This window comes from Camelus bactrianus, chromosome 7 (genome assembly GCF_048773025.1).
Source record: "Camelus bactrianus isolate YW-2024 breed Bactrian camel chromosome 7, ASM4877302v1, whole genome shotgun sequence".
NCBI classification, from domain to species: Eukaryota; Metazoa; Chordata; class Mammalia; order Artiodactyla; family Camelidae; genus Camelus; species Camelus bactrianus.
The window spans coordinates 91,293,493-91,437,671 of record NC_133545.1 but is presented as its reverse complement, the minus strand read 5'-3'; the positions used below and the strand labels follow the sequence as shown (position 1 = coordinate 91,437,671).

The 144,179-nt window shown below is 42.7% G+C and overlaps 2 long non-coding RNA genes across 2 annotated transcripts; both read right to left on the bottom strand.

The window, feature by feature from the left end:
• Positions 1–75,426: 75,426 nt before the first annotated feature.
• Positions 75,427–106,816, bottom strand: LOC141578226 (uncharacterized). Its single transcript, XR_012508377.1, has 4 exons — positions 106,750–106,816; positions 100,471–100,670; positions 87,897–87,992; positions 75,427–76,471 (listed from the first exon to the last, which is right to left on the bottom strand). It is a non-coding gene; the product is annotated as an uncharacterized LOC141578226 (long non-coding RNA).
• A 7-nt stretch (positions 106,817–106,823) lies between these two features.
• LOC141578225 (uncharacterized) lies at positions 106,824–137,646 on the bottom strand. The gene is made up of 6 exons (XR_012508376.1): positions 136,119–137,646; positions 131,455–132,026; positions 109,431–109,616; positions 108,476–108,683; positions 107,501–107,560; positions 106,824–106,970 (listed from the first exon to the last, which is right to left on the bottom strand). It is a non-coding gene; the product is annotated as an uncharacterized LOC141578225 (long non-coding RNA).
• Between the last annotated feature and the right edge of the window lie 6,533 nt (positions 137,647–144,179).

The following is a 144,179-nucleotide window of genomic DNA, read 5'->3' as shown; positions in this document are numbered from 1 at the left end:
GACAGTGAAAACTGCAGGAACTTGAAACCGGCACTAGGAAACAGACTGAGAAAGTAGAGAAAAAGTGTCTCCTGCAACCCGTTCCCTTGGTGCTAGATGAAAGAACGTCTCCCCACTTGCTCAGTTCTGAGATGTAAGTGTGTGTGAAAGCCGTCCTTCACCTAGCTTGTTGGGAAAACAAAGTATCTTTTAAGTTGCAAACTCCATTCCATACATATATATGGGGAGGTAGAATCTCCAACACGGTTTTCCAGTGAAAACTGCAGGAACATCAAACCGGCACTAGGAAACAGACTGAGAAAGCAGAGAAAAAGTGTCTCCTGCAACCCGTTCCCTTGGTGCTAGATGAACGAACGTCTCTCCACTTGCTCAGTTCTGAGAGATAAGTGTGTGTGAAAGCCGTCCTTCACCTAGCTTGTTGGGAACACAAAGTTTCTTTTCAGTTGCAAACTCCATTCCATACATATATATGGGGAGGTATTAGCTCTAACTCTGTTTGACTGTGAAAACTGCTGGAACTTCAAACCGGCACTAGGAAACAGACAGAGAAAGCAGAGAAAATGTGTCCCCTGCAACCCGTTCCCTTGGTGCTAGATGAACGAACGTCTCTCCACTTGCTCAGTTCTGAGAGATACGTGTGTGTGAAAGCCGTCCTTCACCTAGCTTGTTGGGAACACAAAGTTTCTTTTCAGTTGCAAACTCCATTCCATACATATATATGGGGAAGTACTAGCTCAAACTCGGTTTGACAGTGAAAACGGCAGGAACTTCAAACCGGCACTAGGAAACAGACTGAGAAAGCAGAGAAAAAGTGTCTCCTGCAACCCGTTCCCTTGGTGCTGGATGAACGAACGTCTCTCCACTTGCTCAGTTCTGAGAGATAAGTGTGTGTGAAAGCCGTTCTTCACCTAGCTTGTTGGGAACACAAAGTTTCTTTTCAGTTGCAAACTCCATTCCATACCTATATATGGGGAGGTACTAGCTCCAACTCGGTTTGACAGTGAAAACTGCAGGAACTTGAAACCAGCACTAGGAAACAGACTGAGAAAGCAGAGAAAAAGTGTCTCCTGCAACCCGTTCCCTTTGTGCTAGATGAACGTACGTCTCTCCACTTGCTCAGTTCTGAGAGATAAGTGTGTGTGAAAGCCGTCCTTCACCTAGCTTGTTGGGAACACAAAGTTTCTTTTCAGTTGCAAACTCCAATCCATACATATATATATGGAGGTAGAAGCTCCAACTCGGTTTTCCAGTGAAAACTGCAGGAACATCAAACCGGCACTAGGAAACAGACTGAGAAAGCAGAGAAAAAGTGTCTCCTGCAACCCGTTCCCTTAGTGCTAGATGAACGAACGTCTCTCCACTTGCTCAGTTCTGAGAGATATGTGTGTGTGAAAGCCGTACTTCACCTAGCTTGTTGGGAACACAAAGATTCTTTTCAGTTGCAAACTCCATTCCATACATATATATGGGGAGGAACTAGCTCCAAATCGGGTTTACAGTGAAAACTGCAGGAACATCAAACCGGCACTAGGAAACAGAATGAGGAAGGAGAGAAAAAGTGTCTCCTGCAACCCATTCCCTTGGTGCTAGATGAACGAACGTCTCTCCACTTGCTCAGTTCTGAGAGATAAGTGTGTGTGAAAGCCGTCCTTCACCTAGCTTGTTGGGAACACAAAGTTTCTTTTCAGTTGCAAACTCCATTCCATACATATATATGGGGAGGTACTAGCTCCAACTCGGTTTGACAGTGAAAACTGCAGGAACTTGAAACCGGCACTAGGAAACAGACTGAGAAAGCAGAGAAGAAGTGTCTCCTGCAACCCGTTCCCTTGGTGCTAGATGAACGAACGTCTCTCCACTTGCTCAGTTCTGAGAGATAAGTGTGTGTGAAAGCCATCATTCACCTAGCTTGTTGGGAACACAAAGTTTCTTTTCAGTTGCAAACTCCATTCCATACATATATATGGGGAGGTACTAGCTCCAACTCGGTTTTCCAGTGAAAACTGCAGGAACATCAAACCGGCACTAGGAAACAGACTGAGAAAGCAGAGAAAAAGTGTCTCCTGCAACCCGTTCCCTTGGTGCTAGATGAACGAACGTCTCTCCACTTGCTCAGTTCTGAGAGATAAGTGTGTGTGAAAGCCGCCTTCACCAAGCTTGTTGGGAACACAAAGTTTCTTTTCAGTTGCAAACTCCATTCCATACATATATATGGGGAGGAACTAGCTCCAAATCGGGTTTACAGTGAAAACTGCAGGAACATCAAACCGGCACTAGGAAACAGACTGAGAAAGGAGAGAAAAAGTGTCTCCTGCAACCCGTTCCCTTGGTGCTAGATGAACGAACGTCTCTCCACTTGCTCAGTTCTGAGAGATAATTGTGTGTGAAAGCCGTCCTTCACCTAGCTTGTTGGGAACACAAAGTTTCTTTTCAGTTGCAAACTCCATTCCATACATATGTATGGGGAGGAACTAGCTCCAAATCGGGTTTACAGTGAAAACTGCAGGAACTTGAAACCGGCACTAGGAAACAGACTGAGAAAGCAGAGAAAAAGTGTCTCCTGCAACCCGTTCCCTTGGTGCTAGATGAAAGAACGTCTCTCCACTTGCTCAGTTCTGAGAGATAAGTATGGGTGAAAGCCGTCCTTCACCTAGCTTGTTGGGAACACAAAGTTTCTTTTCAGTTGCAAACTCCATTCCATACATATATATGGGGAGGTACTAGCTCCAACTCTGTTTGACAGTGAAAACTGCAGGAACTTCAAACCGGCACTAGGAAACAGACAGAGAAAGCAGAGAAAAAGTGTCCCCTGCAAACCGTTCCCTTGGTGCTAGATGAACGAACGTCTCTCCACTTGCTCAGTTCTGACAGATAAGTGTGTGTGAAAGCCATCCTTCACCTAGCTTGCTGGGAACACAAAGTTTCTTTTCAGTTGCAAACTCCATTCCATACATATATATGGGGAGGTACTAGCTCCAACTCGGTTTGACAGTGAAAACTGCAGGAACTTCAAACCGGCACTAGGAAACAGACTGAGAAAGCAGAGAAAAAGTGTCTCCTGCAACCCGTTCCCTTAGTGCTAGATGAACGAACGTCTCTCCACTTGCTCATTTCTGAGAGATAAGTGTGTGTGAAAGCCGTCCTTCACCAAGCTTGTTGGGAACACAAAGTTTCTTTTCAGTTGCAAACTCCATTCCATATATATATATGGGGAGGAACTAGCTCCAAATCGGGTTTACAGTGAAAACTGCAGGAACATCAAACCGGCAGTAGGAAACAGACTGAGAAAGGAGAGAAAAAGTGTCTCCTGCAACCCGTTCCCTTGGTGCTAGATGAACGAACGTCTCTCCACTTGCTCAGTTCTGAGAGATAAGTGTGTGTGAAAGCCGTCCTTCACCTAGCTTGTTGGGAACACAAAGTTTCTTTTCAGTTGCAAACTCCATTCCATACATATATATGGGGAGGAACTAGCTCCAAATCGGGTTTACAGTGAAAACTGCAGGAACTTGAAACCGGCACTAGGAAACAGACTGAGAAAGCAGAGAAAAAGTGTCTCCTGCAACCCGTTCCCTTGGTGCTAGATGAAAGAACGTCTCTCCACTTGCTCAGTTCTGAGAGATAAGTGTGTGTGAAAGCCATTCTTCACCTAGCTTGTTGGGAACACAAAGTTTCTTTTCAGTTGCAAACTCCATTCCATACATATATATGGGGAGGTACTAGCTCCAACTCGGTTTTCCTGTGAAAACTGCAGGAACTTCAAACCGGCACTAGGAAACAGACTGAGAAAGCAGAGAAAAAGTGTCTCCTGCAACCCGTTCCCTTGGTGCTAGATGAACGAACGTCTCTCCACTTGCTCAGTTCTGAGAGATAACTGTGTGTGAAAGCCGTCCTTCACCTAGCTTGTTGGGAACACAAAGTTTCTTTTCAGTTGCAAACTCCATTCCATACATATATATATGGAGGTAGAAGCTCCAACTCGGTTTTCCAGTGAAAAATGCAGGAACTTCAAACCGGCACTAGGAAACAGACTGAGAAAGCAGAGAAAAAGTGTCTCCTGCAACCCGTTCCCTTTTTGCTAGATGAACGAACGTCTCTCCACTTGCTCAGGTCTGAGAGATAAGTGTGTGTGAAAGCCGTCCTTCACCTAGCTTGTTGGGAACACAAAGTTTGTTTTCAGTTGCAAACTCCATTCCATACATATATATGGGGAGGTACTAGCTCCAACTCGGTTTGACAGTGAAAACTGCAGGAACTTCAAACCGGCACTAGGAAACAGACTGAGAAAGCAGAGAAAAAGTTTACCCTGCAACCCGTTCCCTTGGTGCTAGATGAACGAAAGTCTCTCCACTTGCTCAGTTCTCAGAGATAAGTGTGTGTGAAAGCCGTCCTTCACCTAGCTTGTTGGGAACACAAACTTTCTTTTCAGTTGCAAACTCCATTCCATACATATATATGGGGAGGTACTAGCTCCAACTCGGTTTGACAGTGAAAACTGCAGGAACTTCAAACCGGCACTAGGAAACATACTGAGAAAGCATAGAAAAAGTGTCTCCTGCAACACGTTCCCTTGGTGCTAGATGAACGAACGTCTCTCCACTTGCTCAGTTCTGAGAGATAAGTGTGTGTGAAAGCCGTCCTTCACCTAGCTTGTTGGGAACACAAAGTTTCTTTTCAGTTGCAAACTCCATTCCATACACATATATGGGGAGGTACTAGCTCCAACTCTGTTTGACAGTGAAAACTGCAGGAATTTCAAACCGGCACTAGTAAACAGACTGAGAGTGCAGAGAAAAAGTGTCTCCTGCAACTCGTTCCATTTGTGCTAGATGAACGAACGTCTCTCCACTTGCTCAGTTCTGAGAGATAAGTGTGTGTGAAAGCCGTCCTTCACCTAGCTTGTTGGGAACACAAAGTTTCTTTTCAGTTGCAAACTCCATTCCATAAATATATATGGGGAGGTACTAGCTCCAACTCGGTTTGACAGTGAAAACTGCAGGAACTTCAAACCGGCACTAGGAAACAGACTGAGAAAGCAGAGGAAAAGTGTCTCCTGCAACCCGTTCACTTGGTGCTAGATGAACGAACGTCTCTCCACTTGCTCAGTTCTGAGAGATAAGTGTGTGTTAAAGCCGTCCTCCGCCTAGCTTGTTGGGAACACAAAGTTTCTTTTCAGTTGCAAATTCCATTCCATACATATATATGGGGAGGTACAATCTCCAACTCGGTTTGACAGTGAAAACTGCCGGAACTTCAAACCGGCACTAGGAAACAGACTGAGAAAGCAGAGAAAAAGTGTCTCCTGCAACCCGTTCCCTTGGTGCTAGATGAACGAACGTCTCTCCACTTGCTCAGTTCTGAGAGATAAGTGTGTGTGAAAGCCGTCCTTCACCTAGCTTGTTGGGAACACAAAGTTTCTTTTCAGTTTCAAACTCCATTCCATACATATATATGGGGAGGTACAAGCTCCAAATCGGTTTTACAGTGAAAACTACTGGAACTTCAAACCGGCACTAGGAAACAGACTGAGAAAGCAGAGAAGAAGTGTCTCCTGCAACCCGCTCCCTCGGTGCTAGATGAACGAACGTCTCTCCACTTGATCAGTTCTGAGAGATAAGTGTGTGTGAAAGCCGTCCTTCACCTAGCTTGTTGGGAACACAAAGTTTCTTTTCAGTTGTAAACTCCATTCCATATATATATATGGGGAGGTACAAGCTCAAAAACGGTTTGACAGTGGAAACTGCAGGAACTTCAAACCGGCACAAGAAACAGACTGAGAAAGCAGAGAAAATGTGTCTCCTGCAACGCGTTCCCTTGGTGCTAGATGAACGAAAGTCTCTCCACTTGCGCAGTTCTGAGAGATAAGTGTGTGTGAAAGCCATCCTCCACATAGCTTGTTGGGAACACAAAGTTTCTTTTCTGTTGCAAACTCCATTCCATACATATATATGGGGAGGTAGAAGCTCCAACTCGGTTTTACAGTGAAAACTGCAGGAACTTCAAACCGGCACTAGGAAACAGACTGAGAAAGCAGAGAAAAAGTGTCTCCTGCAACCCGTTCCCTTGGTGCTAGATGAACGAACGTCTCTCCACTTGCTCAGTTCTGAGAGATAAGTGTGTGTGAAAGCCGTCCTTCACCTATCTTGTTGGTAACACAAAGTTTCTTTTCAGTTGCAAACTCCATTCCATACATATACACTGTGAGGTACAAGCTCCAACTCGGTTTTACAGTGAAAACTACTGGAACTTCAAACCGGCACTAGGAAACAGACTGAGAAAGCAGAGAAAAAGTGTCTCCTGCAACCCGTTCCCTTGGTGCCAGATGAACGAACGTCTCTCCACTTGCTCAGTTCTGAGAGATATGTGTGTGTGAAAGCAGTCCTTCACCTAGCTTGTTGGGAACACAAAGTTTCTTTTCAGTTGCAAACTCCATTCCATACATATATATGGGGAGGTACAAGCTCCAACTCGGTTTGACAGTGAAAACTGCAGGAACTTCAAACCGGCACTAGGAAACAGACTGAGAAAGCAGAGAAAAAGTGTTCCTGCAACCCGTTCCCTTGGTGCTAGATGAACGAACGTCTCTCCACTTGCTCAGTTCTGAGAGATAAGTGTGTGTGAAAGCCGTCCTTCACCTAGCTTGTTGGGAACAAAGTTTCTTTTCAGTTGCAAACTCCATTCCATACATATATATGGGGAGGTACTAGCTCCAACTCGGTTTGACAGTGAAAACTGCAGGAACTTCAAACCGGCACTAGGAAACAGACTGAGAAAGCAGAGAATAGTGTCTCCTGCAAACCGTTCCCTTGGTGCTAGATGAACGAACGTCTCTCCACTTGCTCAGTTCTGAGAGATAAGTGTGTGTGAAAGCCGTCCTTCACCTAGCTTGTTGGGAACACATAGTTTCTTTTCAGTTGCAAACTCCATTCCATACATATATATTGGTAGGTACAAGCTCCAAATCGGGTTGACAGTGAAAACTGCATTAACTTCAAACCGGCACTAGGAAACAGACTGAGAAATCAGAGAAAAAGTGTTCCCTGCAACCCGTTCCCTTGGTGCTAGATGAACGAACGTCTCTCCACTTGCTCAGTTCTGAGAGATAAGTGTGTGTGAAAGCCGTCCTTCACCTAGCTTGTTGGAAACACAAAGTTTCTTTTCAGTTGCAAACTCCATTCCATACATATATATGGGGAGGTTCTAGCTCCAACTCGGTTTGACAGTGAAAACTGCAGGAACTTCAAACGGCACTAGGAAACAGACTGAGAAAGCATAGAAAAAGTGTCTACTGCAACGCGTTTCCTTGGTGCTAGATGAACGAACGTCTCTCCACTTGCTCAGTTCTGAGAGATAAGTGTGTGTGAAAGCCGTCCTTCACTTAGCTTGTTGGGAACACAAAGTTTCTTTTCAGTTGCAAACTCCATTCCATACATATATATGGGGAGGTACTAGCTCCAACTCGGTTTGACAGTGAAAACTGCAGGAACTTCAAACCGGCACTAGGAAACAGACTGAGAAAGCAGAGAAAAAGTGTCTCCTGCAACCCGTTCCCTTGGTGCTGGAAGAACGAACGTCTCTCCACTTTCTCAGTTCTGAGAGATAATTGTGTGTGAAAGCCGTCCTTCACCTAGCTTGTTGGGAACACAAAGTTTCTTTTCAGTTGCAAACTCCATTCCATACATATATATGGGCATTTACAAGCTCCAAATCGGTTTGACAGTGAAAACGGCAGGAACTTCAAACCGGCACAAGGAAACAGACTGAGAAAGCAGAGAAAAAGTGTCTCCTGCAACCCGTTCCCTTTGTGCTAGATGAACGAACGTCTCTCCACTTGCTCAGTTCTGAGATATAAGTGTGTGTGAAAGCCGTCCTTCACCTAGCTTGTTGGGAACACAAAGTTTCTTTTCAGTTGCAAACTCCATTCCATACATTTATATGGGGAGGTACTCGCTCCAACTCTGTTTTCCAGTGAAAACTGCAGGAACTTCAAACCGGCACTAGGAAACAGACTGGGAAAGCAGAGAAAAAGTGTCTCCTGCAACCTGTTCCCTTGGTGCTAGATGAACGAACGTCTCTCCACTTGCTCAGTTCTGAGAGATAAGTGTGTGTGAAAGCAGTCCTTCACCTAGCTTGTTGGGAACACAAAGTTTCTTTTCAGTATCAAACTCCATTCCATACATATATATGGGGAGGTAGAAGCTCCAACTCGGTTTTACAGTGAAAACTGCAGGAACTTCAAACCGGCACTAGGAAACAGACTGAGAAAGCAGAGAAAAAGTGTCTCCTGCAACCCGTTCCCTTGGTGCTAGATGAACGAACGTCTCTCCACTTGCTCAGTTCTGAGAGATATGTGCGTGTGAAAGCAGTCCTTCACCTAGCTTGTTGGGAACACAAAGTTTCTTTTCAGTTGCAAACTCCATTCCATACATATATATGGGGAGGTACTAGCTCCAACTCGGTTTGACAGTGAAAACTGCAGGAACTTCAAACCGGCACTAGGAAACAGACTGAGAAAGCAGAGAAAAAGTGTTTCCTGCAACCCGTTCCCTTGGTGCTAGATGAACGAACGTCTCTCCACTTGCTCAGTTCTGAGAGATAAGTGTGTGTGAAAGCCGTCCTTCACCTAGCTTGTTGGGAACACAAAGTTTCTTTTCAGTTGCAAACTCCATTCCATACATATATATGGGGAGGTACTAGCTCCAACTCCGTTTGACAGTGAAAACTGCAGGAACTTCAAACCGGCACTAGGAAACAGACTGAGAAAGCATAGAAAAAGTGTCTACTGCAACGCGTTTCCTTGGTGCTAGATGAACGAACGTCTCTCCACTTGCTCAGTTCTGAGAGATAAGTGTGTGTGAAAGCCGTCCTTCACCTAGCTTGTTGGGAACACAAAGTTTCGTTTCAGTTGCAAACTCCATTCCATACATATATATGGGGAGGTACTAGCTCCAACTCGGTTTGACAGTGAAAACGGCAGGAACTTCAAACCGGCACAAGGAAACAGACTGAGAAAGCAGAGAAAAAGTGTCTCCTGCAACCCGTTCCCTTTGTGCTAGATGAACGAACGTCTCTCCACTTGCTCAGTTCTGAGATATAAGTGTGTGTGAAAGCCGTCCTTCACCTAGCTTGTTGGGAACACAAAGTTTCTTTTCAGTTGCAAACTCCATTCCATACATTTATATGGGGAGGTACTCGCTCCAACTCTGTTTTCCAGTGAAAACTGCAGGAACTTCAAACCGGCACAAGGAAACAGACTGGGAAAGCAGAGAAAAAGTGTCTCCTGCAACCTGTTCCCTTGGTGCTAGATGAACGAACGTCTCTCCACTTGCTCAGTTCTGAGAGATAAGTGTGTGTGAAAGCAGTCCTTCACCTAGCTTGTTGGGAACACAAAGTTTCTTTTCAGTATCAAACTCCATTCCATATATATATATGGGGAGGTAGAAGCTCCAACTCGGTTTTACAGTGAAAACTGCAGGAACTTCAAACCGGCACTAGGAAACAGACTGAGAAAGCAGAGAAAAAGTGTCTCCTGCAACCCGTTCCCTTGGTGCTAGATGAACGAACGTCTCTCCACTTGCTCAGTTCTGAGAGATATGTGTGTGTGAAAGCAGTCCTTCACCTAGCTTGTTGGGAACACAAAGTTTCTTTTCAGTTGCAAACTCCATTCCATACATATATATGGGGAGGTACTAGCTCCAACTCGGTTTGACAGTGAAAACTGCAGGAACTTCAAACCGGCACTAGGAAACAGACTGAGAAAGCAGAGAAAAAGTGTTTCCTGCAACCCGTTCCCTTGGTGCTAGATGAACGAACGTCTCTCCACTTGCTCAGTTCTGAGAGATAAGTGTGTGTGAAAGCCGTCCTTCACCTAGCTTGTTGGGAACACAAAGTTTCTTTTCAGTTGCAAACTCCATTCCATACATATATATGGGGAGGTACTAGCTCCAACTCCGTTTGACAGTGAAAACTGCAGGAACTTCAAACCGGCACTAGGAAACAGACTGAGAAAGCAGAGAAAAAGTGTCCCCTGCAAACCGTTCCCTTGGTGCTAGATGAACGAACGTCTCTCCACTTGCTCAGTTCTGAGAGATAAGTGTGTGTGAAAGCCATCCTTCACCCAGCTTGTTGGGAACACAAAGTTTCTTTTCAGTTGCAAACACCATTCCATACATATATATGGGGAGGTACTAGCTCCAAATCGGTTTGACAGTGAAAATTGCAGGAACTTCAAACCGGCACTAGGAAACAGACTGAGAAAGCAGAGAAAAAGTGTCTCCTGCAACCCGTTCCCTTAGTGCTAGATGAACGAACGTCTCTCCACTTGCTCAGTTCTGAGAGATAAGTGTGTGTGAAAGCCGTCCTTCACCAAGCTTGTTGGGATCACAAAGTTTCTTTTCAGTTGCAAACTCCATTCCATACATATATATGGGGAGGAACTAGCTCCAAATCGGGTTTACAGTGAAAACTGCAGGAACTTGAAACCGGCACTAGGAAACAGACTGAGAAAGCAGAGAAAAAGTGTCTCCTGCAACCCGTTCCCTTGGTGCTAGATGAAAGAACGTCTCCCCACTTGCTCAGTTCTGAGATGTAAGTGTGTGTGAAAGCCGTCCTTCACCTAGCTTGTTGGGAAAACAAAGTATCTTTTAAGTTGCAAACTCCATTCCATACATATATATGGGGAGGTAGAAGCTCCAACACGGTTTTCCAGGGAAAACTGCAGGAACATCAAACCGGCACTAGGAAACAGACTGAGAAAGCAGAGAAAAAGTGTCTCCTGCAACCCGTTCCCTTGGTGCTAGATGAACGAACGTCTCTCCACTTGCTCAGTTCTGAGAGATAAGTGTGTGTGAAAGCCGTCCTTCACCTAGCTTGTTGGGAACACAAAGTTTCTTTTCAGTTGCAAACTCCATTCCATACATATATATGGGGAGGTATTAGCTCTAACTCTGTTTGACTGTGAAAACTGCTGGAACTTCAAACCGGCACTAGGAAACAGACAGAGAAAGCAGAGAAAATGTGTCCCCTGCAACCCGTTCCCTTGGTGCTAGATGAACGAAAGTCTCTCCACTTGCTCAGTTCTGAGAGATACGTGTGTGTGAAAGCCGTCCTTCACCTAGCTTGTTGGGAACACAAAGTTTCTTTTCAGTTGCAAACTCCATTCCATACATTTATATGGGGAGGTACTCGCTCCAACTCTGTTTTCCAGTGAAAACTGCAGGAACTTCAAACCGGCACTAGGAAACAGACTGGGAAAGCAGAGAAAAAGTGTCTCCTGCAACCCGTTCCCTTTGTGCTAGATGAACGAACGTCTCTCCACTTGCTCAGTTCTGAGATATAAGTGTGTGTGAAAGCCGTCCTTCACCTAGCTTGTTGGGAACACAAAGTTTCTTTTCAGTTGCAAACTCCATTCCATACATTTATATGGGGAGGTACTCGCTCCAACTCTGTTTTCCAGTGAAAACTGCAGGAACTTCAAACCGGCACTAGGAAACAGACTGGGAAAGCAGAGAAAAAGTGTCTCCTGCAACCTGTTCCCTTGGTGCTAGATGAACGAACGTCTCTCCACTTGCTCAGTTCTGAGAGATAAGTGTGTGTGAAAGCAGTCCTTCACCTAGCTTGTTGGGAACACAAAGTTTCTTTTCAGTATCAAACTCCATTCCATACATATATATGGGGAGGTAGAAGCTCCAACTCGGTTTTACAGTGAAAACTGCAGGAACTTCAAACCGGCACTAGGAAACAGACTGAGAAAGCAGAGAAAAAGTGTCTCCTGCAACCCGTTCCCTTGGTGCTAGATGAACGAACGTCTCTCCACTTGCTCAGTTCTGAGAGATATGTGTGTGTGAAAGCAGTCCTTCACCTAGCTTGTTGGGAACACAAAGTTTCTTTTCAGTTGCAAACTCCATTCCATACATATATATGGGGAGGTACTAGCTCCAACTCGGTTTGACAGTGAAAACTGCAGGAACTTCAAACCGGCACTAGGAAACAGACTGAGAAAGCAGAGAAAAAGTGTTTCCTGCAACCCGTTCCCTTGGTGCTAGATGAACGAACGTCTCTCCACTTGCTCAGTTCTGAGAGATAAGTGTGTGTGAAAGCCGTCCTTCACCTAGCTTGTTGGGAACACAAAGTTTCTTTTCAGTTGCAAACTCCATTCCATACATATATATGGGGAGGTACTAGCTCCAACTCCGTTTGACAGTGAAAACTGCAGGAACTTCAAACCGGCACTAGGAAACAGACTGAGAAAGCAGAGAAAAAGTGTCCCCTGCAAACCGTTCCCTTGGTGCTAGATGAACGAACGTCTCTCCACTTGCTCAGTTCTGAGAGATAAGTGTGTGTGAAAGCCATCCTTCACCCAGCTTGTTGGGAACACAAAGTTTCTTTTCAGTTGCAAACTCCATTCCATACATATATATGGGGAGGTACTAGCTCCAAATCGGTTTGACAGTGAAAATTGCAGGAACTTCAAACCGGCACTAGGAAACAGACTGAGAAAGCAGAGAAAAAGTGTCTCCTGCAACCCGTTCCCTTAGTGCTAGATGAACGAACGTCTCTCCACTTGCTCAGTTCTGAGAGATAAGTGTGTGTGAAAGCCGTCCTTCACCAAGCTTGTTGGGATCACAAAGTTTCTTTTCAGTTGCAAACTCCATTCCATAAATATATATGGGGAGGAACTAGCTCCAAATCGGGTTTACAGTGAAAACTGCAGGAACTTGAAACCGGCACTAGGAAACAGACTGAGAAAGCAGAGAAAAAGTGTCTCCTGCAACCCGTTCCCTTGGTGCTAGATGAAAGAACGTCTCCCCACTTGCTCAGTTCTGAGATGTAAGTGTGTGTGAAAGCCGTCCTTCACCTAGCTTGTTGGGAAAACAAAGTATCTTTTAAGTTGCAAACTCCATTCCATACATATATATGGGGAGGTAGAAGCTCCAACACGGTTTTCCAGTGAAAACTGCAGGAACATCAAACCGGCACTAGGAAACAGACTGAGAAAGCAGAGAAAAAGTGTCTCCTGCAACCCGTTCCCTTGGTGCTAGATGAACGAACGTCTCTCCACTTGCTCAGTTCTGAGAGATAAGTGTGTGTGAAAGCCGTCCTTCACCTAGCTTGTTGGGAACACAAAGTTTCTTTTCAGTTGCAAACTCCATTCCATACATATATATGGGGAGGTATTAGCTCTAACTCTGTTTGACTGTGAAAACTGCTGGAACTTCAAACCGGCACTAGGAAACAGACAGAGAAAGCAGAGAAAATGTGTCCCCTGCAACCCGTTCCCTTGGTGCTAGATGAACGAACGTCTCTCCACTTGCTCAGTTCTGAGAGATACGTGTGTGTGAAAGCCGTCCTTCACCTAGCTTGTTGGGAACACAAAGTTTCTTTTCAGTTGCAAACTCCATTCCATACATATATATGGGGAAGTACTAGCTCAAACTCGGTTTGACAGTGAAAACGGCAGGAACTTCAAACCGGCACTAGGAAACAGACTGAGAAAGAAGAGAAAAAGTGTCTCCTGCAACCCGTTCCCTTGGTGCTGGATGAACGAACGTCTCTCCACTTGCTCAGTTCTGAGAGATAAGTGTGTGTGAAAGCCGTTCTTCACCTAGCTTGTTGGGAACACAAAGTTTCTTTTCAGTTGCAAACTCCATTCCATACCTATATATGGGGAGGTACTAGCTCCAACTCGGTTTGACAGTGAAAACTGCAGGAACTTGAAACCAGCACTAGGAAACAGACTGAGAAAGCAGAGAAAAAGTGTCTCCTGCAACCCGTTCCCTTTGTGCTAGATGAACGAACGTCTCTCCACTTGCTCAGTTCTGAGAGATAAGTGTGTGTGAAAGCCGTCCTTCACCTAGCTTGTTGGGAACACAAAGTTTCTTTTCAGTTGCAAACTCCAATCCATACATATATATATGGAGGTAGAAGCTCCAACTCGGTTTTCCAGTGAAAACTGCAGGAACATCAAACCGGCACTAGGAAACAGACTGAGAAAGCAGAGAAAAAGTGTCTCCTGCAACCCGTTCCCTTAGTGCTAGATGAACGAACGTCTCTCCACTTGCTCAGTTCTGAGAGATATGTGTGTGTGAAAGCCGTACTTCACCTAGCTTGTTGGGAACACAAAGATTCTTTTCAGTTGCAAACTCCATTCCATACATATATATGGGGAGGAACTAGCTCCAAATCGGGTTTACAGTGAAAACTGCAGGAACATCAAACCGGCACTAGGAAACAGAATGAGGAAGGAGAGAAAAAGTGTCTCCTGCAACCCATTCCCTTGGTGCTAGATGAACGAACGTCTCTCCACTTGCTCAGTTCTGAGAGATAAGTGTGTGTGAAAGCCGTCCTTCACCTAGCTTGTTGGGAACACAAAGTTTCTTTTCAGTTGCAAACTCCATTCCATACATATATATGGGGAGGTACTAGCTCCAACTCGGTATGACAGTGAAAACTGCAGGAACTTGAAACCGGCACTAGGAAACAGACTGAGAAAGCAGAGAAGAAGTGTCTCCTGCAACCCGTTCCCTTGGTGCTAGATGAACGAACGTCTCTCCACTTGCTCAGTTCTGAGAGATAAGTGTGTGTGAAAGCCATCCTTCACCTAGCTTGTTGGGAACACAAAGTTTCTTTTCAGCTGCAAACTCCATTCCACACATATATATGGGGAGGTACTAGCTCCAACTCTGTTTGACAGTGAAAACTGCAGGAACTTCAAACCGGCACTAGGAAACAGACTGAGAAAGCAGAGAAAAAGTGTCCCCTGCAAACCGTTCCCTTGGTGCTAGATGAACGAACGTCTCTCCACTTGCTCAGTTCTGACAGATAAGTGTGTGTGAAAGCCATCCTTCACCTAGCTTGCTGGGAACACAAAGTTTCTTTTCAGTTGCAAACTCCATTCCATACATATATATGGGGAGGTACTAGCTCCAACTCGGTTTGACAGTGAAAACTGCAGGAACTTCAAACCGGCACTAGGAAACAGACTGAGAAAGCAGAGAAAAAGTGTCTCCTGCAACCCGTTCCCTTGGTGCTAGATGAACGAACGTCTCTCCACTTGCTCAGTTCTGAGAGATAAGTGTGTGTGAAAGCCGTCCTTCACCTAGCTTGTTGGGAACACAAAATTTCTTTTCAGTTGCAAACTCCATTCCATACATATATATGGGGAGGAACTAGCTCCAAATCGGGTTTACAGTGAAAACTGCAGGAACTTGAAACCGGCACTAGGAAACAGACTGAGAAAGCAGAGAAAAAGTGTCTCCTGCAACCCGTTCCCTTGATGCTAGATGAAAGAACGTCTCTCCACTTGCTCAGTTCTGAGAGATAAGTGTGTGTGAAAGCCATTCTTCACCTAGCTTGTTGGGAACACAAAGTTTCTTTTCAGTTGCAAACTCCATTCCATACATATATATATGGAGGTAGAAGCTCCAACTCGGTTTTCCAGTGAAAAATGCAGGAATATCAAACCGGCACTAGGAAACAGACTGAGAAAGCAGAGAAAAAGTGTCTCCTGCAACCCGTTCCCTTGGTGCTAGATGAACGAACGTCTCTCCACTTGCTCAGGTCTGAGAGATAAGTGTGTGTGAAAGCCGTCCTTCACCTAGCTTGTTGGGAACACAAAGTTTGTTTTCAGTTGCAAACTCCATTCCATACATATATATGGGGAGGTACTAGCTCCAACTCGGTTTGACAGTGAAAACTGCAGGAACTTCAAACCGGCACTAGGAAACAGACTGAGAAAGCAGAGAAAAAGTTTACCCTGCAACCCGTTCCCTTGGTGCTAGATGAACGAAAGTCTCTCCACTTGCTCAGTTCTGAGAGATAAGTGTGTGTGAAAGCCGTCCTTCACCTAGCTTGTTGGGAACACAAAGTTTCTTTTCAGTTGCAAACTCCATTCCATACATATATATGGGGAGGTACTAGCTCCAACTCGGTTTGACAGTGAAAACTGCAGGAACTTCAAACCGGCACTAGGAAACATACTGAGAAAGCATAGAAAAAGTGTCTCCTGCAACCCGTTCCCTTGGTGCTAGATGAACGAACGTCTCTCCACTTGCTCAGTTCTGAGAGATAAGTGTGTGTGAAAGCCGTCCTTCACCTAGCTTGTTGGGAACACAAAGTTTCTTTTCAGTTGCAAACTCCATTCCATACACATATATGGGGAGGTACTAGCTCCAACTCTGTTTGACAGTGAAAACTGCAGGAATTTCAAACCGGCACTAGTAAACAGACTGAGAGAGCAGAGAAAAAGTGTCTCCTGCAACTCGTTCCATTTGTGCTAGATGAACGAACGTCTCTCCACTTGCTCAGTTCTGAGAGAAAAGTGTGTGTGAAAGCCGTCCTTCACCTAGCTTGTTGGGAACACAAAGTTTCTTTTCAGTTGCAAACTCCATTCCATAAATATATATGGGGAGGTACTAGCTCCAACTCGGTTTGACAGTGAAAACTGCAGGAACTTCAAAGCGGCACTAGGAAACAGACTGAGAAAGCAGAGAAAAAGTGTCTCCTGCAACCCGTTCCCTTGGTGCTAGATGAACGAACGTCTCTCCACTTGCTCAGTTCTGAGAGGTAAGTGTGTGTGAAAGCCGTCCTTCACCTAGCTTGTTGGGAACACAAAGTTTCTTTTCAGTTGCAAACTCCATTCCATACATATATAAGGGGAGGTACTAGCTCCAACTCGGTTTGACAGTGAAAACTGCAGGAACTTCAAACCGGCACTAGGAAACAGACTGAGAAAGCAGAGGAAAAGTGTCTCCTGCAACCCGTTCACTTGGTGCTAGATGAACGAACGTCTCTCCACTTGCTCAGTTCTGAGAGATAAGTGTGTGTTAAAGCCGTCCTTCACCTAGCTTGTTGGGAACACAAAGTTTCTTTTCAGTTGCAAATTCCATTCCATACATATATATGGGGAGGTACAATCTCCAACTCGGTTTGACAGTGAAAACTGCCGGAACTTCAAACCGGCACTAGGAAACAGACTGAGAAAGCAGAGAAAAAGTTTACCCTGCAACCCGTTCCCTTGGTGCTAGATGAACGAAAGTCTCTCCACTTGCTCAGTTCTGAGAGATAAGTGTGTGTGAAAGCCGTCCTTCACCTAGCTTGTTGGGAACACAAACTTTCTTTTCAGTTGCAAACTCCATTCCATACATATATATGGGGAGGTACTAGCTCCAACTCGGTTTGACATTGAAAACTGCAGGAACTTCAAACCGGCACTAGGAAACATACTGAGAAAGCATAGAAAAAGTGTCTCCTGCAACCCGTTCCCTTGGTGCTAGATGAACGAACGTCTCTCCACTTGCTCAGTTCTGAGAGTTAAGTGTGTGTGAAAGCCGTCCTTCACCTAGCTTGTTGGGAACACAAAGTTTCTTTTCAGTTGCAAACTCCATTCCATACACATATATGGGGAGGTACTAGCTCCAACTCTGTTTGACAGTGAAAACTGCAGGAATTTCAAACCGGCACTAGTAAACAGACTGAGAGAGCAGAGAAAAAGTGTCTCCTGCAACTCGTTCCATTTGTGCTAGATGAACGAACGTCTATCCACTTGCTCATTTCTGAGAGATAAGTGTGTGTGAAAGCCGTCCTTCACCTAGCTTGTTGGGAACACCAAGTTTCCTTTCAGTTGCAAACCCCATTCCATAAATATATATGGGGAGGTACTAGCTCCAACTCGGTTTGACAGTGAAAACTGCAGGAACTTCAAAGCGGCACTAGGAAACAGAATGAGAAAGCAGAGAAAAAGTGTCCCCTGCAACCCGTTCCCTTGGTGCAAGATGAACGAACGTCTCTCCACTTGCTCAGTTCTGAGAGATAAGTGTGTGTGAAAGCCGTCCTTTACCTAGCTTGTTGGGAACACAAAGTTTCTTTTCAGTTGCAAACTCCATTCCATACATATATATGGGGAGGTACTAGCTCCAACTCGGTTTGACTGTGAAAACTGCAGGAACTTCAAACCGGCACTAGGAAACAGACTGAGAAAGCAGAGGAAAAGTGTCTCCTGCAACCCGTTCACTTGGTGCTAGATGAACGAACGTCTCTCCACTTGCTCAGTTCTGAGAGATAAGTGTGTGTGAAAGCCGTCCTTCAGCTAGATTGTTGGGAACACAAAGTTTCTTTTCAGTTGCAAATTCCATTCCATACATATATATGGGGAGGTACAATCTCCAACTCGGTTTGACAGTGAAAACTGCAGGAACTTCAAACCGGCACTAGGAAACAGACTGAGAAAGCAGAGAAAAAGTGTACCCTGCAACCCGTTCCCTTGGTGCTACATGAACGAAAGTCTCTCCACTTGCTCAGTTCTGAGAGATAAGTGTGTGTGAAAGCCGTCCTTCACCTAACTTGTTGGGAACACAAAGTTTCTTTTCAGTTGCAAACTCCATTCCACACATATATATGGGGAGGTACTAGCTACAACTCGGTTTGACAGTGAAAACTGCAGGAACTTCAAACCGGCACTAGGAAACAGACTGAGAAAGCAGAGAAAAAGTGTCTCCTGGAACCCGTTCCCTTGGTGCTAGATGAACGAACGTCTCTCCACTTGCTCAGTTCTGAGAGATAAGTGTGTGTGAAAGCCGTCCTTCATATAGCTTGTTGGGAACACAAAGTTTCTTTTCACTTGCAAACTCCATTCCATACACATATATGTGGAGGTAGTAGCTCCAACACTGTTTGACAGTGAAAACTGCAGGAATTTCAAACCGGCACTAGTAAACAGACTGAGAAAGCAGAGAAATCGTGTCTCCTGCAACTCGTTCCCTTTGTGCTAGATGAACGAACGTCTCTCCACTTGCTCAGTTCTGAGAGATAAGTGTGTCTGAAAGCCGTCCTTCACCTAGCTTGATGGGAACACAAAGTTTCTTTTCAGTTGCAAACTCCATTCCATACATATATATGGGGAGGTACTAGCTCCAACTCGGTTTTACAGTGAAAACTGCAGGAACTTCAAACCGGCACTAGGAAACAGACTGAGAATGCAGAGAAAAAGTGTACCCTGCAACCCGTTCCCTTGGTGCTAGATGAACGAACGTCTCTCCACTTGCTCAGTTCTGAGAGATAAGTGTGTGTGAAAGCCGTCCTTCACCTAGCTTGTTGGGAACACAAAGTTTCTTTTCAGTTGCTAACTCCATTCCATACATATATATGGGGAGGTACTAGCTCCAAATCGGGTTTACAGTGAAAACTGCAGGAACATCAAACCAGCACTAGGAAACAGACTGAGGAAGGAGAGAAAAAGTGTCTCCTGCAACCCGTTCCCTTGGTGCTAGATGAACGAACGTCTCTCCACTTGCTCAGTTCTGAGAGATAAGTGTGTGTGAAAGCCGTCCTTCACCTATCTTGTTGGGAACACAAAGTTTCTTTTCAGTTGCAAACTCCATTCCATACATATATATGGGGAGGTACTAGCTCCAACTCGGTTTGACAGTGAAAACTGCAGGAACTTGAAACCGGCACTAGGAAACAGACTGAGAAAGCAGAGAAAAAGTGTCTCCTGCAACCCGTTCCCTTGGTGCTAGATGAACGAACGTCTCTCCACTTGCTCAGTTCTGAGAGATAAGTGTGTGTGAAAGCCGTCCTTCACCTAGCTTGTTGGGAACACAAAGTTTCTTTTCAGTTGCAAACTCCAATCCATACATATATATATGGAGGTAGAAGCTCCAACAATGTTTTCCGGTGAAAACTGCAGGAACTTCAAACCGGCACTAGGAAACAGACTGAGAAAGCAGAGAAAAAGTGTCTCCTGCAACCCGTTCCCTTGGTGCTAGATGAACGAACGTCTCTCCACTTGCTCAGTTCTGAGAGATAAGTGTGTGTGAAAGCCGTCCTTCACCTAGCTTGTTGGGAACACAAAGTTTCTTTTCAGTTGCAAACTCCATTCCGTACATATATATGGGGAGGTACTAGCTCCAACACGGTTTGACAGTGAAAACTGCAGGAACTTCAAACCGGCACTAGGAAACAGACTGAGAAAGCAGAGAAAATGTGTACCCTGCAACCCGTTCCCTTGGTGCTAGATGAACGAAAGTCTCTCCAATTGCTCAGTTCTGAGAGATAAGTGTGTGTGAAAGGCGTCCTTCACCTAGCTTGTTGGGAACACAAAGTTTCTTTTCAGTTGCAAACTCCATTCCATACATATATATGGGGAGGTATTAGCTCCAACTCTGTTTGACAGTGAAAACTGCAGGAACTTCAAACCGGCACTAGGAAACAGACTGAGAAAGCAGAGAAAATGTGTACCCTGCAACCTGTTCCCTTGGTGCTAGATGAACGAACGTCTCTCCACTTGCTCAGTTCTGAGAGATAAGTGTGTGTGAAAGCCGTCCTTCACCTATCTTGTTGGGAACACAAAGTTTCTTTTCAGTTGCAAACTCCATTCCATACATATATATGGGGAGGTACTAGCTCCAACTCGGTTTGACAGTGAAAACGGCAGGAACTTCAAACCGGCACTAGGAAACAGACAGAGAAAGCAGAGAAAAAGTGTCTCCTGCAACCCGTTCCCTTGGTGCTAGATGAACGATCGTCTCTCCACTTGCTCACTTCTGAGAGATAAGTGTGTGTGAAAGCCGTTCTTCACCTAGCTTGTTGGGAACACAAAGTTTCTTTTCAGCTGCAAACTCCATTCCATACATATATATGGGGAGGTACTAGCTCCAACTCTGTTTGACAGTGAAAACTGCAGGAACTTCAAACCGGCACTAGGAAACAGACTGAGAAAGCAGAGAAAAAGTGTCCCCTGCAAACCGTTCCCTTGGTGCTAGATGAACGAACGTCTCTCCACTTGCTCAGTTCTGACAGATAAGTGTGTGTGAAAGCCATCCTTCACCTAGCTTGCTGGGAACACAAAGTTTCTTTTCAGTTGCAAACTCCATTCCATATATATATGGGGAGGTACTAGCTCCAACTCGGTTTGACAGTGAAAACTGCAGGAACTTCAAACCGGCACTAGGAAACAGACTGAGAAAGCAGAGAAAAAGTGTCTCCTGCAACCCGTTCCCTTAGTGCTAGATGAACGAACGTCTCTCCACTTGCTCAGTTCTGAGAGATAAGTGTGTGTGAAAGCCGTCCTTCACCAAGCTTGTTGGGAACACAAAGTTTCTTTTCAGTTGCAAACTCCATTCCATACATATATATGGGGAGGAACTAGCTCCAAATCGGGTTAACAGTGAAAACTGCAGGAACATCAAACCGGCACTAGGAAACAGACTGAGAAAGCAGAGAAAAAGTGTCCCCTGCAAAAAGTTCCCTTTGTGCTAGATGAACGAACGTCTCTCCACTTGCTGAGTTCTGAGAGATAAGTGGGTGTGAAAGCCATCTTTCACCTAGCTTGTTGGGAACACAAAGTTTCTTTTCAGTTGCAAACTCCAATCCATACATATATATATGGAGGTAGAAGCTCCAACAATGTTTTCCAGTGAAAACTGCAGGAACTTCAAACCGGCACTAGGAAACAGACTGAGAAAGCAGAGAAAAAGTGTCTCCTGCAACCCGTTCCCTTGGTGCTAGATGAACGAACGTCTCTCCACTTGCTCAGTTCTGAGAGATAAGTGTGTGTGAAAGCCGTCCTTCACCTAGCTTGTTGGGAACACAAAGTTTCTTTTCAGTTGCAAACTCCATTCCATACATATATATGGGGAGGTACTAGCTCCAACACGGTTTGACAGTGAAAACTGCAGGAACTTCAAACCGGCACTAGGAAACAGACTGAGAAAGCAGAGAAAATGTGTACCCTGCAACCCGTTCCCTTGGTGCTAGATGAACGAAAGTCTCTCCAATTGCTCAGTTCTGAGAGATAAGTGTGTGTGAAAGGCGTCCTTCACCTAGCTTGTTGGGAACACAAAGTTTCTTTTCAGTTGCAAACTCCATTCCATACATATATATGGGGAGGTATTAGCTCCAACTCTGTTTGACAGTGAAAACTGCAGGAACTTCAAACCGGCACTAGGAAACAGACTGAGAAAGCAGAGAAAATGTGTACCCTGCAACCTGTTCCCTTGGTGCTAGATGAACGAACGTCTCTCCACTTGCTCAGTTCTGAGAGATAAGTGTGTGTGAAAGCCGTCCTTCACCTATCTTGTTGGGAACACAAAGTTTCTTTTCAGTTGCAAACTCCATTCCATACATATATATGGGGAGGTACTAGCTCCAACTCGGTTTGACAGTGAAAACGGCAGGAACTTCAAACCGGCACTAGGAAACAGACAGAGAAAGCAGAGAAAAAGTGTCTCCTGCAACCCGTTCCCTTGGTGCTAGATGAACGATCGTCTCTCCACTTGCTCACTTCTGAGAGATAAGTGTGTGTGAAAGCCGTTCTTCACCTAGCTTGTTGGGAACACAAAGTTTCTTTTCAGCTGCAAACTCCATTCCATACATATATATGGGGAGGTACTAGCTCCAACTCTGTTTGACAGTGAAAACTGCAGGAACTTCAAACCGGCACTAGGAAACAGACTGAGAAAGCAGAGAAAAAGTGTCCCCTGCAAACCGTTCCCTTGGTGCTAGATGAACGAACGTCTCTCCACTTGCTCAGTTCTGACAGATAAGTGTGTGTGAAAGCCATCCTTCACCTAGCTTGCTGGGAACACAAAGTTTCTTTTCAGTTGCAAACTCCATTCCATATATATATGGGGAGGTACTAGCTCCAACTCGGTTTGACAGTGAAAACTGCAGGAACTTCAAACCGGCACTAGGAAACAGACTGAGAAAGCAGAGAAAAAGTGTCTCCTGCAACCCGTTCCCTTAGTGCTAGATGAACGAACGTCTCTCCACTTGCTCAGTTCTGAGAGATAAGTGTGTGTGAAAGCCGTCCTTCACCAAGCTTGTTGGGAACACAAAGTTTCTTTTCAGTTGCAAACTCCATTCCATACATATATATGGGGAGGAACTAGCTCCAAATCGGGTTTACAGTGAAAACTGCAGGAACATCAAACCGGCACTAGGAAACAGACTGAGAAAGCAGAGAAAAAGTGTCCCCTGCAAAAAGTTCCCTTTGTGCTAGATGAACGAACGTCTCTCCACTTGCTGAGTTCTGAGAGATAAGTGGGTGTGAAAGCCATCTTTCACCTAGCTTGTTGGGAACACAAAGTTTCTTTTCAGTTGCAAACTCCATTCCATACATATATATGGGGAGTTACAAGCTCCAACTCGGTTTGACAGTGAAAATTGCAGGAACTTCAAAGCGGCACTAGGAAACAGACTGAGAAAGCACAGAAAAAGTGTCTCCTGCAACCCGTTCCCTTAGTGCTAGATGAACGAACGTCTCTCCACTTGCTCAGTTCTGAGAGATAAGTGTGTGTGAAAGCCGTCCTTCACCAAGCTTGTTGGGAACACAAAGTTTCTTTTCAGTTGCAAACTCCATTCCATACATATATATGGGGAGGTACTAGCTCCAACTCGGTTTGACAGTGAAAACTGCAGGAACTTGAAACCGGCACTAGGAAACAGACTGAGAAAGCAGAGAAAAAGTGTCTCCTGCAACCCGTTCCCTTGGTGCTAGATGAACGAACTTCTCTCCACTTGCTCAGTTCTGAGAGATAAGTGTGTGTGAAAGCCGTCCTTCACCTAGCTTGTTGGGAACACAAAGTTTCTTTTCAGTTGCAAACTCCAATCCATACATATATATATGGAGGTAGAAGCTCCAACTCTGTTTTCCAGTGAAAACTGCAGGAACTTCAAACCGGCACTAGGAAACAGACTGAGAAAGCAGAGAAAAAGTGTCTCCTGCAACCCGTTCCCTTGGTGCTAGATGAACGTACGTCTCTCCACTTGCTCAGTTCTGAGAGATAAGTGTGTGTGAAAGCCGTCCTTCACCTAGCTTGTTGGGAACACAAAGTTTCTTTTCAGTTGCAAACTCCATTCCATACATATATATGGGGAGGTACTAGCTCCAACACGGTTTGACAGTGAAAACTGCAGGAACTTCAAACCGGCACTAGGAAACAGACTGAGAAAGCAGAGAAAATGTGTACCCTGCAACCCGTTCCCTTGGTGCTAGATGAACGAAAGTCTCTCCACTTGCTCAGTTCTGAGAGATAAGTGTGTGTGAAAGGCGTCCTTCACCTAGCTTGTTGGGAACACAAAGTTTCTTTTCAGTTGCAAACTCCATTCCATACATATATATGGGGAGGTATTAGCTCCAACTCTGTTTGACAGAGAAAACTGCAGGAACTTCAAACCGGCACTAGGAAACAGACTGAGAAAGCAGAGAAAATGTGTACCCTGCAACCTGTTCCCTTGGTGCTAGATGAACGAACGTCTCTCCACTTGCTCAGTTCTGAGAGATAAGTGGGTGTGAAAGCCGTCTTTCACCTATCTTGTTGGGAACACAAAGTTTCTTTTCAGTTGCAAACTCCATTCCATACATATATATGGGGAGGAACTAGCTCCAAATCGGGTTTACAGTGAAAACTGCAGGAACATCAAACCGGCACTAGGAAACAGACTGAGAAAGGAGAGAAAAAGTTTCTCCTGCAACCCGTTCCCTTGGTGCTAGATGAAAGAACGTCTCTCCACTTGCTCAGTTCTGAGAGATAAGTGTGTGTGAAAGACATTCTTCACCTAGCTTGTTGGGAACACAAAGTTTCTTTTCAGTTGCAAACTCCATTCCATACATATATATGGGGAGATACTTGCTCCAACTCGGTTTTACAGTGAAAACTGCAGGAACTTCATACCGGCACTAGGAAACAGACTGAGAAAGCAGAGAAAAAGTCTCTCCTGCAACCCGTTCCCTTGGTGCTAGATGAACGAATGTCTCTCCACTTGCTCAGTTCTGAGAGATAAGTGTGTGTGAAAGCCGTCCTTCACCTAGCTTGTTGGGAACACAAAGTTTCTTTTCAGTTGCAAACTCCATTCCATACATATATATGGGGAGGTACTAGCTCCAACTCGGTTTTCCAGTGAAAACTGCAGGAACTTCAAACCGGCACTAGGAAACAGACTGAGAAAGCAGAGAAAAAGTGTACCCTGCATCCCGTTCCCTTGGTGCTAGATGAACGAACTTCTCTCCACTTGCTCAGTTCTGAGAGATAACTGTGTGTGAAAGCCGTCCTTCACCTAGCTTGTTGGGAACACAAAGTTTCTTTTCAGTTGCAAACTCCATTCCATACATATATATATGGAGGTAGAAGCTCCAACTCGGTTTTCCAGTGAAAACTGCAGGAACATCAAACCGGCACTAGGAAACAGACTGAGAAAGCAGAGAAAAAGTGTCTCCTGCAACCCGTTCCCTTAGTGCTAGATGAACGAACGTCTCTCCACTTGCTCAGTTCTGAGAGATAAGTGTGTGTGAAAGCCGTCCTTCAACTATCTTGATGGGAACACAAAGTTTCTTTTCAGTTGCAAACTCCATTCCATACATATATATGGGGAGGTACTAGCTCCAACTCGGTTTGACAGTGAAAACTGCCGGAACTTCAAACCGGCACTAGGAAACAGACTGAGAAAGCAGAGAAAAAGTTTACCCTGCAACCCGTTCCCTTGGTGCTAGATGAACGAACGTCTCTCCACTTGCTCAGTTCTGAGAGATAAGTGTGTGTGAAAGCCGTCCTTCACCTATCTTGTTGGGAACACAAAGTTTCTTTTCAGTTGCAAACTCCATTCCATACATATGTATGGGGAGGTACAAGCTCCAACTCGGTTTGACAGTGAAAACTGCAGGAACTCCAAACCGGCACTAGGAAACATACTGAGAAAGCATAGAAAAAGTGTCTCCTGCAACCCGTTCCCTTGGTGCTAGATGAACGAACGTCTCTCCACTTGCTCACTTCTGAGAGATAAGTGTGTGTGAAAGCCGTCCTTCACCTAGCTTTTTGGGAACACAAAGTTTCTTTTCAGTTGCAAACTCCATTCCATACACATATATGGGGAGGTACTAGCTCCAAATCTGTTTGACAGTGAAAACTGCAGGAATTTCAAACCGGCACTAGTAAACATACTGAGAAACAGAGAAAAAGTGTCTCCTGGAACCCGTTCCCTTGGTGCTAGATGAACGAACGTCTCTCCACTTGCTCAGTTCTGAGAAATAAGTGTGTGTGAAATCCGTCCTTCACCTAGCTTGTTGGGAACACAAAGTTTCTTTTCAGTTGCAAACTCCATTCCATACATATATATGGGGAGGTACTAGCTCCAACTCGGTTTTACAGTGAAAACTGCAGGAACTTCAAACAGGCACTAGGAAACAGACTGAGAAAGCAGAGAAAATGTGTCTCCTGCAACCCGTTCCCTTGGTGCTAGATGAACGAAGGACTCTCCACTTGCTCATTTCTGAGAGATAAGTGTGTGTGAAAGCTGTCCTTCACCTAACTTGTTGGGAACACATAGTTTCTTTTCAGTTGCAAACTCCATTCCATACATATATATTGGGAGGTACAAGCTCCAAATCATGTTGACAGTGAAAACTGCAGGAACTTCAAACCGGCACTAGGAAACAGACTGAGAAAGCAGAGAAAAAGTGTCCCCTGCAACCCGTTCCCTTGGTGGTAGATGAACGAACGTCTCTCCACTTGCTCAGTTCTGAGAGATAAGTGTGTGTGAAAGCCGTCCTTCATATAGCTTGTTGGGAACACAAAGTTTCTTTTCAGTTGCAAACTCCATTCCATACATATATATGGGGAGGTTCTAGCTCCAACTCGGTTTGACAGTGAAAACTACAGGAACTTCAAACCGGCACTAGGAAACAGACTGAGAAAGCAGAGAAATAGTGTCTCCTGCAATCCGTTCCCTTTGTGCTAGATGAACGAACGACTCCACATGCTTAGTTCTGAGAGATAAGTGTGTGTGAAAGCCGTCCTTCACCTAGCTTGTTGGGAAAACAAATTTTCTTTTCAGTTGCAAACACCTCTCCATATATATATATGGGTCGGTACTAGCTCCAACTCGGTTTTACAGTAAAAACTGCAGGAACTTCAAACCGGCACTAGGAAACAGGCTGAGATACCAGAGTAAAAGTTTCTCCTGCAACCAGTTCCGTTTGTGCTAGATGAACGAATGTCTCTCCACATGCTCAGTTCTGACAGATAAATGTTTGTGAAAGCTTTCCTTCACGTAGCTTGTTGGGAACACAAAGTTTCTTTTCGGTTGCAAACTCCACTGCATACATTCTTATGGGGAGGTACTAGCTCCAACTCGGTTTTACAGTGAAAACAGCAGGAACATCAAACCGGCACTAGGAAAAAGAGTGATAAACCAGAGTGAAAGTTTCTCCTGCAAACATTTCCCTTTGTGCTATTTGAACGAAAGTCTCTACACATGCTCAGTTGTGAGGGATAAGTGTGTGTGAAAGCCGGCCTTCACAAAGCTTGTTGGGAACACAAGTTTCTTTTCAGTTGCAAACCCCAATCCATACATATATATGGGGAGGTACTAGCTCCAACTTTGTTTTACAGTGAAAACTATAGGAAATTCAAACCGGCACTTGGAAACAGACTGAGAAACCAGAGTATAAATTTCTCCTGCAACCCGTTCCCTTTGTGCTAGTAGAACGAACGTCTCTCCACATGCTCATTTCTGAGGGATATGTGTGTCTGAAAGCCGTCCTTCACCTAGCTTCTTGGGAAAACAAAGTTTCTGTTCATTTGCAAACTCCACTCCTTACATATATATGGGAGGTACTAGCTTCAACTCGGTTTTACAATGAAAAATGCAGGAACTTCAAACCGGCACTAGGAAACAGACTGAGAAACCAGAGTATAAGTTTCTCCTGCAACCCGTTCCCTTTGTGCTAGATGAACGAACGTCTCTCCACATGCTCATTTCTGAGGGATATGTGTGTGTGAAAGCCGTCCTTCACCTAGCTTGTTTGGAAACAAAGTTTCTTTACATTTGCAAACTCCACTCCATACATATATATGGGAGGTACTAGCTTCAACTCGGTTTTACAATGAAAAATGCAGGAACTTCAAACCGGCACTAGGAAACAGACTGAGAAACTAGAGTAAAAATTTCACCTGCAACACATTCCCTTTGTGATAGATGAACGAACGTCTCCCACATGCTCAGTTCTGAGAGATAAGTGTGTGTAAAGCCGAACTTCACATAGCTTGTTGGGAACACAAAATTTCTTTTCAGTTGCAAACACCTCTCCATACATATATATGGGGAGGAACTAGCTCCAACTCGGTTTTAAAGTGAAAACTGCAGGAACTTCAAACCGGCACTAGGAAACAGACTGAGAAACCAGAGTAAAATTTCTCCTGCAACACGTTCCCTTTGTGCTAGATGAACGAACGTCTCTCCACATGCTCAGTTCTGAGAGATAAGTGTGTGTGAAAGCCATTCTTCACCTAGCTTTTTGGGAACACAAAGTTTCTTTTCAGTTGGAAACTCCACTCCATACATATATATGGGGAGGTACTAGCTCCAACTCTGTTTTACAGTGAAAACTGTAGGAACTTCAAACCGGCACTATTAAACAGAATGAGAATCCAGAGTAAATGTGTCTCCTGCAACCCGTTCCGTTTGTGCTAGATGAATGAACGTCTCTCCACATGCTCAGTTCTGAGAGATAAGTTTGTGTGAAATCCGTCCTTCAACTAGCTTGTTGGGAACACAAAGTTTCTTTTTAGTTGCAAACTCCACCCCATACATATATATGGGGAGGTACTAACTCCAAGTCGGTTTTACAGTGACAACTGCAGGAACATCAAACCGATACTAGGAAACAGACTGAGAAACCAGAGTAAATGTTTCTCCTGCAATTCGTTCCCTTTGTGCTAGATGAACGAACGTCTCTGTACATGCTCAGTTCTGAGAGATAATTGTGTGTGAAAGCCGCCTTCACCTAGCTTGTTGGGAACACAAAGTTTCTTTTCGGTTCCAAATTCCACTCCATAAATATATATGGGGAGGTACTAGCTCCAACTCGGTTTTACAGTGAAAACAGCAGGAAATTCAAACCGGCACTAGGAAACAGTCTCAGAAACCAGAGTAAAAGTTTCTCCTGCAACCCGTTCCCTTTGTGCTAGATGAACGAAAGTCTCTCCACATGCTCATTTATGAGGGATAAGTGTGTGTGAAAGCCGGCCTTCAACTAGCTTGTTGGGAACACAAGTTTCTTTTCAGTTGCAAACTCCATTCCATACATATATATGGGTAGGTACTAGCTCCAACTCTGTTTTACAGTGAAAACTGCAGGAACTTCAAACCGGCACTAGGAAACAGACTGAGAAACCAGAGTATAAGTTTCTCCTGCAACCAGTTCCCTTTGTGCTAGTAGAACGAACGTCTCTCCACATGCTCATTTCTGAGGGATATGTGTGTGTGAAAGCCGTCCTTCACCTAGCTTGTTGGGAAAACAAAGTTTCTTTTCATTTGCAAACTCCACTCCATACATATATTTGGGAGGTACTAGCTTCAACTCGGTTTTACAGTGAAAAATGCAGGAACTTCAAACCGGCACTAGGAAACAGACTGAGAAACCAGAGTAAAAGTTTCTCCTGCAACCCGTTCCCTTTGTGCTAGATGAACGAACGTCTCTCCACATGCTCAGTTCTGAGAGATATGTGTGTGTAAAGCCGACCTTCACCTAGCTTGTTGGGAACACAAAATTTCTTTTCAGTGGCAAACACCTCTCAATACAAATATATGGGGAGGTACTAGCTCAAACTCGGTTTTACATTGAAAACTGCATTAACTTCAAAACGGCACTAGGAAACAGACTGAGAAACCAGAGTAAAATTTCTCCTGCAACCCGTTCCTTTTGTGCTAGATGAACGAACGTCTCTCCACATGCTAAGTTCTGAGAGATAAGTGTGTGTGAAAGACGTCCTTCACCTAGCTTGTTGGGAAAACAAAGTTTCTTTTCAGTTGGAAACACCAGTCCATAAATATATAGGGGGAGGTACTAGCTCCAACTCGGTTTTACAGTGAAAACAGCAGTAACTTCAAACCTTCACTAGGAAACAGTCTCAGAAACAAGAGTAAAATTTCTCCTGCAAAACGTTCCATTTGTGCTAGATGAACGAAAGTCTCTCCACATGCTCAGTTCTGAGAGATAAGTGTGTGTGAAAGCCGTCCTTAACCTAGCTTGTTGGGAACACAAAGTTTCGTTTATGGTGCAAAATCCAGTCCATAAATATATATGGGGAGGTACTAGCTCCAACTGTGTTTTACAGTGAAAACTGCAGGAACTTATACCCGGCACTAGGAAACAGACTGAGAAACCAGAGTAAAATTTCTCCTGCAACCCGATCCCTTTGTGCTAGATGAACGAACGTCTTTCCACATGCTTAGTTCTGAGAGATAAGTGTGTGTGAAAGACGTCCTTCACCTAGCTTGTTGGGAAAACAAAGTTTCTTTTCAGTTGGAAACTCCAGTCCATACATATATATGGGGAGGTACTAGCTCCAACTCGGGTTTACAGTGAAAACAGCAGGAACTTCAAACCTTCACTAGGAAATAGACTGAGAAACCAGAGTAAACGTTTCCCCAGCAAACCGTTCCCTTTGTGCTAGATGAACTTACGTCTCTCCACATGCTCAGTTCTGAGAGATAATTGTTTGTTAAAGCCGTATTTCACATAGCTTCTTGGGAACACAAAGTTTGTTTTCATTTGCAAACTCCACTCCATACATATATATGGGGAGGTACTAGCTCCAACTCGGTTTTACAGTGAAAACTGCAGGAACTTCAAACCGACCCTAGGAAACAGACTGAGAAACCAGAGTAAATGTTTCTCCTGCAACCCGTTCCCTTTGTGCTTGATGAACGAACGTCTCTCCACATGCTCAGTTGTGAGGGATAATTGTGTGTGAAAGCCGAACTTCACCTAGCTTGTTGGGAGCACAAAGTTTCTTTTCAGTTGCAAAAACCTCTCCATACATATATATGGGGAGGTACTAGCTCCAACTAGTTTCACAGTGAAAACTGCAGGAAATTCAAACCTTCACTAGGAAACAGTCTCAGAAACCAGAGTAAAATTTCTCCTGCAAAACGTTCTATTTGTGCTAGTAGAACGAACGTCTCTCCACTTGCTCAGTTCTGAGGGATAAGTGTGTGTGAAAGCCGTCCTTCACCTAGCTTGTTGGGTAAACAAAGTTTGTTTTAATTTGCAAAATCCACTCCATACATATATATGGGAGGTATAAGCTTCAACTCGGTTTTACAGTGAAAACTGCAAGAACTTCAATCTGGCAGTAGGAAACAGACTCAGAAACCAGAGTATAATTTCCCCTTCAACCCGTTCCATTTGCGCTAGATGAACGAACGTCTCTCCACATGCTCAGTTCTGAGAGATAAGTGTGTGTGAAAGCCGTCCTTCACCTAGCTTGTAGGGAACACAAAGTTTCTTTTAAGTGCAAACTCCACCGCATACATATATATGGGGAAGTACAAGCTCCAACTCGGTTTTACAGTGAAAACTGCAGGAACATCAAAACGACCCTAGGAAACAAACTGAGAAACCAGTGTAAATGTTTCTCCTGCAACCCGTTCTCTTTGTGCTAGATGAAAGAACTTCTCTCCACATGCTCAGTTCTGAGAGATAAGTGTGTGTGAAAGCCGTTCTTCACCCAGCTTTTTGGGAACACAAAGTTTCTTTTCAGTTGGAAACTCCAGTCCATACATATATATGGGGAGGTACTAGCTCCAACTCTGTTTTACAGTGAAAACTCCAGGAACTTCAAAAAGGCACTAGGAAACAGACTGTAAAACCAGAGTAATAGTTTCTCCTGCAACCCGTTCCCTTTGTGCTAGTAGAACGAACGTCTCTCCACATGCTCAGTTCTGAGTGATAAGTGTGTGTGAAAGCCGTCCTTCACCTAGATTGTTGGGAAAACAAAGTTTCTTTTTAGTTGGAAACTCCAATCCATACATATATATGCGGAGGTACTAGCTCCAAATCTGTTTTAAATTGAAAACTGCAGGAACTTCAAACCGGCACTAGGAAACAGACTCAGAAACCAGAGTAAAAGTTCCTCCTGCAACCCGTTCCTTTTGTGCTAGATGAACGAACGTCTCTAAACATGCTCAGTTCTGAGAGATATGTGTGTGTGAAAGCCGTCCTTCAGGTAGCTTGTTGGGAACACAAAGTTTCTTTTCAGTTGCAATCTCCACCCCATACATATATATGGGGAGGTACTAGCTCAAACTCGGTTTTACAGTGAAAACTGCAGGAACATCAAACCGACCCTAGGAAACAGACTGAGAAACCAGAGTAAATGTTTCTCCTGCAACCCGTTCTCTTTGTGCTAGATGAACGAACGTCTCTCCACATGCTCAGATCTGAGAGATAAGTGTGTGTGAAAGCCGTCCTTCACCTAGCTTGCTGGGAACACAAAGTTTCTTTTCAGTTCCAAACACCACTCAATACATATATAAGGGTAGGTAGTAGCTCCAACTCGGTTTTACAGTGAAAACAGCAGGAACTTCAAACCGGCACTAGGAAACAGACTCAGAAAACAGAGTAAAAGTTTCTCCTGCAACCCGTTCCGTTTGTGCTAGATGAATGAACGACTTTCCACATGCTTTGTTCTGAAACATAAGTGTGTGTGAAAGCCGTCCTTCACCTAGCTTGTTGGGAACACAAAGTTTCTTTTAAGTGCAAACTCCACCGCATACATATATATGGGGAAGTACAAGCTCCAACACGGTTTTACAGTGAAAACTGCAGGAACATCAAACCGGCACTAGGAAACAGACTGAGAAACCAGAGTAATTGTTTCTCCTGCAACCCGTTCTCATTGTGCTAGGTGAAAGAACGGCTCTCCACATGCTCAGTTCTGAGAGATAATTGTGTGTGAAAGCCGTTCTTCACCTAGCTTGTTGGGAATACAAAGTTTCTTTTCAGTTGCAAACACCTCTCCATACATATATATGGGAAGGTACAAGCTCCAACTCGGTTTTACAGTGAAAACTGCAGGAACTTCAAACCGGCACTTGGAAACAAACCGAGACACCAGAGTAAAAGTTTTACCTGCAACCCGTTCCCGTTGTGCTAGATGAACGAACGTCTCTCCACATGCTCAGTTCTGAAAGATAAGTGTGTGTGAAAGCTGTCCTTCAACTTGCTTGTTGGGAAAACATAGATTCCTTGCAGTTGCAAACTCCACTACATACATACATATGGGGAGGTACAAACTCCAACTCGGTTTTACATTGAAAACTGCAGGAACTTCAAAACGGCACTAGGAAACAGACTGAGAAACCAGAGTAATAGTTTCTCCTGCAACCCGTTCCCTTTGTGCTAGTAGAACGAACGTCTTTACACATGCTCAGTTCTGAGGGATAAGTGTGTGTGAAAGCCGTCCTTCACCTAGATTGCTGGGAAAACAAAGTTTCTTTTTAGTTGGAAACTCCACTCCATACATATATATGGGGAGGTACTAGCTCCAACTCTGTTTTAAATTGAAAACTGCAGGAACTTCAAACCGGCAGTAGGAAACAGACTCAGAAACCAGAGTAAAACTTTCTCCTGCAACCCGTTCCCTTTGTGCTAGATGAACGAACGTCTCTCCACATGCTCAGTTCTGAGAGATAAGTGTGTCTGAAAGCCGTCCTTCGCCTAGCTTGTTTGGAACACAAAGATTCTTTTCTGTTGCAAACCCCACTCCATACATATATATGGGGAGGTTCTTGTTCCAACTCTGTTTTACAGTGAAACCTGCAGGAACTTCAAACCGGCACTAGGAAACAGACTGAGAAACCAGAGTAAACGTTTCTCCAGCAAACCGTTCCCTTTGTGCTAGATGAACTTACGTCTCTCCACATGCTCAGTTCTGAGAGATAATTGTTTGTTAAAGCCGTATTTCACATAGCTTCTTGGGAACACAAAGTTTGTTTTCATTTGCAAACTCCACTCCATACATATATATGGGGAGGTACTAGCTCCAACTAGGTTTTACAGTGAAAACTGCAGGAACTTCAAACCGACCCTAGGAAACAGACTGAGAAACCAGAGTAAATGTTTCTCCTGCAACCCGTTCCATTTGTGCTAGATGAACGAACGTCTCCCACATGCTCAGTTTGAGTGATAAGTGTGTGTAAAGCCGAACTTCACCTAGCTTGTTGGGAACACAAACTTTCTTTTCAGTTGCAATCACCTCTCCATACATATATATGGGGAGGTACTAGCTTCAACTCGGTTTTAAAGTGAAAAGTGTAGGAACTTCAAACCGGCACTAGGGAACAGACTGAGAGACCAGAGTAAAATTTCTCCTGCAACCCGTTCCCTTTGTGCTAGATGAACGAACGTCTCTCCACATATTCAGTTCTGAGAGATAAGTGTGTGTGAAAGCCGTCCTTCACCAAGCTTGTTGGGAACACAGTTTCTTTTCAGTTTTAAACTCCACTCCATACATATAAATTGTGAGGTACTAGCTCCAACTCGGTTTTACATTGAAAACTGTAGGAACTTCAAACCGGCACTAGGGAACAGACTGAGAGACCAGAGTAAAATTTCTCCTGCAAACCGTTCCCTTTGTGCTAGATGAACGAACGTCTCTCCACATGCTCAGTTCTGAGAGATAAGTGTGTGTGAAAGCCGTCCTTCACCTAGCTTGTTGGGAACACAAAGTTTCTTTTAAGTGCAAACTCCACCGCATACATATATATGGGGAAGTACAAGCTCCAACTCGGTTTTACAGTGAAAACTGCAGGAACTTCAAACCGACCCTAGGAAACAGACTGAGAATCCAGAGTAAATGTTTCTCCTGCAACCCGTTCTCTTTGTGCTAGATCAACGAACGTCTCTCCTCATGCTCAGTTCTGAGAGATAAGTGTGTGTGAAAGCCGTCCTTCACCTAGCTTGTTGGGAACACAAAGTTTCTTTTCAGTTGCAAACACCAATCCATACATAAATATGGGGAGGTAGTAGCTCCAACTCGGTTTTACACTGAAAACAGCAGGAAATTCAAACCGGCACTAGGAAACAGACTCAGAAACCAGAGTAAAAGTTTCTCCTGCAACCCGTTCCCGTTGTGCTAGATGAACTTACGTCTCTCCACATACTCAGTTCTGAGAGATAATTGTTTGTGAAAGCCGTATTTCACATAGCTTCTTGGGAACACAAAGTTTCTTTTCACTTGCAAACAACTCTCCATACTTATATATGGGGAGGTACGAGCTCCAACTCGGTTTTACAGTGAAAACTGCAGGAACTTCAAACCAGCACTTGGAAACAAACTGAGACACCAGAGTAAAAGTTTCCCCTGCAACCCGTTCACGTTGTGCTACATGAACGAACTTCTCTCCACATGCTCAGCTCTGAGAGATAAGTGTGTGTGAAAGCTGTCCTTCACCTTGCTTGTTGGGAACACATAGATTCTTTGAAGTTGCAAACCCCTCTACATACATACTTATGGGGAGGTACTAGCTCCACTCAGTTTTACAGTGAAAACAGCAGGAACTTCAAACGGCACTAGGAAACAGACTGAGAAACCAGAGTAAAAGTTTCTCCTGCAACCCGTTCCCTTTGTGCTATTAGAACGAACGTCTCTCAACATGCTCAGTTCTGAGGGATAAATGTGTGTGAAAGCCGTCCTTCACCTAGCTTGTTGGGAAAACAAAGTTTGTTTTCATTTGCAAACTCCACTGCTTACATATATATGGGAGGTACAAGCTTCAACTCGGTTTTACAGTGAAAACTGCAAGAACTTCAAACTGGCAGTAGGAAACAGACTCAGAAACCAGAGTAAAATTTCCCCTTCAACCCGTTCCATTTGTGCTAGATGAACGAACGTCTCTCCACATGCTCATTTCTGAGAGATAAGTGTGTGTGAAAGCTTTCCTACACCTTGCTTGTTGGGAAAACATAGATTCCTTGCAGTTGCAAACTCCACTACATACATACATATGGGGAGGTACAAACTCCAACTCGGTTTTACAGTGAAAACTGCAGGAACTTCAAAACGGCACTAGGAAACAGACTGAGAAACCAGAGTAATAGTTTCTCCTGCAACCCGTTCCCTTTGTGCTAGTAGAACGAACGTCTCTCCACATGCTCAGTTCTGGGGGATAAGTGTGTGTGAAAGCCGTCCTTCACCTAGATTGTTGGGAACACAAAGTTTCTTTTTAGTTGGAAACTCCACTCCATACATATATATGGGGAGGTACTAGCTCCAACTCTGTATTAAAGTGAAAACTGCAGGAACTACAAACCGGCACTAGGAAACAGACTCAGAAACCAGAATAAAGTTTCTCCTGCAACCCGTTCCTTTTGTGCTAGATGAACGAACGTCTCTAAACATGCTCAGTTCTGAGAGATATGTGTGTGTGAAAGCCGTCCTTCACGTAGCTTGTTGGGAACACAAAGTTTCTTTTCAGTTGCAATCTCCACCCCATACATATATATGGGGAGGTACTAGCTCAAACTCGGTTTTACAGTGAAATCGGCAGGAACATCAAACCGACACTAGGAAGCAGACTGAGAAACCAGAAATAAAAGTTTCTCCTGCAACCCGTTCCGTTTTTGCTAGATGAATGAACGTCTCTCATCATGCTCAGTTCTGAGAGATAAGTGTGTGTGAAAGCCGTCCTTCACCTAGCTTGTTGGGAACACAAAGTTTCTTTTAAGTGCAAACTCCACCACATACATATATATGGGAAGTACAAGCTCCAACTCGGTTTTACAGTGAAAACTGCAGGAATTCAAACCGACACTAGGAAACAGACTGAGAAAGCAGAGTAAAAGTTTCTCCTACAACCCGTACCCTTTGTGCTAGATGAACGAACGTCTCTCCACATGCTCAGTTCTGAGAGATAAATATGTGTGAAAGCCTTCCTTCACCTAGCTTGTTTGGAACACAAAGTTTCTTTTCATTTGCAAACTCTACTCCATACATATTTATGGGGAGGTACTAGCTCCAACTGGTTTTACAGTTAAAACTGCAGGAAATTCAAACCGACACTAGGAAACAGACTGAGAACCCGGAGTAAAGATTCTCCAGCAAACCGTTCCCTTTGTGCTAGATGAACGAATGTCTGTCCACATGCTCAGTTCTGACAGATAAGTGTGTGTGAATGCCTTCCTTCACCAAGCTATTTGGGAACACAAAGATTTTTTTCAGTTGCAAATTCCAATCCATAAATATATATGGGGATGTTCTAGCTCCAACTCGGTTTTACAGTGAAAACTGCAGGAACTTCCAACCGGCACTAGGAAAGAGACTGAGAACCCAGAAAAAACGTTTCTCCTGCAACCCGTTCCTTTTGTGCTAGTTGAACGAACGAATCACCACATGCTCAGTTCTGAGAGATATGTGTGTGTGAAAGCCGTCCTTCACCTTGCTTGTTTGGAACACAAAGATCCTTTGCAGTTGCAAACTCCACTACATACATACTTATGGGGAGGTACTAGCTCCAACTCGGTTTTACAGTGAAATCTGAAGGAACTTCAAACCGGCACTAGGAAACAGACTGAGAAATCAGAGAATAGTTTCTCCTGCAAAACGTTCCCTTTGTGCTAGATGAACGAACTTCTCTCCACATGCTCAGTTCTGAGAGATCAGTGTGTGTGAAAGCCGTCCTTCACCTTGCTTGTTTGGAACACAAAGATCCTTTGCAGTTGCAAACTCCACTACATACATACTTATGGGGAGGTGCTAGCCCCAACTCGGTTTTACAGTGAAATCTGAAGGAACATCAAACCGGCACTAGGAAACAGACAGAGAAACCAGAGGAAAAGTATTTCCGGCAACCCTTTCCGTTTGTGCTAGTAGAACGAACGTCTCTCCACATGCTCAGTTCTGAGGGATAAATGTGTGTGAAAGCCGTCCTTCACCTAGCTTGTTGGGAAAACAAAGTTTCTTTTCATTTGCAAACTCCAATCCATACATATATATGGAAGGTACTAGCTCCAACTCGGTTTTACAGTGAAAACAGCAGGAACTTCAAACGGGCACTAGGAAACAGACTGGAAACCAGAGTAAAAGTTTCTCCTGCAACACGTTCCCTTTGTGCTAGATGAACGAACTTCTCTCCACATGCTCAGTTCTGAGAGATAAGTGTGTGTTAAAGCCGTCCTTCACCTAGCTTGTAGGGAACAGAAAGTTTCGTTTATGGTGCAAAATCCAGTCCATAAATATATATGGTGTGGTTCTAACTCCAACTGTATTTTACAGTGAAAACTGCAGGAACTTCTAACCTGCACTAGGAAACAGACTGTGAAACCAGAGTAAAATTTTGTCCTGCAAACCTTTACCTCTGTGCTAGATGAACGAACCTCTATCCACATACTCAGTTCTGAGAAATTAATTATGTGTGAAAGCCGTCCTTACCCTATCGTGTTGGGAACACAAAGTTTCTTTTCAGTTGCAAACCCCACTCCATACATATATATGGTGAGGTTCTAGTTCCAACTCGGTTTTACATTGAAAACTGCAAGAATTTCAAACCGGCAATAGGAAACAGACTGACATACCAGAGTGAAAGTTTCTCCTGCAACCCGTTCCATTTGTTCTAGATGAACGAACGTCTATCCACATGCTCAGTTCTGAGAGATAAGTGTGTGTGAAAGCCTTCCTTCACATAGCTTGTTGGGAACACAAAGTTTCTTTTCAGTTGTAAACACCTCTCCATACATATATATGGGGAGGTTCTAGCTCCAACTCGGTTTTACTGTGAAAACTGCAGGAACTTCAAACCGTCACTAGGAAACAGACTGAGAAACCAGAGTAATAGTTGCTCCTGCAACCCGTTCCTTTGTGCAAGATGAACGAACGTCTCCCCACAAGCTCAGTTCTGAGAGATACGTGTGTGAGAAAGCCGTACTTCACCTAGCTTGTTGGTAATACAAAGTATCTTTTCATTTCCAAACTTCACTCCATACATATATTTGGGAGGTACTAGCTTCAACTCGGTTTTACAGTGAAAAATTCAGAAACTTCAAAACGGCACTAGGAAACAGACTGAGAAACCAGAGTAATAGTTTCTCCTGCAACCCGTTCCCTTTGTGCTAGATGAACGAACGTCTCTCCACATGCTCAGTTCTGAGGTATAAGTGTGTGTGAAAGCCGTCCTTCACCTAGCTTGTTGGGAACACAAAGTTTCTTTTCAGTTGCAAACCCCAATCCATACATATATATGGGGAGGTTCTAGTTCCAAATCGGTTTTACAGTGAAAACTGCAGGAAATTCAAACCGGCACTAGGAAACAAACTGAGAAACCAGAGTAAAAGTTTCTCCTGCAACCCGTTCCCTTTGTGCTAGATGAACGAACGTCTCTCCACATGCTCAGTTCTGAGAGATAAATGTGTGTGAAAGCTGTCCTTCACCTACCTTGTTGGGAAAACAAAGATTCTTTTCGGTTGCAAACTCCACTGCATACATATATATGGGGAGGTACTAGCTCCAACTCTGTTTTACAGTGAAAACTGCAGGAATTTCAAACAGTCACTAGGAAACAGACTGAGAATCCGGAGTAAAAGTTTCCCCAGCAACCCTTTAACTTTGTGCTAGATTAACCAACGTCTGTCCACATGCTCAGTTCTGAGACATAAGTGTGTGTGAATGCCGTCCTTCACCAAGCTTTTGGGAACACAAATATTTTTTTCAGTTGCAAACACCACTCCATACATATATATGGGGATATACAAGCTCCAACTCGATTTTACAGTGAAAACTGCAGGATCTTCAAACCGGCACTAGGAAAGAGACTGAGAACCCAGAAAAAAAATTTCTCCTGCAACCCGTTCCCTTTGTGCTAGATGAACGAAAGTCTCTCCACATGCTCAGTTCTGAGTGATATGTGTGTGTGAAAGCCGTCCTTCACCTAGCTTGTTGGGAACACAAAGATTATTTTCAGATGCAAAATCCTCTCCATACCTATATATGGGGGGGTATAAGCTCCAACTCTCTTTTACAGTGAAAAATGCAGGAACTTCAAACGGGCACTAGGAAACAGACTGAGAAACCTGAGTAATAGTTTCTCCTGCAACACGTTCCATTTGTGCTAGATGAACGAACGTCTCTGCACATGCTCAGTTCTGAGAGATATGTGTGTCTGAAAGCCGTCCTTCACCTAGCTTGTTGGGAACACAAATTTTCGTTTATGGTGCAAAATCCAGTCCATAAATATATATTGGGATGTACTAGCTCCAACTGTGTTTTACAGTGAAACTGCAGGAACTTCTAACCGGCACTAGGAAACAGACTGTGAAACCAGAGTAAAAGTTTGTCCTGCAACCCGTTACATCTGTGCTAGATGAACGAACCTCTATCCACATGCTCAGTTCTGAGTGATATGTGTGTGTGAAAGCCGTCCTTCACCTAGCTTGTTGGGAACACAAATTTCTTTTCAGTTGCTAACTCCTTTCCATACATATGTATGGGTGGTTACTAGCTCCAAATCGTTTTTACAGTGAAAACTGCACTAACTTCAAAAGGGCACTAGGAAAGAGACTGGGAATATATAGTATAAGTTTCTCCTGCAACCCGTTCCCTTTGTGCTAGATGAAAGAACGTCTCTCCACATGCTCAGTTCTGAGAGATAAGTGTGTGTGAAAGCCGTCCTTCACCTAGCTTGTTGGGAACACAAAGTGTCTTTTTAGTTCCCAACTCCTCTCCATACATATATATGCGGAGGTACAAGCTCCAACTCGGTTTTACAGGGAAACCTGCAGGAAATTCAATACGGCTCTAGGAAACAGACTGAGAACCCAGAGTAAATGTTTCTCCTGCAACCTGTATCCTTTGTGCTAGATGAACGAACGTCTCTCCACATGCTCATTTCTGAGGGATATGTGTGTGTGAAAGCCGTCCTTCACCTAGCTTGTTGGGAATACAAAGTTTCTTTTCATTTGCCAACTTCACTCCATACATATATATGGGAGGTACTAGCTTCAACTCGGTTTTACAGTGAAAACTGCAGGAACTTCAAAACGGCACTAGGAAACAGACTGAGAAACAAGAGTAATAGTTACTCCTGCAACCCGTTCCCTTTGTGCTAGATGAACGAACGTCTCTCCACATGCTCAGTTCTGAGAGAAAAGTGTGTGTGAAGCCGTCGTTCACCTAGATTGTTGGGAACACAAGTTCCTTTTCAATTGCAAACTCCACTCCATATATATTTACGGGGAGGTACTAGCTCAAACTCGTTTTTACGGTGAAAACTGCAGGAACATAAAACCAGCACTAGGAAACAGACTGAGAAACCAGAGTAAAAGTTTCTCTTGCAACCCGTTCCCTTTGTGCTAGATGAACGAACGTCTCTCCACATGCTCAGTTCTGAGAGATAAGTGTGTGTGAAAGCCGTCCTTCACCTAGCTTGTTGGGAACACAAAGTTTCTTTTCAGTTGCCAACTCCACTCCACACATATCTATGGGGAGGAACTAACTCCAACACTGTTTTACAGTGAAAACTGCAGGAACTTCAAACTGCCACTAGGAAACAGACTGAGAAACCAGAGTAAAATTTTCGCCATCAAACAGTTCCCATTTTGCTGGATGAACGGACATCTTTCCACATGCTCAGTTCTGAGAGATAAGTGTGTGTGAAAGCGATCCTTCACCTAACTTGTTGGGAACACAAAATTTCTTCTCATTTGCAAACTCCAGTCTATACATATATATGGGGAGGTACAAGCTCCAACTCTGTTTTACAGTGAAAACTGCAGGAAATTCAAACGGGCACTAGAAAAAGACTGAGAAACCAGAGTAAAAGTTTCTCCTGTAACCCGTTCCCTTTGTGCTAGATGAACGAACGTCTCTTCACATGCTCAGTTCTGATGGATAATTGTGTGTGAAAGCCGTCCTTCAAATAGCTTTTTGGGAGCACAAAGTTTCTTTTCATTTGCCAACTAAACTCCATACATATCTATGGGGTGGTACTAGCTCCAACTCTGTTTTTCAGTGAAAACTGCTGGAACTTCAAACCGGCACTAGGAAACAGACTGAGAAACCAAAGTAAAAGTTTCTCCTGCAACCCGTTCCCTTTGTGCTAGATGAACGAACGTCTCTCCACATGCTCAGTTCTGAGAGATAAATGTTTGTGAAAGCCGTCCTTCACCTAATTTGTAGGGAACACAAAGTTTCTTTTCAGTTGCAAACTCCAATCCATACATATATATGGGGAGGTACGAGCTCCAACTCGGTTTCACTGTGAAAACTGTAGGAACTTAAAACCGGCACTAGGAAACAGACTGAGAAACCGGAGTAATCGTTTCCCCAGCAAAACTTTCCCTTTGTGCTGGATGATCGAACATCTGTCCACATGCTCAGTTCTGAGAGATATGTGTGTGTGAAAGCCTTCCTTCACCTAGCTTGTTGGGAACACAAAGTTTCTTTTCAGTTGTAAACAACTCTCCATAAATATATATGTGGAGGTAGTAGCTCCATCTCGGTTTCACAGTGAAATCTGCAGGAACTTCAAACCGGCACTTGGAAACAGACTGAGAATCCAGAGAAAAAATTTCCTCCTGCAAACCGTTTCCTTTGTGCTAGATGAACGAACATCTCTCCACATGCTCAGTTCTGAGAGATAAGTGTGTGTGAAAGCAGTCTTTCACCTTGCTTGTTGGGAACACAAAGATTCTTTGCAGTTGCAAACTCCACTTCATACATACTTAAGGGGAGGTACTAGCTCCAACACGGTTTTACAGTGAAAACTGCAGGAACTTCAAACCGGCACTAGGAAACAGACTGAGAAACCAGAGTAAAAGTTTCTCCTGCAACCCGTTCCCTTTGTGCTAGTAGAACGAACGTCTCTCCACATGCTCATTTCTGAGGGATATGTGTGTGTGAAAGCCGTCCTTCACCTAGCTTGTTGGGAATACAAAGTTTCTTTTCATTTGCCAACTTCACTCCATACATATATATGGGAGGTACTAGCTTCAACTCGGTTTTACAGTGAAAACTGCAGGAACTTCAAAACGGCACTAGGAAACAGACTGAGAAACAAGAGTAAAAGTTTCTCCTGCCACCCGTTCCCTTTCTGCTAGATGAACGGACGTCTCTCCACATGCTCAGTTCTGAGAGATAATTATGTGTGAAAGGCTTCCATCACCTAGCTTGTTTGGAACACAAAGTTTCTTTTCATTTGCAAACTCTACTCCATACCTATTTATGGGGAAGTACTAGCTCCAACTGGTTTTACAGTGAAAACTGCAGGAACTTCAAACCGTCACTAGGAAACAGACTGAGAATACGGAGTAAATGTTTCCCCAGCAACCAGTTCCCTTTGTGCTAGATGAACGAACGTCTGTCCACATGCTCTGTTCTGAGAGATAAGTGTGTGTGAATGCCGTTCTTCACCAAGCTTTTGGGAACACAAATATTTTTTTCAGTTGAAAACACGACTCCATACATATATATTGGGATATACATGCTCCAACTCGGTTTTGCAGTGAAAACTGCAGGAACTTCAAACCGGCACTAGGAAAGAGACTGAGAACCCAGAAAAAAAGTTTCTCCTGCAACCCGTTCCCTTTGTGCTAGATGAACGAAAATCTCTCCACATGCTGAGTTCTGAGTGATATGTGTGTGTGAAAGCCGTCCTTCACCTAGCTTGTTGGGAACACAAAGATTCTTTTCAGATGCAAAATCCTCTCCATACATATGTATGGGTGGTTACTAGCTCCAAATCGTTTTTACAGTGAAAACTGCACTAACTTCAAAAGGGCACTAGGAAAGAGCCTGGGAATACATAGTATAAGTTTCTCCTGCAACCCGTTCCCTTTGTGCTAGATGAAAGAACGTCTCTCCACATGCTCAGTTCTGAGAGATAAGTGTGTGTGAAAGCCGTCCTTCAAATAGCTTTTTGGGAGCACAAAGTTTCTTTTCATTTGCCAACTAAACTCCATACATATCTATGGGGTGGTACTAGCTCCAACTCTGTTTTTCAGTGAAAACTGCAGGAACTTCAAACCGGCACTAGGAAACAGACTGAGAAACCAGAGTAAAAGTTTCTCCTGCAACCCGTTCCCTTTGTGCTAGATGAACGAAAGTCTCTGCACATGCTCAGTTCTGAGAGATATGTGTGTCTGAAAGCCGTCCTTCACCTAGCTTGTTGGGAACACACAGTTTCGTTTATGGTGCAAAATCCAGTCCATAAATATATATTGGGATGTACTAGCTCCAACTGTGTTTTACAGTGAAACTGCAGGAACTTCTAACCGGCACTAGGAAACAGACTGTGAAACCAGAGTAAAAGTTGGTCCTGCAACCCGTTACATCTGTGCTAGATGAACGAACCTCTATCCACATGCTCAGTTCTGAGTGATATGTGTGTGTGAAAGCCGTCCCTCACCTAGCTTGTTGGGAACACATATTTCTTTTCAGTTGCTAACTCCTTTCCATACATATGTATGGGTGGTTACTAGCTCCAAATCGTTTTTACAGTGAAAACTGCACTAACTTCAAAAGGGCACTAGGAAAGAGACTGGGAATATATAGTATAAGTTTCTCCTGCAACCCGTTCCCTTTGTGCTAGATGAAAGAACGTCTCTCCACATGCTCAGTTCTGAGAGATAAGTGTGTTTGAAAGCCGTCCTTCACCTAGCTTGTTGGGAACACAAAGTGTCTTTTTAGTTCCCAACTCCTCTCCATACATATATATGCGGAGGTACAAGCTCCAACTCGGTTTTACAGGGAAAACTGCAGGAAATTCAATACGGCTCTAGGAAACAGACTGAGAACCCAGAGTAAATGTTTCTCCTGCAGCCTGTATCCTTTGTGCTAGATGAACGAACGTCTCTCCACATGCTCAGTTCTGAGAGAAAAGTGTGTGTGAAGCCGTCGTTCACCTAGATTGTTGGGAACACAAGTTCCTTTTCAATTGCAAACTCCACTCCATATATATTTACGGGGAGGTACTAGCTCAAACTCGTTTTTACGGTGAAAACTGCAGGAACATCAAACCAGCACTAGGAAACAGACTGAGAAACCAGAGTAAAAGTTTCTCTTGCAACCCGTTCCCTTTGTGCTAGATGAACGAACGTCTCTCCACATGCTCAGTTCTGAGAGATAAGTGTGTGTGAAAGCCGTCCTTCACCTAGCTTGTTGGGAACACAAAGTTTCTTTTCAGTTGCCAACTCCACTCCACACATATCTATGGGGAGGAACTAACTCCAACACTGTTTTACAGTGAAAACTGCAGGAACTTCAAACTGCCACTAGGAAACAGACTGAGAAACCAGAGTAAAATTTTCGCCATCAAACAGTTCCCATTTTGCTGGATGAACGGACATCTTTCCACAAGCTCAGTTCTGAGAGATAAGTGTGTGTGAAAGCGATCCTTCACCTAACTTGTTGGGAACACAAAATTTCTTCTCATTTGCAAACTCCAGTCTATACATATATATGGGGAGGTACAAGCTCCAACTCTGTTTTACAGTGAAAACTGCAGGAAATTCAAACGGGCACTAGAAAAAGACTGAGAAACCAGAGTAAAAGTTTCTCCTGCAACCCGTTCCCTTTGTGCTAGATGAACGAACGTCTCTTCACATGCTCAGTTCTGATGGATAATTGTGTGTGAAAGCCGTCCTTCAAATAGCTTTTTGGGAGCACAAAGTTTCTTTTCATTTGCCAACTAAACTCCATACATATCTATGGGGTGGTACTAGCTCCAACTCTGTTTTTCAGTGAAAACTGCTGGAACTTCAAACCGGCACTAGGAAACAGACTGAGAAACCAAAGTAAAAGTTTCTCCTGCAACCCGTTCCCTTTGTGCTAGATGAACGAACGTCTCTCCACATGCTCAGTTCTGAGAGATAAATGTTTGTGAAAGCCGTCCTTCACCTAATTTGTAGGGAACACAAAGTTTCTTTTCAGTTGCAAACTCCAATCCATACATATATATGGGGAGGTACGAGCTCCAACTCGGTTTCACTGTGAAAACTGTAGGAACTTAAAACCGGCACTAGGAAACATACTGAGAAACCGGAGTAATCGTTTCCCCAGCAAAACTTTCCCTTTGTGCTGGATGATCGAACATCTGTCCACATGCTCAGTTCTGAGAGATATGTGTGTGTGAAAGCCTTCCTTCACCTAGCTTGTTGGGAACACAAAGTTTCTTTTCAGTTGTAAACAACTCTCCATAAATATATATGTGGAGGTAGTAGCTCCATCTCGGTTTCACAGTGAAATCTGCAGGAACTTCAAACCGGCACTTGGAAACAGACTGAGAATCCAGAGAAAAAGTTTCTCCTGCAACCCGTTCCCTTTGTGCTAGATGAAAGAACGTCTCTCCACATGCTCAGTTCTGAGAGATAAGTGTGTGTGAAAGCCGTCCTTCACCTAGCTTGTTGGGAACACAAAGTGTCTTTTTAGTTCCCAACTCCTCTCCATACATATATATGCGGAGGTACAAGCTCCAACTCGGTTTTACAGGGAAAACTGCAGGAAATTCAATACGGCTCTAGGAAACAGACTGAGAACCCAGAGTAAATGTTTCTCCTGCAACCTGTATCCTTTGTGCTAGATGAACGGACGTCTCTCCACATGCTCAGTTCTGAGAGATAATTATGTGTGAAAGGCTTCCATCACCTAGCTTGTTTGGAACACAAAGTTTCTTTTCATTTGCAAACTCTACTCCATACCTATTTATGGGGAAGTACTAGCTCCAACTGGTTTTACAGTGAAAACTGCAGGAACTTCAAACCGTCACTAGGAAACAGACTGAGAATACGGAGTAAATGTTTCCCCAGCAACCCGTTCCCTTTGTGCTAGATGAACGAACGTCTGTCCACATGCTCTGTTCTGAGAGATAAGTGTGTGTGAATGCCGTTCTTCACCAAGCTTTTGGGAACACAAATATTTTTTTCAGTTGAAAACACCACTCCATACATATATATTGGGATATACAAGCTCCAACTCGGTTTTACAGTGAAAACTGCAGGAACTTCAAACCGGCACTAGGAAAGAGACTGAGAACCCAGAAAAAAAGTTTCTCCTGCAACCCGTTCCCTTTGTGCTAGATGAACGAAAATCTCTCCACATGCTGAGTTCTGAGTGATATGTGTGTGTGAAAGCCGTCCTTCAACTAGCTTGTTGGGAACACAAAGATTCTTTTCAGATGCAAAATCCTCTCCATACATATGTATGGGTGGTTACTAGCTCCAAATCGTTTTTACAGTGAAAACTGCACTAACTTCAAAAGGGCACTAGGAAAGAGCCTGGGAATACATAGTATAAGTTTCTCCTGCAACCCGTTCCCTTTGTGCTAGATGAAAGAACGTCTCTCCACATGCTCAGTTCTGAGAGATAAGTGTGTGTGAAAGCCGTCCTTCAAATAGCTTTTTGGGAGCACAAAGTTTCTTTTCATTTGCCAACTAAACTCCATACATATCTATGGGGTGGTACTAGCTCCAACTCTGTTTTTCAGTGAAAACTGCAGGAACTTCAAACCGGCACTAGGAAACAGACTGAGAAACCAGAGTAAAAGTTTCTCCTGCAACCCGTTCCCTTTGTGCTAGATGAACGAACGTCTCTCCACATGCTCAGTTCTGAGAGATAAATGTTTGTGAAAGCCGTCCTTCACAAAATTTGTAGGGAACACAAAGTTTCTTTTCAGTTGCAAACTCCAATCATTACATATATATGGGGAGGTACGAGCTCCAACTCTGTTTCACTGTGAAAACTGTAGGAACTTAAAACCGGCACTAGGAAACAGACTGAGAAACCAGGGTAAAAGTTTGTCCTGCAACCCGTTCCCTTTGTGCTAGATGAACGAACGTCTCTCCACATGCTCAGTTCTGAGAGATAATTGTTGGTGAAATCTATCCATCAACTAGCTTGTTGTGAACACAAAGTTTCTTTTCAGTTGTCAACTCCAATCAGTATATGTCTATGGGGAGGTACTAGCTCCAATTCGGTTTTACAGTGAAAACTGCAGAAACTTTAAACCGGCACTAGGAAACAGACTGAGAAAGCAGAGTAAATGTTTCTCCTGCAACCCGTTCCCTCTGTGCTAGATAGAAGATCGTCTCTCCACATGCTCAGTTCTGAGAGATAAATGTTTGTGAAAGCCGTCCTTCACCTTATTTGTAGGGAAAACAAAGTTTCTTTTCAGTTGCAAACTCCAATCCATACATATATATGGGGAGGTACGAGCTCCAACTCGGTTTCACTGTGAAAACTGTAGGAACTTAAAACCGGCACTAGGAAACAGACTGAGAAACCGGAGTAATCGTTTCTCCAGCAAAACGTTCCCTTTGTGCTGGATGATCGAACATTTGTCCACATGCTCAGTTCTGAGAGATATGTGTGTGTGAAAGCCTTCCTTCACCTAGCTTGTTGGGAACACAAATATTATTTTCAGTTGCACACTCCACTCCATACGTATATATGGGGAGGTACTAGCTCCACCTCTGTTTTACAGTGAAAACTGCAGGAACTTCAATCCGGCACTAGGAAACAGACTGAGAAACCAGAGTAAAAGTTTCTCCAGCAACCCGTTCCCTTTGTGCTAGATGAACGAACGTCTCTTCACATACTCAGTTCTGAGGGATAATTGTGTGTGAAAGCCGTCCTTCACCTAGCTTTTTGGGAGCACAAAGTTTCTTTTCAGTTGCCAACAACACACCATACATATCTATGGGATGGTACTAGCTCCAACTCTGTTTTTCAGTGAAAACTGCAGGAACTTCAAACGGGCACTAGGAAACAGACTGAGAAACCAGAGTAATAGTTTCTCCTGCAACACGTTCCCTTTGTGCTAGATGAAAGAAAGTCTCTGCACATGCTCAGTTCTGAGAGATAAGTGTGTGTGAAAGCCGTCCTTCACCTAGCTTGTTGGGAACACAAAGTTTCGTTTATGGTGCAAAATCCAGTCCATAAATATATATTGGGAGGTACTAGCTCCAACTGTGTTTTACAGTGAAACTGCAGGAACTTCTAACCGGCACTAGGAAACAGACTGTGAAACCAGAGTAAAAGTTTGTCCTGCAACCCGTTACATCTGTGCTAGATGAACGAACCTCTATCCACATGCTCAGTTCTGAGTGATATGTGTGTGTGAAAGCCGTCCTTCACCTAGCTTGTTGGGAACACAAATTTCTTTTCAGTTGCTAACTCCTCACCATACATATGTATGGGTGGTTACTAGCTCCAAATCGTTTTTACAGTGAAAACTGCACTAACTTCAAAAGGGCACTAGGAAAGAGACTGGGAATACATAGTATAAGTTTCTCCTGCAACCCGTTCCCTTAGTGCTAGATGAAAGGACGTCTCTCCACATGCTCAGTTCTGAGAGATAAGTGTGTGTGAAAGCCGTTCTTCACCTAGCTTGTTGGGAACACAAAGTGTCTTTTTAGTTCCCAACCCCTCTCCATACATATATATGCGGAGGTACAAGCTCCAACTCGGTTTTACAGGGAAAACTACAGGAAATTCAATACGGCTCTAGGAAACAGACTGAGAACCCAGAGTAAATGTTTCTCCTGCAACCTGTATCCTTTGTGCTAGATGAACGAACGTCTCTCCACATGCTCAGTTCTGAGAGAAAAGTGTGTGTGAAGCCGTCGTTCACCTAGATGTTGGGAACACAAGTTCCTTTTCAATTGCAAACTCCACTCCATATATATTTACGGGGAGGTACTAGCTCAAACTCGTTTTTACGGTGAAAACTGCAGGAACATCAAACCAGCACTAGGAAACAGACTGAGAAACCAGAGTAAAAGTTTCTCCTGCAACCCTTTCTCTTTGTGCTAGATGAACGAACTTCTCTCCACATGCTCAGTTCTGAGAGATAAGTGTGTGTGAAAGCCGTCCTTCAAATAGCTTTTTGGGAGCACAAAGTTTCTTTTCATTTGCCAACTAAACTCCATATATATCTATGGGGTGGTACTAGCTCCAACTCTGTTTTTCAGTGAAAACTGCAGGAACTTCAAACCGGCACTAGGAAACAGACTGAGAAACCAGAGTAAAAGTTTCTCCTGCAACCCGTTCCCTTTGTGCTAGATGAACGAACGTCTCTCCACATGCTCAGTTCTGAGAGATAAATGTTTGTGAAAGCCGTCCTTCACAAAATTTGTAGGGAACACAAAGTTTCTTTTCAGTTGCAAACTCCAATCATTACATATATATGGGGAGGTACGAGCTCCAACTCTGTTTCACTGTGAAAACTGTAGGAACTTAAAACCGGCACTAGGAAACAGACTGAGAAACCAGGGTAAAAGTTTGTCCTGCAACCCGTTCCCTTTGTGCTAGATGAACGAACGTCTCTCCACATGCTCAGTTCTGAGAGATAATTGTTGGTGAAATCTATCCATCAACTAGCTTGTTGTGAACACAAAGTTTCTTTTCAGTTGTCAACTCCAATCAGTATATGTCTATGGGGAGGTACTAGCTCCAATTCGGTTTTACAGTGAAAACTGCAGAAACTTTAAACCGGCACTAGGAAACAGACTGAGAAAGCAGAGTAAATGTTTCTCCTGCAACCCGTTCCCTCTGTGCTAGATAGAAGATCGTCTCTCCACATGCTCAGTTCTGAGAGATAAATGTTTGTGAAAGCCGTCCTTCACCTTATTTGTAGGGAAAACAAAGTTTCTTTTCAGTTGCAAACTCCAATCCATACATATATATGGGGAGGTACGAGCTCCAACTCGGTTTCACTGTGAAAACTGTAGGAACTTAAAACCGGCACTAGGAAACAGACTGAGAAACCGGAGTAATCGTTTCTCCAGCAAAACGTTCCCTTTGTGCTGGATGATCGAACATTTGTCCACATGCTCAGTTCTGAGAGATATGTGTGTGTGAAAGCCTTCCTTCACCTAGCTTGTTGGGAACACAAATATTATTTTCAGTTGCACACTCCACTCCATACGTATATATGGGGAGGTACTAGCTCCACCTCTGTTTTACAGTGAAAACTGCAGGAACTTCAATCCGGCACTAGGAAACAGACTGAGAAACCAGAGTAAAAGTTTCTCCAGCAACCCGTTCCCTTTGTGCTAGATGAACGAACGTCTCTTCACATACTCAGTTCTGAGGGATAATTGTGTGTGAAAGCCGTCCTTCACCTAGCTTTTTGGGAGCACAAAGTTTCTTTTCAGTTGCCAACAACACACCATACATATCTATGGGATGGTACTAGCTCCAACTCTGTTTTTCAGTGAAAACTGCAGGAACTTCAAACGGGCACTAGGAAACAGACTGAGAAACCAGAGTAATAGTTTCTCCTGCAACACGTTCCCTTTGTGCTAGATGAAAGAAAGTCTCTGCACATGCTCAGTTCTGAGAGATAAGTGTGTGTGAAAGCCGTCCTTCACCTAGCTTGTTGGGAACACAAAGTTTCGTTTATGGTGCAAAATCCAGTCCATAAATATATATTGGGAGGTACTAGCTCCAACTGTGTTTTACAGTGAAACTGCAGGAACTTCTAACCGGCACTAGGAAACAGACTGTGAAACCAGAGTAAAAGTTTGTCCTGCAACCCGTTACATCTGTGCTAGATGAACGAACCTCTATCCACATGCTCAGTTCTGAGTGATATGTGTGTGTGAAAGCCGTCCTTCACCTAGCTTGTTGGGAACACAAATTTCTTTTCAGTTGCTAACTCCTCACCATACATATGTATGGGTGGTTACTAGCTCCAAATCGTTTTTACAGTGAAAACTGCACTAACTTCAAAAGGGCACTAGGAAAGAGACTGGGAATACATAGTATAAGTTTCTCCTGCAACCCGTTCCCTTAGTGCTAGATGAAAGGACGTCTCTCCACATGCTCAGTTCTGAGAGATAAGTGTGTGTGAAAGCCGTTCTTCACCTAGCTTGTTGGGAACACAAAGTGTCTTTTTAGTTCCCAACCCCTCTCCATACATATATATGCGGAGGTACAAGCTCCAACTCGGTTTTACAGGGAAAACTGCAGGAAATTCAATACGGCTCTAGGAAACAGACTGAGAACCCAGAGTAAATGTTTCTCCTGCAACCTGTATCCTTTGTGCTAGATGAACGAACCTCTCTCCACATGCTCAGTTCTGAGAGAAAAGTGTGTGTGAAGCCGTCGTTCACCTAGATGTTGGGAACACAAGTTCCTTTTCAATTGCAAACTCCACTCCATATATATTTACGGGGAGGTACTAGCTCAAACTCGTTTTTACGGTGAAAACTGCAGGAACATCAAACCAGCACTAGGAAACAGACTGAGAAACCAGAGTAAAAGTTTCTCCTGCAACCCGTTCTCTTTGTGCTAGATGAACGAACGTCTCTCCACATGCTCAGTTCTGAGAGATAAGTGTGTGTGAAAGCCGTCCTTCACCTAGCTTGTTGGGAACACAAAGTTTCTTTTCAGTTGCCAACTCCAATCCACACATATATATGGGGAGGTACTAACTCCAACACTGTTTTACAGTGAAAACTGCAGGAACTTCAAACTGGCACTAGGAAACAGACTGAGAAACCAGAGTAAAATTTTCGCCATAAAACAGTTCCCATTTTGCTGGATGAACGGACATCTTTCCACATGCTCAGTTCTGAGAGATAAGTGTGTGTGAAAGCCGTCCTTCACCTAACTTGTTGGGAACACAAAATTTCTTCTCATTTGCAAACTCCAGTCTATACATATATATGGGGAGGTACAAGCTCCAACTCTGTTTTACAGTGAAAACTGCAGGAAATTCAAACGGGCACTAGAAAAAGACTGAGAAACCAGAGTAAAAGTTTCTCCTGCAACCCGTTCCCTTTGTGCTAGATGAACGAACGTCTCTTCACATGCTCAGTTCTGAGGGATAATTGTGTGTGAAAGCCGTCCTTCAAATAGCTTTTTGGGAGCACAAAGTTTCTTTTCATTTGCCAACTAAACTCCATACATTTCTATGGGGTGGTACTAGCTCCAACTCTGTTTTTCAGTGAAAACTGCAGGAACTTCAAACCAGCACTAGGAAACAGACTGAGAAACCAGAGTAAAAGTTTCTCCTGCAACACGTTCCCTTTGTGCTAGATGAACGAACGTCTCTGCACATGCTCAGTTCTGAGAGATAAGTGTGTGTGAAAGCCGTCTTTCACCTAGCTTGTTGGGAACACAAAGTTTCGTTTATGGCGCAAAATCCAGTCCATAAATATATATTGGGAGGTACTAGCTCCAACTGTGTTTTACAGTGAAACTGCAGGAACTTCTAACCGGCACTAGGAAACAGACTGTGAAACCAGAGTAAAAGTTGGTCCTGCAACCCGTTACATCTGTGCTAGATGAACGAACCTCTATCCACATGCTCAGTTCTGAGTGATATGTGTGTGTGAAAGCCGTCCTTCACCTAGCTTGTTGGGAACACAAATTTCTTTTCAGTTGCTAACTCCTCACCATACATATGTATGGGTGGTTACTAGCTCCAAATCGTTTTTACAGTGAAAACAGCACTAACTTCAAAAGGGCACTAGGAAAGAGACTGGGAATACATAGTATAAGTTTCTCCTGCAACCCGTTCCCTTAGTGCTAGATGAAAGGACGTCTCTCCACATGCTCAGTTCTGAGAGATAAGTGTGTGTGAAAGCCGTTCTTCACCTAGCTTGTTGGGAACACAAAGTGTCTTTTTAGTTCCCAACCCCTCTCCATACATATATATGCGGAGGTACAAGCTCCAACTCGGTTTTACAGGGAAAACTGCAGGAAATTCAATACGGCTCTAGGAAACAGACTGAGAACCCAGAGTAAATGTTTCTCCTGCAACCTGTATCCTTTGTGCTAGATGAACGAACGTCTCTCCACATGCTCAGTTCTGAGAGAAAAGTGTGTGTGAAGCCGTCGTTCACCTAGATGTTGGGAACACAAGTTCCTTTTCAATTGCAAACTCCACTCCATATATATTTACGGGGAGGTACTAGCTCAAACTCGTTTTTACGGTGAAAACTGCAGGAACATCAAACCAGCACTAGGAAACAGACTGAGGAACCAGAGTAAAAGTTTCTCCTGCAACCCGTTCCCTTTGTGCTAGATGAACGAACGTCTCTCCACATGCTCAGTTCTGAGAGATAAGTGTGTGTGAAAGCCGTCCTTCACCTAGCTTGTTGGGAACACAAAGTTTCTTTTCAGTTGCCAACTCCAATCCACACATATATATGGCGAGGTACTAACTCCAACACTGTTTTACAGTGAAAACTGCAGGAACTTCAAACTGGCACTAGGAAACAGACTGAGAAACCAGAGTAAAATTTTCGCCATCAAACAGTTCCCATTTTGCTGGATGAACGGACAACTTTCCACATGCTCAGTTCTGAGAGATAAGTGTGTGTGAAAGCCGTCCTTCACCTAACTTGTTGGGAACACAAAATTTCTTCTCATTTGCAAACTCCAGTCTATACATATATATGGGGAGGTACAAGCTCCAACTCTGTTTTACAGTGAAAACTGCAGGAAATTCAAACGGGCACTAGAAAAAGACTGAGAAACCAGAGTAAAAGTTTCTCCTGCAACCCGTTCCCTTTGTGCTAGATGAACGAACGTCTCTTCACATGCTCAGTTCTGAGGGATAATTGTGTGTGAAAGCCGTCCTTCAAATAGCTTTTTGGGAGCACAAAGTTTCTTTTCATTTGCCAAATAAACTCCATACATTTCTATGGGGTGGTACTAGCTCCAACTCTGTTTTTCAGTGAAAACTGCAGGAACTTCAAACCAGCACTAGGAAACAGACTGAGAAACCAGAGTAAAAGGTTCTCCTGCAACCCGTTCCCTTTGTGCTAGATGAACGAACGTCTCTCCACATGCTCAGTTCTGAGAGATAAATGTTTGTGAAAGCCGTCCTTCACCTAATTTGTAGGGAACACAAAGTTTCTTTTCAGTTGCAAACTCCAATCCATACATATATATGGGGAGGTACGAGCTCCAACTCGGTTTCACTGTGAAAACTGTAGGAACTTAAAACCGGCACTAGGAAACAGACTGAGAAACCGGAGTAATCGTTTCTCCAGCAAAACGTTCCCTTTGTGCTGGATGATCGAACATCTGTCCACATGCTCAGTTCTGAGAGATATGTGTGTGTGAATGCCTTCCTTCACCTAGCTTGTTGGGAACACAAATATTATTTTCAGTTGCAAACTGCACTCCATACATATATATGGGGAGGTACTAGCTCCAACTCTGTTTTACAGTGAAAACTGCAGGAACTTCAAACGGGCACTAGGAAACAGACTGAGAAACCAGAGTAAAAGTTTGTTCTGCAACCCTTTCCCTTTGTGCTAGATGAACGAACGTCTCTCCACATGCTCAGTTCTGAGATATAATTGTGTGTGAAATCCGTCCTTCACCTCGCTTGTTGGGAACAGAAAGTTTCTTTATATTTGCCAACTCCTCTCCATACATTTATATAGGTAGGTACTAGCTCCAACTCGGTTTTACAGGGAAAACTGCGTGAACTTCAAAGCGGCACTCTGAATCATATTGTGAGTCCAGGGTAAGTGTTTCTATTTCAACCCTTTTCCTTTTATAGATGGACGAACTTCTCTCCACTTGCACTATTCTGAGTGTTAAGTGTGTGTGAAAGTCTTCAATCAAATTTCTTGTTGGGAACACCCAGTTTCTTATGAGTGGGTAAATTCACTACATTTGTATAAATGTTTAGATACTAGTTACAACTCGTATTTACAATAAAACTGCATGAACTTCCAACCAGCACTAGGAAAAATAGTGAGAATCCAGTGTATGTGTTTCTCCCGCAATCCTTTCCCTTTATGCTAGACAAATGAATGTCTCTCCACATTCTCAATATTCAGAACTGAATGAGTGTTTAAGCCATCCTTCACCTACCTTGTTGAAAACCCAGAGTTTCAGTCCAATGGAAATTACTTTTCTTTCATATATATAGGAACTTTCTAGCACGGACTCGGTTTTATACTGCAAACTGCTTTTATTTGAAACCGGCTTTGAGAAACATGCTGACAACTCAGAGAATCTGTTTCTGTATATCACTTAATCTTCAATGCTGGATGAAAAAACTCCTCTCCACAGGCTTACTTCTGACATCTGAATTTGTTTTGGAGACGACCTTAGCCTAACTTGTTTGATAACCAGAGGTTTTGTTATAGTGGATCTAAGCTACTTACGTATCTAAAGGCAGGCGCTCACTCCAACGTGATTTTCCACACTAAATCGCTTTTACATTGAAAACGGCGTTAGGAAACATGCTGAAATTTTAGAGAATGTGTGTCTGTAATACCTCTGCATTTTATTCTGCATGAAGGAACTGCTCTCAACATGCTCAATTTTCATAACTCTATGAGTTTGGAAGCTGTAATTCACCTAGCTTTTTGGAAACCCAGAGTTTCAGTCCAAGGCAAACTAAGCTGCTTCCATATATATCGGGATGTAATAGTACTAACTCAATTTTAAACTGCAAATCGCCTTTACTTGAAATCGGCTTTGAGAAACATGCTGAGAAATCAGAGTAATTATTTCTGTATGTCACTTAACCTTCAATGCTGGATGAAAGAACGCCTCTCCACAAGCTCAATTCTGACATCTGAGTTTGCGTTGGAGCCGTCCTTCAGCTAACTTGTTGGAAATCCAGAGTTTCTGGTATAGGGGAACTACGCTACTTACATATATAAGGGGAGACACTCGCTCCAATGCGGTTTTCCACAGCAAACTGGTTTTACATTGAAAAAGGCGTTAGGAAACATGCTTAGAAATCAGAGAATTTGTGTCTAGAATACCTCTGCCTTTTATGCTGCATGAAGGAACGCCTCTCAACATGCTCAATTATCAGATCTGTACGAGTGTGAAAGCCGTTCTTCACCAAGCTTTTTGGAAACCCAGTGTTTCAGTCCAAGGTAAACTACGCTGCTTTCCAATATATGGGGATGTACTAGCATGAACTCGATTTTTCACTGCAATCGGCTTTTACTTGAAACCGGCTTTGAGAAACATGCTGAGAAATCAGAGTACTTGTTTCTGTATGTAACTTAACCTTTAAGGCTGGATGAAAGAAGCCTCTCCACAAGCTCACTTTTGACATCTGAATTTCTCTTGGAAATGTCCTTCACCTAACTTGTTGGAACCCCTGAGTTTCTTGTATAGGGGAACTACCCTACTTACATATGTAAGGGGGGGGGCTCTCGCTCCAACTTCGTTTTCCAGATCAAACCGCTTTTACATTGAAACCGGCGTAAGAAACATGCTCAGAAATCAGAGAATGTGTGTCTAGAAGTCCCTCTGCCTTTTATGCTGAATGAAGGAACGCCTCTCCACATGCTCAATTTTCAGGAATATAGGAGTGTGGAAGCCACCGTTCACCTAGCTTGTTGGAAACCCAGATTTTCAGTCCAAGGTAAACTTCGTTACTTTCATATATATGGGGACGTACTAGCACGAACTCAGTTTTTCACTGCAAACCGCTTTTACTTGAAACCGGGTTTAAGAAACATACTGAGAAATCAGAGAACGTGTTTGTACATTTCACTCTGCCTTTTATGTTTACTGTGAAACGCTGGTTTGAAAGAAAAATCACTTTGCTTTGGTAAACTGCTTTGAATCGAGTTCCTCCGCTTTGATATGTAAATTGGGTAGTTCCCGTGTTCCAGAAGCTCTGGTTTTCCAACATGTTAGGAGAAGGACGTCTCCAACACAAATTGAAATATCAGAAGTGATCTTGTGGAAAGGCTTTCTTTCATCCAGCATTGAAGGTTAAGTGACATACAGAAATACTTACTCTGAATTCTCAGCATGTTTCCTAATGCCAGTTTCTAAGGAAGAGTGGTTTGCTGTGGAAAACCTCTTTGGAGCGAGAGCCTCTGCTTAGATATGTAAGCAGCATAGTTCCCCTAGACCAGAAACCCTTGTTTTCGAAGAAGTTATGTGAAGAATGGCTCCAACTCACATTTAGATGTCAGAAGTGAGCATGTTGGGAGGCGTTCCTTCTTCCACCATTGAAGGTTAAGTGACATACTGAAACACTCTGATTTCTTAGCATGTTTCTGAAATCCGTTTCAAGTAAAAACGTCTTGCAGTGGAAATGAGAGTTGGTGCTAGTTCGTTCGCATATATATGAAAGCAGCGTTGTTTCCCTAGTCCAGAAACTGTTGGTTCCCAATGAGCTAGGTGAAGGACGGCTTCCATACATATACAGATTTGAAAATAGAGCATGTGTAGAGGCCTTATTTCACCCAGCATAAAAGGCAGAGTGACATGTAGAAACACATTCTCTAATTTCTCAGCATGTTTACTAATGACGATTTCAAAGTAAAAGTAGTTAGCTGTGGAAATCCACGTTGAAGCGAGTGCCTCCCCTTAGACATGTTAGTAGCGTAGTTCCCCTAGACCAGAAACAATGGGTTTACTGCAAGTTAGGTGAAGGACAGTTCCAACACACATTCAGCTGTCAGACGTGAGCATGTGGAGAGGCTTTCTTTCATCCTGCATTGAAGGTTAAGTGACATACAGAAACATTTACTCTGATTTCTCAGAATGTTTCGCAAAGCCGGTTTCAAGTAAAAGTGGTTTGCATAGGAAAACCGAGTTGGTGCTAGTACGTTGCCATATATATGAAAGTAGCGTAGTTTCCCTAGTTCAGAAATTCTGGGTTCCCAACAAGCTTGGTGAAGGACTGCCTCCACACTTATACAGATCTGAAAATAGAGCATGTGGAGTGGCGTTCTTTCATCCAGCATAAAAGGCAGAGTGACGTGTAGAAACACATTCTCTGATTTCTCAGCATGTTTACTAACGCCGATTTAAAAGTAAAAGCTGTTTGTGTGGAAAACTGCATTGGAGCGAGTGCCTCCCCTTAGATATGTAAGCAGCGTAGTACCCCTAGACCAGAAACTCTTGTTTTCCAACATTTTAAGTGAAGGACGTCTCCAACACTCATCCAGCTATCATAAGTGAGCATGTGGAGAGGCGTTCTTTCATCCTGCATTGAAGGTTAAGTGACATACTTAAACACTATCTCTGATTCCTCAGCATGTTTCTCAAAGCCGGTTTCAAGTAAAGCGCTTTGCAGTGGAAATGAGAGTTGGTGCTAGGACGTCCCCAAATATAAGAAAGCAGCGTAGTTCCCCTAGTCATGAAACTATGGTTCCCAACAAATAGGTGAAAGACGGCTTCCATACATATACAGATTTGAAAATAGAGCATTTGGAGTGGCGTTCTTTCATCCATCATAAAAGGCAGAGTGACATGTAGAAACACATTCTCTGATTTCTCAGCGTGTTTACTAACGCTGGTTTCAAAGTAAAAGTGGTTTGCTTAGGAAAACCACGTTGGAGCGACTGCCTCCTGTTAGATATGTAAGTAGCGTAGTTCCCCTAGACCAGAAACTCTGGGTTTCCAACAAGTAAGGTGAAGGACACCTCCAACACACATTCAAATGTCAGAAGTTATCATGTGGAGAGGCTTTCTTTCGTCCAGCATTGATGGTTAAGTGACATACAGAAACACTTACTCTGATTTCTCAGTATGTTTTTCAGAGCCGGTTGCAAGTAAACACGGTTTGCAGTGAAAAACCGTTTTGGTACTAGTGCATCCCCATAGATATGTATGTAGCGTAGTTTCCTTACCCCAGAAACTGTGGGTTCCCAATTAGCTAGTTGAAGGACAGCTTCCAAACTCATACATTATCTAAAAATTGAGCATGTGGTGTGGAGTTCTTTCATACAGCATAAAAGGTGGAGTGACATATAGAAACACTAACTCTGATTTCTCAGCATGATTCTGAAAGCCGGTTTCAAGTAAAAGCTCTTTGGAATGGAAAAGCCAACTGGAGCTTGTGCCTCCCCTTATATAAGTAAGTACCATAATTCCCCGAAACCAGAAACTGGGTTCTCAAAAACCTAGGTGAAAGTTGGCTTCCACTCACATCTGTTTCCAAAATGGAACAAGTGTAGAAGAATTCCTTTATCTCACCTAAACAGCAAGGCTAAATCTCAAGCACTTACCATGATTTCTCTGCATGTTTACTTGAGTAGATTTAAAGCTAAAAGCATTTTTCGCTCAGAAACCTAGTTAGAGCTTATTCCTGCTGTTATATATATTGGTCGGGCAGTGCCCCAATACCACAATTCTGTGTTTCCAGCAGTGTTGGTGACGGATGGCTTCCACACACATTCGGTTTTCTCTCCACCTCACTCTTCTGCTTAGACATCAATGCAGGTTGTGTATTGTGGAAGCCAAGGAAATTTTTTTTCATTTAGGATCAGCCTCGGAAAAAACTGAGACCTGCTTCTGCTTCTTTTCCCTGCTAGATTTCCTCTTGGTGCATTACCAATCCTCAAGAGTGAGTTCCTTTAACCAAGTAATTATTTCAAAAAAATGAGCAGGTTTCCATAAGGCCATTACTTCTTTTATATTCTTGCTTTTTAATACCTCTCTTCCATCTCTTTATCTCCAGGTGTCTTATTTCTATGTCCTTTGGTTTGGGCTGATGGCTAATCAGCATTAGTGTAGAAATTGTTGCTTGATATTACTGATCTACATTCTTTCCATGGATATTTGATTTATCATTGGATTTTAGGGAAGATAGTTTCTTTAAAAAATTCTGGTAAGTAGCTTGTGGGGGACTCTGATTCTGTTGGTCTAGAACTATAATGCTTAATTTCTGAATAAGTGATACTTTCACAGAGCTCAAAATTCCAAAGGTTTGAGTGCCACCACTGTCCCGAAGACTTTCAAACTTTTCTTTGGGGGCACTCAGAACTGAGTGTGTGTGTGTGTGTGTGTGTGTGTGTCCTTCTGGACTTAGTTTAGCCTGAAATGAGCAAAGGCAAGTACCCCCCATTTTACACAATCAACAGACGACTTTCACAATTTGATACCTTTTAAAAATATATGAACTGTAATGTTGTAGAATTTTACAAGAGGCAGTGACCTTCAGGACTGTCAGCAATGGAGGCAGAACAGTTGGAGGGACAGCAGGTGCTCGTGCTCAGTGGCTGAAGTCACACAACATCCACGGCCACCTCTGGTTAATCTTATAGAGTGGGTGCTGTCTGCAGGCTTTCAGGGCTGTGCCCCCTCCCCACCAAACATATATATTAGGAAAAGTGGTGAGCCTCAGTATGAGAAACAATAAAGAATTAGTAGGGGAAATTGAGTGTATTCTTTTTAAAAGAAAAATTAGCATACAGGTAGTTTAATTTCAGCTCCTAATAGACTGATGTGATGACATTCACAAGGATGCGTAAACACCTGCAAGATCATGGGGCAGGACCGGAGACTCTGAAGCAGCAATCACCACACACAACTTCCGCTGCTGTCCTTGACAGCCTTATAGAATTACTTGATTAAGAAAAGGCCATAGATGTTAAATATCATCATTTTGAGAAACCAGTTCTTTTGAAATCTTATATACTAATGTAACTGAATTGGATAAAGAAATGCTAAATGTGTAATAAAGTATCCAAAGAGGTAATGATTACTGAAAACACCACAAATTGAAGAGGACCACAGCATAATGTGCATATATATTTTAATGATCTGGAAGAATCAGCTCAGCAGTGTATTCGAGACATCTAGAGATGATGTCAAAAGTGGGTGTCCTTGGATAGATTTTTGTGAATGTTAGCGTGAAGTCAGGGTCAGGTACACAAATTTAGTTTAAAAACAAAAGGAGAACCAGATTTCTTTTCAAAAATCTATTGTGTCTTGTTAGATATCATCAAATCCACGGTCAAGGGAAGGAAAAAAAAAAACCTAGTGACCACGTGACTGTTTCAGGAGCTGGTAGTAAAATGACGGTTGACAATTGTGTAAATTACATATGATTTTGATGTCCAACTGACCCAAAGATTTTTAGTCCATGTGCCAAAAATATATCAAGGAATAAATAGTGATCTATGTTTTATCAGCTCTGTTATCCCCCATTCAAGCCTGCATTCTGATTGGGAAACTAAGAACTTCTACTGCAGGGAGGGGGATTTTCAAAAATGGAGTGTCCCCCAACCGAGAAAATAAAGAAAATGTAGCCATACACTGTAGAGACACAGGGAGATCTGTTGAGCCAGATGACACTTGCTTTACTGTCAACTAGTGGAGGTGCAGCTTTTTGATGACTTGGGTACCACGTTGCTGCCTTTCTCAAGGTATTGCCCACGGCTCTTGAGAAGCGATGAAGTGGGGCCAAGGAATTAGCCTCCGAATGCCCTTTGCCATGGATGTTGTCTCTATTCTCCACTTTTAAGCTTTAGCTTAGACAAGTTGCCGTGTCTTGCCAAGTGAGCTACAGACAGTAAGTACATCTTGAAGCACACGGCTCTTTCCTCCTCACTGCAGCAGAGAACCTCTGCATTGGAGCATCCTGAGATGTCATCGATGGTCATTTTTCATGTTAGGAATCAGTAAGGATGCTATGTCCACATGGATGAGGAGGGTAAGATTTCAGTCTCTAAAGTGGCAATGATGGGTTGACCTTTTCACTTAAAGAGTCTCACATCAACAAATGCGTGTCTGTTCTGGACCAAGAAGAAACAAGTGTTTGAAAAAGAATAGCTTGAAAGGTCAGTGGGACATGCCAGGCATCTTCTTCATGTCCTCAAGTTCGGGTATCCAACATGGTTTTCCTATCCTGAGTGATACTGACAATTTGCCGTGCTCTGTGCCTCATGTATACCAAAGGCTTTCCTAAATAAAATATCTAGAAATGGTAACATTCTTGATATGTGTTAAACAGGGGGAGGTGAAGGATTTAAAATTAGTCCCTAATGTGCATTGATTTTTTTAAAGACATCAATTTTATAGAAATTTTGAAGAATTAAAGCGACAGAAAATTACAAAGCACCTTTTCCTTCTGGTAAGAAAGGGTTCTGTATTCCATTATTGATGAATCTAACATAGAATCAGTACTAATATTGTTTGTATTGTACTTAGTGTTTACAGAGTGATTCACAGATATTCTCCTATTTCATCTGTGCAATGACCTCTGGAAGATAAGATTTCCTAGTTATGCTTTTTAATGTCTATTTTTAACTCTGTCTAAAAGCAGAATGATTGAGCCCCATTTGCTCAATTTAGAAGGCTGGACTGATTAATTGTGTCAGAACATTCCAGGAGCCAGAGGAAAGTAAGAGACATGGGTTCTACACAATGGAAGCTGCTCCTGAAATGATTTGACCAGCAGTCTTATCCATTTTTCCCAAGGCTGGAAACAAAACATAACCCAAGACAAGGAAAACAGGGAGCCCATGTGACTCCAGCATTGGCACGTAGAGTCACGGCTGTGCTTCTGTGCCTTGGAAAGGAGGATGCTTTGGGTCTCTGTTCTACAAACTCTGTTTTGCTTTATCTCCACAGTGTCTTGTTTTACTGGCATATGCTGAAACTTGATTTACACTTCATAGCATTAAAACAAAAATCAAGATCTCTTTATCATTTATTAACTATTTGGTAAATAGTTTTTGGTGAATATTTAACTTTATTAATAGGTCTTACCATGGCAATGCACAACACCTAGTTCCCCAGATAACAGCAGTGGCTTAAACAAGCTAAAATTGTATTTCCCTCTTACATAAAGAAGTCAAGCAATCGGTAGCCCAGGGCTGGTTTGCATAATGGCCCCTGGGTCAGAGAACAAGATGCCTGTTATCTTCAGCCCATCAACCTGATGGCCCAAAGTGGCTGCCTGAGGGTCAACCATCAGGTCCACATTCCAGGCAGCAGAGAGGAGGGAAGAAAGGTGCTTCAGTTCCCTTTTGGGATGGTTCTGTAAAGTCCCAGGTAGCTTTCCTGCTTTTATCTTGCTTTAGACAGAGGGCTGAGAGACAGCTTGCTATGAGGTAAGCTCAACTCAGGACCAGCCTTCTCCCTCGAGGGGAGGGGAGGGAGTGGGCGGGGAGGAACCGATCATCCTGCACATGGTGTAAGACACCACGATGAGCCGCCGGGGGCCTCTGCAGTCGGCCCATTGCTTTGGGCTGCACTGATCGGTTGGTAACGGTTGAGATTTTCACGTAGAAGTGCGGGTATGCTTGAACAATTGCTCGGTTCATTTAAACTATTGGCTACTAGAGCACGTTGGAGAACACATTTGTTCTCACCTTCTAGCCAGTGACCCTCCCGCCAGGTTTCTGTCCTGCTGTTCATTTCCACGTTATTTTCCAAGACTTCCAGAGGAAATGTAAGCAGCCTGATGCTCAAATGCTTTTCTGTGTGATTCCCCTCTTGTTCTTTGAAGGAACAACAAATTGCCTAGAGAAGAGTGGACAAAATTCCAACCCTCCATTTCTTTAAAGCTCTGAGATTTGGTGTTAGGAAATAGAAGAAATTTCCAGAAACACCGTTAAGAAACATTATTTCTTTCAAATGTGATTTGGAACAGCAAAGGACAATATATTTTATAGAAGAACTTTTAAGACAACTGAATTGGCAGTAAGTTCACATAATGAAACTCCCAACAAGTCTTTATATTTCTCCTGGAAATTCCTTGGCTCTTGGTGTAAATTATTAATAATTAATATCAGCTTTCTATTGTTTCTCTTCCTGTAGTTGTAGAGTTAACGTGAAAATAGCTTGTTGTGTCACTGAGAAAGCCTCCTGGTCAGCTTTCTAGTTAAACAGCTTGTGTGCGTTTCGGTGGCAGGTGTGCCAAATAGTAGTTTTCAGGCACTTGGGGGATGCCCATCACACCAGCACTGTGGGAGCCTATTTCTCACCCACGACCAGGTGAGACCCTCCTTTCCTCCGCTGCCTCGCCCAGGCCCCCGCATTCTGGTTCTTTCTCACCACCCATTTTCATCAGGTTCAGCCCTGCACAAGCAGAGCAAGTCTTGGTTTCTCAAAGACCAGGATCTTAGTTCTAGGCTTTCTGTTAAAGGGCAGTGTATAAAATCAGGCAAATTTATGTGTCTTTTTAGGCCTCGGGATCTCTGCAATTAAAACAAGAACTTGAGTTACAATACTATTCTTTTCCACTTCTGAATTTCTATAACTCCACACAATAGCTTTTTTATGAATTAGCTAAAAATGTTTCCAGAATATATTTTCCTAAGATTCACAAATATCTGTTACTTTATATTTAAAGATGCTATATTTAAGAAATGGAATAATTATTTACTTTTAAAAAGTAATTTAAGTCAAGAAATGTTTGATACTGAATGTTTACTATGAGTTCAAGTATGTAAGCTTAATTTTTGTGGTACTGTCGATAAACCACACAACGTGAGAGTTATGGGTTAAGTTTTATCTGGGGCAAAATGAGGACCAGAGCCCAGGTGTCAGCATCTCAGAGAGCTCGGAGGAACTGCTCTGAAGTTGAGGGGGAGTTCAGCTTTATATGAGATTTCATTGAATGGGGACGTGCAGTCAAGTATACGTTAAGTCAGAGGCTGCTGCTAGACGAGGAACAGGTGTCTCTGTTAATGATTTTAGTGCTTTTCTAGATAGGAGGAGATGCAAGAACTTGGGCTCATAAAATTTCCTGAAAATGTCTAACTATCTGAAAGATTTTCTGCCCATTTTCCCAGAGCACAGAGCGCCCCATTGCTGATCTCCACCCTGAACTACTTTCAGAGGGTGTTCAAGGTCAGCAGCTGCAGCGGCTCATGACTTAATCAAATCAGAGGCAGATGACAAGTGCCAATTTTTAGTTGACAATATGTATATATTGTAGGAAAAATGTTACTTTCCAACCCTACCCCTGTTTTACTTTTAGTTAGACCTCAACTGATAGCTGTTAGATGACTTAAGTCAGATAAGGGGTGAAGGAGTCGTCTCGTGAGCTGGCCAGTGCTCTATGTCAGCCTCCTTGATCACATTCAATTTTCTTTCTGTTCAAACAGCATGCATCTGATTTTATGAAGTTTGGAGCCTGTCCTGAGCACATGGGGTCTGGAGGTGGCCCTGTTCCTGTTGTCTTTGTTTATTCTGTGAATTATGGTGTGAATCTTTATGTGCCCAAGCTTCATCATAATTTCAAACTTTAAGGATTTAAATATGGGAGATGGATGCCAAGTTCTGGGAATAGATTTTCAGGATAACAGCCAGGATTGGTAAAAAGTAGGGAGAATGGATACAGCCTTTAAAAAAGAAAAGTTATTTTACAATTTCTGGCAGATAAATTAAAGTCCTTGTTGGGATTCTATCAGGAATGTTTAATTGGGAGACCTACGTCCCATTTTCATGAAATAAAATAATTTTATTATTTGTTTAGTGCCTACTGTCTAACAAATAATTATCCCCTTTGCATATATTTTTATCGTTTAATCTCTACAAAGATTCCCTGGAGAACACACGTGTCACAGGTGAGGGAACCAAGATCATCCAGGGTAAGTGGCTGGAAGGCAGATGGGTTGGAGGGCTTACCCTCCTTCAGGCTGAGACAGAGACACCAAGGTTTATTGACAAGCGTGTAGCTGAAGTGGTTTATTTAATACTTTGCTTCCTTGATGAATTGGATCTCTTGAAATTGTTTATGTCTGGCTTATCTTCCCCTCTCTCCTCTGCCTCAGGACTTCTCCTCGTAAGTAGTATGAATTCAGCCTGAGCTGATTCAGGAAAATCAGAAAATAAAAAATTAGCCCACACAAATGACTGCTTAGTCCTTGTAATTCAGTACTTCCTAAAACTCTCAGAAACGCAAGGAAGATGTGTTACCTCGCGGACTGAGTGCATTTGAAGAGTGAGAAATGTTAAGTGTGATCTGGTAAAGGCGCAGGCTCTATAGACAAAGATCCGGGTTTGGATCCTGGCTCCATCAAGTACTGGAAACATGACCACCTAGAGCCTCAGTTTCTTCATGTGTTAAATGGGCTGATGGGGCTCACCTCCAAGTGGTCAGGTCAAAATGAGATGGTACGAGTGACTCTCAGGCAGAATGCTTGGCAAAGTGCTAGTTGCTCTTGCTGCTTTATAGTGTCCTCTTAGGTAATTCCGTTGTCCATTGGCTTGAGAATACCTCCTCATTTGATTTAAGAAAAATAGCATGCCTTAAGATTTATAAAAATAAGGAATGAAGATTTACTGATTAATGCTGGGTGTATTTTTATAGGTCATTTATTTAAAAAAAGTAGGAGTTCTCTAAAGAGAATGTATTCAGTGTGCCTAGAATATGATTCAGTTAAAAATGATTTTCCTTTAAATAATTTTCAGAAATTTTCTGTGATATTTTTCTTGAAAAGTACTTGAAGATTTCTGAGGAGGTTTTACATTTAGAAAAGTTTATTCTTGTAACAATTCACACATTAAATAAATGATTCAAACCCTGGACAGCATAAAGCCCTGGCTTTTTTTTTTTTAATATATATAATTTTGGTGGTTAGTTCTATGAAATTTTATTGGGTAGAATAATCTCCCATTTCCATTTTACAGGCAGAGAAGATGAGTCATACGATACTCACTATACAAGAGAAGCAGATGCTGATTAATTTGGGCAGAAGAGTAAAACGGTGTGGAGAAAAAAATCCTTGACTCGCAAACTGGACGCATTCTGTGGTGCTGTGCAGCTGAAACGGATTTGATTTTGCTTCTGGATTGTCCTAGGTTTCGGCGCATGTGCCTGGAAATGTCTCTCGGGCAAAGATGCTTATTTAAGAAGGTTGTCATTGTAAATGTTCTTAAGAGGATTAAACAAATTCCACAGCAAATAAATGAACATGTTTGGAAGGTTTTCCACCCTCATGTAATTTCCAGAAAACAGACATGATTCACTTGCTAAACCAAACACACAGGTACAATAATGAGCCTGGCTCACATGACTGGACAGCACGGAGGTAGCCTCATCTATTGCCGTGGGTTATGCTGCAGTAACTGCACCTGAAATTTTAATTAGAATTTATTTCCAGCGAGTGCTGCTTCCACGTTTTTCTCCCCAAAGTAAGGAAGCGCCCTCCTTGCCCGGCCATTAGTCTGCTGATCCCCGCGGCTCACACACTCCCCTGCTCATCAGGAGGCTGATGGAGCCAGTTTGCTTAGACACACTTAGCTACACTCGCAGCGGGGATCATCAGTCTCTTCTGTGTGTTGATCTCCACGTGCAGGGGAGAAAATCGACTTTTGCTGCCGACAAACGCTAATTGACTACCAGTTGTTTCAGAGGGACTGTGATGTTGAAAACTGGTGTCCCATTCATTTTTATATGTTGGATGCTGACAAATTTCACGGCAACACCTGCACGGTAAGTACACCCACCAGGGAGGGTGTCGGAGTTTGAATCTGTGTGTTTTAGTATTCAGATCCTGGCACTGGTCAGTTTTCAGTGTTCTCGCTGGTTTTGGGAGACTGTTTCTGGAGCGATTTCTTTGGATTCCAATAAATTTGAAAAGCCGTCTCCTTCAGTCGATTTCTGATGAGTTGAGTTGGGAGGGGCATGTGAAATTGGGGCGGGCAGAGAGCTGCAATGAAAACTAGCCACCATCTGGTTACCTTTCATTTTTTGTGGGCCAAAAATGCTTGTCTTCTTTTCTTTTCTCCTCCATCCATCCCTTCGGGTCAGGGAGTCGTCTTCAAGAATTTCTTCCTAAAATGTAAAGTAATGATGAAGGCAGTGTGTTTCTGTGGTTGATTTCATTTGATTTGCTTTCATTGTTAAAGATTTTCTGGTGAGGTTCTTATGAGCTCTTAAAAGCTGGAAGAGCAGCAATACCAAGGAGAGAAAGTCAGAGAAACGAGTCAGCGGCCCCTGTGAGGTCTGCAGGACAAAGGCAGGAGGTGGGGCAGAGGCAGCACCATGGCCTCCCCTGCAGCCCTGAGGGCAACGTGCGCATGTAAAGCCAGCGTCTCTTGTCACCGTGTGTTCTAACAGGACTCCCACTAAAGGAATGCGAGGAGATTTGGGGAGGCCTTACCTTTTACCCTCTTGCCAAACATCTTTAATGCTGACTGTATTTATTCAAGATGACACAGAGATCCCCTGCAGAGCGTGAGGGAGCGGTGCTTGCTTCCTGTCTTGCCCGCCCCAGGCTCACTCATCAGACACCTGATTCTTGCAGGCACTGCAGTGCCCGTGGGGGGAGCTCTGCTCCTGGGGGTCTCTGCTCCTGTGGGGGGAGCTCTACTCCTCGGGGAGCTGGGCACGGGAGTGCGCACATTGGAGCCGGTCGCACCATCGCTGATCCCACTCCAAATGGTGAGATGAGCCCTTTGTGTAACTAGTAGAGGTGGGATCCAGAGTCTTCCTGTGTCTAAGGAGTTCTGCAGTAAAGCCAACTTGGAGGAAAGAAAGAAAATGCCTACTGTCCCATGACTGTGTCCTAAGGGTTTAAAGCTCACTGTGGAGCACACGTGAGATCTCATTCAGTAAATACTCCGGGGTCTTGACTCTGACTTGTTTTGAATTTGGCATTCTCATGTTATTTCTCTTAAAATATGTCTAAGCAATCATTTTTGTGTGATGGTTATGTGTGCGTAAGGGTCCTGAAGGAACTGTTGTGGATGGAAGTGTGGGTATCAGTGGTACCAGAAGGCCTGGTGGCCCTGGGGGCTGCCCGAGCTCCACACCATTTGTTACCAGCAGTCTTTCAGATTGCATCATATTCCAGAGCTCATCGGGGCTCCCATCTCTCACTACGTGTCTTGAGAGAATATTTGTTCAGAGGGGAGGGGATGGGGTGCTTCCAAGTTTGGGTTCTGGGATTCCCTGTCTAAAGGTGGCACTGGCACAAATCATTTATTCATGGAGTAATGAAGCCCCCCAGTCTCGTGGCTAATTGGGACTCCCTGTCCTTCTTCATGTTAGGAGCTGGAGGGCATGGGTTAGGCCCCCAAAGCTGTTTTTTGGTGAGATTTCAGCCCTATCACACCACCTGGGTTGTCCCGTTTCAGTCACATGACTTTGAATTTTGCAGGTAGGTGTGAATCCTGGATAGTGCCTGGGACTTCCAGGTTTCCCCTACAGTAGGGACACTGAAGAAAGTTCACCCCATAAGGTGTGTTCGGGGGACTCGAGGACAAGTAGGGACCCACAGACAGATGTCTGGATGGGTGGCGATCAGGCCCGAGTCTTGGAAGAACAGAGATTCCATTACTTTTTTAACAGTGAAATTGAAGGAGTAATTCTGGAAGGTCTGATGCAACTGAGATTAAAATTATTATATGGTTTTTATTGTTAGCAAGAGTGGTTTTTAACCCTTAGACCCAGTCCCCCCATTTATAATAAATATTTTGTAACCTTTCTTTTCTGGTGCCCGGAAGTGAACGTCATAGAAAATGTAACCTAACTATAAATATGATAAACAAATAGGTTGATGGAAAGATGTGGTGTCTAAATTCTTATATTATGGGGTATTTTATATTCTATGCTAATTAGTGACCTCTCAGGACAAAAGGCACAAACAAAGGGAGTCACTTCTAATAAACTATTTTTCCAAGCCTTACCTAACTGGGAAACAAGTGGCTTCAGAATGTTAGAGCACCTCCCATGTCCCCGGGGATATCTCCTTGTCAGAGTTACACTTGCTGATGGTGTCCTGTGCTAAGTGCAAGCAAATGTGGTTCGGAAGCTGCCCAGGGGCTGACTCCGGGGATTCCTTCTCCGTCGCAGCTGTGAGGGAGCCTTGTCTTTCCTGACCACAACCACAGAGGCGATTTTGAATCTCTTAAAACTGCCATACCAGTGTATATCACAACCCTCACAAGATACGTTGAATAAAGTAGAAAACTTTAAGTGTCTCCTTTAGGACAGAAATAGGGTATAAAAGAAATAAATTAAAAAATTCTAGTGCCCGAATAAGTGCTACATTACACTGGCTGCATTATAAGGTTAGAAAACTTCATTACCGCTTTACACACCACATCTTGTAGTTAGATTTTATTTATCTTTTTTTCCCTAAAGAAAAAACAATCATTTGATGAGTTCTTGTGTCAGAGGTGACGAGCAGAGAGCAAGTGTAAAACCGGGAATCGTGGTGCTGGTTAGTCTAAGACCATCTCTGTCACTGCGCAGATCATCTTTACTCATTTTACTGCACTTTTTGGAATCACCTTCTCACTTGGAAAAACCCCTGTGACAGTTGGATTTGCTAGTAAAACAATAATTTTCTTACCTAGAACATCAGTGATGTTTTCAAGATGATAAAAAAAATTTGCCCATGGCATTTAAACAGTTGCTTGTTCTCATAACTCATGGCTCACGGTCTCGTATTTGTCACAATTGGAGAACTGTGTTTTCTTTGTGCAAATTCTCATTGCTTTGGTGACGCAGGGACACTTGTCCTTACTGGATGGAGTATGATAGTAGTTTTTTGCATTCTCTCCCTAAATCTGGAGTCCTGTGTTATGTTTCCTGTTAACTTAAAAAATAGGAATATTGTTATTTACCTAAATATCTAACCTCACACCATTGGTGCATATCAAATTGGTCCAAATAGGAATTCCAATGTTAAATGAAACAGTAATTTCACAACCCACTTTTCCAAAAATTTGGATTGATGGTTCAATTATACCAGGGACATTAGCTGTTTTAATAGAATCAATCATTGCTTTCTTCAATAAAATTTTCCATTCTATCTGCTCTTTTGGTTTATTGTTCTTCAGTGTTTCATTTGCTTTCTTTCCCAAAAATATATGATTTTGGCTTTTGTCATTGAAAACCCTTACTGGTTTTGCTACCTCATGCTGGAGAGGAAGGCTTGTGACTGTTTTATAGTCACTGGTTTCATGGTTGTATGAGTGCTTAATGCCACTTTGCAGGGGTGTGGAGACCTAATGAATTGTGTACATAAAAGGCTTAGTCTACACTGAGTGCAGGGTTAGTGTTCGCAGTCCATGTCATCAGTATCATAATTAATCCATTACAATCATCATCTATTAATCAGTGTTTTCCTTCTAACGTCTCCAGGAGAGGAAATGTAGTAGTCTAAATGCAAATCTTTGCCAAACTTTCAGTCAATTCAAAATCTTTAAAGCTTTGCTGTCAATAGGACTGTGTGCCTTCTATCCCTAATTCTGCTCCTCCTGACCCAGGACGCGGTCTCCACAGCTGATGATCCATGAGACACTGGATTCTTGGTCCCATGGCTCTGTGTGTTCTGGGACTTCTGGGGACTTCAGCACTGTTTTAGGGACTTTGGGTCCCACCTCTTCATAGCATTGCTGAGATGAGATCTGTGGGTTCACCCTCATTCTTGACTGTATGGTGCATTTTTTCTAGAACCAACACACGCCACCGTGGCAGCACTACTTTGAACACGTGCTGGGGCAGCGTGTGCTTGTCAGTTCTTGGGTTTAAATTTTCTGTTCTAATTTCTATAATGGGGTATATTGACAGATACACTCCATGTAAACAGAAGCTCTGTGGGGTTTACAGCAACTTCTAAGAGCATAAATATTCCTGAAGCAGCTAATCTTCCTCCCAACAATTGAGGAGCAAGCCGGCAAGTCCTGGGTGCCTGTGGCGGCCAAGCTGTGCAGCCCAGGCTGCTCACCGAGGAACAAGGAGAAAATCTTAAAAACCTACTTCCATGCTGTCTTTCACAGAATCTCAGAAATGAACGTTTTAATATCTAAAGAGGGGTGTTTTTTTAAAATAAATTTTTATTTTTTTCCTTTTTCAGTTTTATCAGGTAGAATTTTTACAGTTCAACTTCACATACACATATTGCATGTAAATAGATGTATAGAGCATACTGCAGTTTTTAGTTTACATATATGTACTAATTATTTTTTCATAAGAACAGATTAGAGCTTTAGATTTTTAAAATTAGTTACCAGAGGAATAAGGACATCTACAAAAGAATAAACAGAATATGGTAATCCAATCACAAAGGACAGTCAGATGTGCTTGCATATATTCAAGAAATCAAAACAATATTTAGTTCATTTGTGGTCTTATTATTATTGCTATTAATTTTAGATTCCCCATAAATGAAGTCATATGGCATTTTTCTTTCTCTTTCCACCCCACTTCACTTAGAATGACAGTCTTCAGGTCCATCCATATTGCTGCAAATGGCATCTTTTATGGCTGAGTAGTATTCCATTGTATATATGTATCACCTCGTCTTTATCCAGTCATGTGCTGATGGACATTTGTGTTGTTTACATGTTCCTTGTTCTATGTCCCTTCTGGCAACAATTACGGATTTTAAATATTTTCCACCTTAAAATCCTTCCTGAAGGAGATGTGGTAACTGGAATCAAAAACAGTTACAGCACAGGGTTGTTTGTGATGGCCTTGGGGGCTTGGTAGAAAGGTTGGCAGAAAGGATTTCAGATTCTGATCAAATGAGTCCTCCTCTTGTAGCCCTGCTGACCGCCTCTCTCACGGCCTGCCCTACAAGTCTGACCAGTCCCTTCTGTGAATCCTACTGTATTGTGCACAAATTTTGTCCAATTGGTGTCATCCAGTAGGGACCTTAAGTGAGGCACCCAAGCTCCTGTGTTGGTTTCTTCCATCAGCCCTTACTTCCTTGGGAGCCAGGACTGTCTCATTGCCCCAAGGATCCCTAATGCCTAGTGAGATGCATGATAAAGCTGGTACTTAATGAGCACATGGGTCAAATGGAAAAACCTGATCAAAAAAAGGCCCTCATTTTTCAGACATGCCTACTTGAGCACATAGGGTAAAATGACATGTCTTCTTGGATTTGCTGTCAAATACTTCAACAAAGGACAAATAAAAGAACAAAGGTCTGAATAAAGGAAATATGGAAAAGTTTGTGAATTCCTTAATCTGGGTGATTGGCTTATTGTACTATACTTACTCATGTATACTTAAGTTAGTTTATAATTTTACTGTCATTAGCTGAATAGCAAGTATTAATACGTATTAATTTAAATCCTTAGAACTGAACAAACTTACCCCACACAAAATCCTTAATATCCTAGTAGTTTGTCTTTCAGAAATCTTTTCCCACAAAGACAGGAAAAAAGGGAAAGGCAGATCCGTGCAGTATTTCCACGTTGTCAAAAGACCAAAGGCCGATACAAAAGAAGAGATTGTAAAACATATAAAGAGGCTGAAATCAATGTCCGGAAAACCTAGCTAACAATCCTAAATGGCCCAAATTAACTAACCTCAGCACTGCTGCATCAAGAATGGGGCAAATAGCACCTAGTGGATTTTTTTTTAATAAATAAATAATAATCCAGTTCCTACCACAGGCAATTATGATAAGACTGAGTATAATTTCTAACACCAACTAGTGTACAAATCATAATTTCTACTTGATTCAAACTGCTTCTTCTATAAAATTTGAATCTTTTTATTCTTAAGACAGATTTGTGGCCTATGACCAAGTGATAAAATTTTCAACTGGCTTGTATTAAAAAAGGTTCACCATAGTGAGAGTTTATTACATCAAGTATTCCTTTATGGGAAACCCATGTGCCTTGTCACTCTCTTTCATAAGATTTCCTGTGGAAAATTCAATCCTTCATTCAGGAAAAGGCTGAGCAATATATCTCATGGGAAAACCTTCATAAACTGCAACACAAGAAAATGAAAATGACAGTGAGCAGCCCGTGAAGCCGGCAGACACGCAGCGCACGTCTGTGTTCCCGCCTCGAATTTCTGTAACCAGCAGGGAAAATGTGCATTTCAAGAAATAGACATAAACAATTTTCAGGACCTGAGCACACAATTTCCCTTTCAGGGTTTAGTGGGCTTCCATTTAATTCTATGAGAAATGTTTAAAACAACAGAACAACACCTGAGATAGGGTTTAAAGTAACTTTTATGTCTTAGTGAAAATAAAGCCAACTGATAGTTATCATTTTTACTTTATTTGATCTCACTCTCTTACTTTACCTCCCCAACCTCCTCCAGAAAATGATTGTGAACATCCCCTCCTGTGTCAGAAGGCTAAGTAGAAAGTACCAATCAAATGGAGGTGTGCTTTGTTGTTTTATTTTTCAAAACAAACAAGTTTCATTCATGTGATTTAATAATTTACATCAGAAACAAAGTCTACTCAATAAATGGTAGCCAACACATGTCATCATAGCTGCTCATAAGGTTTGGCCCCACGTTACACACATTTACATGGACATGTGACATGTGCTGTCATGGGAAATGGTGAGTGGGGACAGGGCCTCTGCTCTCACAGGGCACACAGCCTGGTGGGGGAGGTGGTGTTCAATCATTGCCCTTTTTTTTTAATATACTTACAAATTATGGGAAATGCTATTTAAAAAGAACAAAATGAGTCAATGAAAGTGAAAAATACAAGGACAGTATTTAGGCTGAGGGAAGACAGGGAACCTCTTTGAAGAGCTGACACTCCACTGAGACCCAAAGGACAACTCCGGTGCTGCAGGTGAAGGGCAGGGACACATTGATAAGGGGCTGATATCCAGAATATACCAAAATCTCTTTAAACTCAACAAGAAGGATGAACAACCTGATTAAAAAATGAGCAAAATTCCTGACACAGACCTCATCAAAGAAAAAATCTAGATGCCAAAGAAATCTATGGAAAGGTGCTCCACAGCATCTGTCATCAAGGGGATGCAGACTGAAACAACGAGGTACCACTGCACACCTGTCAGAACTGCCAAAACGCAGAACGCTGACAGCACCGAATGCTGGTGAGGATGTGGAGCATAAGGAATTCTCATGCATTGCTGGTGGGAATGTAAAATGGCCCAGATACTTTGGAAGACGGTCTGGCAATTTTTTACAAAACTAAACGTACTCCTAACACATGATCCGGCAACTGTGCTCCTTGGTGTTTACTCGACGAAATGGAAACTTATGTCCACACACAAAACTGCATACAGATGTTAATAGCAGCTTTATTCATAATCACCAGAACTCAGAAGCAACTAAGCTGTTCTTCAGTAGGTGAATGGATTAACTGTGGTCCAGCCAGAAAATGGACTATTATTTGGTGCTAAAATGAAATGAGTTATCAAGGCTTGGAAAGACATGGAGGAACCTTAAATGCATATTACTAAGTGAAAGAAGCCAATCTGGGAAGGTTCCGCAACTGTCTGATTCCAACTGTATGGTGTTCTGGGAAAGGGAAAACCACAGAGACTAAAAGATCAGTGGCTGTCAGAGGCTAGAGGGGAAGGAGCAATGAATGAGGTGCAGCACGGAGCATTTTAAGGTCACTAAGACAGACTACTCTGTATGATGCTGTGACGGTGGATACATGTCATTGCACATCTGTCCAAACCCACAGAGTGCACACCACCAAGTGTAAATCCTAGTGTCAAGTCTGGGCTCTGGGTGATGATGACGTGTCAGTGCAGGTTCACCCAGTGTCGCAAATGCATGCTCTGTTGAAGGCGTCAATAATGAGGAGGCTGTGGGGACAAACTGCAGTTCATACACTGAATCCAGCCCCAGACACCGCTGTTAATAAAGCTCTGTGGGTGTGTGGAATGTCCGGATGCTCTGGCGTCTGAACAGCAGAGCTGAGCAGCTGCACCAGAGATCAGGAGGTTTGCAGACCCTGAAATACTTACTCCCAAGCCCTTGACAGAAAAAGTCTGCTGAGCCCTATTCTAAACGAATCAGAATTCACCCTGATGAGACAGGACAGCAGGGCCCAAACCAGGCATGGTTAATGGGACTGAAGCAATGTTTTAGTTCCAACACCTTTGCTGAAGTCCTGCAGATCCAGCGACAGACTGTAGCCAGGAAGCGTCCGCAGAAGGAGTCGGTAGCAGGCCTTCGCGCCAGGCTCCGTAATGCCGGGGGCCACGCGCTGCAAGGGGGCCACCCTCTTGAAGAAGGCGGACTTGCGGTGGAAGCCGATCAACTCATAGAGCTCGGAGAGGATGCTGCACTGCTGAATTCTCTCCTAGGAATGCTGAAGCACAGGGAAAAAAGCAACAAGCATCTGAACGAAACATGTAATGGAAAAAAGACACGTAAAAAATTTTCCCTTAAAACAGAGACCCAACGATACAGGAAGGAAGAGGAAGGCTGACTTCATGCACTGATGGGACCGGATGCAGAAATGCAGGGAAGCAGCGCTGTGCAGATGCTCCAAACCCACTCTGGGCCCCACCTTTCCGCGTTCCGCCTCTCCTTTTACTAGAAAGGTCCGTATTCCCTGAAACAGAGGAATCTGCTACCTAAACATGGGACACAGAGAAGGGAAATAGGAAAAGGACGGGAAAGTAAAGGAACAACAATTCATCTAGACCCTAGGGTTTGGGCGGGACTTTCACCAAACACACAACCTCTCAAAGCACAGAGCACACAGTGAGAGGCTGACAGAGTGACTGCGACTTCTGCTCCTTAAACACCAGCTACCTGCCAGCACACGCTGTGCCCGTTACTGAATCATTACAATCATTTCAGAAACTATTACTACCCCGGCTCACAGGCAAGGAAATCTGAATCTCGGGGAGGATTTATTATCATCCTGGACAAATTCCCATGGCCCAGAAGTGTCAGAGCCTCCGGCAGACCCTGGACTAAAATGCTCCTCATCACCACGGGCCCTGAGCCCAGGCTGAGGCCACGTTAGGTCTGCACGGGCCCAGAGCATGAGTCTGTGGGACAGGGAGTGGTCCCATTTGAAGTGCCAGGCCAAGGCCCTCAGGAACATATGTAATGAAACCAAATACCCAAACTCATTTCCAACGCACTTCCCTGTCCGGTAGGACTGCTCGGCACATCTGGCTTATCACCTGTGCACAGGCTGTGCAAGGGGCCCAGACAGTGACGTGACGTCCCCATGGAAGTGGCTCAGAGACCGCTTCATCACAGGACAGACTCTCCCGGCTTCCAACGTTAACTCTCCATTCCATTTCCAACTGGAAAGTAAGTTTAGACTTGTTTTCCTCTCCAGAAACAAAGACAGTGGTAACATCAGCGGGAAACTCAAGACTGAGGAAGAGTCTCCTGGCCATTTGGAAGGATAGGCTGGGGAGGGAACAGAGATAGGGATCAGAAAGACCCGTGTTCCAGTCCAAAGTCTGCACATCACTCGCTTTGACAGTTTCCTTATTAATACAGGTGATAAAATCTAATTATGATTGTTTTGAAAACTAAAAGAAATAACGTATGCCACTAGCATAGGTGTAAAATCCTCCATGAGTGTTCCAGAAATGGACGTGACCATGGTTAGATACTGTCTGCCAAGTCTTGTGTGCTAAGCTCACATCAGCCAGCCAGAGATGTGCCAGAGAATGCCTCAACAGCCAGCAGCCTTCTACAACTTGGAAACTCACAGTGTCCGAAGAACAGGCAGTGGTGGATGCTTTGGGACACTGCGGAGGTAGCACTCCAGTGATGACTTTAAAAAGCTGGGGAGAATTTAGGGGACCATACAGTTCAAATACAGTAAACTCATTCCATGTCTACAAATATTCATCTGTAGCCATGATGATTCAGAGAGGAAATACATATTCAAACGTACATCATTTTCCCACATAAGTGCATCAATACAATTTGGAAAGAATGTAACTTTCTTCTCTAGATCACACAGTGGGGATTACAAGGTTTGTACTGACAGCACTACGTGTAAATCATATGCAAACGTAACTGGGTCCATTATCAGTCATCATCATTTGAAGGGAAGGATGGAAAAGAACAAAGCCAAGCTAATACGCTCCGGTATTTTGTTGGGTTACTATGTCACAGAGGAGACGGACAGGTCATCAAGGAACCACTCTGCCGTGATCACGGAGCCAGGGAACGGGATGGGCGGCAAGATGTATGGCGCAGCCGTAGCTGTGCCCGCCCTTCTAGGCAGGTACCCAGTCACTTTGACAAGATGTCAAAAGTGTATGCCCACGTCCTCATCACCTGTCATGCATTAAAGAGAAATGGAAACCTATAAACGGCCAATAACCTCGGTGGGTACACCGTCCAAAGAGCAACGTCACAGTTTGACAACTGGCCATCCCGGTTCCCTGGGCTTCATTCTTGGAGAACCTTAAAAACCACTCCTCTGTCCTCAAGAAGTGCTGCCTACTTGTCCTATCTTTGGCTCAGGGATACAGCACGTTCACGTGGACTTTAATGTCTGCACAGATTTGACTGTCTTTCTCCAGGTTCACTTGTCCATTCTGAAGAGGCCTGAGTTAAGTCCAAACTCCATAAGATCAATTCCCTCCAGTGACAACTCAACGAGCCTGCAATTACAAACCAACTGAACAGGACTGTCCTCAGCTAAAAATGTCACCCGCCCTTCACTGCTTTCTTAATCTCCTCTCCTGGCTAATTGCAACAGACTAAAACCACCCTCCACCAAGTTCCCTAACTATGTCAAATAGAAAGTAAGGTCCATAAAAGAGGTGACAACTCCATAGTCACCTCTGAATTCCTAGCATATGTTAATGTCAATAAGTAGAACTATGATTATGGCTTCTTTCCTTTAAAACCTTTCTGGTTATTTAAATGAGACCATGGAAGGGAGGAGTTTGGGTTCAGTATCTTGATCCAGTAGACTCTGGAGACATTTTTCGGAATGGCTGTCCACTGATTCATTCAAAACACAACTTCTCTTTCCGGGAGGAGCTGTGATTTTCTGCCAGGAGCTTGTTGTCACTCTCATGCCAGAACAGATTTAAACTAAATACATACATTGGATATGTTATTTTTCCCCGCTTCCAAAAAATTTAACTTTCCTTACTTCCTTGCCTTGAGGAATGCTTTTTTACTTTTCATTCTAATTCACCCTTTTATAAAGCAGGATTCTCAGGATGTGCTTGGCCTTACATAAGAACAGCCATCCAACTCCCAGTGTGAGAGGCCTTGGGCTCATCTCCTGACCTCCTGTCAAGGCAACTGAAACTCAGTTCAGGAGCCAACTGGCCCCCCAGGGCTTCTAAGGCTCGCGTATCTCCCAGAATCCCTGCTTTCTGGTTTGACATGTCTTCTGAGGATTTCCCCTCACTTACTTCACAATTAGCTGTGCAGCTTGAAAGATGAGGAAGGAAGGTCTTATTTCTTAATCAGCATTTTAAGGAACTTATGTAATGAAGGTTTTCAAGACTTTCTAGAACCCTCCATTGCCAAGGCAGAAAACACAATAGATATTTTCTAAATTTAGCTATCATGTGCATTTTTTCTTTGCTTTTGTTTTCTTAACTGCTAACAGACATTTTTTAATTAAAAAATAAAATAAGGCCCCAAATAGGATAGAACATTGAAGAGGAAACAAAATTAAAGGGCAAAGACAGAAAAATGATAAGTACTCTACAAAGTTAATAGAAAACATACACTATGGATCAGATCAGCAATTCTCAGTAACAACTAATTGAAAACTGACTATGAGGTAAAATGTCTCTCCTGTCAGGAGACGGCCAACAGAAAGCAGAATTAAATCAACAAACTAAAATTCTAAGTCTGGCGAAGTAGAGAAGTCTACCAGCTAAATGTGTTTTCTTCTGGAAGAGAGGGAGACTCATAAGATCTTTTCTGTGGAGCCTGAGCCCAGGTGAGGATGGTGAAGTGAGCTCTGTAAGTACCCAATTAGCAAAGTGAGTGATGAATAAAGAGACGTGAGCTTTGATGACAGAGATGATACTACTATTCACTTGTCCTTTAAGTATGTCTTCACATTCAATGATCAATACCTCGGTGTCCTCAGGGATTGAGATTATAGGAAAATGCACAGCCCGGGCCTAGACCTCCTCTGTGATTGTGGCACTGCACTTAGATGTTTCAAGGGCACCTCCAACTCCACCTGCAAAGAGCTGACTTCATGGTGCTCCTCCCATGGCCGTCCTGCCCAGGGCCCCTTGTCGGGGTCAAGGTCTGTCTGCCTCTCCCAGCTCAGTCCCATCACTCACAGATGTGACTGGACCCCTCCTTCAGGGCCCAATTTCCTCAGTCAACGAGTCCCACCACCCACACCTCACCTACCAGGTTCTCACTGGCACTCCCTCAGCACTGACTCTGTGCTGGGGACCACACTGCACACTATGAACACGTTATCTCACTGGATCTCCACAGCAGTCCTGGGAAGTCGGTATATCACTGTTTCAATTAATAAGATAAACTGTTTCACTTCCTTGAGTGTGTCATCCAAAGTGACACGGCTACTGAGACACAAACATGGTACTGAAAATCACTTGAAAATTGAACACTGCTACACCTCAAAAACACCCTACTCTGACTTATCACATCACCTCCTGCCGAGCCTTCTAATTGTTTCTAAGCATTCTACAAGACAAAAGTGATCTACGAGAGCACCCTTCTCCCCTACTTAAAATCTGACAATGACGTTCCACTTCCCTTAGGAGAAAGCCCCACCGGGCCTGAGCAAAGCCCAACAGCCCGGCATCCGCGTTCCCTGCGCGGCCGCGCCGCCTCACCCACCACGCAGTGCTACACGTGCCGTGTCCAGGACAGGGATGCTGACTCCCTACAACCCGGGGATCGTCTCAATCGAACAATGATCACCCTCTTCAGTGGTCACCCTATTCATTGCTGACTCTCAGAAAAATATTTTCTCAGTGTGAATCAATATCTTTTTCCTTACAACTTCCCATCATTGATAATGAGCTCCCCCCAAAAGAGAGAAGACCTAATCCTCAGTCTCCTTATCTGCAATGTATGAATAACAAGGAAATATGAAAGGTTTTAAGCGAAATAATATTGATATGAAGCTGAGGGACAATTCCCAACATACAGTAAGCACTCAATATGTGCTTACTTAATATTAATAAAATATATTCCATTCCAGCAACCTTAAATCAATGTTTTATGGCTTTGTCCAAAAGACTACTGACAAACTATTGGACGAACCCCTTTGAGCAGATCCGCCCAAGCGTACTGGGATAGGTAAGCCTTGACTCCAGTTACAGCTGCAGCCAACCAGCACTACGGGGCAGGGGCAGTTTGCTCAAACTCTTACATGTTGTTTGAGCATTTAGTTGTAGTTATTGAATAAAGACAGGTATTATATAGTCAAAGCTCCTGAAACATAAATCTTCAAAGATTGATTCAAATTAGGTTTCAAGTACAACACTCTCACTAGAAATTATTTGAAAATTATTGTCTTAGCTCCTCTGCACATCAAAAGGTCATGTTCTTAATGTATCTGACTATATACACTGAGAGGATTGTTTAAAAGAAATTAAGATGAAGCCATAATGAATAAGCTTTCATTATAATCTGCACAAAGCCCCACCCAAGGGTCTCACTTCTCACTTCCACATAGGAGTTCAGGTAGCTTAACCTGGGTCTTGGTTTCTTATGACACGGGGGTGGGAAGAATTGTGGATAGATTTATGTAGCAAATATAAATCTAGGGTATTTGCTGTGTAGGAATCCTAGAAATAAATAAATTGATATATAGTCCCACCCTTAGGAAGCTCAGCCTTTCAAATTACAACAGCATAAAAAATGAAATGAGAGATACATTTAAGAAAATTTTACAAGATTTTCACATTGAAAATTTTGAAGTATCACCAAAAAAATAATTAAAAGATCTACATATATGGAAGGCATCCCATGTTCATGGAATGGTAGACAATATTGTTAAAAATGTTAAGACTCCCGAAAGTGATCTACAAATTAAATGGAGTCCCTATCAAAATTCCAGCTGACTTCTTTGCAAAAATTGAAAAACTGATGCCAAAATTCATATGGAAGTGCAAGGGGCCCAGGTCAGCCAAAACAATCTTGAAAAAGAAGAGCAAATTTGGAGGACTCACTCAAAGGTTACTACAAATCTATAGTACTAAAGTCATTATGGTACTGGCATAAGTTTGAATGCAAAAATCTATGAGACACAATAAAAAATCCAGGGGGGAAACTTACATTTACAGTCGTTTTTCCAGAAATGTGCCAACAACACTCCATTGAAAGAATAGTCTATTCAACAAATGGTGCAGAGACACCTGGGTATCTGAAGGCAAAAGAATGATTCTGGAATCTGGACCCCCGTATTTTATATAACAAATAAAATATTAATTCAAAATGGATCACAGACAGAAACGTAAAAACTAAATGTATAAATTTTCTAAAAGAAGACATAGTTTAAATCTTTGTGGTCCTAGGATAGGCTATGGCTCCCTAGATACAATACCAAGAGCACAAGTGAAAAACAAGAAAGATAAGATGGACTTCATCAAAATTAAAACCATTTGTTACAAAGGACATCATCAAGAAAGTGAAATGAAAGGGGAAGGGGGTAGCTCAAGTGATAGAGTGCGTGCTTAGCAAGAAAAATAAAATGAATAAATCTAATTACCTCCCCTAGAAAGAAATTGTTTTAATGTTTAAAAAAAGTAAAGTGAAACGACAATCTGCTGAATAGGAGAAAAATTTTGCAGAGCATATATCTAATAAGAGACTAGTATCCAGGATATAAAACAAATGCTTACAACTGACCAATACAAAAAAAATCGACCCAATTTTTAAATATGCCAAGTATTTAAATAGATACACAATTGGCCAATAAGCATATGAAAAGATGCTCAGCATCACTTGCGAAATCAAAATCAAAATGATATCTGATTTTACACTCACTAGGATGGTTATAATCAAAACATGGACAATAACAAGTGTCGGTCAGGAGGCAGAGAAATGGGAACCCTCAATATGCAGCCGTTGGAAAGGAGCAATGGTGCAGCTTCTTTGGAAAAGCCTGGTGTTTCCTCAAAAGGTTAGAAATATATGGCTCAGCAATTCCACTCCTACATATAGAGTCATCCCTCAGTATCCTCGGGGGGTTCGTTTCAGGAACCCCCACCCTGGATACCATAATCCAAGGATGTTCGAGTCCCTTTACAACCAGCCATCTGGATCCATGAAGTGGAAACTACAGATATGGCGGGCCAACTGTACAGCCAACAGAATGAAAATATATTCTCACAAAAACTTACACATCAATATTCATGGCAGTATCATTCAGAGTAGCCAAAGGTTACAAACAATATCCATCCATCAATGAATGGGTAAACAAAATTACCAAGAATAGGCCCACAAATTTTTGGTCATTGAATCTTTGACAAAGGAGGTGAGAACATACAATGGAGTAAAGACAGCCTCTTCAGCAAATGATGTAGGGAAAACTGGACAGCTGCATGTAAATGAATGAAGTTAGACTACTCCCTCACAGCATACACAAAAATGAATTCAAAATGGCTTAAAGACTTAAACATGTAGTCAAGACACTATGAACCTCTTAGAAGAAAACATAGGCAAAACATCTGACATACATCTCAACAATGTTTTCCTAGAGCAGTCTACTTAAGCAATAGAAATACAAGCAAAAATATACAAGTGGGATTTAATTAAACTTGCAAGCTTTAGCACAGTAAAGGAAACAATAAGCAAAACAAAAAGACAATCTATGGAATGGGAGAAAATAGTTGCAATAAATGAGACTGACAAGGGCTTAATTCCCAGAATATGTAAACAGCTTTTACACTTCATAAGAAAGAAAAACAAACAATTCAATTCAAAAATGGTCAGAAGTCCTAAAGAAACATTTCTCCAATGAAGACATACAATTGACCAAGAGGCACATGAAAAAATGCTCAATATCATTATCAGAGAAATGCAAATCAAAACTGCAATCAAGTATCAACTCTCACTAGTCAGAATAGCCATCATTCAGAAGTTCACAGACAGTAAATGCTGGAGAGGCTGCGGGGAATTGGGAACCCTCCTACACTGTGGTGGGAATGAAGTTTGGTGGAGCCATTGTGGAAAACAGTATAGAGGTTCCTCAAAAGACTAAAAATTGACCTCTCATATGACCCAGCAATCTCACTCCTGGGCGTATATCCAGAAGGATCCGTAATTCAAAAAGACACCTACACCCCAACTTTCAGAGCAGCACTATTTACAATAGCAAGACATGGAAACAACCTAAATGTCCACTGACAGATGACTGGATAAAGAGTTTGTAGTGTATTTGTACAATAGATTACTATTCACCCATAAAAAAATAATAAAATAATGCCATTTGCAGCAACATGAATGGACCTGGAGAATGTCATTCTAAGTGAAGTAAGCCCGAAAGAGAAAGAAAAATACCATATGAGATCGCTCACATGTGGAATCTAAAACAAACAAACAAACAAAAAACAAAAAACAAAAAATAAAGCAAAGAAACAAAAAGATAAACTTATCTACAGAACAGAAACAGACACAGAGACATAGAAACCAAACTATGGTTACCAGAGAGGAGAGGGTGTGGGAAGGAATATATTGGGAGTTCAAGATTTGCAGATACAGAGTATGTATAGAATAAACAGCAAGTTTATACTGTATAGCACAGGAGAATATATTTATTATCTTATAGTAACTTATGTTTAAAAAGAATATGAAATTGAATACAGGTATGTTCTTCTTTAACTGAAGTGTTGTGCTGTACAAAAGAAACTGACACATTATAAACTGACTAGACTTCAATGAAAATGTTTTTAAATAGACCAAAAACGAAAAAAAAGAAAAAGAATATTATCAAACTAAAAGAATAAAGTACTGATTCAGGCTACTACATGGATGAACCTTCAAACTTTATGCTAAAATAAGCCAGACACAAAAGGCCAAATAGTGCCCTTTAAGGTGAACTGTATCTGAGTGTTTATTGTACTATTCCTGTAAATTTTCCGGAGGTTTGAAGTCTATCAATATCAAAAAAAAGTTTTATTCATTAAAATCATAAAACGCTTCCTCACAGGAGGGCTTTAATTATTAAACGCAAAAATGCATGTAAAGCTCTTGAAACAACACTGCACGTCCACACACAGTCACTGCTTTCACTGCCACTCAGAGGTTGGTACCAGCGCTGATGAGAGCTACCTCCACTCGCTCTCCTGCATACAGGAGTGAGGGCCTGAGCTCTAACAGGCAGTGTGAGCGTGAACCTGGGTCAGACACAGCCACATCCCAGACTCTGCGTTACCCAACTTTCTTATACAAACTGCAACATATAATGTAAACACGCTACAGGGATGTATCTTACAACGCAGGGAATACAGCCAATGTTTTACAGTAACTATAAATGGAGCATCTATTGTACACCTGAAATATATCATATTTTAAATCAGCTATATCTTTGTAAAAAATTAAAAAATAATTTAAAAATGTTATCACTTTAATATTCAATTCAGTTTTTAAGTAACTACTAAACAGCTTAGAATGTATAAAAGCATTTAAGTGTGCTGTTTGTTTACATATTTATTTACTTTTAGCCTCCTGCTAAAAGAGAAATTAAACAATTTTTTCAAACACAGCTTAACAACCATAACAACAAAAAGGCAAAACTGAGAGTGAAGAGAAAATGGAGATTCAATACTTAAATGAAACCAGGGGGAGGTAAAGTCATAAAAATGGATTCCATGAAGTCAGGGCAAGTGTTAAAGGCCGACTAGAAATTCAGGTGTAAGATTCTTGACAGATAAAGCAAAAAGAAAAAGATGATGGGGAGGGCGGTACAGCGTGTGCTTAGCGTGCACAGGGTCCTGGGTTCGAACACCAGGGCCTCCACTAACAGATAAATACACCTAATTACCTACCCCCCCAAAGAGCCCCAAAGAAAAGAAAAAGACAAATTTCTTTCCCAAATAATCCTGATATTAAATTTGGATTAAATACTTAAAAAAAAAAAAAAAACAGAAAAGATGAGTGACACTGTGAAGGAAAAGCCCAGCTGGGCTAACAAGCTAAGTCACAAATCTAAGTGTGATAAGTGTCCGTTTACTGATGTAAGTTTTGCTGGGCTAACTCGTAAATCCGATGTCAACAATTGTCAGTAATGTGATCTGTTCCAAATTGATAAGCTTCAGTGTACTGATTCCTTGCTTTTTGTTGTTGGAGCCTTATTGGCTAATAGCCCCATACTTGTAATTAAACCTATAAAACCTCACGTGCAGGTCTTGGAGGTGCTCAGAGCTTCGGAACAGAAGCCCCTCTGAGCCCGCCGGGGTAATAAATCTCAGTACTCCAACCCTCTGTGTGGTGCTTTTTTCTTGGCTGGCCTGTTGTTTCCAAAACAACACAAGCGACGATGCCCGTGAGATAGTTCTGCAGTGGGTGCTGGCAGGTCCCCATGTCTCACGTGGGAAAATCTGAAACATCCTTCTCACCACTCAGAGTCATCATAAGCCCACACCTCATCTCCCGCTGTTAAATGCAGGAGCACAGGCAGGGCCCGGCCTTTGTTCTCTCTGTGTCATCACAGTGAGATAGGATGGAAGGGGGCAGAGCACATCCATTCAAGGAAGGCCACAACAATTAACATCATAATGGTGAAGGATTCAACCCCCAATAGGCCTTGAGGCACAGGATGAAGAGATTTAACTTCTAGCAGATCTTGAGCTTCATTATGCACCCACTGTAATAGTAACATGGTGAATAACATGCCCCAGGCACCATGGCAGTCCCAAGGCTAGCCACAAAAGGTCAAAGGGTGGGAAATGGTCAACTCTCTGGGAATACAAGCCCCTTGCCCTAAGGCTGATCCTTCTACTTATTAGCATATGAAACCACCAAGCCCAAGAAAAAAGAGCAACAAAACACCACCTCGGGGTCACCACTCTCTCTCCCTCTTCAGAGAAGGCCCACACTATGTGGAGTGTGTACCTACTTTTAATCTGAGCATCAAACCCCCACAACTCGTGAAGTTTCTCTTGCCTTTCAATGTATCTCTCTGAATAAATATACCTTTACTCAACACTGGCTTGCTCTTGAATTCTTTACTGCATGAAGCCAAGGAACAAAATCTGGTGGGGCACATCCCAGGGGCTCATCCAAAGCCTGAGACACAGCCCTTCTCATGCGTCACGTTTTTTTTTTCTTGTATCAACAGGACTGGGTTGTGAAGGGAGCTCTGAGGCCCCAGCTAAGGGACAGAAGCAGCCCCCAGGGCTCGAATTGGCGGGCAGCCTCTTCCCCAGCAGGGGCCCTGGGGTCTGCCCAGTTCTGTGTGTTTCCCTGTTGTGCTGACTCCCCAGCCTGACAGCGTTCTCCCTAGGCCTGTCCCCACAAAACCCTTCTCTCCAAAATACAAGCAAATCATGTCACAGTCCTCTTGTTCAACCAGGAAATGTTCAACCCACTGTTTCCCTCCCCAGTAAAGTACCTAACTGTCCTCCCTCCCATCCCACCACTTCTTTCTTTGTGACAACTCTGCACTCCCCACCCACCATCCTGAACGCAGGTGCCTTGCTGGCTGGGACCGAGATGTTTCAGTCTCACACATCCTGCGTCCATTCACTTTCCCCTTGTTACCTTATAAAAGCCTTTCCTGAGTCACCCACGAATCTGATACTGAACATCACAAAGTGCTGAGTTTGCAGTCACTGTGTGCATACCTCCCAGGTTTTGAGTAGGTTTCCTTCACAAGATCTTCATTAAGGAGCTGCATCAAGAAGTTTAAAGAGTCTTTTCTTACATCTGAGCTGAGGAGCCTGCAAAAAATTTAAATGGCTTTGAAGAGAGGGTTAAACAGGGACAGAGGGTTCGCAGGTCCTATTCAACAGTGTCATGAGGCAAAATGTTCTTCAAAGTCTCAGAGTGGCTTCTGAACGTGGAGTCAGCAAGGAGGAGGTGCCAGGCAGTGAGTAGGGTGGGTGACACTGGGTGCGCTTCCCCAGCTGGGGAAGAATTGGATTTTGTTCTAGTTTTCCAAACAATTTCTTACTACCTTTTTCACCTATTGTCACATACCATTTCCTACGAATTAAGAATATCAATGTCAGTCCTTTGGGCCACTTGGGAGAAGCAACACGATGCCATTCACAGGGCTGGGACATGACAGCCACACCAGTCTAGGTTGATAGACCAGTGGGGGTATTTCCAAGGTGATCACGGGCATGCAGCAAACTCCCCAGCTTCAATGACCTCATCTCAAAGGTGGGGCCAATAAAACTACCAAGAAAAGTGCGTGATGATTATTGCCGACAACTGTTTACTAGGTAATTGCCCGTGACAGCTGCAGCTTAATGGGTAATGAGTATGATAACAAGGCCCTGTCTACCTGGCCACACGCTCCCTGCCTTCCTGCCTTGGTGCAGCAGCAGAGTTTGTTTAGCCGATATGAACGCCCCCAGAGCAGCACTGATGGGAAAGCTCGCAGCTCTGCACTGCGAGGTGTGTTCCTTTCCTTCTCAGTGCTGATCACAGTTTGCTGTCATCTGTTTTTATGTTTATCCCTTTTATAACTGCCTCCCCCCGGAGTTTTTGCTCAAGCAGCGCAGGGCCAGTGTGTCTTGCGGCCTGCCAGATATTCTGGGCTGGGAAACAGCTGACCCCACATCTGGCTCTATTGCTGAACGGAGAGGGCAGAAGGCCCTGGGGCACATGCTGAACCGAGGCCACTGCACCCAAAATTATGATCTGACTTTGGGCAAATTACAGTCTTCTTTACCCTGAGATTCCTCATCTGTCCATGAAAATAAATGCCCATGGCACACAGAGTTACAAGGATTAAAGGAAATCACCAAATTCATAACCTAGCCAAGGGGCTACCAGTGCGTCCTCAACAGACAAATGCTGCCTTTACGGCTCTGACACACGCGAAGTGGGGCGGCCGCACACAGTGAACACTGATAAATGCCAGTGTGTTAAGTGCTTCATGTGTGCTACAATACTCTTCAGAACTTACAACAATCCCAGGAAGAAACGAATAATATCATGCCCATTTCACAGATTCACCAACAGGTTAAGAGAGGTTACATTCTAGTCCAAGGCCCTATGGTGAGGAAATGGCGATTTAAACCGGATTCTGGGCCCAGGCCTTGTCTCCAACTCTCTCCCAGCCACCTGATCACTTGCCTATGAATTCCACCTGTCCAATACCTAAGTGTGCAGTCGGCCAGCTCTTAAATGCAATGTGTGCCACCGTTTGTCAATGTTGGTTAATTACCATAAACTGTTCTCAGAAACCACTACAGAAAAGAAAGGTGGACTTAAGGAATTCTGCATTGCGTTCTCCTGTAATGTGCAGAAACCCTTCCCTACACCACCAAATCCAAACGTATGCTTCCTCCATGTTTATGTTTGCACACGGCTTATTAAAGTAGAAGGTACCTGCAGTAATTCCATCTCGGCTGCTTTCCAAGGTTGCAGATTATCCATAATCATTCCGTGAATGAAAATACTACAATGTGAATGAAAATACTGCAACCATGTCAGTAAGCAAAGAATGCTGAAACCAAGTCATTAGCGGCTGCTGCCACCCCCCAGCGAGGAAAGGCCTGCAGCCCAGCCGCTGCAGCAACTCACAATGGTGCCCTCTGAGCAGACTCAGAATAAGAAAGGACAGGATACTGGCCCTAGATAGCTAGGTGCTTGTCTAAAGAATGAATTCAGTGAGTCCAAAATATTTTCTTCCTCCCATATATAGAAAAGCACTAAATTATTGAACTTGAGATACCTGGCTTTCTTTAGATAACAAGCAATCTTTTATTGTTCCAACAACCTTGTCTTTGTTGTAAAGCTCCTATATATCCTAGCTCATCCCAAACCTCTTGGGAGCAGTCCCTCAGAGAGATCTGAGAGGCTGTCATCCCGGCTCGAGTCCTCCCGCAAATAAAACATAACTCTTAAATTTTAGGTGGCACATGTATTTCAGTCAACTGTTTTGGACACCATGAAGGGACCCAGAGCAGACTTTCTCCACCTGAACTCTCCGAGTAACTGGGGCCTTTGTACCAGCAGTGGCCCTTTGTGACCATCCGCCTCCTCGGGGAGTCCAGATGAATTTGGGTGAGTCTCTCCTGTTTCTCGGATCTCATATATTGGTTGATAATCCTGAGTTTTATTTGGCGGTGTTTCCAGGTACCTGGCCCTCCAGTTGAAGGAGACTGGGGGGAATTACCCACCCAGTGGAGACATACTGGGTGGGACCTCGTTGAAAGGTAACGGGAAATACCCACATTGAAGAGACATCAGAAGTGGGCTGGTGGAAACCTATTAGGAAAATACTCACCCAGTGGAGACGTCCTGAGTGGGTCCAAGTTGAAAACACTGGGTTCAGGACTGAGTGGTTAGGTAAGAGGCTGGTCTAATGTTTTCCTCAATTTGGTTACATCCATTGAATTTTTCAGGATAAAAGTAAAACTCTTACGAGGAACCATTCAACTCCAAAAATGGGACCATCCTCCTGGCTGGTAACAGCTTTCTCGGGTGACAGAGAATCTTGCAGGAGTGGTAGAGACAAAGACTTCATGCCATAGAGTTGTCCCTGCGGGAAATCTTACTAGCAAATTTATTCTGAGTACCCGACCTTACAATGGGGAATAGAACTTTCAAAAAAAATAAAAAAAAGAAAAGAAAAGAAAAAGAAATGACAGATTGCCAGCCTCCAATTAATACCCCAGCCAGGTTTATGTACATACAAAACTTACAACATTAATTGGGAATTAGAAAAGAAAATCTCAATCTGAAAGTAAATAATCAGGCCTGATAGAAACATTTTTTGGAATTCTGAACTTATAAAAACAAAATCCACTTTAGGGGGAACTTGAATTTCTCTTCCTGTGTCCTTGAAATGTAAACGTTTTATCTTTCTCTGGGTCTTTTAAGTGTGTTTATGTACGTATATGTATGTTTACTTTCTTTTTAAAGGAAACCTTGGACTCTGCCATACAAAAGGTACAAGTATTGCGTACATATGGTGGCCACGTAAATAAATTGGATTCTAAGCAATTCTTTGTACCAATTTTCAGATATTTTGCCATCTTAAACTTTGTTGCATCAGCCTGGACCACAAAGGCCTTTAGATTTTGGAGAGTAAAGCTTTGAATTTTATTTAGGCAACACCCCCACTCTCATGTGGAAAAGCCTCTTCATCTTATTCATTTAAAATCACTATATATATATATATATATAAATTGATGGCCATATGATGGATCCTTTAATTTGGAAAAGCTTTTAAATTTGTGAAAGTTGAAAGAGATCTCATGATAAACAGCTGTTTAATTGGTACCTATTAAAATCAAGTTTAAAGATAGAAAAATATATCTAATTGTTAACCTAAGAACTTAGTTAAAAAAAAAACTGTTTTGAAAAGCTACATTTGTGTTTTTCCTTTCCAATAAATGGTTCTAGAGATGTTAATAAAAACTTAGAATAATTATTGGTAATTAAGTTGAATAACTGGAGAAAGGATTGTAAAAATGTCAGAAAAAAAAAGATAAGGGCTTATCCCAAATGGATAAATATTTTTATATGGTTATTTTGAATGAGATAAATAAAATGGACATTTTTGGAATAGATACAAGGTTTTGATACTACACTAGTAAAGTTAAAAAAAAGGGCCAAAGAGATCACCTACTGTCCCCCAACATTAAAGTTCAAACAAGTCCATTTTATTTGCCACAGTTTAAAATATATGTATATATAGACTGATATACTTGATTAATGATTGGGACAACAGACCAATTAATCAAATTAAAAATTGAGTAGGACCTAAGCACTTTGGCTGAAACTTGGGCATCCTAGAGACTTTTCTATAAAATTAGATACAATGAACAACAACAACAAAAAGTTTCTGGCAATCCTTCTAGAAATAAAAATTATTGATTAAACCTAATAAATATAAAAATTAAAGGTATAAGATTTAAAAAATTTGAGATAAATATTTATAAAATTGGTATATTTAAATGGTCTTTATATAAACCTTTTGCTTAATTATGTTGTGGGATAGATCTGTTTCAATGGAAAAACGCTTCCCCTTCTTGGTATTATAAGGCTGGGCACATATCTGTCCCTCAGAAAATATTAATTGAACAAAGTAAAGGAAACCAATAGAGTTACATGAGCCATCCAATATAACGTAGAACTAAAAACTAATATACAGTGGCTAATAAAAAAAATATAATAAGAGGTTTACCCTGGGTTTAACTTATAACTCAAGGAAAAGAGACATCACTAAATACCTTATGCAAGCTTTGGAAGACATGATAAAGTAAACCTTAAAGTTTTAAAACATTGAATTCTTTGTTTACAGCTCTCCTGATTGATAAAAAAAATGCCAATTAAGGAGATACAATTGGTTCTGGGTGACAGAGCAGTTCTCTGGGGAACTGGAAGCGTGTGTCTTTGTCTTGCAGACCAGAAATGTAAATACAGAAACAGTGACCTAGGACTGAGCCTAGTTAGCTCAATGAGATAAAACTTAATGCCAAGAAATTTTTGGCATTTTAGAACTCAGAACTCTGACGGGTCCTTCAGACTTTGTCAAGAAATCTTAAATATCTGTTTCATAAATAGTAAGCCTTAGTGATTTGAGCAAGCAAATTCAGCCTACTAGAACTATTATTATACCTATATTATAATTAACTTTTAAAGTGAAGCTATGAGATCTCTAGCTTTTGTCTGTTTATAAACCTGCGTACACATTACAGATGTGAGATATTTATACAGCTAAAAAAAAAATCAAAGTCAAAGATCTCTGCTTAATTGACATAAAAAATAAGAGCTTACAAATTAAGTATTTTTAAAATAAAAACTGAACAAATTGACTTTCAGCATCACGTGAAATGGAAAAATTCAATATTAAGATAATATTTGATATTGTTTAGTTTAAGTTTGTTCTAATTAATATAGACATCTTTAAAGTCATCAATATTAAGTATAATACCTTTACTGTACCTAGGTTTAATGAAAGTCAAATAAGATCCTGTTATATCTGGTGAAGATTTGTCAAGAAAAAAATAACAGTAATGTGGTGTGGTAAAATTTTAAGTAAATTAAATGCAAATGAGATGAGAGCTTTGGGTAAATTTTTAAAATATATTTTTAAAATGTATGCTTAACATAATCTCTAAATGTTTGGTATCTTTAAATTCTAGAGTTGTGCTAAATTAAGTTAAATGATAGGATTTTATCTAATAGCTATGCCATTTTCAGATAAAATAAGATTGAAATATGAATTACTTAACATTTAACTTACTCTTACAGAGAAACTAAAGGTGTTTAGTTATATTAATAAATGGTTGGTGCCACCCTGAAATAGACTCTATTTTTAAGGGAATGATCTCAGTATCCTAGGAAAGTAAGATAAATGTGTAAAGGAAGATATAAGAATGGAATTATATTTTGTTAATGAAAAATAGTGACTTTGTCCTGAAGCTGGTTATTTCTGAATGGAAGAGAAAATAAGGGACACACTAATATGAGAATAGAAAGCTGTGGAAGGCTTGTGGAAGAGGTACCCTAAGGAAAGAGTTTCGTAAGTTGTCGGAATTGGCTAAATTTAGAATCAACTTGGGCAAAGTAAATGAATCTTAGAAGTAAGTTGGTACAAGACTAGATTTGGTTTTCTCGCTGTTAAGAGGAAACATGTTTTTTGAAATGTTAATCCACCTTCAGCAACAGATTGTAAACCTTCTTATACCACTTAACTGATCTGTTCTGCCTTTACCTTTGACGTATTTTCTTGTTAATGAATAAGTACTGCTTTACAGTGACCTATATGTTTATCTGACCAAGTGTTCTGAAATCTTTTAAAAAGATCCCCAGATATCAATTTCTAATTAAAGTTCTTTTAATCTCCAGTTAAGTTTGGGAAGTTACAGATGGCCCCTGAAACATCCCAAAGAGAGATTTTAAAAGAGTAAGTTTCAATTGGCGTGTTAAATAACATGATATTGTCAAATGAATAATAAATCTTCTAAGGTTATATTGTATGAGAAAATATTATTAATATAGATATTGTAGAAATTATATGGACTCCCTAAAATTCTGGTATATCTGAAATGTTACCAGTGATAATTCTGGGTATAGTGACCAGGTTTCTTTATCGATTATAGTGTAACGGTGTTTAACCATGATTTTAAATCTTTTGTCATTTATAGACAGTTAATGGTTGTCTTCTGATGGTTTTGCAAAATGCTTGCTCTTCAAGGAGATTTACTGATTTCTAATAAATTTCAAACTATAGCAGTGAACTAAACTGGGTAAGAAATTTTAAATTTCCAATGAAAACTGTGATTAAAAGAATTAGTTACATGGGACTGAGTAAACTGGTGAATATGTTTATAAATTTTGATTTTGTTTAAAATACTACTGGCTTTTAACCTGTTTCCCAGACATAAAGAATCTCTTCTCTTTAAGCTAGCTATGATTCACAGCAATTTGATAAATTATACCTATGTAATCAGACTTGGAACAGTTATCTTTTCTCTCTATCTGATCCCTCAATAGACTAAAAACTCTTAGGTCCCCAGTGGCTCTATCAGACAAATGAGGAAGATCATCTCCTAACAGATATAGGAATCTCAAGGTAATTTTAAGGATTTTAAAGAGAAAAGAATTTACCTAAATTTGTAAGGCAGAAATCCATGACAAGCCATTGACGGGGCTTTCCAGGCCTTAGCAAATCTTATTAACATTCTACCCTGAGACTCCTTATTAAAAGTTCCAACACAGCCAATTTAAAAAAGCCTATATGATCAAATAATCAGACTTGACTTGTAAACAAATTAATCTTGATTTGGCTTTGAGAAAAATGAGGGTAATTTTAGAGAGAAAAAATCTTATATTTTACTGGATATTAAGTTCTAGTTTTGTTAATTGAGGTCTATATTTACTAAGACACTTCCCAGATCATTCCTTGCTTTTATGTCATATTGCTGTACAGTTTAATTTAATTATGAAAAGGATACTCTAGGTTTGTTTCCGAAGCTCAGTAATCTATCCTTGTGTAAATTTCCAATGCTCCATGACCTAAGCCAGGGGATTATACATACTGGAACATGCATGACTTAAAGAACTGTCTCCAACCTGAATGGAAAGACCTTTTATCAAGTACTCTTAACTAGACCATACACACAAAAGCTGAAGGAAACGGAATTTCGGATTCATTTCCTATCAGAAACAGCCACTGCAATGCACTGGCCTATAGAGCACTTGCTCACCTGAAAACAATGCCAAAATGGTGAAAAAGCTACCAGGCCAGGATGAGAAGAAGACGACATCTGAGCTCGACAGCTGACCCAAGACAACGGACCAGGCTTGTATACCAATTACTTTGACAATTTCTCCTACCTTTGATTATGAACTACTCCAATTGTTAAGTTTATGGTAAATTACCTATGTCTAGTACTTCTGTGTTACCTTGGTGGGTTTCCCTACTCCAAGGCTCTAACTAGATAGCCCTCAGAAACGTTATTCTAAAAATAATTTATAGTTCTGTTTAGGCCACTGTTGATCTTACAACGTGGGAGAACTCACCTGGCCAATTAATACCTGCTCGGAGCCTGACCATAAATATGAACTTTCTCATAAGATCACTCAAACTCAATCAGAAATACAAGCAAAATTTTAACCCAAATATACAACTTCTCTACTATTAAATTCTTACTCGTTACTTAAAAACGTTACTAGCTATATTAGTTATATGATCTCTATTTTATTAAATTGTTGTCTGTTACATTTCCCAACGTGTAACTAGGCCTACAAGATTGATGATGGCTAAACATCCTGAAGAAATAGATAAAATTTTTAACCCTGCATAAAATAAATGTAATAGTGTGATTCTAGGTATGGGAATGAGCAACGAAGGGCAAACATTTCCTGGATCATAATAGACTAGTAAGACAGGCGATCCAGAAAACTTTTAGTATCAACAGGCCCTGATAAAAAAACCTAACACCTTGAATGGCAGCTCAGAAAATTCTTCACCTGAAATAGGAATGAGCCATCCTAGCACCGTGGGACAAATTTGGTCATGAAATGTCTCTCAAAATATAGGTCGAATTTAGGACCAAGGGGGAGCACTGTGAATGAAAATACTACAATGTGAGTGAAAATACTGCAACCATGTCAGTAAACAAAGAATGCTGAGACCAAGCCCTCAGCAGCTGCTGCCACACCCCAGCGAGGATATGCCTGAAACCCAGCCTTTCAGCCACTCACAGTGGTGCCCTCTGAGCAGACTCAGAATAAGAAAGGACAGGATACTGTCCCTAGATAGCTAGGTGCTTGCCAAAGGAATGAATTCAATAACCCATATGTTTGCTTCATCCCATACATAGAAAAGCACTAAATACTTGAACTTGAGATATCTGGCTTTCTTTAGATAACAAGCAATCTTTTATTGTTCCAAGTACCTGGTCTTTGTTGTAAAGCTCCTATTTATCCAAGCTCCTCCCCTACCTCTTGGGAGCAGTCCCTCAGAGATCTGAGAGGCTGTCATCCAGGCTCGAGGCCTCCCGCCAAATAAAACATAACTCTTAAATTTTAGGCTGAACGATTATTTCAATGAAGTCCCAGAATAGACACAACTCATCAATTCTGTAATGGAACACACTGAGTCAGGAACCAAAAGCATGTTCTAGTCCCGAAAAACTACGGTTTCCTCTTTCTTCCTGTCATTATACAATCACACCAGAACTCATTAATTTGCTGTCTGCACGCTTGGCAACCAAACTCAGAGAAGATTCAACTTAACAGAGCTCCATGCTGGGGAGAACCCCCCGCAGAAGCACAGCGGTTGGCCTGCCCTCCCGCACGCTCTGCTGAACCCTAGTGTCCTCCGTGGAGACCAGGCCAACAGAACTGCTCCAAACAGCTACAAAGTCCCACAGATTAAATAAAAGCATTTTATTTTATACTATATGTTATGTATATACTCATCTCTGAAAACAGCTTTGCCAGAAGCCCAAATCTTCAACATTAATCTGCAAAGGCAAATCCGGTCCCCAAGGGAAAACAAGTTTTAAGATGATGCTATGGCCTCCAAAGTCCTCTCCAGGACCATCAACCAAACTGCCTGCAGGCCTGCAGCTGCAGGCGGCTACATGTCTGCTTTTAAAGCAACCCCTTCCTGCCCTCGGGCACTACAATGTCCCTCTACGCCCTCCCTTCTCAGGGTAAGAGCAGCTGCTGCAGAACCTTGCAGGGCAGCACTGACAGGACTGGACTAAAGGATCAGAGCTAAACTAAGCCTTCTGATGACACGAGCTGTGTCACTTTACAGATGAAGATATATATAGAGAGGGTTGGGGTGATATTGCTCAAAGTCACACAGCTAATAAGTGGCAAAGTCCATACCTCTGCTCCTCCCTCTGGCGTGATGCCCCAGCTGGGATGCCCACAGGGTTCTCTCGTGCCTGCCTGACCAGTCCTTTACTGTCACTCATAACCCACAACACGGTCTGACCCTAGCCTGCTTTTTCAGCATCTTTTCCTTCCAATCTCGCAGGAACAAGGCTGCTTGGGCCACTTTATGACTTCCGGCTTCCCAAAACATCCATGCTCAGGCTGGTCTTGCCTGTGCATCCTTCCCCCTGCTCAGAGGCACTTCTTCCCCTGCAGGAGGACTTTTCCACTCTCCACAGGGACACCCCCTCAGGGGAGCCCTCTTCTTGCCCTCAGAAAGGCAGGTGTCCCAGGCCACATCCCGAGCTGCCCCGTTAGGTCTGCGGGTGATCAGGTCTGCTAGTCAGACCAGCAGCCTCAGAGCCAGGAATTATGCCCGGGTCACCCTGCAAACCTACTGCCCGCCTCACAGCCCCCAGCCAGCAGGCCACCTGGAAGTCACAGCAAGTGCCCCACCCAATCCAGAAGTCTCTTCATTTGCCAGCACCGCTGATGACTTGTCTCCAACCTTTGGTCAGTTTTGCAAAAAAAAGCACCTTCCACAGTGAACAGGGGGTTTTCGCTTCTGCTCCCATCCTTACTGCAAATGTCAAGGGAAACCAAAAGGCCTTTTCTCAACACTTTTCTGATGACACCCTTCCACCCACTATACTCATATGCTCAAGAAAATTGGGTCCACGTGATTTTGTTTCCCTTACGCTAAGTGGCTCAAAACACTTTGTGATTTTTTTTTTCCTTTTTTGAGGGTATTTGTACTCAGTTTCTCGGCTTTAATCGGTTTTCGTCTCTCTCTTCAGTATCCCAAGCAGTTACCACTTCTTAGCCCCTTCAGCAGCCTCCCTCCCAACATCTAGTCTAGGAAATCAGCTGTGATGAGGGGCCTGGAGGCAGTCACAGAAGAAGTAACTAAGGGACAGAGAGGCGACATAGTTTGCCCAAGGTGATCAGCCTCAACCCCCAACAGTGTGTTTCACGTCCCTCTGTTTAACTCTTATGCTAAACAAGCTAACTTTTTGTAGATTATGGTTATAAACAGATGAGGTATCAAAATACATACAAGGACACACATCAACTCTAAGATGTTCATTAACTTCACTATTTTGTTTCTATTTTTTTATTTCTATTAAAAAATAATTAAGAACCTCTGCAGTCAATATAGAAAAATGTTACTGGGTTTTAATCCAGAATATAGAGGTGTTGTGTGTCATTACTCATACTTATTTGTATGTTCACAAGACAAAATGATTTGAAGGTCTCTCTCCCCTCCTCCTACTCAGTACCTGCTCTCACCAGATCTCCCAGTCCACACATCTAACAGCCTTTCACTTCACCCACAGCTGAACTCATCAGTTTTCCCCCAGAGCTCCCTCTGCAGCTTTCCCTGCTCAGAGCACAGCAGGACCATCACTTACCTCATTAATCCACCCAGAAACCTGGGCCTTCCTCCATCCTACCTTCACAGACAGCATTCATCTTTTCATTTTTACCATCTAAACATGCCTTCAATCTGTTCGCTTTTACACACTGACCGTCCCACCGCTCAAGTGGAAGCCACCAACACTGCACACCTGGACTCACGAGTCTCCCAAGTGTCCCCACAGCCGCTCTCACGTACTTGAGACAAAAGGGATTGTGTCACTCCCGCGGTTTTAGGACTCTTTTCAAACCCACTCTTCTTAGAAGAAACTCCCAGTTCTTCACCTGATAAAGATCTTTGCCATCAAATTGTCAGCTCAGGGAGGGCAGGACAAGCCCTCTCCCCTCGGCCCCTCCCTCTGGCAGAGCATCAGGTTGGGAGGACCTGCTGAGCTACACCAGCCTGTATTCTAACCCTGGTCTTGAGTTCTTAGCAAACTGCTTCACTTATCCATACAAACCCAAGGTAGATTAGAAAGATTTTAGATGTTGAGCTAGACTATTGATTTGGGGATTTTGCACTAGCAACCTGCAAGTACATGTTCTAATGATTCTGTCTTCTTAAAACCACACCCAGATTTAAGGAGTATTTGTGGAATGTCTTCGGAGTAAAAGGGACTGTACTTTAACAGACTATATGTTTTATAACATGAACAACCCTGACAGGGTCACAAATGGAACCACCTCACAAGTGACAGAAGACAGGTGAGAGGCACAAAGCAACAGGTCACAGAGATGGTAAGAGCAAAGTTGTTTCTCCAACCCCCAAAAAATTTTTTGAAAGAACCGAAAACTCTGAATTTTGAAAGTAAAACACTATCATATAAAGAAATAAAATAAATAATCCTCTTCATCAGTGTTTCAAGATCTGACTGCAGAATTTTTAGCATGCCATACTGAATCCTAGCACAGAAAAATCAGATGGACTAGTGGTGAGTAAGTTCCAGGGAAACGGCAGCAATTCCTCCACTTGTAAGAGGACACACACTCAATTGTCGAAGGTGATTTTAAACCACATTCTGGAGAAATTCAGAAGATTCAGGCACCGATTCTAGATGGTGATGACACGGAAGGACGGGTTGGATGCATGCTTCTAACTGAGTCACCGGCATTCTTACACTGCAGGGGGAAACGGAGGCTCTCAGTTATGAGCAGAGATGTTCCTGTCATGTCTCCCAGGCCGTGCCTCGGGGACTCAGTGTCCTGCAGCAGCCTGGCCCCAGACGAGGACCCGCAGCGTGGCTCACTCAACCAGGAGGGGCACTGTGCTTGAGAAAGCCCATCCCCGATGGGAGAAAGAGGGGCTGGTGGGGTTGTGTGTACCTATAAATGATCATAGAAATACACCTGCATACATTCATTTGATACAATTAATATTAGCAGGCTATTTAACAAAATTTCAATTGTCAGTGTTAATTTTACCATTCCTTTCCTCTTGTCCCCTGCACTCTGAGACAGGCTTAGGCTCTCTCACACCTGCAGCTCTGATGCAATAGTTGTGAAGTCATTTTACTTTGCTGCAAGTGTCCTCGCTCCCCGTGTCGCTGTGACTGTCGTCTCTTAACAGAGTCAGATGTCTTCCTGGATCTCTCCCTGAGTTCCTTGCTCCTGCTTCTCAGATCCTGAGATAAAGAACAGGTGAAGACACATGACTAGAAAAGGCACTGTGGACTTGACCAAGTCCTCAGTGACCCCCTAGGTGAGTGCTGCCCACACCTTACCTTCGATTCTCAACGTTCTGCCCAGGGTGACATCCAGACAGGAAAGAGTCTTGGGCCCAATTAAAAGCTGTGAGGCTTGGGTGCAGGGAAAGGTGCAGGAGCTGGTTCTGGAGCCGGGCCCCTCCCCACCTCTGCTACTCTCTCTCCCAAGGCCCTGCCCCCAAGCCCCCAGGCTCCCTGATCTTCTGTCCTTCTCTTCTACACTACTCCAAGCCCTTTTCTCCTTCCTTTATTCCCTGATTATCCCCAGCTGGAGTGATTTTTTCATCACAGCATCTAAAAAAAATTTCCTACAGCTGAAAAAGAAGTCTCCAGAGGTCAATGCCCACATGGTGGTTCCTGAAGAGAGCCCCTGGTTAGGGGGACTCTCACCAACACTCACAGGGCATCAGACATGTTGCAGGGTCGACCACCCCCAACAAGAATTTGCTGTGACCCCTATGCCCGCACAGCATCCCTGTTCACAAAACTGTAGTTGGGCCACTTATCCGTTATTAAGAAGCAAAAGTAAAAAAATTGCTCATGTTTCTTACTAAAATTATCTATGAGGTGGAAAAAGAAATTGTAATAGAAAAGAACAAATTTGACTCCATGTTAGATGTGTTCGTTTGTCTTTAAACCTGTACCCTGTTTTCTAGGCTAAGACTTGTTATCTCTGCACCTTTTGTAAAAGAAAGTTGCCTTTAGCCTGAAATATCCAGGAGGGCCTATTTTGCGGGCTCTGATCTTTAAGGATGTTAGCTCTTCTACACTTATGTAGAGATGGCAAGTTGCAAAATAAAGAATAAACTTTGTTTTTTTGAGGTTTTACAGGGGTGCCATGATTTGACCCACATGGACAGCTGCAAGAATAAAGGATTCCAAGGAAATCAATTCGTACAGCAAGAAGTTTGCAACAACCAACCACACCCCCGCCCCTTTTTAGTAAAAAAGGAGACTGAATTCTGACTTGGGGAAGAGGGTTCTCCAGGGTATCAGTATGCCATCTTCTGGGTCTGCCAGCTTTTCAAATAAAGTCACTATTCCTTGCTCTAACACCTCATCTCCCAATTTACTGGCCTGTCATTCAGGAAGCAGAACTAGTTTTGACGTGGTAACTAAATGACTTCATTGGAGATAGTATGTCTCCACTGTTTCCTCATTTCCAATATGTCACAACCTATCAATTTTATATGCTGTTTAACAACACAACCAAAAAACCTTTGTTAGGGAATTGATTCTATGGAAAGAAAGTTATTTCTACTCCTTCAAACCTTTTTTTTTCTTTTCTATTTTATTTTGTTTTGCTTATTGAAAAGAAAATAAAAGTGAAATCATTTTATTTCACGTATTTTTGTTACAACTACATATTTTAAATTCTACAGAAAGATTTAAATTGCATTATAAATTTGTTCATATATTAATATAAAGATATATACACAATCAATGCGGATTAGGAAAGGAATGGATATTTACTAAAAATCCACTGCACATCCAGTCTTTTACAAGCATATCCTGGAATATAATAAGCTCTAGAATCCAGGGGTCCCCCACCCCCTTTCTCCCTGCCGAGTGCCTTAGTAATCAACAACAAGGCACCATCATAGAGCCACGCGATATGTATTTTAGGTATAAATGAGGAAATTAACTCATTCAACTCTAAATCAAAAACCTTAAAATAAATACTTAACTTATTTACAAACAAAGAAAATTGAACACAATTAAGTACAGTTTCTTCCCCAAGGTCACTAAGCTAATAACTGGTAAAGGCAAGATTTGAGCTCATCTGCCTGATTCTAAACACTAAGGTGGAAAACACATTTGATTGTGGAGGGTCCAGCAGCAAAGCCTATCACCCTATCTTTATTCAGATCTAGCCTTAGACAGCCTGAGACAGCACCCCATTCCTATGGAACTCGAGGATAACACAAAGGATTTTATATCCAGTAGTTTCTTAGGTCTCATTTATATAAAGTGTCAGCAGGTCAGCAGAAAAAACTCTGGGAAATATGAGTGGGTCCAGAGCTTTTTGCTGATTAGTAACTTTATCAGAACAGCGTGACCTTCCCATGAGAGGCCACATGGACCTTAACTAAAGGCAGGTGAGCAATGAAAACTAGCAAGACCCTGGAACTCAAGCAAGAAGGATCACTGCCATCCCCCACCAAGTTGCCTCTTCACCCTCGTGGGCACGATGGCAGAAGATCCAGGTTCTTGTCCAAGTTACACTATCATGGATTCTCACCCATAAACAGATACGACTCTATGCTGTCTTAAGTCCTTCCCAACTCAAATATGATGACACCAATATCTGAGCAGAATGTCTATGTCTCCACTTCCTCTCTTCTGTTAGGAGAATAATTCTATGGCCACAAAGCAGAAATCCAACTAAAAACACCATGCATGAAGCCAGGTGAAAGTCTGCATAAGACACTTTGCTCTCACGGACAGTGAATGAAAACTCAGAATAAGTGGTTCTTCTTCCTCTGTAAGTGGGAGGTAGCCTGATTGTGTGTGTGTGTGTGTGCGCGCGCGTGTGTGCGTAAATCAAATACAATGAATTCTGGGATGTGTACAGATTTTTTTATGTTACTGTCATTTCATGAGGATGAGACAACCTTTAAAGTAATTTGAATCTAGTGTTCTGAGATATTCTCAGGTTCTTTTGGTGGAGGAGGGGAAAGGGGAAATGAAAGGAGGAAAGAAGTAAATGAAGCAAAGGACTAAGAATACTGCTAGCGAAAGGCAAGACATTAATTTTGTTCCTACTTGCATCACACACAAATTAGGGACTGGCTTTCCCCAGGTGTGTTGTCGAACACTGAGTTGCAGAAGAGGCAACAGCCCATTTCTCACTGAACTTGTGACAGTACGTGGCATCTTATAGACACAAATCATTTACCCTGATCAAACACTCTAGCAGCAGGCCGTAATTCTCCTATTTTGAGACACAAGAAAACAGGAGTTCAAAGCGGATATATAACTTGACAAAAGTCAGAGGACCATTAAACAAGAGAGGATGAATTCAAACTCAGATCTGAATGCAGAGTCTGCTCTTCTCACTCCCAGGACTGGAAAATCCTTAACACACAGGCTCCCCAGCTCCCCTGCAGTGTTCCTGGCGCCAAGCATTTCCCATGTTAATGGTCGCCAGTTCTCACAGTCACAGCGCTCTGTGCAGCCAATGGCCTCCATCGGACCTTGATCATCTACCTGTCACGCCCAACAGGCTTCTCCACAAAGGCAGGAATGCTGGCTTTCAAGTGCATAAAAAGCCATCCCTGGTCTAACCTGGGCTCTTCGGAGGCCTCTCCAGCCTAAAGGCAGCCATGAAAATGCTCACAGTTTGTACATGAGCCACACTACCTCTCTCCATCAGTCTCCCCAAATACACTACTTAGCTACGACCACTTTGATAATCTTGGAAACAAATTTTGAAAAACAGAAAAGAAAGGATTCTGGAACAAGTATTTAATACTTACAATTTTAAATGACAAGTTACAAAGTGAGTATTGACAATCCTAATCTGCCTTCCTAGGTGTCAGTTTGAAGAGTTAAAAAATATAATTGCAAAAAATTCTCACTTACAAAATTAAGTAAAACATAAACAATAATCTGGGCTAAACTCAAAAATAATGCCCATGTTGTACATGGAGAAAAATACAGGACTATACTGAGGGGTAAATTAAGAGATGTGAATGTAGAGACATCAACATATTGCATGGAGGAAAGCAGCTTTGTAAAATGAATGCTCTTTTAAAGATAATTCAAAACTTACTAAAAAATCCTATGAAAACCCTTATCTGTTTTTATTCTTTAACTTGAACAAAGAATTTTAGAATTCTTCAGGAATAATAAAGTCATAATACTAGCCAAGAAAAATTGGGATGGAAGAAAAGAATCAAAAAAAAAATCACACTGTCAGATATTAAATAAATTTTTACAATATGTAAGTTATGGTGCTGGAGTAATAAAGTAAGATTGACAGAAATAAACCATGAGCTCAAAAAGAGACTTTAGTGTACATAAGTATTTTGTGCATGTGGGATTTCAAATCAAAGAGCAAAGTATGAATTCAATAATTGTCCTGGGAAAATCAGAGAATCACCTGGAAAGAACAAATTCTATTCCTGTCATAATGACCAAAGAAAAATTACAGATAGTGATGTAAATATTAAAAAGTACTAATAACAGCAAATGCAACTCTTTGCTCATATTAATTCAACTTCTCCTCACTATAACAAGTACTATTATCATCTCCATCTTAGAGATTAAAAAACCTACAGAAGAGATTTGTACCATTATAAGAAAGTATTTCTAAAATAATACCAAAAATATAACCCAAAAAGAAGACATTTACTATCTTAAGTATATTTTGGGCCACAACAAAAGTAAACCTACTGAATAAAATGAAAGGCAAGAAATGACAAGTAAAAACTGCGTGATACATATTGATGAAGTCAAGGGGTTAATGTTCATAACATACAAAGAGCTGTCACAAAGCAACAAGAAGCTCCCTCACTTAACTGTGTGCGAAGGACAAAAGGGATCATTCACGTTTTAAAAGTCAGATGGCTAATAAGTGAAAAATGCTGAATACCTCATTGGTCATCAAATGCAAACTAAAACAATGAAAAAGCACTTTTGCTCATCATATTGGCAAATATTTTTAAAAGTTGTTCTAGCTAGTGTCCATCTGTGAGAGAACAAACTGTGAGCAACGTGTTTGGAGGACGACATGTCAATGGATATGTAAACTCTGATAAACGTGTGTACACACAGATTCAACTCCCCTTCTAGGAATCGTTTCGTTTAGAAAAAAATCAGTTCAAAAAGATTTACTCATCAGAGCATTTACACAGCACTTTTTACAATGGTGGGAAGAAAAGCTGAAGTGAAATCATATCCAGCGATAGAGAATTGGTTACATAAGTTATTCTACATCTTTTCATTCCCCGCAGGAGAAGGAATTTCTAGAGTCACTTGAAAGGAGCCTGTGATGTATGTAATTGTCACATCCAGGGACTAAATTTCCAGAAACCTTAACTAAAGGAATACTCATACAAGATCACAGGAATGTTTGTACAAGAAGGACGCCAGTCAAACACCCTTTCTGACAGTGGAAAATGGAGAAAACTTAAGTATCCACCATCAAGACAATGATGCGGTAAATCAAGGCGAGCTGTGGGCACTAAGGGGCAGGCGTTTTGGCGTGGTCCAAGGCCTTGTCCACAGTACTCTCCCACCAAAGGTGTCCTTACACAAGAGACCAAATCTACTGCACATCAGGAGACCCCTCTACTCTATCTGAAAGGACCGGGTGAGTCTGGAGTGGGAGGACGTCTATGATATACACCTCAGTGAATAAACCGAGCTGCACAAAACATATAGTGTGGCCTTATTTTTCAATACAGCATATATACACACACATATACATAGATTTCTCATATACATGTATGTATGTATGTGTATATATATATGACAGGCATAAAGGTCATGAAATATATACACCACATTGTCAGCAGTTTTTACTCTCAGGAAAAAAAGGGGAAGGGATGTAGGGGCCTTTCGGTACCACCACAGTTCTCTTTTCAGTATTTCAGTTAAATATACTTGGAATTTAAAAGTTTATTTAAGTCCGAAGTAAAATGGATGATGCCTCCACAAGACAGAATGCTATACTGGTCATTAAAAATCATGCCAGGGGAGAGAGAATACTGTAGAAAAACGTGTAATAAGCCGAATGGAAAATGGATGTCTCCACACAGTAAACAGGCACAGAGTGCTCGCTGGTTTTTATGACAGATGTAATACACACTGATGAAAAGAACAGAAAATAGATGTAAAAGTGTTAATTATTATCTCTGAGTAGTGGGACCAGGATAGACACTTTTGTCCCTTTTTTCAGACTTATTATATTAAATACACATTATTTTTCATCTGAAAAAAGCATTTTTAGATGTCTAGTACCACACATTGAAAAAATTACACTAGTACTTACAGAAATAACTAGGAGACACGGCAGCAGCGTCACAAAGTGTAGAACGGGCGATCCTGAATAACACCGCACAGTTACATAAGGACCCACAAAGTAAGAGCACCTGCTGTCTTAGGGCGTAGCCCCCTTCTATTTGTCAGTTGTGTCTTCAGGGCTAAGGCAGTTGTGAGCACGGCCAGTGTCAGTGCTGGTGTCTGGATGGATGCCACTGGAGGTGAGGGCACCTGTAAGCCGAGAGGAAGAACAGAAATCATCCTCTGCTTTTTCTGTCTTGTTTCTTTGTTACTTTTGAAGAGAGGTGTAAATAAGATAAACTAAATCTTCCCTATTAAAATTTCAGTAATGAAACCGTTTTTAAAGGGTTCACAACTTATATTCTGCCTATAACTGTCTTTTCAACAAAGCATCATATTTCTTAAATGTTAATTAACTCAGTTAATTAACTACCTGTTGAAACCTATTAAAGAACATGAAATGCACTATGTAAAATCACCACGCCTGCAGTGACTGGCACATCTGTCTTGATAGCAGTGCAGTCAGCCCCCACCATCCCGTGGCCCTGAGCTCCTTATGCTGCTAAGAGAGCACGCTGCCACCTCAGATGGAGAGAAACGGTGAAAGCGTTTTCTGAAATCTACAGCACTGACAAAACATAACTGACAAATCCCAGGCTCCTTTGAGGCTGTCATTTTCTGTTTCTGGCCTACACCCGTCAATGAGCAGAACCACCCCATTCCCGAGCCATGGGACTCACGTGGGAAGCAGTTTTGGAGAAATTTCCAGGTATAGAATGTAACCAACTATACATAGAACTCTGAAAAAAGAAAAGATGCAATACTCTGATTTTGGAAGAAACTCAAAATATTCTCCTAAGCCTTAGTAGCTGGAAAGGCTGGGCATCTCCTAAGCCACTTATTTATTTCACAGCCAGTGAGCATCTCCCACAAACCCTGTTTCCCTGTGTCTGCTGGGAGCCTCAGGCACACTGTTGCTGTCGATCTTATAAGTCACAGGCCTGAGGCGTGTGTCTCACGCCTGCAACTCTCACACAGGCTCGCCTCCTAGCCTCACTGAACTTGGCCCCATTTTCTCACCTGTTTATTTGGTATCTGTTCTTCTGTAAGCTGCCTGAAATGCTTTTTGGAACAAGTCAGAAGAAACAGTGGGTAGAGAAATGGACAGATGGACAGGTGAGAGTTGGGGAGACAGAGTGACTCCAAGAAAAGGGGAACAAAGAAAATTTCCTATGCAGAACCCTCTTCTAGTCAGGGAAGAAAACCACCACGGAGAAGTGTGAAGAGGCAGGTGGCTTAGGACTGTTTCCTGGATTCCATGAAAAGTCACACCAAGAGATGAGAGGGTAGAACTATAAATAATAAAAGAAAAAAGCATGCATGCTTGAAAAATATATCTACAATATGTACTTTCTAAAGAATAGATTCAAATCAGCACGGCCCAATAACACAATCCTTGGGTATTTACAGAAGTGAGAATCCCATCTCCAAACCACAAGGCATCCCTTCGGAGCACTAAGAGTCTACACGGGACGGTCATAAAGCTGTCATCGCAAAAGCGATGCTATCCTGCCCTTACGAGGAATGAGCAGCTGTGCTCGGGCTGCCCACGCGCGCCATTTACACCCCACAGCACCTCTACGGGAGAGGGACGCCTAGCGAGCCCCATCTCTGCAGGACAGAAAACAAGTCCGGGAGAGGCTAAGCCGACCTACCAGTTCTCCATCTCACAGGACTGGTCACTCCAGAGCAGGACTCGAACTCGGACCCACGTTTGTAACCGCAGTACTACCGTGATTTGTGTGCCTTTTGTGTGTATAATACATTTGTTTCCGGCATGAAAGGATATTTAACAAATGTTCGGTTGTCTTGTCTATCTCATTAGCTCACAATCTTTATATTTTTGAATTGTACTCTTTTCCCCTGGAGAAAGGAACGGAAAGAGCGGGGGTCAGAATGAGATGGGGCTCCATTCTTTATCTGTTACCTCATCTCATCCAGTCCCCAACCAGGGAGAAGGAGCAAATGTTCTCTTCATGTTTAAAGAGAGAGCTCCACTGATGGTGACTTACTCAACTCCAAAACCATGTCTGGGGGAAGGGCACAGACAGCAACCAGAGAAGTATCACCCGTAGGAAGGAGAAAAGAGCTCAGGGTGTCAGCCTGATTTAATTTCAATGGATAATATAATACCACAGACTAAAAATACTAGCATGCAGTGAATTTGCTATTTCTTGACATCTAGCAAGTTTTCATAGCCCGCATGAAACATTATCGTGAACTAGTTAAAGGAAGAGTCCACACTCAGGGAAAATCAATGCCACAGGCAGGCTGAAACCGAGGCTGGAGGAAAGGAAGAGAAAAGGCATAGTTAAGAAGAGGGGAAAGTCTGGGAAAAAGACATCATCACAAGGACTCTCCAGCATCATCCAGCTATCATATAATCATTCATTCAAGAGAGAGTTACTTAGGTCCTATTTTGTGCAAGATTTTACACAGGGCAAAGCAAGAGTGCAGCGTACATGGTGGCAGCAAGTGGCGGGGCTATAATACAATTCTGATCCTGGTACCTTGCACTATTGTACTCAGTATAAAGGCAAAAAAATAAGGTAAAATAATACTATGTAAACTCTACGCATTGTTGAAAAAAATTAAAGAAGACCTAAATACCTGGACAGACACACCACGCACATTCCTGGATCAGATGACAGCGCTCTTGGGATGGCAGTGCTCCCCAGAGCGATCTGTATACTCAACGTGGTCTCGATCACAATCCCAGCGGGCTCCTCTGCAGTAACTGACTAGCTGCTGCTACTATTCATATGGGAATTCGAGGGACTCAGTAACCAAAACGTACTTGAAAAAAAGAAAAAAATGAGAGGACTTGTAATTCTCAATTTCAAAACTTACAACTGTATCTCCAGGTGAGATTAGAGGCCATTTTTAAGATATTACTGGGTTTATCCTTATTTTCAAAATTCTCTACAATGAATATACCTGTTAGAATAAGAAAAATAAAAAGAAAGGTATCTTGTAAAATATGCACAGTGATTCATTCATTGGGAAAAAATTATTTTAACTATAAAGAGGTAAACAAATATCTAGTGAAAAAGGACTACTTAAAAACAAGTGTGCATTTACAATTTTCATAATTTGAAAACTGAAAAGCACAAAAACATTAAGTTACTAGGGAGACTAGTGAAACATATTAATAGTTATTTTCAAAAATTCTAATTGAACAATGAAAACTCAAGAAAGGGAAAATTGTGATTGACACCCAAGTGCAAACACATGGAGAGCAAACGCCTAGAAATCACAGTTCCTTTAAATCTGCTTCTAACTCAATAGGAGAGGAAATTCCTCACTTAGGGGACAGTGGAATCCCATACATAAGACAGGATACACAGTACAAACTGCAGTAGTATCGGGAGTGAATTTCTTAGAATTCTAATGTTACAACATTGCTGAAAAACTATAAAAACACTGACAGACAGATTAAAACACACAGTCATATATATTATATAGAAACATATGAAGTCTGCTCCCATGTTGCATAGAAATACAAACATATTTGTTCATTTATAGGCACTGATTACTTTATCACAGATAGAATATTTCAAATAAAACAAAAAATCAATAATACACTCCTCTTGTCAAATCTACTTGATAAGTTACTCTGCTATGCAATCATAATGTGTTTAAGATAGATCTAAAATTAGTGAAAAATCTTTGTATGGTTTCTTGAATTGTTCTCAAAATTCCAAGCTTAATATTAAAATAGATCTGAGCAGTATTTCTATATTATCTTTTCCCTTGTGAAATGAACAACACAGTCTGTTGTCAAAATTCTGTCCTTACAATGATTCACGAGCACCGTTTCCTAACAAAACTGCTGAACAGCAAGGCACTATCCAGACACTGTGACCAAATAAATGAAACACAAGGAAGACAGTGACCCTATCCTGGAGGGCTTATAATCTGTGTCAACAGCGGGTTTTTATTTGATTGGTTTGATTGGGTAGCAAAATAAAATCAATCAAGTACTTTCTGCTTTTAGCATTCTGTATGTCATGGCTGTTTTTAGTGTCATGAGAAGGAAAGACTTAAGCATGACTTGATTAGGTCAACTAGCAACAATCATCACTGGAGAGTGAGTAATAAAGAAGTTAACTGATAGAAATACTTCTGACTACATGAAACCTAAAATAAATCTACACTGATATCCGAAAGGAAAATGAGGAGATGAGGTCCCCAATGAGAAAACAAACTAACAAGGAATCAAAAAAGGAAAGACGTTTTCATTAACGATTCCAGGCAGTAGTGGAGCATAGTGGTGAGGATCACAGATGTTTGGGACGAACATGAGTGCCTGAACTCCCACAGCACTGGGTAGCTGTGAAACTGATATTTCAGAGAAATTTTCTGCATCTCAGTCTTCTATCCATACACTGGGGACAACAACCGCACCCATCTCCTAGAACGGTCCTACGAATTAAGTTATTTTATATATAAAATTTTAAATAAAATACCTCAGATTTTAAATAATACCCCAAAAGCACAAGGAACAAAGAAAACAGAGATAAATTGGAGTTCATCAAAATTTAAAACTTTGCTTCAAAGGGCACCATCCAGAAAGTGAAAAAACAACACACAGGAGAAATTTTTTTCAGATCATTTATCTGATAAGGAATTTGTATCTATAAAAAAAAAAGTACCTCCTACAACTCAACAATAAAAAGGCAACTCAATTAAAAGGTGAATAAAGGATCTGAAATGGTATTTTTCAAGGAAAATATACAAATGGCCAATAAGCACAAAGAAACGATGTTCAATATCTTTAGCTGTAAGGGAAATCAAGTCAAAATCACTAGGAGAAACCGCTTCACACTCACAAAAATAGCTTATAATAAAAAAAAAAGTGTAACAAGCACTAATAATGACACAGAGGAAGCGGAGCGCACAGCCCTTTCTGGTGAGGACGTAACACAGCGTGGCCACTTTGGAAAACAGCCTGGCAGGTCCTCAGAGAGTTGAACATTTGGTTTCTGAATGACCCAGCAACTCTGCTGTCTGGGCACAGACGTAAGAGAACTGAAAACAAATATCCACATAAAAACTCCTACAGGAATATTCATGGCGACATTACTCATCACAGCCAAAAAGCAGAAACAACCCAATTGCCTATCACCTGATGAATGGGTAAACAGTGGGGCCCAGCCATACAGTCTAATATTATTCAGCAATAGCAAAGCATAGAGTACTGACCCAGGCCACAACGTGGACAAACTTTGATAACGTTACTCAGTGTGAAATAAGTCAGTCACAATAGACGGTTAAACTTACATGAAGTGACTCGATTTAAATGAAATGTCCAGCACAGGCAAATCCACAGAGAGAGAAGAGTGGCTCCTTGGGGCTGGGGGAGGATGGGGAAGATGGGAATGACTGCTTATGCATACGGGGCTTCCTGTTGGGGGAATGAAAATATTCTAAGATTAAATGGGATGCACAATTCTGGGCATAGAGTAAAAACGACTGTATATTTAAATGGTTGAATTGTATTAAAACTGGTAAGAAAAAAAGCACCTCGGGCCAGTACCTTCCCTAGTAAATGCAAATTGCTAACTTTTATTAGAGGAAGAAGAAACTGCCCTCAGCATGAAAGTAGGAGATAAGCAAATGTGAGTTAACCGAAATTGGACAAGAGCATTTCACTTGAAACAGTTGCTGAGTGTACACGAAATATTCAGAAATAAGAAAATCTGTTTCACATCAGGAAGAAGCATTCTGCTTCAAATGCAGATCAAGGATTCGGCAAGCCCAGCTGCTACAAATGACCAGAGAAGAAACCTGGTTCTTAAAACAAGCACCAGAGCCAACAAGGAAATGGTGGTGAGGAAAGCAGGCGGCCGAATATCTGGAACAGTTTGCTACAAATAATTTCTCCACTGAAAATTTAAAAATAAAATGAAAGTGATAAAATGCTCTGTTGACCTCACGTGAATGGGCTTCCTTCGGTGCTCGACTGTTCTGTAACCCCGATTGAGAGACTCAGGAGAATCAGCATGTCTCCTGGGAGTCCCCAAAGGACTGCCCACCAGCACGCTGACCACCATCACATCTACCAGGGTTGAATTGCAGAGAAGAGACCAACTTCTGAAAGGCACAGGAAATGTTGACAAGGGAAGAAAAAGCTGCAGTCAGTCCTGGGACAGAGGCCCTCTGAGCAGAGGCCAGAAGGCTGCAGGTGAACTGCAGTGGCCGTGGGACAGGAAGGGACCATGGGGGAGCATATCTCAATTCTCTCCTCTCTCTCCATCGGGTAGGAGAGATAAACCTGCATCCTTCTCACCTGGAACTGTGGGTTGGCTGGCAGAATTCTTACCGACATGGAATGATTATTCAAGTCTCTGTGGAAAAAGTCAATAAATCGAGAGGGAGTAGGGAGCCAACTCCACGAGCCTCTCAATTGCACCCTTATTTATTGTGTATAATCAAAGGAAAAATTCATTAACAATTGTGTGATAGTAATAGGAACTTCGGGAAAGACAGTATGAAGCAGAGATTGTAGAATACACAATGAGTACAAAGGATTAGTGTATCTTTAGGGAAGTCATGGGGTGAGGGGAGCAAGATACATTTTTAGACATGTGAATTACAAAGCAGACCACCAGACCAGCCAGGTCCTTGTTCTGTGGATCATAGACTATCTAACAGCACACAAGCTCAGCGTTTATAGCTGAGGGCCTCGGTCCTTGCTTTGCAACCAGCAGAGTGCTATCTAAAAGCTCAACTATGCAAGCAAAGCATTGTCTCTGTTTTTAAGGCAAGGAGACTGGAGTGAGGATGTACAGGCACTTGCTTGCAAAGCAGTTTTTAAGCATATATTTTTCTTCTTAAAGTTCACAGGAGGCTGGAGTGTGTTACAATTTGTTAAACCAATCATGGGGTCCCACATGGAACCATTATGGAGGACACCCTAGGATGACAAATCCTGCCTCTGGGTCTTTTCCTGCCATCTTCAGCCACTCTAGCAGGGTCTAGGCACATCCGTGAATAACGATCCTAAAGAACTACCCACACTCTTAACTCCTGGTGCTTGAAACTTAATTTTAGCTCTACACAACTTACCGTAGAAAAGTTTCAGAAATAAAAGATATAATATTCCTTTTATATCTCATCATATTACTGATTTTTCTGATTGCTCTAAGTTGCTTCTACTTGGTAAAGCACATAATTCTGCAGGTGAATTCAGTAATTTCCATTGGGCATATCTAGCCATTTTGGGCTCTCTAACTTCTATTGGTCAAAAACCGATACACTTAATTGATTTCTTTGTTTATCAATTTCAGCCGGGAGGAGAGGGAGTGTCACTCTTTTCCTCAGCCCACCCTCAACCCTTTTCTCATCAACTCAGGCCTCCTGAAAACAAAACAAAGGATTTGTTTCCCTTCTACTCTTTCCACAAAAGCAACAGGAAACATCAGCCTGGAGAAAGAATTCAACACAAATGTTAAAACAAAAATCTATAAACCTGGAGCAACTCCATCTCCGAATCATGATACACAATGACATGAGAGTAAGTGTGTCAGGCACAAAGCATGCGTGAGCCTGACCACCTGATTTCTATTCTTCAAAGGAAGGAAGGTTTTCATATTTTTTATTATCATACTTTGTCATTGTTTCTGATTATGCCAAAAAATAGTTTATGAAAGAATTATGCACTGCAATAACAGATTACTATTGTATCAATTATAGAAGGCATTCAGAGGGGATAGGAAAAGCCACCTCTGTAAAAAATGCAAAATTCCTTCCCCTGTTAAGAACACGTATACAAAATGCAACAGAGAATTCAAATTCTTGTGGAGAGGAGCAAAAGCCACAGAACCAAAGCAAAGTCAATAGAATGAGTTAATTCAGAATTCACTGGACAAACATGCTCAATGCATTCAAATAATTTTAAAGGCACACTGCAAACCATTCACTTAATGATCTGCAGGCTAGAGGAAGCATTTCCCGCTTTAACAGACAACAGAAATCAATAGGGTGCCCCAACAAACAAGGACCAAAGAACAATCAGGTTTTTAACAGCTCTGATAAATCAGCATGTTCTAAAGATCAAAATCCAGAAATTTTAAACATTCATTCACACCACAATGAAACAAGCACTTAAAAAAAAAAAAAAAACAAAGAAACTAAGCACATAGATCATGTACATAGATCAATGAGGACTTCATGTACCGCTGGAAGAACAGGCTATAGCCTTCTACTTGAAAAATAAAACTACTTTTAATGATAACTGCTAAAACACATTTCATCATTCATGTTGCCTTGAAAAATCTGAGGCACTTGTATCTGATCAGAAAAGCAATTCTGGGTAATAGTAGGTTACAATTCAGTGCCAGTTTGCTTTAGAAGAAAAGAGAAAAAAAAGCTACTGTTTCTCATATCCTGCACAAAGTGTGAAGTGTCTCCCTGCCTCTTTCTCCTCCCGTTTTCTGAGCTCATGCTCCCCAACCCTTCTGAAACAAGTATGAGAAACTCTTATTCCCACCAATATGCCAAATGACAAAAGAATATCAATTTATTTGTGTAAATATATGCCTATACCTTGAACTGTAGGAGAAAGGTATCAGAAGTCCATATGAAACTTATTTCTAGATTCCTGAAGTCACACACACAAACGTTCACACAGACACAGACACATACCCCCTGGATTACTGGGCACTTCACAAGTTTAGGAATTCCAACTTCTAGAAGATAACTTTGTAGTTAGTTTAAAATACAAATCTGTCAGCTTTTGAAAGCCTTGATCATCTGCTAAACCATCCAAATATCAAAGAGATCCAATTAGCTTTCTCTGTAGAATGTAATTTCACTTGATGGCAAAACAGACCCTAAGAAGTACTGGATCAAAGATTCGTGTTTATCACTACCTATGATCGTTTTTAAGCACATTAACAGATTCAGAAATGTATGTCTCAACAACATTTATTCTTATTGAAAAAGCATACGTGTTCAACTCTCTATACAGTGACTAGGTCCCATGATGGTGTTTAAGAGCTATTTTGTGTATTGAAATATTTATTTTCAAGTGCAGACAAGGAGGGTGTGTATTACTCAGTTGTAGAGCACCTGCTTAGCATGAACAATGTCCTGGATTCAGTCCCCAGTACCTCCAAAAAAATAAATAAAAATAAGTGCATATTTAAAAATAAGAATAAAGTTATATAAAAAAAAAAAGCAGACTAAAAAGCACTGCAATCTATGTGCTACAATTATAGTAAAAAAAAAGTGTTTCTTTCAAATATTGACTATATGCCAATCACAGAGACAATCACAAATCACACCTGATAACCATCACGTGTGATTCTCAGCAACACTACTAAGTAGACATGGATGAGAATCCCGGCACTGCGGATGAGGAGACGGAGCTCGGAGGAGCTGCGGACCCTGACCGTCCTGCTCCCCGTGACACCGCGTCTACCCAGGGCAAGCTCTGACAGACCTGCTCTGAGGGGACACCCAGCTGCATGGAACCTTGGGGCATTGGGGAGTCGCAGAAAACACTAAAAATTGTTCAGTGAAAAACCAGCTCAAATATATTACACTTTGCCACATCCTTTAAAAAGGGAAAATGACTGAGACCTTTTTGATGCCTCCGTGTCCTTTCTGCCATCATCAATTATTTGCCCTCTCAGGGTGACCAGTGATGAACTGGACCCCATATGAAATGCACTCATATGGAAGAGCTTTTAAAGTTATTTTAAGAAGTTTGTAAGACCCTGTCTATGCCTCACACAGGTGGTCATCCATCACTTCTCACCGGTGTGGACGTACCACCTGAAATCACTCCTTTCTGCTTTTTAAAATCCCTTCATCTAATCCAGGCTTTTCAACAGCAAAGAAGCACCTCAACCACAGACACTGGACAGCTTTTCACCAAACGGACTCGAACAGCCCATTGGACTACCTGGAAACCCTTTTCTTCTATTAAAACCACTTCCAGGTACTTCATCATTTTCTGATTGGTGGACTTGGCCTCTGACTGGCCTACTCAGAGAGCTCCCAGCCTCACATGCGGGGGTGGGAGAGGACCCTGCTGTTGGGGGAAATCAGTGAGGAAGGCGGACATACTCCCGCCAGGTCTGCAAGGGTAGAAGTGCCACAACGTGCTCAGAAATTATACCGTCATCACCCCTGGGCTCCCATGGACTTGTTTCACATTAACCAAACTCATGACACACTGATGAAAGAAAACCAGAAACTTAACTTATTAATGTAACAGAAGACGTGAAACTATGAACCAGACTGAAATATCAGAGTTCAACCATGAGTACATTTTCTCAATGGCCTAATCACGGGGAGGCAGTCACATGGCAAGCATGGACAGAAACAGAGCAGGAAGGGTTTCTAGATTAACTCAATGGACTAAATTTCTGTTATAAGAACTGATCTACTGCCTGGAAAACAAATAACGCCAATCACGATGCACTCTCTGTGGACAGTGGCCAAGACATGACTATGAGCATCTGTGTAACTCTCCTTTCCCTGTCCTTTCTGGGCTAACATATGCACAGAGGTACAAAGATTCAGGGATGCAGATAACTCTAAACACCCAAAGCCCATCTCTGGGAGCCTCAAACCAGAAATCCAGGGTTTAAATACCAGCTCTGCCACTTACTATTTCTGTGATTTTGGCCAACTTACCCTCTGTGTGCCTCAATTTCCACATTGTAAAACTGGGATAACAATCAAACCTTCCTTACTCGCTTGTTGAGAAGATTGAAGGATTCATTTCTGTAAAACTCTCAGAAAAGAATGTAGCACATTTTGGGTGTTCAACAAATGTCAACTTAATATCAAAGTGATTTACAAGTCTCCCTTCTAATCATCTTATGTGTTTCCTGGCTAGTCTAAGTCCCAAAGAAAATCCTTATTTCTCCTTTTATAAACTCTTGGGGAGGACCCTTCTCTTCCATCCCACCACCTGTTTAAACCGAGGGAGGGAATGCCTCCTAACCACTCCTCTGGGCCATGGAGAGTGCTTCTCCATTCACACCCCTGGCCCCTGGCCAACAGATAGCCCTCGTCACACTAACAGAGTGAGGTGTGAGTCCGGGAAGACAAGCAGGGCATTTGAAACCCTTCCTTTCCCTCCAGTGTTGATCACCATTGGGAAGCACTTGGGATGCTCGGCTCCATGGCAGGACAGCCTTGTGCATGAATGGGCAGGTCCTCTCAAGGGAAGGTTCGCTGTGTCACAGAGCTACATGGGACAGGGTGAGTCTCTAATTCTGGGACACAGTATCATGACACGCATTTTCCCACAGCCCTGAAGTTCATGGAGAACGTGGCTTCATCAGTAACAAATAAGACATTTATCGCCTGCCTACTCTTATGTGTCATCTCTCAGTTGGCTGCTGGAGACAACATGTGTATAAGTATTGGATCCATTTAAGCCCCAAAATATATGAAGTAACAAAGAATTCTGTGGCTTAACGTTGGTTCAGGGCGACTGTGTAACAGTTCTGACTCTGCTGATGCTTAATTATGGGTATAGGAACTAAGGAACCTCCTCAAATATCTCTCAGCATAAAACCAGCTTTTCTTATTTTCCTGTTTCTTAGTAATTGCCAAAGACTCTCAAATGATGGCTTCACACAAAAAAGCAGCTAAAGTTTATGAGCCCTCTTGACATACCCACTGTGGTAAACACTTTACATAATTTCTAATTCTCACAATTCTGCAAAGCAGATACGAGCGTCCCCATCTCACAGACGAGGGAAAAACTCAGAGCAAACTGACTCAGGCTCACGTGGCTCAGTGGCAGCACGTGCACGCAAACCCAAGACAAAAAACTACACCCCTTCTTATATGTACAAAATCACCTCCCAACAAATGATACACAGCTGCTGGGTCAATACTCAGGGAACTCAGTACACTTTTCAGCTTTAAGGTGCTCCAGAGGCCGCTCTTAGCTGCTTTATAAAATTCCGGCTCACTGGTTGCTAACACTGGAAGAAAAGACCGATTTTGCCATTGTTTGCACAGCAAGTCTGAAATGTTCACAGCGAGATGACAGAATAAGTCTAAGACATAAGCAGAATAATTTTTCCAGGTAGACAGACATAATGGACATTGTGCTATTCTGAAGCACTAAGCAACGGAATCAAAACAAAATAACATTTGTTAAGCCTTCTTTTGCAAAAGGAATATTAAGACTGTTAGAAGGTGCAACAGCGCCACCTATGGCTAAAATGACCTTCCAGGTTGCCGGGAAAGATGCAACACAAAAATTGCCTGTAGGATCAGAAAAGAGAATCAGATAACTAAAAGCTTATGTAGCACATACTGCACTTTGCTTCGGGGGAAGGGAAGGGTATTTAGTATTTAATCTGATATTGCTAATACTCCTGAATATAAACAAAAGACATAGGTTCATGGAAACTCATCTTAGAAGAGGAAAGAATCCAGTCCAGCCACTTCATTTTACAGGAGGGGAAACTGAGACATGGGTTCTGTCCTGCAATCGGCAGCAAAGCTCTCCCAGGCCTCATGTCTTGCACTGTAGCATAAACCAACAGATCTGTACTAGGCCTATATTCATAAAAGTCACGTTTGTATTTTTCCAACATTAGGTTATCTAAGTATCTTGCAAAATAATTCTCAAAGAGCCAGGATATCATACAAGATTGATGAAATACAAAAACATTTATTTACATAATAAAACAGCATGAGCTTTATTCTATTAAAAAAGTGACTTGTTAAATCAATGTTTTGATATTTTAAACCTGTTAAGAGTGCAGGAAAAAAAAATCAAAATTTTGCTTAATCACAAAAGAGAGAAGCTTATTCCCTGAAAATGATCAATGTGGATTTTACTAAACTTAATGAATCTGGTCAGAATCCCAAGAATTTAAATGTCTGTGTGGATGGTTACACGGCAACATGAATTCTGAGTTGTAACAATACATATTCTGTGTAAATAATATTCAAGGTCGTCTGATTAAGGCAATTTAACTAGTCCCTGTCTCACTAGTATGATACAGATTTCATTAAAACTTCATACTACACTAAAAAAAAAAAAAATGAATCCTTGTTACTTTAAACCATATTCAAATATATCATATATATGAATATTATAAATATTGATTATGCATCAGAAATAAGCGACACTCTTTAGTATTCAGAGTTGATCCTTCTAAAATATCTGTCATTCTGACAGCACATTTTTATTAAGCACCTCTTGGGTTCTTTGTATACAAGGCGTCTAACTCTCACAGTCAGACAAGTTAAACGATATTACTCAAATTTCACAAATAAGGAAATGTACTTAAGCCATGAAAACAACTTACATATTCACCATCAAGAAAGAAAAGAGTAAAGATTTTACTTATAATATTCACTGACAATCTTTTCTTCCATATTAAGACTACATAAAACCAATTCAGTCTTTGTAAGTATTTCTGTCAATAAGGGCCACTAGAGAAAAACAAGTAACATCATTAACAGTGGTTGGACTTTCAAAGCCCACTTCTCTTTGGCATTATAATTGTTTTTAATGTTTTGTTTTTTGTGCTAACAGACCACTAAATTAAAAAAATTAACTTTTTAAGTAATTACCTGAGAATTAAACATTTGTGAAAATGTACAATTTTAATTTATGACACTCTGTCTCACATTCTCACTGGTGTCTCTCCTTTGAAGGCCTCATAAGGCTGAGATCACAAAAATCGGCCATTTATGGAGTCACAGCAGTTCGGGTAACCACTCAACGGGAGGCTGATTAGAGGAGCAATTAAGAATGCATCCTGTGCAGCCTGGGTTCTAGCACCGAGCTAGCCACCGCCAGCTGGGTGTGATTTAGGACAAGCTGCTCCATCTCTCAATCCCTCAGCTGCAAAAAAGGAGACACTGATACCTACCCTCAAACACCTGCTATGAAGTAAAACATGAGGAAAGCATTTTAGTGTTAGGTAGGTGTCCACTCAGAGCGAGTTTGGTCATTATGATGATGAGGATGGCTGTTAATAAATTAAGCTAGACCAAAAAGGAGAAATCACCTTAAAGGAGAAACATTTTAATTCAATCAGCATTTCCTTTTGGATGGATTGCAGAAAGTTCTATTGATGTTTTTAATAAACCAAGTTTTGTCCATTAATTATAGATTTACAGGTTCATGGACAAGTCTCCAGAAAAAGAATTAGAGGCCTCTAACTTCTGAATACTAAGAAAGTAAATTAAAAAAAAAATCATTTGGGAGATTATACCTCATTTGGGAGAGTATGTGCTTAGCATGCATGAGGCCCTCACTTCAGTCCCCAGTAACTCCATTTAAAAACTTTCTTTTTTAAGAAATGGAGAATTAAAGCAAAAAGATGGAGGAATACAGAATTTTTTAGAGACTCATCTCAGATTTAAGATGGGGAGAAAACATCCATTTCTCAGAGGAAATCTTGAGAACTATGTAAACAGGATCTGAGATGTCTAGTATTCTAACATTATTCATGAATTCATATTACCAAGTCTTAAAACTACCTGATAACCCACAGAGGTGATACTGATCGTAACACCTGCCAACACGGATCGAGCTCCCGCTAGGACTGCTCTGTTCTGACATCTCTGCTCCTGAGGCCTGACCAGGCTGAGAGCACTAAATTCGGTCATTCATGAGCATCTCGTGTAAGTCCTCCATGTGTGCTTCTAACTCTCCCCTCACCAGCCCCTCTGAGGGAAGCACTGTTATCATCATCCCCACCCGCAGATAAGGCCACTGAGGCACAGAGACTAAACCTTTCCAGGTCACATTGGCATTAAAGGACGTCTGTATTTCTGCTGTTTTCCTTTTGACAAAGTAATCTGAGATATCAATTCAAGGGAGACTGTTAAATAGTCAAGTCTGTCAGGTCTTCACCTCAAAGAGCAGATACTATAAATTCCTGATGTAGGATGAGGCTGCCGCCACAAACTGACTCAGCTTGAAATTAATATCCAAGATGAAGCAGCGGATTCATGTAAATATTCACGACTGTCAACTCCGCTCTCGGGTCTGGGCCCTTCACTGCCTGAACGGGGGTGAAATCCCCACCCGTGTCAGGGAGGGACGCGCAGCTCTTCCGGGACTCACCCAGGATTCACGGGCTGTTTCCCCCCACAGGCTGTCCTCAACGATTAAAAAGCTCTCAAGATTTTTACACCATGCAAAACTAAAAGACATTTCTGCAGATGGAGCACTTTCTCAGGCTTAAACCTTTTTTGCCTACACTCAGCAAGGGGCAAAAAAAAAAAGAAACATGACTCTACAAAGTCTCTGACCCTCACCACTCACGGGAGTAGAACGGCCACAGCAGCAGATGAGTCTTCTCATTGCACGATGAGAACAAAATAAAGCCGCCCCAACAACAGGCACTCCCAGAGACAGAGCTCAGCAGTCTTCTGCACACTCACAGTTGTGCAGCCCTCACCACCATCTATTTCCTGAACACTTCATCACCCCAGAAGAAACCTCCTGTCACTAACAGTCACTCCCTAATCCCCCTCCACCCAGCCCCTTTCAACCATCACCTGCTCTCTGCCTCTGCATGTGCCTTTTCTGGGCATTTCAGATCACTGAAATCAACAATATGTGGCCGTTTGTGTCTGCTTCCTTTCACTTAAAATGCTGTTTTCAAGGCTTGTCCATTTTGAAGTGGTATCAGCATCTCTCTCTCTCTCTTTTTTTTTTTTTTTGAAAACGTTAAAGTTTATTAGAAGGTAGTAAGTACTATCAAAAAGAGTACGGTGGAGCATAAGTGATTGGGTTTCAAAGGGAAAAGTGCGGGTTGAACAGTCAGGGAGGAGTTCCCAGAACAGGTGGCCTTTTTCATTTTCCTCTTTATTTGTTTTTTCTTTTTTATTCACTCTTACATGTGAATAATGTTCCACTACATGGAGATACTACATTCTGTTCTTCCATTCAGCAGCTATTTATGGACGAAGTCCAGTAGAATGAGTGTAAGAAGTGACTACCATGGATGGCATTTAAGCAAAGGGCAAGACGTGCTTTCAAAAAACAAGCCAACAAACAGAGGCACAAGGAAATTCAGTGCGTTTCTGAGCAAAGAACATGCTTGCTTCGGCAGGACTACCGTGCAGGGCTGGGGCGGATACTGGCAAGAATCACGGTGAGGGAGTCACCTGAGAAGACTCCCCACTGCAAGCAGCTCAGCCAATTCTCCCTCACCCTGTATTGTTAGAGCCATGTTTCTAGGTTACTCTTATTTCAAGTAATAGTACTTTAACTGCACATCTGATCATCTGCCTCAGACCACATTACCTAGAAGCCACAGAAAATCATTCACTGTCCGGAGCAGCTCCAGGACATAACGGTGATGGATCAGGGAGTCCAGCAGCATTCCAGCCTGCAGGCACAAACCCCACATGGGCCCTGGTGATGTCCGGAAAATAAAATGCATGGAAATATCTCATTGCTGGTACACGACATCTGCCCTCAAATTGCCCCAAAATCATGCTGGCAAAGCACTACTCAAACTTTTCACTCCAAAAAAAAAAAAAAAATGCTAAGAAGGCAAATTTAGGCCCTTCCATTAAAAACCAGCAACCATCACTGCCAGTATCTGAGCTGGAATTCTCCTGACTTCAAAAACCACTGCGCAGTTACTTTTCAAAAGTGAAAGTCATATATGTATTCCACGTAGATGATATTACAGTAGGATTTTTCTTTTCAAAATTTCCAGTTGCAACATTAGCACAAGAAAGTTTATGTTTCAGCTTTAAAAAAATCAATTATCCTCCACTTTCTTAATTTTGAACCTATTATTATTTTATAAAGGGAGCTATGCTGCATATTATAAACCAACTGTTTGGTTTCTGCAAATAAGACCTTTATGGCCTCACTATTTCAGAGCAAACTTTAATGATGTTTTGAGAGGTGGGGCCTGGGGCGCTCACTAACAGCTCTTTAAATACTGACAAGTATGTGCTCTTAAGTAATGCAAAGGCTCTAACTCCACATTAGCTCAGAAAGCAAAGAAACTGCACCAAAGGCTTACTTTAAAATTTTAATATATTCCTATTGTTTTGAATATTAAAGTTCTTAAAAGATATGATTTTTTTTGAGAAAGCCAACAGCTGTATTAAATTTCCTCTCACCAAGAAAGCAATCTTTATCAAGAATAAAAACCCCTATAGAAATCGAAATGACGGGACGTTTCTAGCTAAGTGAACATGCAGATCTGAACACAAACCTAAATCCTATCAGATCTCACTCGAACGAGCTCAACAAAGTCCTGGGCTACCCTGGAACTTAGCTCTTCTTTTCCAAAAGCTGGCTGAGCTAAGATCATCACACAAGGCAGGGAAGGAGAGAAGACGAAAGTCCACCTGGCAGCCTCCATCTGTTTTCTTCCAGCCAAAAGTCGCCTCTAGGGTCGCCCTGCTAACAAGCCCTCCCCATAAGGAAATCCGGCATCCACACTGCCCCTGCCGTCCCCAAGCAGTCCCGATGCCTCTCTCCCAGCCTGTGAATGTTCTTCTAATGACCCCCCCTGTTGGTGGCACCCTTCCCCTATTCCCTGCTACACACACACACACACACAGAGCCACAGCAGTCTTCCCAAATCACAAATTTGATTACATCACCCCCACTTCAAACCCTTCAGAGGCTCCCTGGTGGAATTCTAGCCCCACCCCAGACACTGCTTGCCCAGCCTCACCTCAGTACACAGGTCCCCAGTGACCTCAGGGGCCCCCTGACTTGCTCCTACTTCCCACTTGTCTCCAGGCTCATTTTGACTGTTTCCCAAGGAAGCCTTCCCTCCTTCCAACTACCACAATTTGTTCCTCTATTCCTAGAACATTCTAGGCTAAGTCAACTTCTGACAATGCTAAGCTCACAAGAAGCAAATACATTTTGCTTACTAATGTGGCTCCACCCTCTCTCCCCTAGACACACAGAAGTGCACGTGTTATGAATAAATGAATGACGGGGTGGGTCTCAAAGGGACAGACATACCTACTCTCACCCGTCCCGACCCTTGTGTCTGTAGAATATCAGAAGAAAAACAAGAATTACCTTTCCTGAGGGTCACTTTCTGATGACACCCTTCACTGACTACTGTGTCAGTTCTAGTAAAACCCAAGCTCTTCCAAAGCCCTCCATCCCGGACTCTCTCCAGTGTCCTCACCAGCAGGGGCACCTTCCACCCTGGACCACACAGGGCACTCTCCCTGTTTCCCCACGCCAAAAGCCTCCAGGCATCTGCCCGGGCTGCACCTGCCACCTGAGCCACATTCTTGACTACTTCTCCTGGCTGACACTCTGTCCTCACAAATGAATGTAGAGTCCATTTCTTCCAGGAAGTCCTCTCTGATAATGTCCTTTAGGTCTTGGTTGGGCTTCATGTATAGCAGCAGTACATGGTGACCAACTGGGTGTTTGCCCGCTCCTTTGAGACCACGAACTCTTGGGGGCCACGTGGGAAGGAGTGAGAGATTACAAGAGGGGTGCGGGAAGCAAAAAGCAAAAATCACAGCCCAAGTCCCAAATTCAAGGATACTTTCTCAGGAAAAAGTATAAACAATTTCACACGTGTGCAATTTGGCTACTGTTTTTGTGGCTTGTGGACAGCAAGAACTTGGTGTTCTAGTCCAAAACCAAGATTACATGCAAAGAAATGTATATATTCATATCCAAAGGAAACCAGAGCTGCTCAACAACAGTTTGCAGTTAGAATTGAAAGGAACTTTGATAAAGGCAATCTCTCTCTCTCTCTTCCTTCTTTTCTGGCATCATATAATTTTAGAAGTATTTGCGTGACCAAGAGATGGCTACAGCCCGTGATTCTTCACTGAAGTGTTTGGGGCTGAGGAAGACCAGATTACATTCACTGCATAAATGCAATCACACCAACACACTGATAGGTGCCGTGGTGGTGGAGATGATTTTCCAAAGCAGGCAACCTTATTCTGTAAGAGAGCTCTAAATAGAAAGTAAGAAATGCAATGTTCTGTAGTCAATTTCATTTGCTATATGGGTCATTAATTGATAGTATATCTTGTCTAATGAAACCCAAAAATAAATTGTCAAAGTCGATTTTCTTCATCTGACCATTTTATGCTAACTTTGGATATTAAACCCTCACTCCATAAGTAAAACTCAGGCCTACGCTGCAGCATAGTTACATCCCGTGGAAGAAAGCCGATCAAGGGAGAACTGGAGAGTTTCCCTTCAGAAGCTGCTAAGTCTGGTTTTGCACCTGTACGTGATTTGCAACCACGTCATCGAGAATGGAGAAAACCTAACAACTGTGGGGCGAAAAGCACTGCGGTGCTTCAGAAAAATCAAAGAACGCTGAGCTTTGTGAAACAGTCCTGAGGCACTTAAATCGTACTTTTTCTGAAAGGCTCCAAAACTGACCCAATTCACCATTCCAGGTTCAACAGGGAGGTACCGGAATTAGTAGAGAAAACATGCCCTTGAAGTCTGACAAGGCCTTGCTTGAATTCTGCTGCAGCATTTACTAGCCACTAAACGGACCAATTCCTTAACCCTCTGAGAATGCTTCCCGATCTGCAAAAGGGGGCTGCCACCGCCCACCTGGGAAGCATGGATGTGAATTCAACACGCAAGTAGGGTGGCCGACTGGTACCTGACACGGGGCCTGGCTAGTTTCCCTCCGCTGCCCTTCTCCCCCTTTAAACTTGCACTGTTCCCCCGGTAAGGATCAAAACCACGGAACAGAATGCCCGATTTTTCTGTGTATCCCCGGATACATGACTTACCCTTAGGAGGCCAGAAAAACTGCTTCCTCCCCAGTCACTATCAACGTTCTTAAGATTCTGGGTATTTTTAACTCTATTTTCCAGGGAGACTATTCCAGACCTTTCCAAGCACCATTCTCCAGGTTGGCTCCCCTCCCAGCACCCATCCTTTCTCACTTCAGATACTCTGTATGATTGCCTTCTGTTCATGGGAAAGCGAGTCCGGTAGGGTGTGGACTCCCAAGGACTCCACCCTCCCTCACAGGTGAGTGTGACTACCTTCTGCCCACTCCTCACTCCAACTCCAGCTTCTAAGAACTCTACCCTCCAGGACCCTGCAGACTCTGCATCTTCCCAAGACACACACGTGGCCACGACCCTCCCTTCAGATTTCTTCCTGGCTGGCCCTGCACACACCCCAGCCCCTTAAAGATAAATGGCATTAGGCTGAAAATCGCAAATGCCGCTGACTGACACACCAAAGCTGCATGGTCTGGGCTTTCCTCCAACCCAGGCAGGGCCCTGCCCCGCCTCAGCCTCAGTCTGCAGCTCTCGAGATGATGTAATTCACATGCAAGGCTATGAACACCAGCTAAGAATGACGATTCCCAACGTGTATCTATAGTCCTGCTCCTTCACCTGAGCCACAATCTCATAGACACGAGTGCCTCTTTGAAGTCCTAACTTGGATGACAAATGGCATCTTAAAAATGCCTCATGTTCACCATTTAATCTGGAATTCGATTCCTGACAGGTACCTCCCAGACTCCCCATTTTAGTAACAGCCCCAGCACCCAACTATGTGTTTGAGGTCACATTCAATTTCCAATGTTCCCTCCCCTAATCCCTGCCCTGGAATCAGTCCTATTATTTCCGTCACTAAGCCCATCTCAAATGTGGTTCTACAGGGACCATGGCCGTAACCCCCCAAGTTCACAGCATGGTACACTGACTAACAGTCCTCCGTAGGGTGCTCCCTGGAGGGGGAGGCATCTCCTGCCGCTGGTCACCTCAGAAGGCACTGGATTCTCACAAAGGAGGCCCAGGAGAAGGGACTCAAGGTTCTCCCGTGGTCTGAGCTTTGAAGGGCCCGAGGTCTGGGGGAGCTCCTAATTAGCAGCCACACTTGCCAGTGAGCAGATGAGGATGGAGGAACCCAGGCAAGGCTGTTCTCACTCCAACCCCTGGGCTCTCGGGAGCCACGGGAAAGGCCTGTGTCCAGGGCACAGCCCGGCCATCACAGATCCCAGCCAGCATTAGCCAACACGGACAGCCTAGACTCCATCTAATTGTGACACTTACTTCTGTTCTGTTCCCCACCCAGAATGTGATGGACTCATTCAGATATTATGGCCTGTCTCAAGCGATACAAATTCAGTGATAAATGAAGTGCCCACATTTGGACCAGAGCATGAAAGGAGAAACAAGGCCTCATGTTCAGCATGATGGTGGTGGCCAAACCCTTCCACCGAGTGAGATGAACCATGATGGGGGTGAGAATCCAAGGTCCTAGGTCGGCCAAAACATCTTCCTTCAAGGTTGGCTGGGGTGTTGCAGACTCCCTACCGCAAAGTAACGACACGGCCGTCAGTGGTGGACGTCAGCTGCAACAGACACGGAGTCAGCTATTTATGCCAACATGGGTTAAAAGTAAAGGCCGGGGCAGGGAGGCCTGCACAGCTGCTGAGGCAAAGCTCAGACCCGGCTCTGAATGCCCACTGGCTGGAGAAGAGAGGAAGCTACGGTCCCCTTTAGCGGTCCCTGTGTCAACCAGATCCAGGTGAGCCAGCTACTTAGGAGAAGGCCATGTTTTCCTGATACTCAGAAAAACCAGCCTCGTAAAGGGAACACAAGAGTGGCATGGATTTTAGACCCCCCTAAGCCACTTTATGAAGGCAAAGTAAAGTAAATGGCACAGGGATGTTGAATGCAAAAAAAAAAAAAAATTAAATAACTAAACGGTGACTGCTTCCTCCAACAGCGTCCCCTGCAGCTGCACACCCACGAGCCTGTCACTTTCTCACCAGTGACCGCTGGCCAGGAAGTGCCATCACGCACGTCACACAGTGACAGCCAGGAACCGCGTGAAGAGCACGTTTGTGTAAAAGCAGGAACCGAGCAAGATGCTGCAGAATTTGACTTTACAAGTTTAAATACTCCATGAAAAGAATCCCTCAGCAGCCGCCTAAATCAATTCGCATCTCACTTCTTCAAAACAATCAAACAAATTTAATAAGGGCGCATTTGTCACCAAATATAAGGAGGACCAAACAGGTTCCTCAAAGCAAGGATTTTAACAGGTATCAAACACCAGTGGGTGATGTGCTAACAAAGCAAATATTCCAAAAAATTAGAAAATAAAAAATGACTAGGATAATACATGCATCAAGGCAACTGTTAAGTTTTTGCTCTTTAAAGCGATGGAGACAGTACGGAGGGCAATCTGGATATTTCCAATGCAGGGTGTGCACAGCCCACATTTTCAGACGCAACAACATGCTCACTTGGCAGTACAAGAGAAAAAGAATAAAGAAAAAGGAAAAGAGGAACAAGAGAAAATTAGAAACACACAAGAACAAAAATGATTTTGACAGCATATACAAGAATTTATGTGAGTGTGTGAGGCCAGGGATGCTGGGACGGTGAGACCCACACTCACCTCCTGCTCCGGGGAAGGCAGGGGCCTGAGGGGAGTGGCGCTGCCGGGGGACCCCAACATGATCAGCGCCCCTAACCAAAACTCCACCTATATGCGTCTAGGCAGATTTTGAGCTACAAAATGTGGTCGCATTTCAGGCTGGACAGTTTTACTCACTTCCACCAAGAGTAGCAGGAGAGAATTAGGCTGTTCCTGTACCAAAGCATTGTTGAAAAAATTAATGACTGTGGAATAGTAAAAGCAAAAATTCAGTAAAAGTGACTGGAGGAGAATGTGCTTGACCCGAGCTCACTGGCCACGTTATCTCACTGACGTTAAGATGCTGGCTGAGCCCTTATGGTACCAAAACAGACAGACCCACCAGGAGGGAGGTTTAATGCGCTGCTGTATTTTGATGCCGAGAGCCATGCCTGGTACACGAGGTTCTGGGTAAACAATGGTGACAGTGTCAACCACTATGGGCTAAGCACACATCCAGCTACTCCGCCAAATCCCAAGGGCAGACTTCAAAAGGCAAAAACAAGTTGGCATTCTCTGGTGGGTCTGCAGAGTCAGAGCCAAGCAGTTGCTGAGCAAAAATGTCACCAGTGCCTCCTATGACAAAAGAGGAGGCACTGGCCTGGGGCTGGGGCAGGGCTCTAGGCTTCCACTGCTCACCAACCAATCTGTCCAGGGGGAGAACGTGGTCTCTGCGTATGTTGCACCTATGCACCTACCTTGACTGACGCCTGGGGGCTCAGCAGGAGGTGACATGTGAGGTGAACGGAGCCAGCCTCGGTGTAGCACGGTGCTGGCAGCTATGCCCTCAGCAGCGCCCAGGCTCCTAAACCTGACACCTCGTCTCCAAGGAGCAGAAGGGGAGTGCGGGCATGAAGATCAAAGGCCCTGTGAGGACAAGTACAGGCCATGACATGCCTTGCCCATTCCTTAAGCCATAGAGTTATGTCCGGGAGGAACAGAAAATTCATCCAGAGCCCGCTAGGCACCTCACACACGTGGGGGACTCGGGTCCCCTGTGCCTATCACTCACAGGGCTGGTCTGGACATTCTTTTTATCAATTCTCTGGCATCTTCTCCTCCAACTTACCAACAAACAGAAAGTAGAATCTGATCTTAGTTAATTTCAAGAATCACAGAGCACCGCCTCCACAGTGGGCCCGGCAGCCGTGCCAGGTCCTCTGACCGTCACCTGTCAGACCGCCATGAGTACTCTCAAGACTCAAGGCCTGAGGCCGTAGGCCGTGGGCACACAGCTTCCCTCACTCTCCCCAGCAAAGGGGGACCACCTCTCGGCAAAGGCATGTCACCCTCTTCTGCACGAAGGACAGCACTATAGATACACGGGGAAACAGAGCAGATGGTGGGGGGGGTAGGCAGCCCAGAAGAGCTCGTCTGTAATTCCGAGACAAAGTGGGGCCGTTGACTTAATCACAGGGACAAAGTGAGGATGAACATTTCCCTGCTCTTTCCCATACTCCGTGATACGCATTTCCCTGCATAAGGAGTTCATTCGGAGGTCCCTGGCGGTGATTCTGATGTCCTAACATGGCATGCTGGCTGTCGGGCAGAAATAGAGGGCCTGAGCCGAACAGGTGCTGGGCCTGGGAGGCAGGAGACACCGGCTCCAGCCCCAGCTCAACCAGCGCCTCGTTCTGCCTCTCGGGATTCAGCATCTCATCTACAAGCAAAGGGATGAGACTATCTTAAGACAGGCTGCCCAACATAAATGAAATGAGAGCCATGTAAAGAAAGTTTCCCAGTTGCCACATTTAAAACGGTAAACAAAGAAACAAACCAAGAAACAAAAAACAAATACTAGAAAATGATTTTAAGAACAAATCTTAACCTACTGTATGTAAAATACTATCATTTTGACATGTAATCAATATAGGAAGTGATAAGATAGTTTACATTCTTTTTACTAGACAAGTCTCAGCGTCTGATGTTCATTTGACCTACAGCAAATCTCACCTCAGAGCAGCCTCCTCCCCAGCTCTCCTAGCATCAGTGGCTGTGGCTACTCTATTGGACAGCAACTCCAGGGGTCCCACCAGGGTCCTGGCTGAAAACCTGGAGTAAGTGTCCACAATAACCCTAAAAGGATCTCTCTGAAACAAAGGCGGATTCACTTTTAAATGTCTGTAAACCGGCGGGCTGGACCTCCCTCCACCCTTGGCTACAAGAGAGTCCTCTTCCTTGCTGATCCCTTTCTGGATGTAGGGAAGAAACCCGGCACACAGCCAGGGTGGACTGGCCTCCAGGTAAACTTACCTGCTTTCTGTGTCCAGTCCCATGATGTCCTCCTTCTCAAATGGGATGCAGAGAAGGAGGATCTTGTCCCCAGAATTGTCGGATGCACAGTCCAGCCTCTTGGACTTGGGCAAGATGAAGAGTGACTCAGTGAAGTCCTTGATCCTCTTCTCCACCACCCTGCAGTCCTCGTAAATTGAAGGCCACTTTGGTGCGCGGCTGCTCGGCCACCTCCCCATGCAGCAGAAAGTCAAAGAGCTGAGAGTCATAGAGCGTGGTGCCATACAGCTCCTCTGCACGTGGAGCTTTTCGAAGCCTTGGCCGAGAGGCAGTCAGTAATGATGACAAGGCCCAAGACCTTGCGGTGGGTCTGGAAGTCGCTCCACCCATTCTTGGGCGCATAGTGGTGCCTGTAGTGGATACAGTTTGCCCACTGGGAGCCGCACGGACTGATCTGACTCACCAAGGTGATTCACTTATAGATGCAAAAGAAATTCTCCTCTGAGATGATCCCCACCTGTTCGACCACCACGGGGAAAGTCTGGTGGTCCTCAGCACACTGCTCGTAGTCAGGGATGCTCATGTTGCAGGCCCTGACGAGAGGGGAGAGGAGATCGAGGTACATACTGTACTGTGGGCTGCAGGCCCATCTGGGTTGTGGTGACCTGGTGTGTACCAAGCAGAAGGCAAGGGAAGCTCAAGTAAATCCGGGGGTACAGTTTGTCCTCAGAGTCTTCAAATGGCTACCGTAGCTCGGATCACATTACCCAGCTTTTGGTCTAGGCTTTCTGCCCTGCAGAGAAGGGTCATTTCTTGTTTTCTGTTTCCAAGCACCTACCAAGGCCCTGATGCAAAGTCACTGCTGAAAAATGCTGAATAAGGAAGTGAACAAAGGAAGTGCTTTCCCCAACCTCCTTCAGCAGAATATAAAGAAAAGGACTACAGTGGGATCAAAAGATCTGGTTTTCTATCCAATTTATTTGAACTCCTAAGCTTCAGAATAATGGATAAGAAAACTTGCCTTGGGGAGGAGGGTACAGTTCAGTGGTAGAGCACGTGCTTAGCATGTACGAGGTCCTGGGTTCAAACACCAGTACCTCATTTTAAAAAATGAAACAAATAAATAAACCTAATTACCCTCCTGAAAAAATATTTTTTAATTCAAAATTCAAAAAAAAAACCTTGCAATTGACACAACATTGTAAACTTGACTATACTTCAATTAAAAAAAAAATCTTTGTCTTACATTAATATATCTGGATTACAGAAGTTTGCAAATGTAAAATGCCTAGGGTACCACCTGCATAAAAAGGGGTGACTGTACAAATTTAGTATCGCTCCTTTATGAGCTATATTTCATTTGGGGGGGTTATAACTTCTTAGAGCTAATTTTCTCAGATTAAAAAATATAAACAATACCTGATTCTCAGGACTGCTGAAGAATCAGATAACCCTATGAAAACATCTGACCCACAGAGGTTACTCAATAATGTTTGTTGAATGAATGAATAAACCAGCAAAATGAATGCTGCTCCCTGCCACAGACCATCATAATGGTACTGCCTGGAAATCCCAAGCCCACGTTCCACCCGTCTCGACACTAACCATGTGGGTGACCTGGTCAGGCCTGTGTGATTCTCTAAGCCCCAGTTTAATCGTGAATAAAATTAGGGCAATAAAACAAACCTCAAATTGTTAGTGAGTCTGTAATGAATTGTACCCCAAACTTGCAAGTTGGAACCATTAAGGAAAACTATACAAAGGGTCCATAGGCCCTCTCCATATTATCTCTTACAACTACATGGGAATCTACATTATATCTCAAAATAAAAAGTCTAATTTTTTAAAGAGGCTATTGAGGTTAAATGAGCTCACTGTCTCAAATAAGGAACACAAAGCACAAATAGGACAATGCCCAGCACATGAGATACACTCAGTTAACATTCCCACACAACCCATTGTTCCCTCCAACTTCAGAGCAAGAGGATGGGTCCTCGTGGCAAGAGGCCACTGCACCTGAAGCTAACAAAACTAATGGTGCCCACTTCCAAGAGCTCCTGTCATCACCCTTGTTCTAATTTTCTATTAGTAATTTTTTTCTTTTTATTAAATAGAAACTCCCAATTGCATAGCCTTCACCTGACTAGACATCATGATGGCAGCCCTTCAAAACCTGACCACAGAGATCATGATGGCAGCCCTTCTTGGTGAAACAATAAAATGAAAAGCCATTTCCACAAGACCTCTGTGTAAATCTACTAGGGAACTTAATCCTGGACTGAGGAAGAGGACTGGGGAGGAGGGGGCAATCAGGTGCACAGAAAACTATGGGCCACCTGTCCCACGATGGACTTTAGACTCAACCCTCACCCTCCAGGAAATTCAAAATACACACCGACAGATTGCTATGGACAAGATTTTTTTTTTTTAAACAAATCCCTGAATCCCTAGCAGGTCTTATTTCTACCGAAACACCAATGGATTATGTGTATAATGTTTCACAAAAGCCCTAAAATATTATCACGCCAACTTGACACATCAAGAAAAACTGAGGTAGAGAAGTTTATCACATTGTACATGATTAGAGAGAGGCCACGTCAGACACCGTATTTAAATCCAAGCCACTGCTCCAGTGCTCACACTAGAAAGTGTGACATACTGCACCTTTCCTGCCCTCTCCCTGCAATAAATCTCTGAAGAGTCTTTTCTGTGCCACCTGGAATCACAATCACATCAATTTTCCACAAAGTGCTTTGTCACTCCTTGGAGGCTGTATCAAAATCTAAAGGGTTGGGATTGGAGGAGTGATTTGCATTTTCTGTTTCTCAAAGGAAACATGGCTTTAAAAGAAACTGAAAAGCACATATCTAGTCTAAGACCTCATTGTGCAGAGAAAAAAATGGAGGCTCAGAAGAGATGAGGAAAGGTCCTTATTAATAAATATATCCTCAGCGCAGCACCAAGCCAGCCCTGGGCACTGCTGGGGGAGGATCTGGGAGACCCAGGAGAATGAGTGTTAGAAAAAGGAAAGAGAATAAGCATAAAAGGCCCTGTCTCTACACCACCATACAATGGAATTCCACCAAATTACCAAGTAAGGGTGCAGCCAATATTAAGGTGGGCTAAGCAGGTTATAGAAACCTGGAAGTCTCAACCATATTGGAAATTCCAACATTTACTATGTTTTTTTCCCAGTTCAAGCATCAACTCAGTGGGAACTCTGTACCAGGGACTACACGAGGCCTGGAGTTCTCCCAAATACAGACCTATATTACCACGTGTACAAACCACATAAAGGCCACCAGAAGAAAAGCACCCACAGATGGAATTACTGAAACTGAAAGCAGCCAACCAGCATATATTACTAAGAAAAATGATGCTCCTAGAAATGGACTCATGGACATAGAAAGCCAACTGTGTTTAGCAGGCAGGAAAGGGGGGATTAACAGATACACGTTAATAAATATAAAATAAATGACAAGGACCTACTATATAGCACAGGGAACTATATTCAATTTCTTGTAATGAGTTGTACTAAAAACAATCTAAAACATATTTATACACATATGCATATGTTTATAACTGAATCTCTGCTGTACACCTGAAACTAACATTGTAAATTGACTACACTTCAATAAAAATTAATTTAAAAAAATAAGTAAAAATAAAAGCAACGCCATTAAGAAAAAATAAAAGAACACTCTAATCCCCTTAGCTGTAGCTGCTGAAGAATTTTGGTTGCAAGCACCAAGTCCACTAGATCACTCCAGCACTGGCTGTCACTCTTTCTGACCATCAGAGAGTCACTTGGCTTCACTGAGGTTAATTTTCTCTTCTGTGAAAGGCTACAGTTGCAACTAATGATGTATAGAATCTCATCATTCACAAGCCCAACAATTAGTGAGGACTTCCCATGGGCCAGGCTCTGGAGAGATGAAAATATAGGGTCCCAGTTATATTCATGGGTAGAAGAAGTTTATGCCATAAAGACATTAATTCTTCCTATTTTGATAGACAGATTCATTGCAATTCTGATTAGAATTCCTACCAGATTTTTCATGGAATGTAACAAGTTAATTTATGGTCAAGAATAGGCAAGAAACTTCTTTAGAACCACCACTGGGGAGGGGTGGATTGGTCATTCATTTCCACTGGTCTTTCTGATGTGATGAAAATGTTCTGGAATAATAATTGTTGCACAAGTGTAAATATGCTAAAAGCTGCTGAATTGTACCATTTAAATGGGTGGACTTCATGGTGTGTGAACAATATCACAATAAAGCTGTTATATGAAAAAATATTTCTTGACAATTATTTTTCCCTCTATACTACTTAGTCTGCCCCACAATTTAAGAAAAACAAAAAACCAAAACAAACCAAACTGTGCCAGGAGCTCTTTAGGACTGCAATGTCCCTGGGTCTCCAACGCCTCTGGTGGTGCTGTTCCTGTTAACACACCAAGCTGGGCTGGGCTAGTTAGGGAATGTAACTGTCTTTTTAAAATCGATGGTCACACGTTTCACCCTGGGAGAGGGAAGGAAGGAGGATGACACAGCCTTATGCCTTCAGCTCATTTTTAACTGAACCAAGCCCTGCTATCAACACTGTAATCCCTCTCACTATAAAAACACATGACACCAACAAGCATCGCCATCATAACACCTGAAAGTGTTCAAGGTACTTACCTGGGGCAGAAACACTGAGGGAGGAGACAGAAGCTCGCTTGGCACTGAGGATCCCTTTTCCCAACTCCACCAGTAGCTGGGCTTTACAGCCAGAGGCTCTCAGCCCAGGGAGCAGCGCAGACGCCACTGAGCTGTTCCTCAGGGAGCGGGAAAGGAAGACCAGGGCAGCCCCGGAGTCGCGGGGCAGGGAAATGGGTGGAAACGCGGGCTGCAGCCCCGCTCGGTGGCCATCCCCAGCCCCAGCCCCAGCTGCCCCGTCCGGGTCCGCAGACCCCGCCCGCCTGGGACGCAGCCCGCCCAGTTGTGGGGACGGGCCGGTGGCCGAGGAGAGGAAGCCCGGGAGGAGAGGACTCGCGGGCGAGAGAGGGGAAGGGGACGCCAGCAGCGGACTGAGTGGAGGCCGGCTGGGTGAGAGGCGGCAGGTGCACACCTGGCCCCGGGAAGCTGTGGCACTGGGGCACTGGGGCAGGTGGCGCGGGCAGAGGGGTCTGGCCCGAGCAATTCAGCTTAACACAGGCTGACTCGAGCCCTCGTGGTCTGTGACACGCGGACCGCCCTCCCGCAGCCACCTGACCCCTTTCCCGGGAGACCCCACATTGCACTTCCACAGCCAGAGGCACCGGCCCCAGGCAGGAGCTAAAGGCCTGCCGGGCGACAGAGCTGAGAAGCCTTTGGGGCTAATCCCCGGCTCGGAGCTGGAGCTTCCAACCCGCGGTCCAGCTGACACCGACCGCCCATGCGCAGGAGGGCCAGCAATCCGCTCTGGGTTCTGCGAGAGAAGGTGGGGCAGTGAGGGAGGGAAAAGATGGGAGGGGGAGGAGAGGAGGGAAAAAGTGGAGGGAGACAGATGGACAGGAAGAGCAGAGAGAAGGGAGGGATCTGGAAAGGGTAAGGTCCTAGCGGGGATGGAGAGAAAAAGCTTTACCTCTGGTGGCACCCTGAAGAAGGCGGCAGTCCTGCCTCTGTACCCTTCTGTAACACTTCAAGGCCCGCAGCTCAAGTTTTACCTCCCTGATCCAGCCCTCCATCCGATGCTGCTGCAGAACCCCTACGGGTATCACACCTGTTGCCCCCACGCGGAGCAGGGTTTTCTGTTGGTCTGGGAACCAAGCACCCGCAGGTGTTGTCGCTCAGAACTACCTTGGGAAGAGTACATATTCCCCTTTTACACTCTGGGAAACAGTCAGGCACGATCTTTGCCTTAGCTCCACTGTCCCAGGTGTTGGGCTGGCAGGGAGCGGGGTGGTTCAAGATCAGAGCCCCAGACAGAGCAGACTGCCTGAGTGTTGGTGCATAGTCCCCATCCGTCCTGGGTAAACCACACTCCACCCTAGTGGAACCATCAAGGGCTCACAGTAGTTCCCTGGGTGTGGGAGAGCTGTCCTCATGTGAAGGAAAAGCCCAGCTGGGCTAACAAGCTAAGTCACAAATCTAAGTGTGATAAGTGTCGGTTTACTGATCTAAATTCTGCTGGGCTAACTCGTAAATCTGAAGTTTAGTGTCAGTTTACTGGGCTAACAAGCTAAGTCGTAAATCGAAGCTCAACAAATGTCTATTACAAGTTGACAAGCACCAGTGTGCTGATTCCTTGCTTTTTGTTGCTTGAGCCTTATTGGCTAATACACCCTTACTTGTAATTAACCCTTTAAAACTTCATGTGTATGTCTTGGAGGTGGGTGCTCAGAACTTCGGAGCAGAAGCCCCTTTGAGCCCGCCGGCATAATAAATCTGAGTACGCCAACACTCCGAGTGGTGATTGTTCCTTGGCTGGCCTGTTGTTTCCATAACACTCAGTTCCAGTGCCCAGCTTGCTAGGTATATAGGAGTGCTACCAAATCCAAATTCATTCTCTTCAGTGCAGGACAGGCCAATAAGTTGGGAGACCAGGTGTTGGGGCATGGAATAGCAAGTTTCTGTAGACCTAGATGGCAAACTAATGTCCTGGAAAACCATCTCCCCAAGTCAGAATTCAGGATCTTTTCCTACGTGCTTGGTTGTTGCAATCTTCTTGGTGTAGGAATTCCTTCTTGTTAGAATCCTTTGTTCTTGCAGCTATCTGCCTGGGTCAAATCTCTGTAAACCTCTAACAAAACAAACGTTATTTTCTATTCTGCAATTTCTTATCTTTTTATGAATGAAAATGTGTTCAATATACTTAAAGATCAGAGCCTTCAGAATAGGTTCTCCTGTATATTTCAGGCTCTAAGCAACATTGTTTTACAAGCAAGATGAAGCCTAGGAGACAGATCATAGGGTTAAAGTCAAAGGAAAAGATCTAATATGGAGTCAGATTTGTTCTGTTCTATTACCCAGGCAGAAGCCACTTGAGGATTTAAATCACTTTAAGTTAAAAATAACTAAAACTTTAAAGGAATTTACATACATAGGTGGGAATGTGCATAGCATATCTGGAAAAGCACCCAAAGGATAGTAAACAGTGGCATCTCCAGGGAGGGCTGGAAGAACAGAGGATGAGGGAAAAATTCTTTCACTTGTGTATTTTTGTGCTCTGTTTGAATTTTTTTTAACCATTTGCATGTATTTCTTTTTCAGTTAAAAAAATGTGTAATGGAGCAAAGGAGTAACTAGCTCAGCAAATACAGCAGCCATGGAATCACTGAGTCATCACTTTTGATTTAAGCCAGGAAGCATTTATTGACTCTCACCTATGTGCCCAGTGCTGTTTTAAGACTTCTTTTATTATTATTATTATTATTATTATTATTATTATTATTATTAATATTATTATTATTATTATTATTATTATTACTATTACTATTACTATTATTATTTTTATTATTACTATTTTTATTATTATTATTATTTTATGAAATAATAACAAGGTATCCCTCACCCCTGCCCATGGCTGGTGGAAAACCAACTGAGTTTTTATTGAGTTGTTTTCCAAGGAGTAGAGATGAGTTATAAACTGAACACATCTTCAGGGCAAAACAGTCGGAGTGGTTTTCCAGCAGGCCAGACAGCTATGAAGGGTTTTCAATAGAGGCCCCGAGAGGCTGAGAGAGAAATCCTCGAGGACCCTACAAAAAGCTGCCCAAACTGTCTTCTCCATGGCAATACTGAAATAGGAAAGAACAAATCTGACTCCATATTAGATCTGTTCCTTTGACTTTAACAAAGCCAAGTTAATACTCTCCGGTCTTTTCATGGGTTATGATGTCACAGAGGAGATGGACAGGTCAACAAGGAACCACTCTGCCGTGATCACGGAGACGGGGAGCGGGATGGGCGGCAACATGTGTGACGCAGCTGTAGCCGTGCCCGCGTTTCTAGGCAGGTACCCAAAGTCGCCTCGACAAGATGTCAAACACTTGTGCCCACGTCCTCATCACCTGACATGTATTAAAGAGAAATGGAAATGTATAAAAGGCCAATACCCTTGGTGGGTACACCGTCCAAAGAGCAAAGTCACAGTTTGACAACTGGCCATCTCGGTTCCCTGGGCTTCATTCTTGGAGAACCTTAAAAACCACTCCTCTGTCCTTAAGAAGTGCTGCATATTTGTCCTATCTTTGGCTCAGGGATGGAGCACGTTCAAGTGAACTTTAATGTCTGCACAGATTTGACTGTCTTTCTCCAGGTTCACTTGTCCATTCTAAAGAGGCCTGAGCTAAGTCCATCCTCCATAAGTTCTATTCCCTCCAGTGAAAACTCATCGAGCCTGCAATTAAAAGCCAACTGAACAAGACTCTCCTCAGCTAAAAAGTTCACCCACTCTTCACTGATTTCTTAATCTCCTTTCCTAGCTAATTGCAACAGACTAACAACTCCCTCCACCAAGCTCCCCAACTATGTCAGTTTGTCTCCCCAAACAGAAAGTGAGGTCCATAAAAGAGGTGACTCCATAGTCACCTCTGAATTCCTAGCATACAGTAATGTTAAGAAATAGAACTATGATTATGGCTTCTTTCCTTTAAAACCTTTCTGGTTATTTGATTGAGACCTTGGAAGACAGGTGTTTGCAGTCAAGTATCTTGATCCTCAAGACTCTGGAGGCCTTTTTCGGAATGGCTGCTCACTGATTCATTCAAACCACAGCTTCTCATTCCAGGAGTAGCTGTGATTCTCTGCCAGGAGTTTGTGGTTACTCTCATGCCAGAAGAGCTTTAAACTATATCCTTACATTGAATTTGTTATTTTTCCCCTCTTCCAAAAAAATTGACTTTCCTTACTGTCTTACCTTGTGGAATTTTTTTTCATAGTTAACCCTTTTGTAAACCATGCTTCTCGGGATGGGCTTGGCCTTACATATGATCAGTCATCCAACTCCCAGTGTGAGAGGACTCGGGTTCACCTCCTACCCTCCTGTCAAGGCAACTGAAACTCAGTACAGGAGCCAACAGGCACCCCAGGGCTCCTAAGGCTCGTGTATCACCCAGAACCCCTGCTTTCTGGTTTGTCTTGGCTTCTGAGGATTTCCCCTCACTTTCTTCACAATTAGCTGTGCAGCTTGAAAGATGAAGAAAGAAGGTTTTATTTCTTAATCAGCATTTTAAGAAACTTGTGTAATGAAGGTTTTCACGAGTTTCTAGAACCCTCCGTTGCCGAGACAGAAAACACACTAGATATTTTCTAAGTTTAGCTATCATGTGTATTTTTTCTTTTCTTTTGTTTTCTTAACTGCAAATAGACATTTTTTAATTAAAAAAAATAAGGCCCCAAATAGGATAGAGACTTCAAGGGGCATACAAAATTAAAGGGCAAAGACAGAAAAATGATAAATACTCTACAAGGTTAATATAATACTTACACTATGGATCAGATCAGCAATTCTCAGTAACAGCTAATTGAAATATGCCCATGAGGTAAAACGTCTCTCCTGTCAGGAGATGGCTAACAGAAAATAGAATTAAAAAAACAAACTAAAATTCTAAGTCTGGCGAGGTACAGAATTCTACCAGCTAAATGTGTCTTCTTCTGGAAAAGAGGGAGGCTCACCAGCTCTTTACTGTGGAGCCTGAGCCCAGGGGATGGCGGTGAAGTGAGCTCTGTAAGTACCCAATAGCAAACTTGTGATGAATAAAGAGATGTGAGCTTTGATGACAGAGATGATAATACTATTCACTTGTCCTGTAAAGTATGTCTTCACGTTCAATGATCAATACCTCGGCGTCCTCAGGGATTAAGATTATAGGAAAATTCACAGCCCGGGCCCAGACCTCCTCTTTGAGCTCATGACAATGCACTTAGATGTCTCAAAGGCAACTCGAGCTCCACCTGCAAAGAGCTGACTTCACGGTGCTCCTCCCATAGCCGTCCTACCCAGGGCCCCTGGTCGGGGGGCAAGGTCTCCCTGCCTCTCCCAGCTCAGGCCCATCACTCACAGATGTGACTGGACCCCACCTTCAGGGCCCAGATTTCCTCAGTCACCGAGTCCCACCACCCACACCTGACCTACCAGGTACTCACTGGCACTCACTCAGCACTGACTGTGTGCTGGGGACCACGCTGCACACTGTGCACACGTTATCTCACTGGATCGCCACAGCAGTCCTGGGAGGTCGGTACATCACTTCTTCAATTGATTAGATAAATTGTTTACTTCCTTGAGTGCATCATCCAAAGTGACACAGCTACTCAGCCACAAAACTGGGACTGAAAACCACTTGAAAATTCTACACTCCTACACCTGGCAGCCACCCTAATCTGACTCATCACATCACCTCCTGCAGAGCCTTCTAAATGTTTCTAAGCATTCTACAAGACAAAAGTGATCTACGAGAGCACCCCACTCCCCTACTTAAGATCTGTCAATGACGGTCCACTGCCCTTAGGAGAAAGCCCCACCAGGCCTGAGCACAGCCCAATGGCCCGGCATCCGCGTTCCCTGCGCGGCCTCGCCGCCTCACCCACCACACAGATCTACACGTGCCGTGTCCAGGACAGGGATGCTGACTCCGTACAATCCGGGGCTCGTCTCACTCAAACAATGATCACCTTCTTCAGTGTTCACCCTCTTCACTGCTGACGGTCAGAAAAATATTTTCTCAGGATGAATCAATATCTTTTTCCTTACAACTTCCTGTCATTGATAATGAGCTCCATCCAAAATACAGAAGACCTAATTCTCAGTCTCCTTATCTGTAAAGTGAGAATAACAAGGAAATATATGAAGTTTTAAGTGAAATAATATACATGTGAGGCTGAGGGACAATTCCCAACATACAGTAAGCACTCAATATGTGCTTACTTAATATTAATAGGAATATATTGCATTCCAGCAACCTTAACTCAATGTTTTATGGCTTTGTCCAACAGACTACAGACAAACATTTGGACGAACACCTTTGAGCAGATCAGCCCAAGCGTGCTGGGAGAGGTAAGCACTGACTCCAGTTACAGCTGCAGCCAACCAGCACTACGGGGCTGGGGCAGTTTGCTCAAACTCTTACCTGTTGCTTGAGAATTTAGTTGTCATTAATGAATAAAGACAGGTGTTCTTTAGTCAAAATTCCTGAAACATATATCTTCAAATATTGATGCAAATTTGATTTCAAGTACAACACTCTCACTAGAAATTATTTGAAAATGATAGTCTTAGCTCCTCTGCACATCAAAAGGGCATGATCTTAATGTATCTGACTACACCAAAAGTGTTGTTTAAAGGAATTTAAGATGAAGCCATCCTAAATAAGCTCTCAGTATCATCTTCACAAAGCCCCACCCAAGGGTCTCATTTCTCACTTCCACATAGGTGTTCAGGTAGCTTAACCTGGGTCTTGGTTTCTTATAACACGGGGGTGGGAAGAGTTGTGGATAGATTTATGTAGCAAATATAAACCTAGAGTATTTGCTGTGTAGAAATCCTAGAAATAAACAAATTAATATATAGTCCTACCCTCAAGAAGCTCAGCCTTTCCATTTACAACAGCATTAAAAATAAAATGAGAGATACATTTAACAAAAATTTACAAGATTTGTACATTGAATATTTTGATGTATCATCAAAATAATACTTAAAAGATCTACATATATGGAACACATCCCATGTTCATGGAATGGTAGACAATATTGTTAAAAATGTTAAGACTCCCCAAAGTGAGTTACATATTCAGTGGAATCCTTATCAATATTCCAGCTGACTTCTTTGCAAAAATTGAAAAAGTGATCCCAAAATTCATATGGAAGTGCAAGGGGCCCAGGTCAGCCAAACAATCTTGAAAAAGCAGAGAAAAGTTGGAGGACTCACTTTAAAGGGTACTAAAGCTATAGTACTAAGTCAAAATGGTACTGGCATAAGTTTGGGTAAATAAATCTATGAGACATAATAAAAACCCAGGGGGAAAAACTTACATTTACAGTCAGTTTTCCACAAGGGTGTCAACAACACTCCATTGAAAGAATAGTCTATTCAACAAATGGTGCAGGGAGTGCTGAGTATCTGCAGGCAAAAGAATGAATCTGGAATCTGGACCCCCATATTTTAAATAAATAAAAATTAATTCAAAATTGATCACAGACAGAAACGTAAAAACTAAACCTATAAACTTTCTAAAAGAAGACACAGTATAAATCTTTGTGGTCCTAGGATAGGCTTTGGTTTCCTAGATACAATACGAAGAGCACAAGTGATAGAAGAAAAAAGCAGATAAACTGGACTTCATGAAAGTTAAAACCTTTTTGTTACAAATTACATCATCAAGAAAGTGAAATGACAGGGGAAGGGGGTATATCAAGTGACAGAGTACATGCTTAGCAAAAAAAATAAAATAAATCAATACATCTAATTACCTCCCCTGTAAAGAAATTGTTTTAATGCTTAAAAAAACTAAAGTGAAAGGACAATCTGCAGAATAGGAGAAAAATTTTGCAAAGCATGTATCTAAGAAGAGAATAGTATTCAGGATATATAAAAAATGCTTACAACTGAACAATACAAAGAAAATCGACCCAATGTTTAAATTTGCCAAGGATTTAAATAAATACACAAATGGCCGATAAGCACATGAAAAGAAGCTCAGCATCACTAGCCAAATCAAAATCAAAATGAGTTCTCATTTTACACCCACTAGGACGGTTTTAATCAAAACATGGACAATA